This window comes from Lacerta agilis, chromosome Z (assembly GCF_009819535.1).
Source record: "Lacerta agilis isolate rLacAgi1 chromosome Z, rLacAgi1.pri, whole genome shotgun sequence".
Classification (NCBI taxonomy): Eukaryota; Metazoa; Chordata; class Lepidosauria; order Squamata; family Lacertidae; genus Lacerta; species Lacerta agilis.
The window spans coordinates 2,575,782-2,703,393 of NC_046331.1; the positions used below are offsets into that span (position 1 = coordinate 2,575,782).

Consider the following 127,612-nt stretch of genomic DNA (forward strand, 5'->3'; position numbering starts at 1 on the left):
CCATGTGGCCAAAGAATGCAAGTGAGTGAGACAGCTCCCTCTTGTGGAAGCTTAAACATCACTCCAGTTAACAATGTCCACACCTTTGTGTCACCTCCAGCTTTTAAGCTCAGCCCGCCACAACCAAACAACTATCAGGAACAACAACTTCTACTGCCTCGTGTCCAAGAAGAAGTTCCATCCTGCCAGTTTGATGCACAACTGACTGAATGCCAGCAGGTTCAACAGCATCAGCAACTCTTACCAACGGAAGAACCTCAGGTTTGCCAACTCAACGCCAAGCAGCTTCAGAGTTGCCAACTTCAGCAGTGCAAAAAACCCGAAGCCAAAAAGATATCTTCAAATACTGCCAACGAAGAACAAGAAGAATCTTCTGTCCCAGGTATACCACTCTTCTTAACAGAGGACTGTTACTTTTCAAATCCATGGTTTGCTCAGCAATTGCCAACATCCATTCGTGGTCCATTCCCAGACACCTCGATTTGCCTTATCCTGCCTAGGATGGATCGCCTCCCTGCCACAGTCACATTGACTGCAGGCCTAGTTCGAATCACAGATTCATCGCAGTTGCTGATTCCAGGATTTTCAACTGTTCCTTGTGTCCTAACAAAAGGCTTGGAAATTGCCAGACTCTATTTGCTTACTTCTACGCCTACAGCTCCTGTAGACTCTTTGCCTCCTCAGACAGCAATGGCGCTAATCAAGATTACAGAAGAACGCCCTCATCTCGTCTTAGAAATGGGTGGACGAAAGATCAAGGGTCTTCTTGATACAGGCGCAGATGTTACAGTGATCGCCAGAAAAGATTGGCCTGACCAGTGGGCAACGACTGTCACCCAGGAAGTCTTCGGAGTCGGAGGTTTCGAACCCGCCCACCAGAGCGTGCATCCGATTACCTTCCAGTCAGACTCAGGCTCCATGGTGCAGCTCCGTCCACTTGTTATGGATGTACCTATCACCCTTTGGGGTAGAGACTTATTGTCTAAAGCAAGAACTGTTGTCCATACACATTTTTGATGTGGGCCTTTGCATCAGCGCCAGTACATGCTCTTCCACTCACATGGAAGGAAGGACCCCCTGTATGGGTCGACCAATGGGCGCTGACGTCAGAAAAGCTCGCTGCAGCAGAGGCCCTAATCAAAGAGCTACTACACCAGGATCGCATGCAACCCTTTACTCTCCATCAGTACCTCATGGATAAAGCTCCACAGTCATTGACCTTAGAGCGTTCCCTTGATAGTCTCAACACTGTCCTTTGCAGTAAGCTTATTGCAAAGTTCTCCTGGAAAGTTTCACTGCTTGGTAAGGTGAATTCTCCTGTCTACAAGTTCTGCTCAGCAGCATCTTCAAGCACTCTCACGTCGTTGAAACTTTCCTTTGTCTCAGTGATCCAATCATCAACCGTGGGACGCTCCTTGCTATGTTCCGTGCTGTCTTTTGCATGGGCATTCTGTTGGCTGATTTTGAATGGTACTCACCGTGCCTACAGGTTGCCGCCATCACTTCTTGCAGCATACCTGTTTCCAACCAAAACCGCAAACCCTTTTCACCTGCTTTCTGTTGCTCTCTACCTGGTTGCAAATATGCTCCGCATCTCCCCAGGTATTCTTTTGGAGCATCTTTTCCTGCATCAACCAAGAACTCTACTACAGGCTCTTCAGACGGTTCCTCCTTGTGCTCAGAAGTACTGTCTTCCGCAGGGAACTCTTCACCTGAAGATCAAGTCATGTAACCCTGCGTGGTACTTGCCAGCCTGCATCTTCAACGACAACCCCTTGTTGCTTAATCCTCTCAGCGAAGGATTGTCCCTACTTCTGCGGAAAGAACCCCTATTTCCCACACCTGTTTGTGTGCTCAACTCCATTCTTCACTCAAGAAACACGCTGGACAAACTTTGCGTGAAATTCGATACTCCCTTTTCATCACAAGCCGTGATGTCTAACTCTGGTTGTTAGCTATTCGCTAACTTCTCAACTTCCTGTCAAATGCAGCAACTCTTCGAAAGTGCTCAACAAATAGCACCAGTTGAGTTCTGGGCAGTTTGCCTTACCCTCCTACTGCCTAGGCCTTTTGTTCGCCTCTGGGCAGCCCCTTGGTTCCTGGCTGCCTAGATTTGTTCCAGTTACTCCCATACCTGCATTCACTAGCAGATCACCTTGATTTGCTTGCTTAACCTCCTTTCTTCTACAGGTATCGTTGTTTCTTCAGAGCTCGATGTTTCAGTACTTTCCTGAGCTCCATGAACTTTTCCTGAGTTCCAGGACTATTTCTTCTACATGGTCGTGTGTAGTCGGAGAAGAAGACGACCGGCAACTCATTCATCGTCTTCATCCTCCTCTCCAACACCATTTTGCAGTTCTAAACCTGTCTTGTACTTTATATTGTACTTGTAAAAATTGCATATTTACCTTTGTATGCTTCTTGAAATATCCGCCTCGCATATTACATGTGATTTCCATATAGCTTGGTAATTAATGATATGGATGTTTATATATGCAAAGCTTTTCTGCAATGGTTTCCATTTAGAGTGTCACAATTTTGATGATATGGAAATGTTTATGTAAGGTCAAAGCATCGTCTTTGTGCAGTTCTAGTCATAGACATATTCATGCATATATGTTTTATAATCCTAAATCTCCACGTTGTGCTTGCAAAAGTTGTAGTTCAAAATGTGGTAACATTTATATGTCTTATTTGAAATATTTCCTTTGGTCAAAGAATTGGTCATTCTCGGATTTGTTCAAGATATATATGTCAAGTCTGGTGGCGTCCTACCCTTTTGGTACCCCTATTTTCTTTGAAGAATACCCCTCTATATGCTACCTTTGGCAGTAAACCAGGTTCCCAGCTTTTCCCTTCACCTTGTTTCCTGCTGTTCATGGGAGACCTTTATGTAGTTGGTTTAATTCCCATCTCGTTTCGCTGGAAACCCTTGCGTAGATGGTTTAAATCCTCATCCTGGCTGGGACACCTTTATGTAGGTAGCTTAAATTCCCTCTTGTGGCGAAAAACCACTTGTACTTAGGTGCCTTAAATCCCCTCTCTGGAATCGGACCCTAGTTCCCCGTTACCTGTGGTCGCTGTGGTAAGTCCAGAATCTGCCTTCCTGAAAGTTCCTTCGATTCTGTAGCCTCAGTGCCACACACCTTTTATGTTTCCTTATCCATTTTCCTTGGTTTTCCAAATAAAAATTAAAAAAAATGGGGGAGGGGTCTGGGTAGGCCATGTAGCCCCAGCTCTAGTTATACTTTAATTTTGGGTCCCGGATCGGGACCTCTCTTATGTTTGGGCAGTCGTTATTCGTTATTCTTAATTTTGGACCTGCATCAGGTCCTCTCTTGTGTTTGGGGAGTAATTTGTTGTTTTACGCTGCACGCGAAAGTATACATGCTTATAAGGTAGTTTGTTGTATTACACTACATATTGAAGTATTTATATATGCCTTAAAGGTTTACAGTGTATCGGATCGATCACTTTTTATGTTCGGCTAGTGGTTTGTTATTTTCATGACTTTATTGCTACATTATTGTACAAGTATTTCCTCTTATGAGGGGGGTGGATGTTGATAGTGTTACTGGTGTTTATATCACAGTTTTGATGTGGACACTGTCGGCACTGTTGATGCTCTGCCCTTTCATGTCAAGTTCTATATCAAGACAAATGGTAATGTTTATGTCAGATAAATGCTTGTGATATTTCTTACCTTCCTTTTTTATATAACTAAAACAAAATTAATTTAATTTAAAACAAAAAAAGAAAGATGATATGTCGGAATACGTTTCACGGATCCGCCATGGATTCATATTTATTTGGTTATTTTATAAGTTTTTCAAGGTCTACTTTTGGTATAATTGCGCGCAAAAGTGAAAGTGAAAGCATGAATGAATAGTGTGATTCACTTACAAGATTAATCCGCCTTTATTTTGTAGATCCGGTCACATTCAAAGTTGTTAATGAGCGTTAAACTTGCTTCCCGCCCTTTTGGAGGGCAGCAACAGTGATTTTATTGGTTAAAGTACTAATGATGATGTCACGTTTGTTCCCTAATAAAAGGCAGAGGCACCCCGCTTAGGCAGGAGGAGTAGCACGAGACCGCACGTTCTTCTTATGTTCTTTTAGTTGGGTTTTAGTTGAAGTCAAGTTTAGTTTAAGGGGCTAGGAGCGGGCTGGACGGGTTGGATGGGTTTTTCTTTAGTTAGAGTTAGATCGCGGAAGATCATTCGGTTTAGCCTTAGTTAGGTTTTCTTTAGTTTAGCCTAGGGCTAGAATTGCGGAAGATATTTCGGTTTTAGTTTATTTAGTTAGCCTCGCGGAAGATTGGGCGCGCAGGGTCTTTAAGCTTAGGAGAACTTAGCTTAGGGGACGAGCCTACGCGGGTTCTGCCGAAGCCACTAAAGATACAACCGGTGTCTGTCTTCCTTTGGGGTTAAAGGGGGGAGTAAAGTAAAAAAATTTTATTTCTTTAAACTGGTCCGTCTATTCAGAGTCAGGGTATATATTTTATTTCACGAGGCAACTTTTCACTAAGAAGGCAACTAGGAACTCACAAACTTTCGGAGTCGTCAATTGGCTTACTCAACATCCTTCAGACTGTGAGGCTTGGCCGGCGACCGTGCTCAAAAGCACGCGGAACGCTGGCCACTTTCCCCGCAACTGGTACCTCGTGCATAACCAATCCAAGGCCGTGCACGAGGAGCTTGCCATTAGATTTTGCAACAGGTGAGCCCCATGCCTGATCCAGCAGGGCTCTTTATATGCCAGATGCTTTGAACTCTTGAAATATGGTTGTTGGTTTTTTTTTTAATGTACTTTATTAAAGATTTTCTTGATTTACAAAAGTATGTGCAATATCTCTCTCTCTCGTATTTCCCCCCCCCCTTGTAACATTTTTACAAATCAGTTTCATTTGTTGAGACATTAGGAAGAAAAGGGGGAAAGAGGTGGAGGGGGGTGGGAAAGATGGGTGGGGGTGGGTAATGATGTTTCTATTTTGTAGGGTTTGGTGTCAGCGTTGCTTGTGCAGGTTCTCTGTTGTTCGCTTGCGTTCCTTTGGAGGTATGAAAGGTTGGGGCTGGCCTAGGGTGTGGTTGTTCATTTGTGGTTGGCTGTGGTAGTCTTTGTTTTCATGTGTGAGTGGGGTGTGTAGGTGTTTTGGATCAGGTTAGCCATATTGATTTGTATGCTATTGGTGGATTTTTGTCGTTGTCTTGTTGGGCTGTGTGTGTGATGAAGGGGAGCCATACCGGGGTGAAGGTGTTTAATCTGAATTAAACTGGGGAGGGGCTGGCTTTTTGTTGCCAATGATGTCATATGGACGCTGCAAAAAACAACAACAAAAACGAAACTGCAGTGTGGGAAGACTTGATCTCCCACACTAAAAAGCACCCTAGATAATTACTATGAAATTACCATTCTTTCTGCTCCCCTGGTTTCTCTGGGGTGTCTTCAGAATGTCATCCTCAATTTGTTCTCCTGTGCTTCTTCTGGTCTCTTTTTCCTGTGCTTTCCCTATGATTTTCCTGTCCTTCTCCTGTTGCTTTCATAGGCTTACAAAACTTTTCGGGGGGTGGAGAAAGAAGAGACTGGCATGCCAAATTCTGCAGCTGTAAAAATGGAGGTGGACCTCTTTCAGTACATCCTGCAATCCTTCTGCTGGCGCTGCAGTAAACCTGAATGTTTTGAGAATTCAGAATGTCTTATTCTGGATCTGGAACTGCAAAATGATGAACAAGAGAAAAATCTTGGTTCCCTAGAATAATGAGATTTCCACCAGCAGGCGTGCCTTGGACCAATTAAACAATATATGGCCTTTTAAACTGTGTGTGTTTTGGGAGTGTTGTGTTTGTTTGTTACTATGGAATATAGTTTTGTGCTTTTATATTGTAAACTGCCACTCAGATGAAGAGTGGCATGTTGTTGTTGTTGTTCAGTCGTTCAGTCGTGTCCGACTCTTGGTGACCCCATGGACCAGAGCACGCCAGGCACGCCTGTCCTTCACTGCCTCTCGCAGTTTGGCCAAACTCATGTTAGTAGCTTCGAGAACACTGTCCAACCATCTCATCCTCTGTCGTCCCCTTCTCCTTGTGCCCTCCATCTTTCCCAACATCAGGGTCTTTTCTGGGGAGTCTTCTCTTCTCATGAGGTGGCCAAAGTACTGGAGCCTCAACTTCAGGATCTGTCCTTCTAGTGAGCACTCAGGGCTGATTTCTTTGAGAATGGATAGGTTTGATCTTCTTGCAGTCCATGGGACTCTCAAGAGTCTCCATAATAATTATAATAATTATAATTGATGATGATGGTGCAAGGTGCCTGGGCATGCTTTTGACCTTGATATACTTTTGGGGGAATAAAATGGTTTGGGTGGTCTGACATTTTGGTTGAGAAGAAGCAATTAAGTGAAAGGGGCTAAGTGCTTTCTTCCACAACACCACTGCTTTGCTCCTGATGCCACACAAGGCATATGGGGCAAGATTTGTGAGCTCAGTCATCAAACTTTGTAAGTCCTTTGAGTGCCTTTTAGAGAGTGCCTTTCATGGCCAACGCTACACATAAACATGCAACACATGCCTGGCCTAAATTAGTATTGTGAGTTGGGGAGGGGGATCCCCTCAAACTCAAGAAATTAATAAATTGTAGGACTTTGAAGACATGACTGAGACTGTCGTAGCTTTAAGAAATATGGTTTCTTTGCCTGTTTACACTTCAGTCTGCATGGGGGGGGGCAGATGTTATAGCATGGTCCTTTCAAGTAAGTCTTGTTCCCCACAGCAGTGCAGCACTGGGGTGCAATGCATGTCTTCAGCCAGCCTGCCCAAGATGGATCTCTGTCTGTTCTCTCCCCTCTTCTTCCCAGCACACCTTGCTAAATGCCTTCTTTTCCTATCACTTCCCACCCAGTTAGCCTGGCAGCCTTCTGTTTGCCCAGGCACAAGATTTATCTTAGATGGGTCATCAACACCTTTTGTCATATTAACACCTCTATCCCAGGTGAGGCGCTGGTTTGGAAAGGAAGCCTATATTTTTCCACTGGTCTCCCAACTCATTAACAATATGTTACTGTATAATGATTACCAATAGTTCAATATGTGCCATTTTTTTGCAAGCCATCAGACTTGGGGACTTTTAATACACAACTTTTCCTTTCTTTGTTACTTGCCTTAATTAAAGGGGCACTCTCATGCCCCTTTAATCTGTTATATTAGTACTACATTTCTTTTTCCTAAAATAGTAATAATGTTCTTATTATTTGCATTTTTGGGAGCAGCCTTGTGCCTCGTAGTGAAGGTGAAAATTAAATAATTTCAGTAAATGAATGGATCCTGGTGGTCACTATGGGATAGCTCAGTCGGTAGACCGTGATACCCTTAATCTCAGGGTTGTGAATTCATGCCCCACGTTGGGCAAAAGATACCTGAATTGCAGGAGGTTGGACTAGATGACCCTTGTGGTCCCTTCCAACGCTACAATTCTACGATTCTGTGAACATATTCTGTGAATATATTCTGTGAATATATTCTGTGAACCAAAGACAGAACACACACAACACATCGTTGGACCCCTACTCATCTAGTGTAGAGTCAAGAAGAGAGAGAATCAGATGCTTCTGGTCCCCAATGGCAGAGGCCGGGGGTCACAGATAGATATATAAAATCTTAATGGCACGTCTTGCCTGATTGGCCCCCTTTGGAACTGATCTTCTTCATGCAACATGTGTGTTGCTGGACCTGGTACATTAGCACCATCTACTGGTCACAGATAGATGCACACCTGTTTCAAAATTCCTAGAGAAAGAAGAGACAGGCGAACTCTTGCCAAATACTTAACTAACTGACCAATCACATCGGTTCTGCCCCCCCCACAAAAATCCTGCCCCCTCCAACAAAAATCCTGGCTACGCCCATGCTCCGTTGAGTTTCACATTGTCAAGAGTCCAATCTTCTATTCTGTTGAGATAATTTTGAATTGCATTCCTGTTTTCTGAGGGGATAGCAATTCCTCCCCTGTTCTGTGTCATAGAATCATGAAATCATAGAATTGTAGATTTGGAAGGGACCCCAATGGTCATCTGGTCCAATCACCTGTGATGCAGGAATCTCAGCTAAAACAACCACGAGACCATCCAACCTCTGCTTCAAAACCTTCAATGAAAGAGTCTAATACCTTCTGAAATAGCCCGTTCCACTGTGGAACAGCTCTTGCTGCCAGAAAGTTATTCTTGTTTAGTCGGAATCACCATGCTTCAGGTCCTGCCCTCTGGAGCAGCAGAAGACAAGTTTGCCCCATCATCCATGCGACAGCCCTGCTAGGTTAGACCAAAGGCCCATCTGGCTGAGCATCCTGTTCTCACAGGTGAGGAAGGACTCTAACTGGATGCAATTCCAGGATTGTGAAATGACACTAAAAATAGCCATAGTCAAATGCATACTGTGGTTAATAATAATAATAATAATAATAATAATAATATTAATAATAATAATTTATTATCTATACCCCGTCCATCTGGCTGGGTTTCCCCAGCCACTCTGGGCGGCTTCCAACAGAATGTTAAAATACAATCACAACACAAGGATGACAAAAAAGCAGTACAGAAAGGCAATTCAAAACTGTTTCGTAAGTAACAAAGATACTTAACGAATTGACATCAGCATCAGTATTACAGTGAATAATTCAGTTACCAGCAAGAATAAAATGAAACGTTCTCTGGCCTTGGTGGCCGTCTACAAGTGGCAATCTGGGCTGGTGCAAGACAATTTGCTGCCCAAGGCAGAACAGGAAATGGTGCCTGCACCCTCCAAGTTTGCTGAAGCATCAAGTCAGATCAAGGTATAAGAAATTAAATAACCAGAAAATTGGTGCCCTTTGGGGACACCCAAAATGTGCTGCCTGAAGCATCCACCTTGCTCTGCCTAATGGAGAAAGAGAATAGCTCACTAAGAGAGCAGCACTTCATGGTTGAATCCTGGCAAGACAAAGGAACTGTGGGCGAGGAGTTCCCGTGACCGAGAATTTAGTCAATTGCCTGCCGTGGATGGAGTTGCATGCCCCCTGAAGGATGAGGGTGCTTCTGGATCCAGCTTTGTAGGTCTAGGTCAGGGGTCAGCAAACTTTTTCAGCAGGGGGCCGGTCCACTGTCCCTCAGACCTTGTGGGGGGCCGGACTATATTTTGAAAAGAAAAAAAGAAAAAAGAACGAATTCCTATGCCCCACAAATAACCCAGAGATGCATTTTAAATAAAAGGACACATTCTACTCATCTAAAAACACTGATTCCCGGACTGTCCGCGGGCCGCATTTAGAAGGCGATTGGGCCGGATCCAGCCCCTGGGTCTTAGTTTTTTTGTGGATTTTTTTTTGTGGATTTCTATTTAGATTTTCCGTCATACAATTGAATAAAAAAAGAGAAATAATACATAACAGAAAAGAAACATTAAATCATTATGCATTAAATCATTATACAATATCCAGAAAAGGAAAAGGAAAAAAATAACAGAAACAAAATAAAATGAACCCACCACCCTGTTTAACTTCCCTCCACTGCTACTCGTCTTCTCTAGAATCAATTTTACCCTTATCACTGCATTCTGATTGTTTTTTATTTTCTCTATATACATACACATGCCATTGATAATTTATTGTTTGGATGCATTTACCTTCTTAATGTAAGCATATTAGCATGTCTTTTTAAGAACAATATTTTGTCATATAATCATCAAAGCACTGCCATTCTTTTTTTAGTTTTAGATTTGACTGCTGTCGTACGAATGCTGTTAATTTAGCCAATTTTAAATATTCGTTTAATTTGAGAATACATTCCTCCTTGGTAGGTAGTTCTTTAGCTTTCCATTTAGATGTTATTATTATCCTAGCTGCAGTGGTCGCATATTAGAAAATTATCTTTTTCAGTTTCGGTATTTCTTTTCCTAAAAGGCCCAGTAGGTAAGCCTCTGGTTTTATCGTTAATGGGATTTTAAGCATTTTTTTTCAACTCCTCATGTATTTCTCCCCAGAAGTACTTAATCGGGGTGCAACTCCACCACATATGCATTGTTGTACCAGCTTCCTTGTTGCATTTCCAACAGAAGTTGGATTTCAGTGTGCCTTCCCATGGTCTAGGTAGCTTGTGGCTAAAATTGCCATTTACTAGCTGCAATTGGTACAACAGCTACAGGCGTCCCTGGACTGGGAGACCATGGCTGCTGTAGTTCAGGCATTGGTGATTCCAAGACTGGATTACTGCAGTGCACTCTGCGTGGGGCTTCCCTTGCACTTGATCAGGAAACCCAAATGCTGCAGTGCAATTGCTGACAGGAGTGAAACTCTTTTGGCATGTGACACCCCTGCTCAGGAAAGCGGCAGGAAAATGCACTGGGAAGTGGCGTGGTACGTCTTGCCTTGGTGCGACGCCATATAAATGCAAACGAATCAGAAAAAAAAATGCTCAAGTAAAAAGCAGACATCATCTAACTTGCCTCACAAACTTTGTGCAAACCAGTCAATCAGGATAAATGTTCAAGAAGTCCATTGCGTGGAAACAGCCTTTGTGGTGAAAATTAAACTCAAAGCAGGGTGCAATGGTGGTCACTAGGTGGCAGCACTCTGCTGGGAGAAGCATTTGCTGAACCCGAACATCATTTGAGGGAGGTGAGGGGTGAATGGGAAGAGCAGATGGGAAGAGTGTGGAACTAAGACACACCCCTTCGGAACAACCACTTAAAACCCGTGTTTTGCACAGAAGCTGGCGTGGTTAGATAGTAATATGTCAGTTCAAAAGCCCACCACAGTTTTCTGCCACTCACACACTGTTTTTCCAGGTCACAGCCATACTGGGAAGAATCCTGGGAACTGTAGTTTGCTAAGGGTGCTGGGGGTTACTGCTCTGCAAGGGGTAAACTACTATTCCCAAGGTTCTTTGGGCAAAGCCCTGTGCTTTAAATGTGTGTTCAGTCTTCTCCTAATGCTCTGCTCCTGCAAAGGAGTGTCATATTCAGGTCTTAACTGGACATGTAGCAGAATCAGGCGACAGGAGTCCGGAAGGGGTTTCTAAACTCAGGAAAGTGAGTGTGGTGGAGCAGGGAGCTTCAGCAATGATTCAGGTCAGGCTGAGGGGGCTTCCAGACTTTTGCTGTTTCTAGGTGGGACGCAATCAGGTGCCAGGAAATAAAGTTTGTGCATTTACACTGGATTGGGTGGTCTTGTGCAAGGAAACGACATCTTCAAAAAATAGGAAAGGAAGGCAAGGAAAGTGATGGGGAAATGCACTGGAGGGTATGGGATAACTCAGCACCATCTAAACACTCTGCAAACAAAACTGAACCAACGCTCAATAAATAGCCAATGTTGTCTCGCCTCCATGCAAACAAATTAGTTTGTATGCTGAATAAACAGGTTATCTGGAAGAGCTCCTATAGAAACTGGATAGATCCATCCTTTCCTGGTTCTCAGCCAGATCCTGATATGGGTGAGTGTTTCCATCAGCTTTTCCCAAGCATATATGTCTAGCAGAAGGCCAGCGCACCCATGAGGCAAGGTGAAGCGTCTGCCTCAGGCGGCAGGATCCACAGAGGCAACGGATCTGCCCTCCAAGGAATGTATCCTTTGCTGCCCCTGCCACCATAGTGTCTGTAGCATGGGTCGGCAAACTAAGGCCCGTGGGCCAGATCAGGCCCAATTGCCTTCTAGATCCGGCCCGTGGATGGTCCAGGAATCCAGGCAGCCAGCATAGCACACGCACAATGGTTTTTGCGGAGGCTTGACAGCCATCTGTCAGGAATGCTTTGATGGTGTTTCCTGCTTGGCAGGGGGGTTGGACTGAATGGCCCTTGGGGTCTCTTCCAACTCTAGGATTCTATGATTCTATCCGGCCCTCTGGTCCATTTAATCTGGCCCCCGTGGCAGTTTATCTCCTGGGGTAAAATCCTTAAAAAAGCTCAACAACTCAGCTCGGCCCTCATGCATGTTCGCTACATCAAATCTGGCCCTCTTTGGCACCCCTGCCTTAGAGGCTGGAGGTGCTGCCCCTGTGGATTCTGCTGCCTGAGGCAGTCACCTCACCTTGCCTTGTGGGTGGGTGGGTCTCCCTTGCTGTGGTGCTTCTCTCTGGCTCTGGACTGCAGGTGATTGTGTGGGGTGGGTGTGGGCTCGCGCGCCAATGGCCCATCTTAGTGCAGAACCTTCTTCTCACAGGGGCCAGCCAGATGCCCCTATGGAAACACCGCAAGCAGGACTGGAGCGCAAGAGCACTCTCCCAACTCGTGGCTTCGTCCAGCAACCGGTATTGCAAAGCATTCAGGCCGAGGGCTTGGGGGGGGAGGGGGGAATCTCCCTGCCTGAAATTCGGGAGAGCCGCAGACAACATTGAGCTCTATGATTCAACATAAGGCGACTTACTAAAAAGTTGGAATTCTCGGCCCCGCCCCCACCCGTGTCCTGGGCCCGCCTTCTTGGCCCTCTCCTCGCCTCTCCCCTCCCAAAACGTCGATCCTCGCCCCCACCCCGCGCACCGCCCGCGCGCCCATTAGTTTTGCAGCCTCCGAGACATGGTTTCGCCCGTGTCCGCGTCTGTTCTCCCTTGCGCCCTGCTTCTCCTTCTCCGCTCCGGTTTGGGGGTCTCTACCCCGCCCAATGAGGAGGGGGAGGATGTTGAGAGGACGGGGAGCCCTGCCGGACTGCGGGAGGAGTTTCCAACCGTGGTGTTCGCTATTCTGGCTCGCAACTCCCAGCACTCTCTGCCCTATTACCTGGGGGCCCTGGAGCGCATGGATTACCCCAAAGAGCGCATCTCCATCTGGTAAGGGGCGCGCAGCAACTTTAAGTTGCGCTGACGCTGACTGCCTCTGGGGGAGGGGGAGGCGGCGGCAAGCGGGGACAGGATGGAGTTTTAGGGGTTCCCCCTTCCCAGCCCAATTTGGGATTGATTCGAGACGCCCTAGAAAAGTGTTTATGAGCGTGAGGGTTAGTTGTGGGGGAAACCTAGTTAATTTTGGGGTGGTGGTAGGTATCGCCAGTTGTAGTGTGGAGTGCAAGGTTTGTAGGTGCTTGAACCTTGGGCACTGGGCAGGCCGTGCAAAGGTGTGCCTCAGGACCTCAGCTTGGGGGTTGCGTGGGGGGAGGGTGTCTAGGGAGGAGCAGGTCCTCAGAGGCTCTGCCGCCCTGCAGGGCATGGTTTTGGAGTATATAGGTGAGCGTGATTTGGGGTGAGCCCTGAATACTTATGGTGTCTAGCGTGGGGGCACAGGAGGATGTACATTTCTGGAAGTCTTCTTTGGGGTGCCTGAACAAGGAGTGCTGAGATTTGCAAGGTATCTGGCCTGTCTCCTAGAGCGTTAGTTTGTTGTTGCTGCTACTTGTGTTGAGGTGTTGTTGGGTTTTTTTGCAGGGCCACCTGCCCATTTTCAGGGCTGACCTGGCCATGATCCTTACAGACCTAACCGGATCTAATGGAGCTGCTGTTGGTCAGGGGGGTGAGGAACATGTAGCCCTCCAGTTGTTGAGGCCTCCAACATCTGAAGGGCTACACAGATGTTCCTCCTATGATGCAGATCAGTGGGGAGAGCTGGACTTAACAGTGCCCTCTTGGAAGACCTCCTTTTGTAGAGATGGGCACTGATGAGGTCAGGAAATTGTTGCCGAATGCATCCCCCAACACATGTTTTTCTCTTTAATGTACCCCCTCTCCCTCTTTGAGGAGGGAAACCTCCTGTTGGAAGGGACAAAAGTTCTAGAAGTTTTTTTGTGCACATATAAACCCCCTCTAAGGATACACAGGGGGGTTGTAATCAAAAGCATTTGTAATGCTTTGGGCTATGTTGACGTGCTAGGACAGAGACAGGGTTCCTGTAGCCTACCAGATGCTGCTGAACTGCAGCTCCCATAAGCCCTTGCTACTGTGGCCAGGGATGCTGGGAGTTGTAGGACAGCAACACCCAGGTGACCAGTTTCCTCATCCCTGGGCTAGCATAGCAAGTTTTTTAGTTACGCTGGAACTTCAGGAGAAAGAGCTGCAGGAACCACACCAGTTCCCATGAGTTCCTGCCAGCATGGCCAGTGGACGGAGCTATGATGGAAGATTGCATCAAGCGTAATACCTGCAAGGCTACACATTTGGGAAGGCTGGGGGTCCTAAGAGGGGTGGCAGATACTGAGCAGTGGCTGCTTCCCTTCACCTCTACCCCAGGGATGGGGTAAACAGATAAACAAATGGAACAACATGTAGCACGACCACTGTTCTATAAAGGTTGAAAGCAGCTATAATGAATTACAGAGGATCGTTAAGACACGTAGCATGGAAGTCTCTCCAGATATGCCTGTGTGTTTGTGGTGGTCTTTAGGCTTTATAATTTTTTAAAGTACGTTTCTAGGCTCTAGTCCTTATGGAGGCTGCAGAAAGCTGTTTCAGCAGTGCATGCTGGCACTTGCTTGAATGTGAAAACTTGCCTTTGGCCAGCAAGTGTGACTTTGCTTACCGCTTCTGTCTCTTCTCATGGTGTTCCTGGCCTATTCTGGTCTTTTTTTTTTTTTTTTTGGTCACTCACAGTTGGCATGTCAGTTTTTTTCTGCCAGCCCAGTAGTCCATATGATATCCATGCAGACCATGAGTCAAGCGAAAGGCAGGTCTCCTGTTTTCCAACTCCTGGCTATTTCTTGTGGCCCTCTGGCTTTTGTAGGACTCCAGCTCTTCCCTTCAGCCCCAATAGCCTTCCATGGCCAAGGGCCTGGGATGATGGCAGTTGTAGTCCAACAACATCTGGAAGGCCACATGTTCCCCCCATCCATGTTGAATGGCATCCAGAGAGCCCCCCTTGTATTGCCTGCCTTTTATTTCCAGCCCCCCTGCTGCCCCATTTCCCCAACCTTGCTGGGACTGCTCCGCTCCAGCCTCCTACCCCATGTTTCAGTACTCGGCAGAGACGACAGGATTCCCTTGCTTTCTGTTCCAAAGCTTCTCCGCCTCAGGCGTGTTTTATAGCCTATTCTATGATCGTGTAGGAAACCTTACCCTGCTAGTATAAATCTTCTTTTTTTAAGAGCTCGTGAGCTGTTTTCCGTCTGCTGTCTCTGTTAAACTGATGCACACGCCTCTTAAAGATGTCTCAATCCAGTTCGGGAGAGGCGGCATCCTAGATCTGCAATTTAATCTGCTATATATTAGCATCTGTTCTTTCTTTTAAACCAAGTTAATTTTCCTCGAGCTTCATTCTTGGACCTGTGGCTCTTGGCTTGTTCGACACTGCTGGAGGGAGTCCGTGTGCCAGGGCACAGAGAACTCCCTTTCTGGGATTCCTGTAGCGTCTGCAGATGGAAGTCTTGGTGTTTTTTTTCAGATCCATGAAATGTAATCCTAAATTTGCAAATGTATATACCAGCATGGTTGGCAAGAGAGAAGAGAGAGGAGTGAGGTTGCAGGGAAACAATATGCAAAGGACTCTGGACCACAAAAGCGTCTATCTTAATAAATTTGTGCCACAAGACTGGTGTTCTAGGGAAGCAGACTCATGGGTCCATCTTTGGATACCACACACCTGCCTTTGTTTTGGGGACATTTCACTACCTTGAGATACATTGGGGTTTGTTTCGGGATTGTAAAACGTTTCCCAAATTGTCTGCATACATTTCTTTTTGAGATAGGAACCTGAAGCAGACGAATCATATACCACTGGCTCTGCTGTGGCTGGACTGGGGGTTTCTGAGCCCCGTACAGAGTGCTGCTTTTTATTCACCAGGAAATAAGGATTTGTTTTTAATTATGTAGCATGAGGCTTTATATGCAGTGTTTAAATTTTTTGGTAAATGAATTCCATTAATCCATTCACAATGTCATGCTCTTCCAGAGGTTTCCGTAAGATTATTTGGGGCAGTTTTTCTAACGAGGAGATGTTATCACAGATGCTTGTTTTTGCAGTTCACGAAAGTGTGAATTTGTGTTTGCAGAGATAACACGCCTTTCCTTCACAGGAAAAATGTTACAAAATAAACATACAGAGTTGAGGGAAAAACCTTAATCCCATTGTTCCTTTGCAAATTTATATACACAGAACCAGTAGTTTTTGATATAACTGTAAAAAATACTCTGAAAATTTATTATTCCAAAAATGAAATCTTCATCTGGTGGTAAATATTAAGATTATACCAGCAAGAATGAGTCTTTCTCTAAAAATAATGATTTAAATGAAGCCTTACTGACTAGTGGTTTAAATCGTGATTTAGATCGTGATTTCAGTCATTTAAATCGTGATTTAAATCAATTTGATTTGAATCGTGATTTGAATCAAATCCACCCTGCTTCATCATGTCATTGGGTGATCCACTTCCTGGTTGGGGCTTGCAGACTAATTCACACTGGCTTCAATTCCTGCTTTAGGATGCGCCCAATACATGCCCCACTAGCCAAGGAGCAATTTGGAGCACATTTTAAGGCATGGGCAATGGTCAAGGGTGATAGGATTTATAGACCAGTGGAGAAGCCACATGTCCCCCCAATCTCTGCTTTGGAAGGTCTGTTAAAAAGTGCCCATGTCAGCTAAAAGTGCCCATGTTGGCCAAGAATACAAGCCACTAGCTATAAATATGCTCAGAGATGATGTGCTGGCATAGCCATGCTCTAGTCAGGAGCCCTTTGGGAAATTAACATGTAATTTTCAAGAACTGACTGGGTTGCAATAGTGTCTAAATTGCAGGTTTCCTAGCCAGCACTGAGAGGACCTTGCAGTAGATGAGAGGGTTTGTCAGCTTTCAAGTCCAGGTTGCCTTCATTCTGACTCAAAATGTTGTTGTTCAGTCGTTCAGTCGTGTCCGACTCTTCGTGACCCCATGGACCAGAGTACGCCAGGCACGCCTATCCTTCACTGCCTCTCGCAGTTTGGCCAAACTCATGTTAGTAGCTTCAAGAACACTGTCCAACCATCTCATCCTCTGTCGTCCCCTTCTCCTTGTGCCCTCCATCTTTCCCAACATCAGGGTCTTTTCTAGGGATTCTTCTCTTCTCATGAGGTGGCCAAAGTACTGGAGCCTCAACTTCAGGATCTGTCCTTCTAGTGAGTACTCAGGGCTGATTTCTTTGAGAATGGATAGGTTTGATCTTCTTGCAGTCCACGGGACTCTCAAGAGTCTCCTCCAGCACCATAATTCAAAAGCATCAATTCTACGGCGATCAGCCTTCTTGATGGTCCAGCTCTCACTTCCGTACATTACTACTGGGAAAACCATAGCTTTAACTATACGGACTTTTGTCGGCAAGGTGATGTCTTTGCTTTTTAAGATGCTGTCTAGGTTTGTCATTGCTTTTCTCCCAAGAAGCAGGCGTCTTCTGATTTCGTGACTGCTGTCACCATCTGCAGTGATCATGGAACCCAAGAAAGTGAAATCTCTCACTGCCTCCATTTCTTCCCCTTCTATTTGCCAGGAGGTGATGGGACCAGTGGCCATGATCTTAGTTTTTTTGATGTTGAGCTTCAGACCATATTTTGCGCTCTCTTCTTTCACCCTCATTAAAAGGTTCTTCAATTCTTCCTCACTTTCTGCCATCAAGGTAGTATCATCAGCATATCTGAGGTTGTTGATATTTTTTCCGGCAATCTTAATTCCGGTTGGGGATTCATCCAGTCCAGCCTTTCGCATGATGTATTCTGCATATAAGTTAAATAAGCAGGGAGACAATATACAGCCTTGTCGTACTCCTTTCCCAATTTTGAACCAATCAGTTGTTCCATATCCAGTTCTAACTGTAGCTTCTTGTCCCACATAGAGATTTCTCAGGAGGCAAATGAGGTGATCCGGCACTCCCATTTCTTTAAGAACTTGCCATAGTTTGCTGTGGTCGACACAGTCAAATGCTTTTGCATAATCAATGAAGCAGAAGTAGATGTTTTTCTGGAACTCTCTGGCTTTCTCCATAATCCAGCGCATGTTTGCAATTTGGTCTCTGGTTCCTCTGCCCCTTCGAAATCCAGCTTGCACTTCTGGGAGTTCTCGGTCCACATACTGCTTAAGCCTGCCTTGTAGAATTTTAAGCATAACCTTGCTAGCGTGTGAAATGAGTGCAATTGTGCGGTAATTGGAGCATTCTTTGGCACTGCCCTTCTTTGGGATTGGGATGTAGACTGATCTTCTCCAATCCTCTGGCCACTGCTGAGTTTTCCAAACTTGCTGGCATATTGAGTGTAGCACCTTAACAGCATCATCTTTTAAAATTTTAAATAGTTCAGCTGGAATATCATCACTTCCACTGGCCTTGTTGTTAGCAAGGCTTTCTAAGGCCCATTTGACTTCACTCTCCAGGATGTCTGGCTCAAGGTCAGCAACCACATTTCCTGGGGTGTATGAGACCTCCATATCTTTCTGGTATAATTCCTCTGTGTATTCTTGCCACCTCTTCTTGATGTCTTCTGCTTCTGTTAGGTCCTTTCCACTTTTGTCCTTAATTGTGGTAATCTTTGTACGAAATGTTCCTTTCAAAAGGAAAGGACTCAAAATAAAAAAGGGTAAACCCACACTGATCTGGCAGGTTTTCCATTTTTTGTTCCCGAATGTTCAAGTGGAGAATGGAATGGAGTGTGCTGGGAGAGGGCATGGCTGGCTGGCCCCCCAAATAGGAGCCCTCCACATTGCAGGTCCCACTTCTTCTTTGTTCTTTGTCAGGTTTGTTTCCTCCACTTGCATCATGCCTGACATCCCAGGGCATCAAATATACACAGGGTATGTACACACCAGTAATGTGTATAATTAAATTTGGTTTATGTGGCATTAAACTGTTGGACTCCAGCTAGATACAGTTCTAGTAGGTTTTTCTGCTGACATAAAGTGTCGATGTTTTGCGCAGGGCAAACAGTGGCTGGACAAACTAATTGGAAGGCTATAGGCAGCCTTGGATATCTAGTTACAAACCACCACCACCGGTCCCATTTGAGACCCTTCTTTGCTGTTCCTGCCAGCTTTTGGATAAAATTGGCTAACGGTGAATTGAGGAGGAACTGATCCCTCATTTGCAATTTGGATTCTCAGGTGCGCCACTGACCACAATGTGGACAACACAACAGAAATACTGCATGAGTGGCTCACTGCAGTGGAAAGCCACTACCGGCACATTGAGTGGAGACCCATAGATGAGCCCAGGTAAGTTTGGAATACTCGTGCCGACTTTCTTGAATTTCATAAATAATTGAGAAGCATGCATAGGTCAGGAATTAAAGAAGACCATGGTGGATTTGGATACCCAGAAACAATTGCAGTACTTCTTAGAAGGTTGATGTGGTGCAGCTGTAACTTTGTGGAGAAGTTGTCAATAGGGAGATCTGCGTTCAGGGGCAATGCTACTTGCTGCAGGAACAGCTGTTGGTAGAATGCCTTCATACCCTCTTAAGGAACGTAAATGGAGCCTTGAAGCCAGATCAGGCCAAATGCTGCAACATTTTGTTGCCATTCCCCCATGCTCTTACGCTGTGATCCCTTTTTAGGGTAGAAAACTTGAGTTGGTTTATTCATGGGGATATTCCCATCTACAGAACTCTCTAATTCCCTCCAGTGAACCATTAAATGCGCTCCTGTGTTTCTTGGAACTACAGTATGGAAGGGCTGTGCTAACCTGAAGGCCAGGATAAAATACAGTAGTACCTCGGGTTAAGAACTTAATTCGTTCTGGAGGTCCGTTCTTAACCTGAAACTGTTCTTAACCTGAGGTACCAATTTAACAAATGGGGCCTCCCGCTGCCGCTGCGCCGCCACCACACAATTTCTGTTCTAATCCTGAAGCAAAGTTCTTAACCCGAGGTACAATTTCTGGGTTAGCGGAGTCTGTAACCTGAAGCTTGTGTAACCCGAAGTGTCTGTAACCTGAGGTACCACTGTAGGCACTGCAGCACAAAGGAAAGGGGAGAGGAACAGGCCTTGCACTCTCTGCTTACCATCTTGCCTTTTGCAGCTCTTATCCTGACGAACATGGGCCCAAACACTGGAGTGACACGCGCTTTGAGCACGTAATGAGGCTCAAACAGGACGCTCTGAGCTTTGCCCGATCTGAGCGGGCCGATTACATTTTGGTAAGTCATCTGCAGGTGGGGAAATGTCCAACACAAGTCTCCTCCATTCTGTCCACACTAGAAGACAGTTTGGGGTGCACCTGATTCTCATCTACCTCAGCCTTCCTCAACCTGGTGCTCTACAAACGCTGCGGCCACAATTTATTTATTTACTTATATCATGCTTATTTGTTGCTTGTCACCCGGAAGGTCTCCAAGAGACTCACAGTAAAGAAAAACATATGTGTGCACATACATAATACCCCGAGGGAGGGAGGGCAATATCATATAATCTGTTAATATTTCACATAATGTACAACTTTGTAAAAGGGAAGCAACATGCCAGCTGCATAAATGGTAGTGAACAACTTTAGCAATACTCAAACAATTAAAGCAATACTTCTACCCACTAATTAGCAGATAAATGAAACCTGACTTTTGGCCATAGTGGCTACTGGAGCTGATGAGATGGAGTCCAGGTTGCAGGGCGGGCGGGCAGGCACCTGTGTCAACTTATTTCCTTCCCTCTCAAACCAAGGGCATCCCACATCCTGCTTTCTTCCTCCTCACCTGCCCACAGACAACTTCCTTCCTCAGTTTTCTTCAAATGTACATCTTGCCTCACACCTTCCAACCTTGACTGCCTGGTGCTCCTCTGCTTGGGCCATTTTTAAATCCACTGGAGGTGAGATTTTTCTATCCATGCAGGCAATTTCGCCTTGTAGGGATGCAGTTCAGCTGTGACTGCCAGGCTCCCTCAGGCGTGGGGTTTAGTTTTCAGACACAGTTTCAGTCAATATAAAAGTGTGCACTTTTAATTCTGTCCCCAGTTCACAGACACCGACAGCATCTTGACAGATAACCAGACTCTGAAGTTCCTCATTGCACAAAACAAATCTGTTGTTGCTCCCATGCTGGACTCTCAGACCTATTACTCCAACTTCTGGTGTGGGATTACTCCTCAGGTAAGCCCGTTTGGTGGAGGTGCTTGAGCAGATTTGCAGAATTTATTTATTGCACGAGCAGGAAATCTGTGGCCCTCTGGGTAAGGTAGGCCAGTGGCCAGGGATGATGGGAGTCATTGCTCAACATCTGGAGGACAGAGTCAATTCAGTAAGTGAAAATGCATGCTCCATCAGGGCAATATAGAAACAAATATATATCATAAATACAGCCAGGCTTCGACTGAAGTCACCCGATATTTGTTCTTTCTGGAAACAACTGAAGACATTTTTATTTCTACAGACATTTTTGTTTCAAAGCCTGTTTAAATTGTTCTTATTTTTGCAACGTTTTAAAACTGTGCTAAATATATATATATATATGAATCGCCTTGATGCTAAGGCAGAAGGTGATTGATAAATGAATAAAACAGTGAATTTAAAAAGCAGGTTTAGAAAAACCACCAGCTACGCGAGCTAAGGTGGATTGAAAAAGCAACAAGTTGTATCTAACTAAGTTATACTTGGAGTGGACCTACTAAAGTTAAGGGACCTAAGGAATGTCCATTAACTTCAGCCAGTCTACTGTGAATAGGACTTAGTTGGACAAAACCCTATGCGTTTAGGGCCTCCTTGAAAGAAAACTGGGATGGGGCCAAACCTGCCTCCAGGAGAAGGGAGTTTCATAGGTGAGGAGCCACCACCAAAAAGGCCCTGCCTCCCGTTCCCACCTGCTTGATAGGCAGGTCTGCAAGAAGGGGGTCTCCATAGCAGGCCCGTATGGGTGCAAGTGGTTCACGGAATAACTTGGCCCCGGAGTATTTAGGTCTTCAAAGGTAAAAACCAACACTTTGCGTTGTGTGCTGTTGTGTGCTCTAAGCACTGAGCTCCCTCCAGCATACAGACCTCTGCATTCTGCGCCAGCTGAAGCTTCTGGACCATTGGATCATGGCAGCACATCCTTGGTGTTCCTTCCACACTTTCCCCTCTCCACTTACCTTTCTGAAAAAGGCACAGCCCTGCTTGAAATTCCTTCAGGCCTGTGCTGGCTGCTGCCCGTTGGGTGACTGCTGAGGGGCAGAAAGTAGAGACACACAGTAGGCAGAGCCAGAACGAATGAGAGGTGGAGGTAGGTCATGATAGTTTTGCCCCAAGCTTTGCATCCATTGCTAGTCCTACTCAGAGTAGGTCCACTAAAATCAATGAATACTTTATTTATTTATTTATTTATTTAGTAAGTATACCACCCTATAACCATAGAGCTCAGGGCGGTTCACAACATAAAATCACAATATAAAAAACACAGAATACATAATAAAAAACAAAGATAACCCAATAACCCCCCTTCCACATTTAAAATGACATCAGATGTCAATTTAGCCAAAGGCCTGGTATATAAGAGGAACATTTTTGCCTGGCACCTAAAGGTGTATCAGGAATGCGCCAGGTGAACTTCCCTGGGGAGAGCATTCTACAAAACGGGGAGCCACTGCAGAGAAGCCCCTGTTCTCATGTTGCCACCCTCTGGACCCCTTGTGGAGGACGCACATGAAGAAGGGCCTTAGAGGATGATCTCACGGTCCGGGTAGGTTCATATGGAAAGAGACAGTCCTTGAGGTATTGTGGCCCTGAGCCGTTTAAGGCTTTATGGGTCAAAACCAGCACTTTGAATTGGGCCCAGAAACCAATTGGCACCCGTTGAGATTCATCGGTTATAATAGCAGAGTCAAGATCACAGTGGCACATTAATTTTCATGTGTCTGCTCTGAGTAGGATTTGGTTGGATACAACTCTTAAGGATGATAAACAGGCAATGCTGCCACCCCCATCGCTGACCCCCAGGCTAATTTTAAGTAAGATGCAGGTGATGGGTTTGGCGGCTGAGATTGCTGGACCAGGGTGCATTGCTGCAGGACTTTTCCTGTTTTGAGTTATGGTTTCCTAACTGGGTGGCAGAAAGTTCTTGGCACGGCACTGGGCTGTGTTGGGTTATGAGACTCTCTCTCATGTTCCAGGGTTACTACCGTAGGACAGCAGACTACTTTCCCACCAAGAACCGGCAGCGGGTCGGGTGCTTTGCAGTCTCCATGGTCTACGCCGCCTTCTTGATCGATCTGCGGAAGGACGACACTGCTGACCTGGCTTTTCACCCGCCCCACCCCAGCTACACCTGGCCATTTGATGATATCATTGTCTTTGCGTACTCCTGCCAAACTGCAGGTGAGAGTGAGGGAGGAGAAGGGGGAGGCAGGTCATCATGGCTAGCATTTGCCTAGAGTTTCCACATGTCCAGAAAGTGCTTGATAATACAGTGGACTCTCGAGTTACGTACCGCTCTGGATACGTAACTTTCGGGTTGCGAACGCGGCATACGGTTTCGCCGCCCACGCATGTGCAGAACCGCACTATTAAGACACGTGCATGCGCAGAAGTGGCGCCTCCAGTTGTGGACTTTTCAGGTTGAGTACAGACCCCTGGAACGAATTTAATTCGTATCCGGAGGGTCCACTGTAATAGGAGCCCTACTTTTCAGACCAGACGCCCTTCTAGTCCAGAGTTCCTGTACTTAACTGTGGCCAACCAGGTGCCTCTGGGAAGCCCCTCAAACAGCATGAAAGCAACAGCCCTATTCTGTTCCCCCTACCTGCAGCTCGTGTTTAGCATTATACTGCTATTGGACATGGAGGCTCCATTTCACCCTGATTTTTTCCCTAAAGTTTTGATTCAAACTAGGGCAAGCAAAAAAGGGAGATGGACAGCCCATGCTCTGTGTACCAAGGTGTGCGGTCTGGTGTGGCATTGGGTGGACAGAGGAATTCTACTGTCAAGGAGACTGTGCTGGTGATGTGGGGCTAACAATTGTTTGGATTTTATCTTAAATGCTCGTTTATAGAACCATAGAATTGTTGAGCGGCATACTTTTAAGTTATTCGTTCTGTCTCCTATTCAGGAGCCCAGATGTACTTGTGCAACCAGCAGCGGTTTGGATATATCAATGTCCCTGTGAAATCTCACCAGACGCTGGAGGATGAAAGCATCAACTTCGTGCACCTGATCTTGGAGGCAATGGGTTAGTTAGTGCACCTGCTCAAAATACTGCCCTAGCCCACAGGAGAATCTTTCTTGGGGGTTATTGTAGGGTGTTTTTCCTCCTGGCTGTGGGGCCCTGATAGGACTACACTTGATGGCATGTACCCAGTGCTTGCTCTACTCAGAGCAAACCCATTGCAATTAATGGCTATGACTAAGGGGGTTACCAGACCCTCACTATTTCCAGGTGGGATTCAGTCACATGCTGGCAAATTCAGGTTGCATCATCACATTCCATTGGGAGGGCTTGTGCTGCAAACCTGCTTCCTCAAAAGATCAGACTTTTTTGTGGTAAGGAAAGCGAGGGATCACATTTGCTTTGGTGCAACAGCATCAAACTTCCCTGCAAACAAATGGGGATGAATGCTCCTTAAGCAGGTTGTCTGGAAGCACCATTAAGTTGCACCCATTAATTTTAGTAGGTCTGCTCTGAGTAGAATTTAGTTGGATATGGCCCCTGAGCAAGATAGGTTTGAGCATATTATGCCAATTCTGGTCCAATTCAAAGTGCTGGTTTTGACCTATAAAGCCTTAAATGGCTCAGGACCACAATACACCAAGGACCACTTATCTTCATATGAACCTACCTGGACCCTGAGATCATCCTCTGAAACCCTTCATCGTGTTCTTCCTCCATGAGAGGTCCGGAGGGGGCAACACGAGAACGGGACTTTTCTGTAGTGGCTCCCCATTTCTGAAATGCTCTCCCCCAAGGAGGCTCACTTGGTGCCTTCAATATACACTTTTAGGCTCAAGGCAAATACGTTCCTTTTCTTCCAGGCCTTTAGCTAATTGACATCTGATGCCCTTTTACAGGTGAAACTCGAAAAATTAGAATATTGTGGAAAGGTTCATTTCTTTCAGTAATTCAACTTAAAAGGGGAAACTAATATATGAGATAGACTCATGACATGCCCAGCGAGATATGTCAAGCCTTTATTGGTTATAATTGTGATGATTAAGGCGTACAGCTGATGAGAACCCCAATCAGCTGGACGCCATAATCATCACAATTATAACAAATAAAGCCTTGACATATCTCGCTGGGCATGTCGTTAGTTTAATATATGAGATAGACTCCAGTAGCTAATGAAAACAATTGCTTACATAAATGGACTTTTCCACTATATTCTAATTTTTTGAGTTTCGCCTGTAAATGTGTTGTGGAAAGGGGGGGATTACTGGGTTGTCTTTGTTTTCGCTTTTATTATGTATTATGTGTTTTTTATATTGTAACTTTATGCTGTGAACTGCCCTGAGATCTGTGGGTTTAGGATGGTATACAAATTTAATTAATAATAATATTAATAATTTACCTTCTCAGGCTCAAGGGAAATTTGATCATTGGAACCAAAGAGCTAGAGAGAGCCTTGAAGGCCATTTTGGCTGCCTCCTCCTTGATGCAAGAAATCCAAACCCGGAACCATTTCTCCCTCTCCATTTACTACCACTAATAATTAATATTGCTAATAATTAACATCAACAACATCAACACCACCACCACAATGGAGCCCTAAAGATAACAGTTGCTGTATAAGGAATTCAAAGAGGGAAGGGGAGAAAGTTTTGGGAGCTGGTTTGGAGTTATTGGCAGAATATACCAGCAAAATTACAGCAAGCTGTTTATGGAACTCACTTGTTGATAAGTACAGTACAGTGGTACCTCGGTTTACAAACTTAATCTGTTCCGGAAGTCCGTTCTTAAACTAAAACCGTTCTTAAACCGAGCCGTGCTTTCCCTAATGAGGCCTTCCACCATTCAGATTCCATTCTTAGACTGAGGTAAAGTTCTCAAACCGGTTACAGGTGGGTAGCCGTGTTGGTCTGCCATAGTCAAAACAAAATCGAAAATTCTTTCTAGTAGCACCTTAGAGACCAACTGAGTTTGTTCCTGGTATGAGCTTTCGTGTGCATGCACACTTCTTCAGATACACTGAAACAGAAGTCACCAGATCCTTAAATATAGTGGGGGAGTGGGGAGGGGTATTACTCAGAAGGGTAGTGGGAATGGGTGAAAGGCTGATAAGTGTGGAAAACCTGATGACGACTCTAAACGGCTGCAATTAGTCTTGCAGGAAAAGGCAAGGGGTGAGATGGCTAAAGATAGCTTTGTTATGTATAATGAGATAAGAATCCAATGTCTTTGTTCAAACCAGGTTTCTCCATGGTTTTAAGTTTGGTGATTAGTTGCAATTCAGCCACTTCTCTTTCCAGTCTATTTCTGAAATTTCTTTGTATTAAGACAGCTACTTTGAGATCTTTTATAGAATGTCCTGGGAGATTGAAGTGTTCTCCTACTGGTTTCTCTGTCTTGTGATTCCTGATATCAGATTTATGTCCATTTATCCTTTGGCGTAGGGTTTGGCCTGTTTGTCCAATATAGAGAGCTGAAGGGCACTGTTGGCATTTGATTGCATACACAATGTTGGAAGATGAGCAATTAAATAGTCCTGAGATGGTGTGTTTGATGTTGTTGGGACCAGTAATGGTGTTATCCGGGTTTATGTGGCAGCAAAGTTGGCATCTGGGTGCCAACTTTGCTGCCACATAAACCCGGATAACACCATTACTGGTCCCAACAACATCAAACACACCATCTCAGGACTATTTAATTGCTCATCTTCCAACATTGTGTATGCAATCAAATGCCAACAGTGCCCTTCAGCTCTCTATATTGGACAAACAGGCCAAACCCTACGCCAAAGGATAAATGGACATAAATCTGATATCAGGAATCACAAGACAGAGAAACCAGTAGGAGAACACTTCAATCTCCCAGGACATTCTATAAAAGATCTCAAAGTAGCTGTCTTAATACAAAGAAATTTCAGAAATAGACTGGAAAGAGAAGTGGCTGAATTGCAACTAATCACCAAACTTAAAACCATGGAGAAACCTGGTTTGAACAAAGACATTGGATTCTTATCTCATTATACATAACAAAGCTATCTTTAGCCATCTCACCCCTTGCCTTTTCCTGCAAGACTAATTGCAGCCGTTTAGAGTCGTCATCAGGTTTTCCACACTTATCAGCCTTTCACCCATTCCCACTACCCTTCTGAGTAATACCCCTCCCCACTCCCCCACTATATTTAAGGATCTGGTGACTTCTGTTTCAGTGTATCTGAAGAAGTGTGCATGCACACGAAAGCTCATACCAGGAACAAACTCAGTTGGTCTCTAAGGTGCTACTAGAAAGAATTTTCGATTTTGTTTTCTCAAACCGGGACACTACTTCCGGTTTTGCAGAGTTCGTAAACCGAATTGTTCGTAAACAGGGCTGTTCTTAAACCGAGGTACCACTGTACAGGTTAAAAACCTGAGCAGCGACGTAGCCTCCTCTCCAAGCTTTACATCTCTCTTGCAGTGGATGGTACCCCAATGTTCCCCTCCAGCCATGTCTACCTCCCACCGAAGCATCCAACCAAAATTGGGTTTGACGAGGTAAGCAAGAGCTTGGTGAAAATGGAGAGAACCAGGGCTGTTGGGACTGTGTGGTCGGAATATCTAGATCCTATGTACGGGGCTGGGTTAGTGCTAAACTTGCGGGGGTCGGATCTCTTCTCTCCCCCTTTTGAGGAGTCTATGTGTTGGCTTTTGTTTTCATTTCCAGTAAGTCTCTTAATAATAATTTCTATTAATTTTTCATTAATAATAATCCAATATGGGCCACACTGATACAATACCAAATCATAATACAATTTTAAAAGCCAATTATTCCATTCCAAATTAAACATTTTTGGATGACTTCCCATATTCTGATTTTGGGAGATGTTGTTATTCCTTTTCCTGCTTCCATTCTTATTTAATCCAAAAAATACAGTTCCAATGTTAATCCTTTATCTGACGTAATGACTTTTGTTCATATTTAACTGTTCAATATCTGTTAATTTGCCAGAGGGGTTTATATCTTGTAACTTTCTGTGTGGACTATATTTTAACATCTGTCTCTCCTTTCCTGCTGCAATCTATTATTTTTGGGATTCCCCCCCACATACACACACACTCCAAGAACTTAATTCTTACTGCACAATACTCTCCACCATCTTTCCTTGGCATCTAGCCTCTGCTCCGGCCAGACTTCTAGCTTTTTTCTTTGATCTCTTACCATCCGTTAATGAGCTGGTTTCTCTCCTAAACCATAATAAATCAAAGTCAGGGTCCTCATTGGGGGGGGGGTATACAAAACATCCCATATTCCATACAGTTCCGCTCTTTCAATTAGTCCGTAAAAATTATGAAGTTTTTGTTGATTCCCTCTCGCATTCCATTAATAGTTGCATTCTGTTGATAATTATATTCCATTAGAAATTGTTTTTCTTTCTTCGGTGAAGGGTTGACAAATCATAAGACAACATAGTATATATAGAGAGAAGAAACAAAAGCATCCCTCCACCCAACTTCCCATTCGGTTATGACAGTAGTCCTCTCCAGATCGAGACCTTGGCACTCAGTGACTGATTCGTTTACCAGGTTATCTTGTCTCCTTCTTCCAGAACATGTCTGTTTCTTAAGTCCAAATCCATATCCATCTTAAAAAGCAGAGGGACTGCCGCTCATAGTGACTGCATTGCAGAGTTACCGATACCTGCAGTGCTATGCACTCTGCGTCCCCCTGCCCCTGCATTCCGCATTCCGTGGAAGCGAGAAGCAGGTATTGGACAATCTGCGAGTGAGAGCTCACACCCCCCCCCGACCCAGGTGGGGGGGGGGCTTGCAAGGATAATTACTCTCAGATTATCCTTAATTAGCTGCACGCCCAGCCTCTGCTATCATGGGAGCTGCTGTTCACCATGGCGTCTCGAGCCGGAAGTCCATTTCTAGTAAGTCTCTAGCCGTTATGGAGGCTACAGAAAACTGTTTTAGCAGTGCATGTTGGCATCACTTTCTTGAACATAAAAGGTTCCTTTTGGCCAGCCAGTGTGACTTTCCTACTGTTTCTGCCTGTTCTGGTTCTTGACATCTACCCTGTTGGTGCTTCCTGGGTGCCTCGCCTCCCCGGTTCCTGAGTTCTCCTTTGTTCTGCCTTGCAGTAAAACAAATGAATAAAGGCCTGGCACCACTACCTTCACATACGTTGCCTGCCTGGTGTGAGTATGCAGGATAGCTCAGCTGGCACAGCATGAGACTCTTGATCTCAGGGTCATGGGTCTGAGCCCCACGTTGGGCAAGAAGATTCCTGCATTGCAGGGGGTTGGACTGACTTCCACAACTGTGCTAAAGTTAGCCAGCTTGGCAGACCTCTGAACTGGCAGACTGGGTACATGTGTGAGGTGGTTGACACCTCTGAAGTATATAAGTCTCTCTCTCTCTCTCTCTCTCTCTCTCTCTCTCTCTCTCTCTCTCTCTCTCTCTCTCTGTGTGTGTGTGTGTGTGTGTGTGTGTGTAAGAGAGAAATTGTCAGCACCTGTGGGGGCTGTGAGTGAGTGAGTGAGTCAGAGTATGCCTGAATGCATGTGACAAATTTTGTGCGTTTTGGGTGAATGGAATCCTATTTTATGGAATTTTTTTGAGCTTCATTGTTTTACATATTCTAATGTTAATTTCATTTGATTTTCTTTGTAAGCTTGCTCTTGTGATGAAAAGTAGTTTTATAGAAGTACTCGAAAAAAGGAAATGAACCTTCTTCTCTCCTTTTAGGTTTTCCTCATCAACTTGGCAAGGCGCCCAGACCGCCGGCAGCGCATGCTTAGTTCCCTCTTTGAGTTGGAGATAGAGCCCTTGGTGATTGACGCTGTCGATGGAAGGTGACTGGCTAACACTGCTTTCTGGGGTGCTTTGTTTTGGCTTTTAGCATGAAATGGGATTGCTGCAACTGAAGCTGCTGGCTTAGATACGTAGCTTTTAGAAAATGCAAATGTAGTAGGAGAAAGGGGAACATATTGAGGCCAAAATACGATGGTGATGATCATCATTATTATTATTTAGATAGATTTGAAGGAGCAAGTCCATTCAGCGAACAGCTATCAAGTCCTACTAGTCATGATGGATTTACAGAACTTCCAGAACCAGTGGCAGTGTACCATGGAATATCGGTTGTTAGGTGAAGACAGTAGTCAGGGTGAGGAAAGCCATTGCCTGCATGCCTTGCTGGTGGGATTCCTGCAGGCATCTGCTTTGGCACTGTAGAAAACAGGATGCTGAACAAGATGGGCCTGTGGTCCAGAAGGACCCTCTCCGCATGTTCCTGCCTGGCAGTATGTGAAGCTTCTTTCATCACTAGCTTTAGTCATCTTTGTGAAGATAAACCTTTTTGCCCAGGCTTTCCCTGACCCATAGGATCGGACTCTGCTTTTGCTGTTTCCTCTTTTTTATAAATACTTTTTAATGCACTTTCTCTGTTTTTATTATGCTCTACACCAGTGTGGTGTAATGGTTAAGAGAGGCAAACTCATAATCTGGTGAACCGGGTTCGCATCTCCGCTCCTCCACATGCAGCTACTGGGTGACCTTGGGCTAGTCACACTTCTCTGAAGTCTCTCAGCCCCACTCACCTCAAAGAGTGTTTGTTTTGGGGGAGGAAGGGGAAGGAGAACGTTAGCCGCTTTGAGACTCCTTCGGGTAGTGATAAAGCGGGATATCAAATCCAAACTCTTCTTCTTCTTCTTATACGGCTTTCAGAACTTTTAATTAGAAATGCTCCTGGACAAATGCAATAAATCTACTTGCTGTATAGTTGTCTGAACTAGCACTCCAACAACACCTGGGGGATGCGAGGCTGGGTGGGATATCTATACGGGGCTGTGTAGCTCCACGCCGCCTGCCCTGGTTCTTGACATGCGCTCTTGGGAGTGCTGCTTTGCTAACCTCTGTTATCTCCTCTGCCAGTGCCCTAAACAGCAGTGACATCAAGAAACTGGGTGTGGACCTACTTCCAGGTTATTTTGACCCGTTTTCAGGCAGGACACTCACCAAAGGGGAGGTGGGCTGCTTCCTGAGCCACCATCATGTGTGGAATGAGGTAAGGGCTTGGGCTGGGTTGGACGAAAGGGTCAAGGGCTTGGGTTGGTTCAGTGCAGGGAATGGCCATCGATGTGGTCAAGCAGAGCCTGCCCATCAGCTTCTCTCTGGTTGGCTACTGAAGATCTGGGGCCAAGCCCTGTGCAATGGTTATATAGGTCCAGCTAGGCTCCTACTGTGTCTCTCAGGTCACCTGGTTTGCTGGGCTGAAGAGTAGGAGAGGTGTCTCTGGCTGTTGCTCGACGTCGTGCAGTGTAGCAGAGAGTGGGTGGAACAGACTTATGGGTCAACAGCTGCCTTGGTAGTATAGGGAGGAAGGTGCCTGGCGCCTGCTGTCAATGTCACTGATTTGAGACCCCCTTTTCTCACCGTTTCCAAGTTGTGAAAGATTTGCTGTTCATGGAAATGTTTTCCTTTTGTCGTACTGTCTGGACAGCCTTTTTTTTCTAGCAGGGGTACTCCATATAACACATGTATCTCCCCTTCTGGGAGTAGAGCAACAGAAGGCTGTTCTTTCAGCATGCAACTTTTACATTCTACTGAGCAGTATTCAGCCTATTTATTGGTTGATGCAAACAATATAATAGTGGAAACTGTTGCTAGATTTCTCTTATTTATGCCAAAGATCCTGTCAGGGGATTTTGTTAATCTTAATTGTGTCTTGGCTTGTTTCTGTCCTTAGTTTATGTAGTACCATACATTTTAACTTGGCACAGGTTGGGAATGGTATGGCTTCAGGTGTTTTAATCTGTCCTTACTAAGCCTGTGAGCATATGATAAAATTTGCTGCCTGCCCTGCGCTTTCCCTAAAAAAGGTCTTTTGGATTTCTCAACAAGGTCTCCACCAGGGATGCGGAACCTGTGGCTACCTAGTTGTTCTTGGACTCCCAACAGCCCCACAGCTAATGGGAGCTGTAGATCTCAGACACCTGAAGAGCAACAGCTTCTCCGTCTCTGAGCTGTGCTGTTATAGCATACACAGCAAGTTCCCTTGGTAAAAAATGCTGGTGTCCCTTTGCTTGCTGCAGTCCTGGGTGAGCCCTGCAATGGAACATTAAGGTCTCTTTCACCCATAGTCTCTAGCACTGTTGTTTCCTCCCCCTTTAGATTGTCAAACGGGGTCTGGAGAAGTCTGTGGTGCTGGAAGATGACGTGCGGTTTGAGGCATATTTCAAGAAGCGAATTTTGCGACTGGTGGATGAACTGGAGCAAGCACAGCTGGATTGGGACCTGATGTATGTTGGGTTAGCTGGTGGGATTGGGTGAGGTCCTCAGCTGCAAAACAGCCCTAGTTGTTTGGCTGGACTTTGGAATGCCAAAATAACTATAGCTCAGTGGCAGTGCCTCTGCTTTGCATGCAGAACGTCCAAGGTTCAATCTCCAACGGTGTCTCCAGGAAGGTCTGGAAAAGTCTCCTGTTGGGAATCGTGGTGAGCTGCTGCCAGTCAGTGTAGGCAATATTGAGCCCGGTTTACCTATGGCCTGACTCACCATAAGGCAACTTCCTGTGTTCCTGTTTGGTTCATCTCTTTATTCAGAACTGTGAGGGCTGGAATATTTAGTTTTAGGTGGAGGACAACAAATCAGTTGTTAAGAGTCTGTGAATGCTGAAGTCTCTGGTTCAATCCTAGGCAACTCAAGGTAGGGCTGGGAAAGAGATCCTGACTCTCTCTGAAATCCTGCAGAACCACCAGAGGCAACGAGGAGCCAGATGCACCAATAGTCTGAATCATTAGAAAGCTATTTCCTGTATTCACATTCACTTATTTCATCAAAATTATGCACTGCTTGAGCATAAAGCACCTCAAAGTGGTTTAAAAGAAGGTAAAAGAAGAAAATCAAGAAAAAGACCACAATCCTGCTTTAAAACATACAAGTTAAAATACTAAAACTGATTAAAATCATTAAAAAAAATAAAAAATAAAAATAAAATCACCTCAACTTTCCAAGCACCTGGGTAAAGGTAAAGGTAAAGGGACCTCTGACCATCAGGTCCAGTTGTGTCCGACTCTGGGGTTGAGGCGCTCATCTCGCTCTATAGGCTGAGGGAGCCGGTGTTTGTCCGCAGACAGCTTCCGGGTCATGTGGCCAGCATGACAAAGCCGCTTTTGGCGAACCAGAGCAGCACACGGAAACGCCGTTTACCTTCCCGCTGGAGCGGTACCTATTTATCTACTTGCACTTTGACGTGCTTTTCGAACTGCTAGGTGGGCAGGAGCTGGGACCGAGCAACTGGGTAGGCTTGTCTAAACAGGAATGTTTTTAGCAGGTGTCGAAAAGAGCACAGCGAAGGCTTGATCTCAATAGGCAGGGAGTTCCAAAGTGCAGGCGCTGGCCACACTAAGCGATTGAGTTCTTACAAATGTTGAACAGGTATTCTGTGGCACCTGTAAAGCAGTAGCAATTGCATTGATAGAAGTGATTGAGTGTGCACATTTGGTGTAAGGTGATCTCGTAGGTTAACCGGTCCCAAGTTGCAAAGGGCTTTATATATCAATAGAAACACTTGAACTTGGTGCAGTAACAAGTCACTGGCCAGTGCAGACCTCTGAGCTGGCAAGGCCTCACTCCTGCCAGCAATCGGGCTGCAGCATTCTGCGCTAAGTCACAAGCCAGCCCTCTGCACCAATCTGCATCTTCGGGCTGCAGCACAAAGCTGAGACAGAGCTGCAGCTACAGTTGTTTTAACTGTTTTAATTTGTTTTTAATGTTTTTAATCTGTGTAGGGCTTGTTGTTTGTTTGTTTGTTTATAGTGAGGGAGGGGAGATGTGTCTGGGAGGAGAGGAGCTGGGGAGACCAGGGTCATATGGTGTGGGAGGTGGGGCAGGCTGGGTAAGTGGCACACGGATAAGGGCCCCTCCTCCAACCTGCAAAGCAAGTGTGCTGCCACTGGGCTGTGGATCCTCCCCCCGCCCCATACTGGGTCAGATCAGGGATCTGTCCAGCTTGGAACACTGTGCTTTGACTAGCAGCAATGGAGATCCTTTTGTTTGGATTGAGCATGGGACCATCCCTGACCTGCATTTGAAGACATGTGTTCACATGAGTTCCTGCCTGGCACATGATGCTATGTAGGGGTGGGGAACCTTCCAGCCCACCAGCCAGGTTTGGCTTGCCTGGTCTCCCCAGTTCTGCTCAGTTACTATCTCTCTCCATCCCCATGGGCCAACTTTGACAGTTTGGTGGCACTGCCCAGGGGCTAATGTTGGCTTTTGGAGGTGAGCGATGACGACCTGGGGCAAAAAGGTTCCCCACTCTTGGTTTAGGCAGAAGGAAATGGGTGAACATTAAAAGGCCGATTTGTCTTCTTCAGTTACCTGGGCCGGAAGCAAGTGAACTCTGAGGATGAGGAGCCGGTGGAGGACGTACGAAATCTTGTGGTGCCCGGATATTCCTACTGGACTTTAGCTTACATCATCTCACGGCAAGGGGCTCAGAAACTGATTGATGCGCAGCCACTCTCCAAAATCCTTCCTGTGGATGAATTCCTGCCCATCATGTATGACAAGCACCCCAAGTAAGGAGCTTGAAATGTTGTGGGTTTGTTTGAATTGGCTTGGAGTTCATATGTAATAATACAGAACAGCAACCTTGCCTTGGTGTTCTCATGGAAGCACCCTGTCTGTATGGGAAAGTCTGTGGCGGGATTTAATGTGCGGGTGGGACCTGTGACAAAATGTTGCAGCGTGGAACACTTCATGGAGGAGAGGGCTGTTGATGGCTAGCCATGGTGGCCGTGTTGTGCCTCCACATTCGGAGGCAGTAGTGCTTGTGGATAACAGTTGCTGGAAACCACAGGAAGGGAGAGAATTGCTCAGGTCCATTTTGCAGGTTTCATGCAGGCACCTGGTTGACCACTGTGAGAACAGGATGCTGGACTAGATGGGCCATGGGCCTGATCCAGCCTCAAGGCACTTCCTGTATGTAGATAAGCATGCATTTTTACAGTATGTTCCATTCTATTTCTCCTTCTCACTGGTTTTTCTGCCCCGCTGCTCAGGGCACACACTCTAGACCCCATTTTTATTGTGAATTTGTGGTTGTTTGCCTTCATGATGCTTTTGGGGCAGTTATGTAATTTCAGTTCTGTTCACACCTGCAAAAGTTTCAGGGCAGACATGCTTGCTTTGTTTCCGTGTCACGCAGCTCCCTGCTGATATCCTGTTAACTTTCTATACCACAAATATTCCTTTTGCTGCGCTGCAGTGCAAAAAGCTTAGTAATCCAGAGGGCAGTAAAGCGGCAACATAGGAGGAGGCATCTCAAAACAGCTGTGGAAGGATGTGTGGACAGTCCAGTACAAATCCACAGCTATTGTACTCTTGTTGCACCAAATGACGTGGCAGTATATATCTGGGAAAACCAAACAAGCACCAACCAGTCAGGGGTGGGAGGCTAAATCTCCTTCAAGGCTGACACACACAGATAAGGCCTCCAGAATAAGTTGGGCAGGATCATGCCTTGTAAGCAAAGAAAAGCGGCCTCTCTCCCCACCCTGCACCCATCCCTGCCTTCACTGCTTCGGCACCAGTTAAGGGAAAACATCTGTTCCTATGACTTCACTCCCTCCAGCCTGCCAAAGTCTGTGGAAAAGAATAGTCAGCAAGCAGCCAGGAGGAGGAGAGGGTGTTGAGGTTTCTTGGAGGGCCGTTTCCTCAGCTTGCTGGAAGCATAGCAGGAGCCAGGGAAATGTTGCTGATTGCCATTCCTTGGGACTGGGGTGGAGAATCCTTGGTCCTCCTGATGCTTGAGGGCAGAAGTGGGGCCATAGAAGAGGCAGTTTTCCACCAGGTCCTCATGTCCCTCACAAAACATCTTCCCTTGAAGCTTGGGGTGTCCTCTCAAACAGTGGGGGTTAGCATGGGGGCGGGGCTTGCTGTTAGGAGAGGGGTATGTGAAAGTTGCCTCCCTTGTTGGGCACCAGTAAAGGTAAAGGGACCCCTGGCCATTAGGTCCAGTTGCGGACGACTCTGGGGTTGCAGTGCTCATCTCGCTTTATTGGCCGAGGGAGCCGGCATACAGCTTCTGGGTCATGTGGCCAGCATGACTAAGCCGCTTCTGGTGAACCAGAGCAGCGCACGGAAACGCTGTTGACCTTCCCGCCAGAGCGGTACCTATTGATCTACTTGCACTTTGACGTGCTTCTGAACTGCTAGGTGGGCAGGAGCTGGGACTGAGCAACATAAGTTCACCCCATCATTGCGGGGATTCGAACCGCCGACCTTCTGATCGGCAAGCCCTAGGCTCTGTGGTTTAGACCACAGCGCCACCCGCGTGTGTACCAGTGGATCCAGCCAATTTTATATTTCTGTTATTTAGCTGTGTTGAAGAATGTGGTGAGCTTCAGATGCAATCTGTGTGATCTTGCACAATATTTAATATATATTTCATAGCTCAGTCGCTTAGAGCATGAGACTCTTCATCTCAGGGTCATGTTTTTGAGACCCATGTTGAGCGAAAGATTCCTGCATTGCAGGGGGTTGGACTAGATGACCCCCCACGGTCCCTTCCAACTCTGAGGGGGAGGGGTTATTAGGTTATTTCCTTGTTTTTATTCTATATATGTGGTTTTATCTTGTATTTTTGTGTTGTGAATCACCCCGAGATCTACGGATGAAGGGCGGTATTAAAATTTAAATAATAATTATAATAATAATAACTCTACCGTTCTGTGATTTTAGAATTGTTAATTGTTAATTGTTAATGTTGCTTTTATATGCTTTTAAATGTTTAAACATGTTTTCATCTTTAAACATTTAAAGAGAGGGGGGAGAGAGAAGAGAGAGAGAGAGAGAGAGATGTTTGCCTTCTTGGGGGGGGGGAAGGGGTGTGTGTAAATTTTATGGACAGAGATCTCTGCCCTTGGGACTCCTTGCGGGCCCCTCCCCTCACTGGCCCCTGCTCTATGCCTTCCGCGAGTGCTTTCCCTGTCCCTTCATGCATTTTGCTTGCCTGGGGGTGTAGAGACCTGACTTTGACATGGCTGAAAGCCAGACTCTTATACTCCTGTGCAAAGGGAAGGGTAACACCTGTTTCTCCACCCACCACTGTCATGCAAAAGGTTGCCAACGAGACAGTGTGGCTCTCAGGCTGGAAAAGGTTCCCCACCTGGGTCCCAGGACTCCAGCTCCCATCACCTGTGACCTTTGGCCTCGCTGGCTGGGGGTGATGAGAGCTGAGGTCCAGCCACAGGTTTGAGAGCTGAAAGTTTCCATCCTTGCCCTCGAGCAAAATTGTTATCATCAACATTATTATATATTTATTTATAGTCTGCCTTTTTTCCTGGCAGGGCACGAGGTGGCTTACAGATAAAAACAGGAACTGCTAAAAACATAGGGGGAGGAAATAGTCCCCCCCCCCTAAACAACCAGCTAAACATTGCGAGAATTAAATCTCTCTCTCTCTCTCTCTCTCTCTCTCATCTAGTTAAACCATACAAATAATTACAATAAATGCGACACGGCACCAGCCCTTTCATTCGAAGCCATCAGTTCCCAAAGGGCTGTTGGAATAGGAAGGTCTTCACTTGCCGGCAGAAGCACAGCAAGGAGGGAGCCAGTCTGGCTTCTCTAGGGAGGGAGTTCCAGAGCCTGAGAGCAGCCACCAAGAAGGCCCTCTCCCACGTCCCCACCAGGCGCGCCTGTGAGGGTGACATGACCGAGAGACTAGTTAGCACCTATTGTTTCTCCTTTTTTAAGTAGCACCTGTGAGGAGCGTGGAAACATGGTCCAAATTGAGAAAGGAAGATGGTGCCTTTGGCGAGGTAGATAGTGGCTTTGGAAGGGGGGATATTTGGTGTTGGCAGGAAGGATGAACTCGCCTTTACCACCAGATCCTAAACCTCTGCTGTCTTGTGGCTCTACTCATTGATGAGAAAGGCTTCAGGAGTAAACCCCGAGGTAAAATCCATACCTGATTCTTTGTGAGACACCTTCAGGGGAAGAAAAAGGCTGAGCTAAGGAATAAAACCTGCACAAATCCAGAGTGGAGTCCCTAAGGCAGTTGAATGGTGCCTTGTACTCCTCCTTCCGGCAACTCCTGCAGCCGAGCTGGTGACAAACATCTTGCTCCGCTTTCCTTTGGACCACATCTGCGATGCCGAGAGCGGGGTCTTATCGCCTGAGCAGCCCAGGACCTCCATGCACACAGCCCAGTCTTGCCCTCCAGGGTCGCTCTGGTGCTGCAAACGCAGCAGTTTGCCTTCACCCCCAGAGGTGCACCCCACTGTCTCTCAAGACAGATGGATGCCAGCAGCAACAACAACAAGGGGAACCTGTGGCCCTCTAGATGTTGTTGGACTCCAACTCCCATCAGCCCTAGCTGATGCTGGGAGTCCAACAACATCTGGAGGGCCTCAGGCTCCCTATCCCTGTTATAACGGATGGGCTATTTCCCTGGCCTACCCTACTGTGTCAGTAGGCAGTGATTGGCTTCGACAGGCCCACTGTTGACCTTCAGAGCCCTCCTCTCCTCCTGCCCTGTTCAGCCTTGCAGTTGCCGCATGTTCGCCTTCCCTCCCAGTTGAGCAAGGACAAGCATTGGCCTCCACTTGCCTTGCTCGCTTCCTCTGTGCGCTGGTGCGGATTGGGCCCAGTGGGAGAGAGCAAGCAAATGGGCAACAGAGGCAGGTCTTGTTCAGCCCTCCTGCCCCCCTCCCCCCCAAAAAAGATCTGGAGTCCATCACTGGGTCACCGTAGTAAGCAATGCTGGCACATGGAATGGAGCAGCCAGGCTGTGCCCCAAATAGAAAGGGGGCTCGATAGGAGAAGCTTTTGTGTCTTGCTTGCTGCATGGCTTCCCACGGGCTACACTGGCCTCTGCTCAAGACACTTCAGGAATGTGATTTACAGGCAGCCAGCTGAGACTGAGCCAGGATTCCTGGCTGTGTTTTCAGACTTTCCATCTGCGCCAGGCTCTCGCTCCAAACCAGAATTTCACCTGGCCTTTTTTGGCTCTGAGTTTGCGCAATGCAAAATCAATTTTCTTTCTTTCTTTCTTTCTTTCTTTCTTTCTTTCTTTCTTTCTTTCTTTCTTTCTCTCTCTCTCTCTCTCTCTCTCTCTCTCTCTCTCTCTCTCTCTCTCACACACACACACACACAATATTGCTGTGTGATGGGTGGGTCAGTAACACTTCCTTTGCTAATAGGGATGTGATTGTGGTCTGCATTTTGGCTACCTTTGAGCTTTCTTCTCTCCCCACCCACCCCAGTTTAGGACTGAGCTTCATGCACCCGATGAAGTGGACTGTTAGTCAATAAATGTTTGTGCTAGGTTAGCCAACACTGGGTAGCCACAAGATTGTTGTGGTGGTGGTTAATGACTTTTTTTAATGTTTCTATTGAATTTCCAAATTATTAACAAATACAGAAGAGAGAAAACAAATATCTGAAACAGATTTCTAGAAACGCATTGAAAATACATTTATTTTCAGTGTTAGAAACTAATGGTGTACTTATACCAGGTAAGTTGTAATACATTTTACAGTTGTTGCTGGACTCCAACTCCGCGCAGCTAACATAGCCAGTTGTCAAAGGCAATGGAAGTTGGAGTCCACCAACGCCCAATTAGGGCACTATGTGGGCTACCTCTAACAAATTTTCAAGATGCCCCAAGAGTGGCAAGTGGCTGTATTGGCTTGGAGTTCAGGTGTCATAATGCAGAGCACCCTTTGAGAATCGCTGGTCAAAAGGACAGGCTGATGCTTCCTTCTCCTCCCTCTCTCTCAGTGTGAATTACAAAAAGCATTTCAGCAACCGGGACCTGCAAGCTTTCTCTGTGCGCCCCCTCCTCGCCTACCCAACCCACTACACCGGCGATGCCAAGTGGATGAGCGACACAGAGACCTCCACCATCTGGGACGATGACTCACGGAAGACAGGCTGGAGCGGCTCGCAGAAGACACTGAAAGACACCCATGGCAGTGTAGGCACTTCAGGCCATTCCTTCCGCCCGGCCTCTCGGGATGAGCTATAACATCTGGCTGGTAAGTAAGGCCTGGGAAACAACTGTGCAGCAGATGTGGAACCGCTTGGGCAGAGCCGTATGCTGTAGGGGCAGTTGGCTGCAGGAAGCCTTTCCCAGGAGTGATTGCTCCTCGCCCTCCCCCTGCCCTGCAACTCATCTACAGCACGATGGCATCTTATGCACAATTAACTTGCAAACTTGCACGGCTGAGAACAAACCGGTTGAAACTGTGCAAATTAAATGCACACCAGGTGGAGAGATTGAAAGCTCTTTTTGAGCATGGTAGGAGCTGTTAAAGCTCTCTGCCTTGCTTACTGGGCAGTGCCCGGTAAATGTTTTTATATTACTGTACGCTGCCCTGATACCTTATGAGTGGGTAGTACAGTCATACCCCGGGTTGCGCACACCCTGGGTTGCGGACGTTCGAGTTAAGAACGCCCGCAACCCGGAAGTGTTTCCGGAGTGCGCGTGACCCCCGGATGCGCAGAACGCTTCTGCACACTTTGCGCATGCGCAGAAGCGCTCAAATCACACTACTTCCAGGGTTTTTCTTTGGGGGGGGGGTGTTCGTGTTACGTAGCGTGATCTGGAACGGATCGCGTGCGTAACACGGGGTACCACTGTATATAAATACTTTTACTGCATAACCAAAATAAATAAATGAGCACCTTGCAAGGAGGCTCACATTCATTACTGGGTAGGTGGTCCACCGCAGGCCTGTTTGCAGAGTTATGTGTGTGTAACTTGCAGTTTGTTTGGATTCTTTGTGTGTGCGTGTCCTCAACGTGTCATGGAGCAAACTGGAAAGTTTCCATCTCTTAAAAAAATAAATAAATCAAGAACTGTCTTTCTGGAGCCACCAATTTTGCTGAGACATTGGGTGCCAGTTTGCTGAAGTCCAAAGTGTTCACTCCTGCCAAGACTCTTCAGTTCCGCCATCCTTGCTGTTTAGATTAAGGCAGCAAAGTAATAATCATCATGGTGAGGGTTCTCAGTTGTTTGAAACTGGTAGCTACTCGTTGGACAGCTGCTTGAAATGCACTGATGTGTAAGTGTTTGTATTGAGCTCTACATCTTCAGTTGCTCATTTCTGCAGATCTCTCTTAAAAAGCAGCAAGCCAGGCCCATCATTTGTTTTCCTGGCCACGTCTGTGTCCCGTGAGGCTCTTTCTCCCTCCATATTTATGGGTGGGGAGCAAAGTGGGTAGTTACCTTGGGTGGCACATTTGAGGAGGGCAGTGCCTCCCCCAAAAGTTTGGCAAAGGCCTAACCCTTTTTGCTCAGTCCTCCTTCTGTGTGGGGCCTCATCTTGCTAAGGAGGATTTCTCTACACACTGCACCTTTGCACGTGTCCCACACACTGCATGCGCTTGGCCACGATCCTCCTGCAGAGTCCTGTCTGCATCTACTCAGAAGTGAACTCCTCCCGTAGCTCAGAGGGGCTTGCTTCTTCCAGGTAAGTGGGCCCGAGATTGCAGCTTCCTCTAGTCATGTATACAGTTTATTACTGAAGGGGGTGGATGTCGCTTCTGCTGTGGGTAGCAGGGCACACACCATAAATACTGCATATGAATCGAAGAAGCAGAATAATGCAGAAAGCTGCAATCTGTGTGGATTTTGCATTGTTTTCCCTGCCTGCCCCTAATTTGGGTGACTTGGAATCAGGTTGGGTTTCTTTATATTCCTCATCGAAAAATTAAAAAGTACAAGATTACAGGTGCACAGAATAAGATAAGACACGAAGAAGAAGAAACAAGAAATAGTACCTATGTAGAAAACAAAACAGAAAATGATATTGTGTACATTACAAAAGGGGGGGGGCACTTGTTATTGTAGTTAACCAGACTTTAATCTAATATGTTTGGGTTTCTTTTTACCTTTATACCCTACTATTCCCTCAAGGAGTTCAAGGTGGTGTACAAGGTTCTTTCCTTTCTCTGGTTTCATCCTCACAACAACCCTGTGAGGTAGGGCCTTGAACTGTGAAGGACTGACTGGTCCAAGGTCAGCCAGTGAGTTTCATGGCCAAGTACAAGCGGGGGATTTGAACCCAGGTCTCCCAAATCCTAGTCCAACATCCTAACCACTGCATAACACATCACTGATAAGCAACCTTGTAAATGAAAACATCTGGCAGTTTTTAGTCCAAGGAAAAAGGGATGCATTCTCCACAAGCCCCACCCTCTGTCCCACTTTTATGGATTTCTCTCTGATTTTGGCTTTGCTTGGGTGGGAGGTTTTAGCACTAGCAGGAGCCTGACACCTGGGCAAAGCCTGTGACCCTCTAAAGAACCTGGAAACCAGAGAAAACTGAGCAGCTGGAACGTGGCTCTGAATCCCACTGCCCTTATCCTGATTTCAGGCAGTTGGCCTCGGCTCCCAAAAAGCCGTGTGGGCTTCCTCTGCTCCTCTGGCTGACTCCCCCCCCCTGACTGCCTGTGTGTCTTGCAGAGCCTAGACAAACAGGAGTTTCAAAAGACTCTGTCTAAGGACGTGTGTTGAGGCTCAGTGCTGCTTTTGTGAGTTCCCTGAAGCTGCTAGGACAGGAAATCCCGAGAAACTGCTCAGATTCCGAGGTAAACAAACAACGGCCCTGTGCTCCCTGCAGCTGGAGGTCAGGAAAGCTTGGCTTGCTTTGCTGTTAGCCAGCTGGTTCTCAGCCGTTGCCTCCCGCACACCCCCACTTTTTGAAAAAGATCTTACGTACTGGTGTGATGCACAGTCCAGGGAAAGGAAATGAAGCAGCAAAGCTCTGCACTCGGAGGCTGCTTGCTGTTCCCTGTGTCAGGAATGCAACCACAGAGTAATGAAAACGATGCAACGCAGGTCGCTATAAACTGGATCGGTTTCCTGCAACGAATATATTTCTGGGTCCCAGTTTGCATGTGCTGGTTATGATTTTCCGCAGGGATGAGGAGCCTCAGACCCAGGAGCCAAATCTGACCCTCCTGGCCTCTCTGTGACTGTTCACTGGCTGCACCCATTACCAGCCTTGCTTTGGGACCTTCATGCCTGGCTGGGATGTGTCCTTGGACTCTGATCACGCCTCTTGGTTGCCTGGATGGAGGATAGAGGGCAATCTGCACATGTGTGCAGAAACTAGCCTACTGCACAAAGGCAAAAAGCACATTTGTTGTCTACTCCCCCCCCGTTTTTTTTGCCCTGCCCACCAATGGCATGCTATGAAATTGTCTATTCCCCTCACAGACCTACAATCCCCAGTGTTTCCTGTGAAGAGGGATTGATTGTTTAAACTGCCCTGGGAAGGGGACAGGGTATTCCTTATAAACTCTCGGCACGCTTAACATACTGCATCTCAAAGGAAGCTGTGTTTGTTTAAAGTGGTTTCTGTTGTGTATTAAGCAATAACACAGTCTAGATGTTAGCATATTGTATTGTGTTGTATTACAGTCTTTATTTGAATGTACTAGTTACAGCGGGAACAGCAACCATTTGCTGAGGCAGGGAGCAGAATTTGGATCCTCTGTTGGATTGGTTCCTACAGGAGGGAAGCCGTGCCATTGGCTCCCGCCAAAATGTATCTCTCTCCACTAGATAACTGTTTCTATATAAACCCCCAGTTTCCCCCATTCCCTTGAGTTTCTTCCAGCACAGAAATAAAGAAATGTTGTACCTACTTCTTGCCTCCAGTCATTAACGACACTACAGTTTCATAGCACTTTAAATGTACGGTACGAATGTGGCCTTAATCCTACTCCTTTTACTAAGATTGCTGCCATAGGGCAGGTTTATATGTTGGCAGTGTGTGCCTTCAAATTCCGTGCAAATCACAGAGTTTTGCAATTTGTCAATAATGAGAACCTTGGCTGCCTTTTAAACAGCAGTGAAGGACAAGTTCCTAGCCCCTGTGCCCTGAAAGCAGTGCCTGCGAAAACAGCAGCTGGTGGAATGAGCACCTTGCTTATCATTGCACACAAGGCCTGTGTCTCCAACTACAGCAGCAGGTCTATGCCGGAGTGTTTTCTTCTTGCTCTCTTATCAGTAGGTTTTGCTCTGTCCTCCTAATAACGCCCATCTCTTCCTTTTTCCCTCCCAGGTTTACCTGCTGCAGCCCATGAGCGAGGAGACGATGACAGATAAAGGACTGGTTCCCCCACTCACCACCTTGTCTTAGGACACTGTTCGCTTGAGCTGTGTTGAACAGGGAAACAAATGCACTGTGTGCAAAACTTTCATCAAAGGCCAGTTTGTGCTCTGCCAATGGCTCTGGAATTTCCCTTTTTGGATGATGGTGGAGTTTTGGGGTGCTGCAATATTTGTGCTCTCCTAGCAGCAAAAGCTTCCTTCACTTATACGACGGTTTGGAGCAGATATTGGCGCCAGCTGGGCGCCTTTGGCTGTTTTCCTTTTTCCACATCACACACACACACACACACACACACACACAGCAATTGCAAGAGACCTGATTTCTGCAGCCTGCTGAGATGTAGGTTGGTTTGTGCAGGTGTTTGCTGTCAGAACAGGCCATTCCAACTTTTTATATATATATAGAAAGACTGTCCAATTTGGATAAATAATCTGCACAGGGTTTGGAGTTTTCTGCCCTGCCTGGCATTGGTTTAGAGAGAGAATGTCTTCATTGAACACCAAAGGAGGGGAGCACCTCTGGCCCTCAAGATCTTTATATCGGGCCTTTGACATCTTCCTGAAGCCACACACCCCTTGAGTCCCTTCCCTGGGTGAAATGTGTTGTTCAGCAGGGATATAGTGGCTCTTGCTTACTAGGGTGGAGCAACAGGTGTGGGTGTATGTATGGGGAAACCTCTCAACATTTGCATGGTTGGAATCTGGCTTACGGTACAAATGGCAGAAGTTACACCTGATGCTACACACACTTTTGCCTATGTGGCCCCCCAGAAGGCTGCTAGCAAGTGAATGTTTCCCCTAAGCCAGCTAGGAGACCTCAGGACTGCCTCTTTGACTTAAAACAACAACAGTTTTCACAGTGTAACAAAATAGAAAACACCCATACAGACCAGAAGAAAGAACACTTCTCTCAGAAGAGTAATGTCTTGCTGGAGGATGCATAACTGAAAACATTTAAGATAACTAGGGCTTCTTTAGTTGTACACTCCTGCATTGCATGGGGTTAGACTAGACGACCCTTGGGGTACTTTCCAGCTTTACGGTTCTGTGGTTCCATGATATTTCTGTGAAGTTGTTTTCCATTTGTGGTCCATTTATTGCTCTTAATTGTTGGGTTTGCTTTTCCATAAGAGCTGCTGTGCAAACCTCCTGCTTCCAAACAGCCGGACTGTAAATTATTCAAAGTTCTCCAGTTTTGAGTAATCTGTTGTTCAGCTGCCACCAGCAGGGATGGGATCAGTTAAGGACCCTCCACGTTGGCTGAAAGACTGTGTGCTTCCTGGTGACTCTGGAGCTCTTCACTTCCGGTTCTCTCTCCACTCTCAGCTTCCTCTGACACACCATTTCCTCAACTCTTTGTTGCATTTCTTTAAAAAAAAGCCAAATTAGTAAGCCAAACTGAAGATTAAATGTGATCTCTTATTTAAATGTACAGAGCCATATCTTCACTGTATTCTTGTTCCCCTCTCCAAAGCTATGGGGTGATATCCATTGGCCATAACCAGGGTAGACCCATTGACTTCAGGGCGCCCTCTCAATATGACTTGGCTGGATATCACCCATCATTGCCAACTTTTCCTGCCGATGTTCTTCTGCCCTTTAATGCCCCTGTACAACCAACAGAAGTCCGGCCTATGATGTTTTCTCCACCAACACATCTCCATGCTGGGCAGGGCGGAGGACTTCACCAGCTGAATATAAGTTTGTACAGGTGTAAACAGCACAAGGCCCTGTGTGGGAGGGAAATCTGGCAACCTCGAATATTTAGGGTACATGCTAACCTGGAGCATTTGCACTTCAGCTGTTGTGGGTTCTGATGGTCCGGAATCTGGCACGTAAAACTAATGGTGTGATGAGAAAATTGTAGCTATGCTACTGGGGGGTGGGGTGGGCGGAATTACAATAAACGCATAATGAAATTTGCATTCTTATTTTGATTGTCTTGGTTATTTTAGTTATTTTTAAATATTTATGAAATTCCACATGAGTTGAAGGAGCAATAGACAGAGGCCTCAAATCCTCCATCAGTTCTTTTAAGTGAGATTAAAAGAAGATGCCTTTATACCTGGCCAGAAAAGTGACAAATTTAGCATTCTGTAGGTCTTGTGACAAAACCATAAGCACAGACAATATATATATATATATGTATGTGTGTATATATATATATATATATATATATATATATATATATATATATATATATATATATGCCTCTATTTGAACAAATAGGACCATGTAATGCAAGCATGACTATAAACGAGAAGCCTCCATGACTACATACGGTATATTTAAATTTACTGCCGTTTTGTCTAGATATTTCTTCCTAATCTTCCTTCCCACCAGAGCAAAAAGGGCCACTATATTCTACCTGTGGTTGCCCACATGGCTGGAAACTTGCACAGCCTTAAAATGAAAGTACCTGGTGGTGGGTGGCAGTGGTAGCAGCACAGGGTAGGCAGGGGGCCACCATTTAAACACCCTAGAATGTCCTAGACCAGGGGTGCCCAACTTCCAAGAGACTGCCATCTATTCACAGAGTTGAAAACTGGCAGTGAACTACTTTTTTGTTGAGCTTTTTTAAGGAAGGAAAACACTGTTTTGGGGGTTCCGGTCTTTTTTTAGGGAGGAGGGAAGCCCTGTTTTTTAAGGGTTCAGGTCAGAGTTTTTGAGCTTTTTTAGGGAGGAAGAAAGCCTGTTTTGGGGGGTGCAGGGCTTCTTTGGGGCGGAGCCAGTGATCTACCACAGATGTTCTGTGATCTGCCAGTAGATTGCAATCTACCTGTTGGACGTGCCTGCCCTAGAGCAACAATGCATATGTGGTGGAGTTGCACCACGATTAAGTACTTCTGGGGAGAAATACATGAAGAGTTGGGGAAAAAATGCTTAAATCCCATTAATGATAAAACCAGAGGCTTACCTACTGGGCCTTTTAGGAAAAGAAATACCGAAATCGAAAAAGCATTTTCATATATGCGACCACCGCAGCTAGGATTGTAATAGCATCTAAATGGAAAGCTAAAGAACTACCTACCAAGGAGGAATGGGTTCTCAAATTAAACGAATATTTAAAATTGGCTAAATTAACAGCATCCATACGACAGCAGTCAAGTCTAAAACTAAAAAAAGAATGGCAATGCTTTGATGATTATATGACAAAATATTGCTCTTAAAAAGACATGCTAATATGCTTAGATTAAGAAGGTAAATGCATCAAAACAATAAATTATCAATGACGTGTATGTATATAGAGAAAGTAAAAACAATCAGAATGCAGTGATAAGGGTAAAATTGATTCTAGAGAAGACGAGTAGCGGTGGAGGGATGTTAAACAGGGTGGGAACCCTTCTAAACGAAAGGGAACAGCTTGTGGCGAGTGTCTTTGAGGGAGGTTTCCTGGCCCTTTAAGGTTTCATTCCAGATGGGCACACACCCCCCTCCCCACTGTTGCTATGTACATCTCCTCCATCCTAGTGACAGCGCAACCATTCTGCCTCTGAAAAGGGCCCTTGGCGGCATTCCCTTTCGATCTCGCCATCGCTGAATCCCCCGCTCTCAGCAAGAGAAAACCCCGGCAACACCAATGGCGCCCAAGAAGAAAGGAGGAGGGCGCAAGAAAGACGAGGCTATCAAGGAACCAGAGGTGGATGATGACATCGTACCTGAGCACAGCCGGGAGTTTTACTTGATTCAGATCCGAGATCTGGAGGGGCGGCTAGCCCGGTGGGTAAAGGGAGGTGTGTGTGTGTGTGTGTGTGTGTGTGTGTGTGTGTGTGTGTGTGTGTGTACACACTGTATTTGAGGACTATAGGGAAGGGCAGCTGGAACAGAGCAAAGACAAATCTTTGCTATGCATTTGCTCCTTATATGGGGCATATGGAAAGCACCCCCTTTCTTGGTAGCCAGAGATACCATCAGGGTAGGGTTTGGGGGCTGAAGTATCAAAGAAACATAGAGCTGGAAGAGACCACAAGGGTCATCTACTCCAACCCCCTGCAATGCAGGAGTCTTTTTGCCCAATGTGGGGCTTGAACCGACGACCCTGAGATTTAAAAGTCTCATGCTCTACCAACTGGGCCAACTCTACCTGTGCAGAAGGAGCAACCCCCCCGCCCCCGCACACAAGTGGAGCAGAGGCTGGATTCCTGCATGCTAAGGTGGTGCCCAATGTGAACCCTACTTGGAGTACACCCATCGTAATGAATGGGCCATGGCCACCTTAGGCCCATTCATCTCAATGGCTCTGCTCGTGGGTGTCAAGTTAGTTGGTTACAACCCACTGCATTTGGAATGGGTTCTGGGTTCCTGCCTCTTGACTGATCCTCTCTTGCTTAGGTACCAGAAGAAATGGGACGAGATGCAGGTGAGCGAGGAGATCTTCCGCAATGAATACGAGAAGATGCTCCATGACAACAGGGAGATTGTGTCCTTTCTGAAGAAGACGCTCAACCAGCGGGTCGACGAGATTGCAGAGTTGACGGAGCAGCTCCACTTACTCCAGCAGGCCAAAGACACAGAGAAGGACGCCTTTGAAGCCCAGCTAGGCCAGCTGAGACACGAGTTCCAGGAGACCAAGGATCAGCTGACTTCTGAGAATATGAACCTCAGTAAGGCTGCCAGGCCGCTTTTTGGAAAAAAGCAAAAGGGGAAGGAGGTTTAGCCTTCTCTGCTTAGCTCCACAGGCGGAGTGTGCTTGTGTATAGCACACTAGAAAGGAATTGCTTTCAGTTGCTTCCCAGGACAGTGCCTGCCTTGGATCTGCAGCACTTTTAAACTCTATTTTCAGTTAACTGAAAATAACACCCAGCTTCTGAAGCATGCTGAAGGTAAAACCAGGGCATGTACTTCTGTTGTTCTTAATCTCTGTGTACATAATTCCAAAATCCAGGCTGCAAATGCCATTGGCTATATAGTCGGGAAAGCATCACCCGTACGCAAGAGGATGTGTGTCTTCTATCAACTCCCCCCCCCCACCTAGGTTGGCACTACCATGAGCCTTGATGAGGCAGTTGCTTCAGCGGCAGAGAGGGGAGGGGCAGCAGGTTTGGATTTGGGGCCCCACCTGCCTCCCTGCCTTGCAGAGACCTCAGAAACGCTCCAGGGGACGGAGCCAAGGAGAAGGACATGGCTACACCTCTCTTTCTTGCCCCTACTGAGACCTCCTTTTAGCAACTGGGCACAAGGAAGGAGTTAGATCCCAAACAGGCTGAGAGGGGTGTGGGGATGGGTGGCAGCTGCCCTGGTGGGTCAGGCCAGGTGCAAGACCTGGGTGAGGGCACAAAGTTCTCCATGGCACTCCTGAGGTGAGGTCGCTTGGGCGGCAGAGGGGCAGATGGAGGCAGGCAGACAAGGGGTGGGGTGGGCAAATGAGTACCATCCTGGCACATGGAGGCCGCCTCAGATGGGCAGCCAAGTTGATCACTTGCCTGCCTGGCCGGGCTCTCTGTACTTAGAGAACCAAAGGGAAAGAAACAGAGCCCCCAGGTTCAGGGGCAGTCTACCTCTGCATAACAGGTTACAGGGATGGGCACTGTTTTCTTGTTTACTTCAGGTAGCAAAATATATTGAGTGGGCTCTGCTCATACCCCAGTGTGTTGACTGGGACCTATGGGGGTTGTTGCCCAAAACACCTGAAGGTGTGTGTGTGTGTGTGTGTGTGTGTGTGTGTGTGTAATCCTAGGCACCAAGACTAAAGTCAGGATTTCTGGTCGCTAGGTGGTAAGCTGGCTGCCCTGGAGGATTTTAGGATCCACAGAGATGAGATCATGTTGAAGTTTTCCGAACTCGAGGCGGAACTGAAGAAGCAAGCAGAAGAGCACAAGGAATACATCTATAACCTGGAGAGGAAAGCTGTGATTGATAAAGAGAGGTGTGTGCTGTGGGATGGGGGTGACCAGCCTTCGCCAACCTAGTGCCCCCCAGATGCTTTGAACTACAACTCCCATCAGCTGGCTGGGGCTGACGTGAGTTGTAGTCTGAAACATCTGGGGGACACCAGGTTGGTGAAGTCTGGGGTTGACCAAGGGAGCCATTGTGTCAGCTGTTCAGTAGGATGGAACTCATGCAGACTACAGGCTTTGCAGACCTGTATTGTTCTTGTTCTTACTTACTTATTTGCATTTACCTCTTGGTTCAGCCAACTGGAGCTAGTAGTAATATAATGGCAGAATAGCGAGGGGAAGAGCTGCAGGCAAAATGGTGGGCCCAGGGGTGGAGACATGCTCTGCTGATATGGCCTGCCTATCCAAACCCAGACATCCCCACTGTGAAACCACAGATCAGGAGTTCTAATGTAACCAAGATTCAGTATATGGCATCCTTGGTTAAAGGGACTATGTAGCAAGTGGTGTAAGCGATCTGGAGTGCCAGTGCCTGTCAGAGCAGGCAATACAGTGCTACCTCTGGATGCGAATGGGATCCGTTCCGGAGCCCCGTTCGCATCCTGAGGAGTCCGCATCCTGAGCGCCATGTTTGCGCATGCTCGCCGCTCGATTCGGAGCTTCTGTGCATGCGCATGACGTCATTTGACACGTCTGCGCATGCATGAACCACCAAACCTGTCCCAGAACTTCCGAGTTCAGCGGGTTGGTAACCCGTGACAAACGCAACACGCAGCACTCGTAACACAAGGTACGACTGTAGCTGGCTTGGTGAAACCAACCTCTCTTTTTCTTTCTTTCTTTCTTTCTTTCTTTCTTTCTTTCTTTCTTTCTTTCTTTCTTTCTTTCTTATTTCACTGGTTGTAAACCCCCCCACCAAAAAAACCCAGACAAACCTCAAAGTGGTTTACAAAAAACAAAGCAGTAAAATCAAGGAAAATGTGCGGCCCTACTTTAAAACATATGAAAGTTAAATTACCAGAACAGATTAAATTTACCTCTCCTTTCTAAGCATCTGGATAGGGTTGTTGAAACAGGAATGTTTTCAGCAGGCTTCGAAAAGAGTTCATTGAAGGCGCCTGCTTAATCTCAAGGGGCAGAGAGTTCCAAAGGGTAGGCGCTGCCACACTAAGTGATCTATTTCTTACAAATGCAGAACAAGTATTATGTGGCACTTGTAGTAGTGCCAATTTTGCCGACTGAAGTGGTCAAGTGGGCGCATGTGGGGTAAGGCGATCCCTCTGGTGAGATAGTGCCAAGTTGTTAAGGGCTTTATGCTCTAATAGCAGCCCTTTGAACTTGACCTGGTAGCAAATTGGCAATCAGTGTGGACCCCTGTTACATGCTGACAAGGCCTCACTCCCGTCAGCAGCCGTGCTGCAACATTCTGCACTAACTGCAGCTTCCAGATAGACTGTGAGGGAATCCCCACATAGACCACATTGCAGAAATCCAGTCTTGAAGTAACCAGTGCATGAACTACGGTGGCAAGTCTTTATCGGTCCAGGAATGGCCACAGCTGTTGAAAGGTTACCCACGTCTATTATAGGACAACAGTGTGATTTTTAAAAAAGTTGTATTTTGTCATTTCCTGGATTGCAAATTCCTTGAATCCTGTAATGTAGAAAAGCATGAAAACAGGCACCTGGTTTGCCATTGGATGAGTTGGGCCTTTGGCCTGATCCAGCAGGCCTTATGGTGGTACTGAAATTACAAATGAAATGAAATGGCACACGTTGCCTTGGACAATAGGATAGATGATCTTTGGTTGCTTTCCAGAAGGCTTCCTACTGGACCAAGGTGGCTCAGACATTGGCCAATCTGCCTTTGCCACCTCCCAGCTGCAAGGCCAGGTGCTGTGCCTACTGCCAGCTCCATGCTGGTATAGTGATGCCTCTTTTCTCTCTCTCTCTCTCTCAGGTTAAAGAAGGAGATGATGCACCGTGTGAATACGGTGGCTGCTGAGTTCCGCAAGGTGGCCCACAGCCAGATGGCAGAGACCACTAAGCGCACCATCCGGGAGAATGTCACCATCAGCTTCCAGCTAACGAAGATAACCGAGCAGAGCCTCCAGCTCCTCCAAGAGAACGAACGGCTCAAGGAGGCCCACTCAGAAGCTCTGAAGCAGCTGGAGCTGCTGGAGGAAAATGAGACAAAGATGGCACAGAACAGCCTCAGCAACCAGAAGGTAAGAATTGTCCTTTGCGAAAGTGCAGGGCTGGGCCACAATTTATGCTTGGGGTAGCCAGCATGGTGCCTTCCAAAAGCTGTTAGACTCCAACTCCAATATCTCCAAGTGGGTAATTCAGAAGTGCATGAATTTCCCTTGAAAGTAGTCACAACCACATAACTTCACAGCTGCATCCACTTCCAAGATTATGCAATAATCTTAAAAAGATACAGTTCACTTCTTCTTGTGCCATTTGGCTAAACTATGGAACTTGCTTCCTCAGAAGGCAGTGATGGTCGCCAACTTGGATGGTTTTAAAAGAGGACTGGACAAATTCGTGGAGGAGGAGAAGGCTATCGATGGCTACTAGCCAGGATGGCCACACTCTGCTTCCACAGTTTGAGGCAGCGATGCTTCTGAATGCCAGTTGCTGGAAAGCTCAGGAGGGGAAAAGTTGCTCTTGTGCTCAGGTCCTGCGTTCTGGTTTCTCTTTAAGTCACCTGGCGGGCCACCGTGAGAAGAGAACGCTGGAACAAATGGGCCATTGGCCTGATCCTGCAGACTCTTACGTTCTTACAACAACAACAGCAATAATAATAATAATTTAGGGTGCACTGCAACCATCACTAAAAACCTCCATGCACTGCCTTCCAGCTAGATCTGTATTCTGATCATGCACGTGGACAAATTATTTGGAGTGCTCCAGTAGCTACTTTTAGAGTTGTGCTTTCCCTGAAGTTCCATTGTATGTAACAGAACTTGCACACCATTCTCTTGAAACGGAAGCTCTTTTTGTTTTCAGTGTTGCTAAATGCTTAGCTTTGGAGCATGCCTAACTCCTCCTCCTTTGTGTCCTTCCTGCATACCTTCTCCAGAGTGACCCTGGTAGTCCATCCTCAGTGGCTCCAACCAGCACAAAGGGTGAGAATACTTATTTTCAGTGGTTAGAAAGCTCCCCTTTCATGCTGATTGGGCAGCCTTGGACCATGACACCTCTGTACAATTTCCCATCAGCCTCAACCACCATGGACAATGGTCAGGGGGTGATGGGAACTGTAGTCCAAAACATCTGAAGGACCCTTTGAAACATTGACTACCCATGAAACAGCAGCTGACTCCCATGTTGCATTTTCTGCTCATCAGGATAACAAGAGCCAGTGACATGATCCAGGGTTGATGCTTTTGTGCACCACATGAGTAAGTCCACCCAGCTAATAGGCCCAGGTGTCTAAGCTAAACACATAATAAAAGATATCTAATAAAATTATAATAAATCTAACATCCCAACCTTGTGCCTCCCACGTTACTAGACTCCAACTCCCATCGTCCCAGACTTTGCCCATGCTGGCTGGGGCTGATGGGAGTTGGAGTCCAACATTACCAGAAGGGCATCAGGTTTTGGGAGAGCTGATATTAGTTGCTAGATTATATTCAAATGGTGCTGAGCCTTTCCACACCCAGCTGAAGGCAGAATGCAGGCTGCTGATCCCCTGTGTATGTAACAGGTATGCTCACATGTGCATATTTGGTACACAGATTATCTGGATGCTCACCAGCAAGTGCAAGGAGCTGCAGGCACAGGTGGAAGAGTACATGGCAATGAAGAAGGTCATGGCCCAAACACAGGAGACCAATGAGATGCTGGCGCAGCAGAACCTGGTGCTAAAGTTAGTACAGTCATCTCTCTCTCTCTCTCTCTCTCTCTGAGCCAGTGTGGTGTAGTGGTTAAGAGCGGTAGACTCATAATCTGGTGAACCAGGTTCACTTCCCCGCTCCACCACCTGCAGCTGCTGGGTGACCTTGGGCTAGTCATGCTTCTCTGAAGTCTCTCAGCCCCACTCACCTCACAGAGTGTTTGTTGTGGGGGAGGAAGGGAAAGCAGAATGTGAGCCACTTTGAGATTCCTTCGGGTAGTGATAAAGAGGGATATCAAATCCAAACTCTCCTCCTGCTCCTCCTCCTCCTCCTTCTTTCTCTCTCTCCCTCTCTCAACATAAAAATATCATTTACTCACACAAAATACTTGTTCAAGAGTAACAGATACAACAGCTTTGTCCAGGCAGGCTTAAAATGGTAGCTCAGTTATTGGAGTCTTTAATTTATTTATTTTTTCAAAAGTTTACAAATTTAAAACAAATTACATATTTCCCAATTGATATTCATTTACCATTTGACTTCCCCTCCCCCCTCCATGGTTTCCCCATATTTTCTAATATTGTTGCATATTATAGTTAATCTATGCCCTATTGCCCTATCCTTGCCACTTGTTCCCAAATACATGTTTTACTGCTGTTCTTCATTCAAATCCTACTTGTGTTTTTATATGTTTACAGTAACTCATTAAACATTCTACAAAATGTTTCCAATCCTCCTTAAAATCTGCCTAATTTCTAATTGTCATAGTTAGATTTGCCAGTTTGGCATATTACATCAATTTTAACTAAATAAAATAAAAAATTCCTTCTAGTAGCACCTTATCACCTCATCTCACAATTTTTGCCGTCGTTGCTTTTAAAAATAAGTTCAACTGCCTCTTTGGAATATCCATCCCAGTTATTAGTAAGAGAAATGCTTCTGGTTTTTTGGAAGAGTCACCTTAGATTTTTTTTAAAAAAAATCTGGTTGTAAACCATCTCCCAAAAAACCCTTAGCTGCTCTACATGTCCACCACGTATGGTAAAACGTACCTTCTCCTTCCTTACATTTCCAACAGATACCTGACTCAGATTTATACATTTTTGCTAGTTTGCTTGGTGTCAAATACCATCAATAAATCACTTTCATAAAATTTTCTTTCAGAGTATAACATGCTGTAAATTTCAAATTCAATTTCCACAATTTTCCCCATGACTCCATCTCAATATTATGTCCCACACCTCTAGCCCAATGGATCATAGCAGATTTACCCATTTCATCTTTGGTTTTCCATTCCAATAGAATCTTATACATCCTTGAAATTAAATTTTATCTATTCTCTAATAGCTCCTTTTCAAACTGAGAGTTTGGTTATTAAAACCACGCTGCTTATCTTGTTGAAACACTTCATTTAACTGATAATACTGAAGCCAATCAGTCACCCAATCTCTAATATTCTCTATCTTCTTTAATTTTATACCTTCCTCTGTAAAATCTAATAAATTATATGTTGCCGATGTCTTTTCCATATTTGATTACTTCCATGTAATTGCTTCTGTAGGTGAAAGTCATAGTGGTGTTTTCTTCTCCAGCAAATCTTTATATTTCTCCCAAACTCTTTATAGGTTCTTCCTAATCACATGATTTTAAAAGTCCTTATTTATCTTAGCTTTTTCTTACCACAGACATGCATGCCACCCAAATTTACTGCCATATCCTTCCAAGTCTAGCAGTTGGGTATTTTCCAATATTATCCATTCTTTCTACCAGCATAAACACCCTGCTTCATAACACAGGCAAACATGTGCAGACCAAGATGATCAAGTGTCTGAAAACCAAGTGTTATAAGGAATGGTCAAGAGAATTGGATATGTTTAATCTGGAGAAGAGACTGAGAGGATAGGATAGCCACCTTCAAGTATCTTAAGGGCTGTCACATGGAAGATGGAGCAAGCTTGTTTTCTCCTGCTCAGAAGGGTAGGACCGAAACCAATGGCTTCAAATTATAAAAAGGAGATTCCGACTAAACATCAGGAAGAACTTTCTGACAGAGCTGTTTGACAGTGGAACACGACCCCTCCTGAGGTTGTGGACTGTCCTTCCTTAGTAGTTTTTAAGCAGAGGTTGGGAGGCCATCTGTCAGGGATGCTTTAGCTGAGATTCCTGCTTTGCAGGACATTGGACCAGATGACTGTAGGGGTCCCTTCTGACTCTGCAATTCTACGGTTCTATTAAAAAATAACACGAAGCAATACAAATAATTGATACTGGTCACTCAGATACAAAGCAAAATACAGTCATGATGTGTGTAAGTCAGAAAATAATAGCAGCATGTTAAGTTAAATAGCCAAGCCTAAAGCAGAGTCAGTTTTTTTCACTGAACTAACTGCCCAAGACCCCAAGGCTTCTTTCCTGGTTAGGCGCTGCTGGTTCTCGACTAACTGTCTTGTTTCTATTCCTGGTCTGGCCTTCTCCTGCCCCACTCAGAGAGGAGCTGACTCAGCAGAGGCAGGAGATGCAAAAGAAAAGCAGTGAAGAGGAAAGCCAAGCAAAGGCCCTTGAAGAGGAGCATCAGCTGCGGCTGAACGCTGAAAGAATCCTCAGGCACACGGCCAAGGGACTCAAGGAAGTGCTGCTGGTGAGCTTCTGGGAATATAGGGACACTGTTGGGAGGGTTTTGAGACCTTTTGCTACATTAAGAAAATCCAAGTTGATTGGCCTTATGAGCTTTCGCTGATTTTTATGGGTCAATACTGCATCTATTTGCATTTGAGTTGTCTGTCTCGGGAGACAATGGAGGAGTGTGTCTTTGGGGGTGAAGTCAAACCATTGGAGACTTGCAATGCATGCTGTGGCTGTGGAGACTGATATGGGAGAGACATGTTTTGTTGCAGCTAGGGCAGAGGAAGGCGTCCAGTTGTGCTGCTGCAGGTGCACCCGGGCATTTATTCTCTCCACACTCCTCCCAGCTGTCATTCCTCCTCTGGAAACTGCTGTGGATGCACAACCTGACTGTGCACTGTGGTCATTTGCAAGTGATTCCCACACTGTGGGGGTGATGTTTCCAGCCTTCATGTCACATTTGCATAAATCTTTGTAACACAGAGTTGGTTTGCCAACAGGCCTGGTGCCAGAAACCATCTTTCCATAGAGGAGACCCTGCCATCTTCCATTCTATGAACAGGATCAAGCTAGTAAAAGCCAAACTATTGCTAATGTCCTTCTTTGCAGATCCTGCATTGAGCAAGGGGTTGGCTACAGTTCTATGAACTAACCTAATCTGTCTGCTTCCTGTAAGCATTTGGGCTGGGCAAACTGGGATCACATACTTGCCCACTTCAAACTTTGCGTTTTATTTGAAGTGTGGGAAACAGATATGGTGGAAACCGAAAAGGGTTTTGCAGCCGCGCTCTCCCTCTTCACTCCCACAGGAACGCCCATCTGAAGAGGAGGAGGATGGCCACTTTGACGTGATGTTCCACTTAAGGCGCAATGATGTGCTGCAGGCCACCTTGAATCTCCTGAACAGAAGCATCGCACGCATCGAGGCCAATCAACTTCTCCGGAATCTCTATGTGGAGAGCAAGGTGTTCAAACCTACCAGCACGGAGGCCAGCGGGTAAGAGAGAAAGGGAATGAGATCCATGAGGGTTGGGAGGGGTGCCACTGCCTGTTATGTTATTGTAAAATGACAAGCAGGCAGAGCTAATTAGTGAAAGGAAGCAATACAATGTAGATACTGGGCCATCTTAAGCATATCCAGTGCCGTGGTGCAAAGATCCCTCCGGCGCCACCCCCCCTGGCAACAAGGGAGGGGGCGGTGGAAAATGTCCTCTGCCTCCCCCACCACCCCCATCCTTGGCGTGGTGGCGGCGATCATGCTCTTCGGCATCAGGGCACCCAGGAAGGCTGCGCGCCACCTTTTGCCAGGAAGCAGGAGGACGACGACTGTGAGAAGGGCCGTCTTTAGCAGATGTGGAGGCTTGGGAAGGAAGCTGCACACCCACCAGCCATAATGTTGGCGGGGCGTAGCTGGCGGGCGTGCAGGGAAAGGGGAGGCTGCTGGCAAAGCTGCGCCATAGGCACCAATTCAATAGGGCTAAGATGTATTCAGCCCCTGCAAAGTTTGATGGGATGAGCCCCTCCAATCTGGAGGGGCCAGGACCCTCTTTAATAGCCCTTGCTGAGCCTTGTGGCAGCCTGTTGAGAGGCCTCAACAGACACCATGACACCCGTGATGGGACACGCCCCCAACATTGGGCGAAACTCTGTGCCTCTGCTTAGCATGGAAGTTATGTCTACATAATCGTATCCACAGGCGTTCCTGAGATGAAAGAGGATGAAAAGGTCTCTCTCCTTTATTAGCACATGCAAAAAAAAAAAAAAAAGGTGGGGAGCCACAGGTTGCCAAAATTCTATATTCAGTGCCTTGATCTGAAATGGCCACTTCCAAAACATTACAAGCCTGGCTGCTGTTAATAAAATGCAGATTGGCTCCTTATGCATATTAATGTCTAATGAGGAGTGCAAGGGCCTGCTCCAAAGATGTACGCGTGATTCAAATGTCTTATCCCAGAACTCTCCTACTACTGTGTACCCCATCATGTATGGAAAAAGGAAGTCACAACACCACACTCCTTCCAGCACATGGGTTTTATTTTTACAAGCCTAGATGGGCTCCAGTGCTGCCTCAGAAAAACCTTGAAACTTGCACTTTCTGAAACAATGCATGAACTGAAACGTGGCCACTCTTCAAAATCCACTCTTCTTTCAATTCTGCAGTGTTGTTTTCCAGCCAAAAATACATGTTCTAGAGAGCAAAGCATGTGTAGAAAAAGCAAATACACCAGCGGAAAGCACATGCACAAAATGAACCACATTAGACAGCAGCATTCTGGAAAAATGTGTGGGTTAGGCAAAATTGCATGTAGAAATGTTGAGTGTTAGGGGAAATTGGCAGGAAAATGCTGCTGAATTTCCACAGGAACGTTTTGTAAAATAAATAAGCAAATTCGCAAACTGGTATAGAACTGTAGATGTCTGTTTCTCAGCCTCTCTGCTATCAAGCCTTCCCGCATCATGTCGCACATGGATGTTGTCAAGATCCCAAGGACCCATGTTGTCCACAGTATGCCATCTCTGAGCAATGTCTCCGAGCTCCGTGAGGATACTATCCGGCCTTACGCTAGTGCCACAGAGGTGAGTGGGGAATCAGGACTTATTGGCCCCCAGGTGGGAAGCAATAACCCAAACCTAGGCAACAGCATGGCTTCCAGGAAGCAATTTGCAGGAATGAAGGCTGGAGCAATAATGCCTGATGTGCGTGGAATTTGCTGCCACCGGTCTCTCAGCCAGGGTAGTTGCGAGGATAAAATTGACAGGGAGAAGTGTGTATGCCAGCTTGAACTCTTTGGTGAAAAGGTGGGATTTAATAGTAAACAAATAAACTGTCATGGCTGCCCCCAAAGATTCCTGGGAAACTCCATGTGTCATGGTTCTCTTACCTAACAAAACTTGGCACCCTAAACAACTAGAGTTTCCAGGATGTTTTGGGGAAAAGCCACGACTGTTGTGAAGTGGTATAATACTGCTTTTAAAAATGCATGGTATGGATGTGACCTAACAAGCCATTCCCTTCTGTTGGGGTGACAGAGCTGTATGGGCTGCACATAGCCTACTGTTTATTTTATTTTCATTCATTTTTACTTTTCTATCCTACCTTTTATACCCTTTCCAAGGAACTCAAAAGGGCTTGTAGTTTTTATTCTCATTTTATCCTCACAACAACCCAATGAAGTAGGGTAGGCTGGCCCAGATTCCCACCTTTTTTTTCTTTAAAAAAACAACAACAACAACACAAAATTTCCAAACCACCCTCGAATTTTCTATGCCAAGAACAGTATATAAATGAGCCTGATAAATAAAGGTGTCCAGGTGCGATTCTGTCCAATCGTTTTGTGGAGAACTCCCCTTCTCCTCTGCCTCAGGCACTGAAATGTATTGGTCTGGTCCTGTTTTTGAGTACATTTATCCGTGTTTTCACCTGTGAAATTGTGAGGGGTGTGGATTTTAACATCCCCAGCCTGAACACCTGCCCTTCCTTCCATAGCCTTTAATAACAGCATGGAGGACGGAGGTGAAAGAGGAAGAGACCAAGCCACAAGAGAAAGCTGTCTGTGAGAAACCGGCTACACAGCAACCAACTGAGGAATAGTGAACGGAGAAGAAGCAAGCCTTCATCCAGTATTCTCATTTTGCATCGGCACCTATCCCTCCAAGAGATAATGGTACTCAGGGTGGAATTCTGAGGACTTTTATACCCCAATGGGGCAGTGCAGAACTGTCTGAGGAAAGTTACAGAGCCGCTGAGCTGTTTTGAGTCAGAAACAGAAAGCAAACAAAACAGGAGGCGTAAGTGACCCAACCACGTTCCGAAGCTGGGTGAATTTCCTAGGGCAAGGCCACCACACTGCTCCTATATGACAACAGGTCTTTGCGGAGTGGGATCCTGCTAGGATAGGAGGCACCTGGCCTTTCTGGTAGCTGATAAATGCTCCCACCTTCTTCTTCCTTTCTGAATTAAAGTGGAACACACACTTCAACCCTTATACTTAAGGTTTACTCTTTAGAGGTGTGAGGAAATTATTTTATTTCTGTATATAAAGCATTTAAAAACAAACAACACCCCCACTTGCCACTCTTCGGTGATAAAGGCTACCTGGGGGTGTCATCTCTCTCCCTCACTTCACACTATGCTTTTGCAAAGAAAAAAAAAGGGGGGGAGCTGTCTTGCACACACCCTCCTGTTTTTGTGCATTATCAGGGAGCCTCGTCTATGGGTGAGCGCATTGGAAGCTCGCAAAAAGCTTTAAAAATTATTTCATTCACGTTTTCTTCATGGTACCCTGCAAGATGCCTACACTCTCTCATGCTACACAGCTTGGGAATTACTAAGCTTGGAGATCTGGGACAAGTAATCATTGCAGATTGTCATGAGGAGTAGGAGGACGCTCCTCCCCACCAATGCACTTCCTCCCAATTAAGGCCATTGTTGCAACAAAAGTGCATTAATGGTGGAATTATACTAGACTGTTAACGCATCATTCCGCCTTATTAGTTGTCCTGCAAAGCTTATGAAATGTTTTTGCATTATTGCAGTCTAGAGGGCCCCTTTTGCACTGCAGCGTAACGAAAGCAGGACAAAAACCACCAACTCTGGAACGTTTGTGGTATAGGAGGATGCAGTTTTTCAGCAGGAAGCTACATGATGTGCATTGATTGGAAGCAAAACTGCATGTCCACCCTGAAACATTTGCAGGTGTAAACAGCCTTGAAAATGGGCTTATGTATAACCTCCCTCATACTGTCATGGGCACAAATGATCAGGAACACACAAGAAAAAATACGACATCTGTAGTGGCCCTGGGGCCCAGTTCTCATCCAAGGAGCTCAGGGTTGAATATTGGGACCGAGTTTATGCACCCCATCTTATCCTTGCAGGAACCCAGGGAGGTGTCTCCGGTGGCACCCAGAGGTCGGGGAAGATGGGAGTTGGGTGTTCAGCAATATCTGGAGCGCTTTGGACCCAGTTTGGGCCCGAGTCAACAACTCCTACACCCTAACCCGTTTTGCTGTCTGCGCTTGACTTACCCAGCAAAGACATGGGGAAGACATTGCCTATGACTCTACTACCCACAGCCTAGACAAGAAAGAAGCATTGCCACGGGTTCAAGGGCACATTCCAGCCAGGCAAAAACACAGAAGGCACCTGCAAAGCAAGGGTGGTGGAGCCCGGGGGAAGAGAGAGTAGTCTGCAGAGAGGTTCAAGGGACAGATAAAGAGGCCCAAGAAGCTTTTGGGACTGAGGGTTCCCGTCCCTGTCCTAGGGGGAGCCCTCAGCCAGCTGTGTAACTCAAAAGAAGGGTTAATATCTGGGCTTCTCTGAGTGGGGACTTGCTGTGAGGCAGCTGAAAGGCAGAGGCGAGAGAAAGCGAACTTTGAACCGCCGCCCCGTCACTCAGAGTGGTAAGCAGTCCACTCCAGTGATAAAACTGGTAAATCACACCCTGACTCAATGTTCGAGGAGGGGGGAGAATAAAAGAAGAAATTATGCAAATTAAACATACATTTTCTTATTTTGCACCATTTGTTCTCCCATCATGGAGGGGCAAGGTACAAAGCAAAGCACTGAAGCCCCCACCCTCCAACTGCAGCTTTACCGAAGGCGAAGTAGTAGTGACAACCAGGTGCTTGCTGCCCATTTGAAGCCTGGCTTTCATGAGGGCTAGAAGGATTGTTTCCCCCCCTGAAAGCTGTGATTTGGGGGATACTTCAGGTAGCAAGGCAATGCATGGTAAGATCACATAAACATGGAATATCCATAGCCTTAGATTCGCTGTTTCTCTGATAACATCCATTTGCTCGGTTCTGGTGGTTTGCCTTCCCCCTCTCAGTTCCCTTCAGCAATCTTGGGCATTGCCTGCCCATCCCACTCCCAAGTAATTCTGGGTTCAGGTGTGTTAACAGGTCACAAGTTCTGGCCCATCCTGGCAACCAGAAGCCCCCAAATACTTTCTTTCCGGGAACACCAGCTCACAAGCACCCAAAGCATTCATGATTGCTATGCGCCCTCCATCCCGAGAGGCGTCTTGGCTGGTGCCCCAGAAGTGATCGGGGTCCCTGGGCTGCTCTTCCTCTGCTGGATGTGTCCCAGCAGCATTGTGACTGCCTGCTCAAAGACTTGCGGTAAGATCTCTTGCTCAGCTCCGGTGAACCTGCCCAACACGTAGTGGTCCACGGCAGCTTCTCCTACTGGGCGGCCGATCCCTATCCTGAGTCGGACCATACGCTGAAGGGGGGAGAGAAAGAGAGAGAGAGAGAGAAAGGGGGGAGTTGGTTTTGTTCTGCCCAATAACTGACAACAACTGGTATTAGAAGTAACAAGCTTTCAAGCCAACCCAACAGTCTTGAATTCATTCCATCTTTAAAAAGACACCAATAAAACCACTATGATTCAGCAAAGGACGGGTTACAAGATTGGATTTTTCTCCTTTGATAGGAATTGTGAATAACTCCTCTATACAATTGTAGGGTCCGTTATTCTCTCAGGTAGCGACTCTGTGGGTTTTGCAAGCTTGCAAAGTCTCCTCTAGCCTTTGCTCTTTGGCTAGGCAGAAACTTTGGCTGTAGCTGAGCTAGGAGACACAGCAATCCAGGAAGGCCACAATGTTTTTTAGTTTGGTGTCCTGGGACTGCAGCCAGCCATCTGCTTCCAATTGAAATAACCTCCTCCCTCCACCACCCCCGGCCTGGGGCCAAGCATGAAACATGCAAGGGTTCTCGCCCGGTGTAAGCTGAGCTCCAGACAGACACAGCCGCTAATAGGCGAGAATCCCATCCTTGGATAACTACCAAGACCTCATGTCATGGCAATAAATGAAGATCGGTCCTCCTTGGTGGTACGCGGGTGAACCAAAGCGGCAACTCACATCGGATCTCAGGGACTTGATGCAGGAACGGACTCCGTTATGACCTCTGAAAGAAAAGAAGCAAGGCGTCTAAGCCTCTGGTCAGTCTCTCTACAAAGGAACCCTACTCCTGACAGAGGCCAAGAAACATTTACTCAATGGTCCGGATTGCTTGTGTCTGACTTTGCAAGTCAGATACTCATCCTCTCAGGCAGAAGATTCCTAAAAACGCTGAGCAAGCTGTTTGAGGACAGGGGTGGTTGTCGTTTTCCTAAGAGAGGCACTGTGCCTTGAAGCAGCCACCTAACAGTGCAGAGGTTTAACAGCTATGGGCGGCTTCACTGCCTCTTCCTGGGGGGGGGGAAACTTTTCAAAGTATAGGGAAACTTTTCAAAGTTTAATGTTTTATTATGTTTTTGTACATGTTGGAAGCTGTCCAGAATGGCTGGGGCAACCCTGTCAGATGGGTGGGGTATTAATAATAATAATAATAATAATAATAATAATAATAATAATAAATAATGCGCTCTGTACATGGGGAGCTGCATAATTATGAAGAATTACCTTGCGCTGCCTCCCAGCTTCAGGGCGACCTTTCCCAAGGACTTGTCCAGGTCATCGTGAACTAGGTAAATGTCTTCAGCGCTCAGGTTGAACATCTCCGCTTTACAAGAGAGGGAAAGTTCCAGGAGGTTCAGTCAAATGGGGAGCCTAGATCTCTACTCGGCCACAAACAGATGCAATGCAATCCAGAAGCACCAGGCGCACACGGCTTGTTGAGGTCAGGAGTCTGCTCTGCCTCACATCAGCGAACAAGCAAAAGAATTTCAAAATGCCTCAAAAGAGAACATCTGTACTTGCTCCTCTCTTAAAGCCCTCATCTCCGTGTGTGAGAAAATCTCTTTCAAGGCTAACACAATGAACAAATGGCATTTCCAGACGCAAGTTCAATATTTGGCCAGCTACACTCTCATGGTATTGCAGGAACTGGGGTGGCTTGCCCTCTACTGGGCAGAATAAGAACGACACAACCTGTGGCTTGGAAAGCAGACGGGAAGTTTGTGGCCCTCCGGCTACAGAATTGTAGAGTCGGAGGGGACCCTGAGGGTCATCAAGTCCAACCCCTTACAATGCAGGAATCTCAACATGTGATCCTCCATCCAATTTCAACCCACACCGGACCCTGCTTAGCTTTGCAAACATGCTAGTTGCATAGCTGTCAACTTTTCCCTTTTCTTGTGAGGAATCCTATTCGGAATAAGGGAATTTCAGTTTTTTTAAAAAAGGGAAAAGTTGACAGCTATGGCTAGTAGTTTTATTGCTGTACTACTAATTGTTAATTTCCATCAGCACCAATCAGTACAGCCAATGATCAGGGATGATAGGAAATGTGGTCCAGCAACATCTGCAGGGCAACAGAGGAGCCATCCCTGGCGTGTTGGACTATGCCAGAAAGAAGTGCATGTGTCGGACTCACCAGAGTTTATGTTTCCGGGCACAATTCAAAGTGTTGGTGCTGACATTTAAAGCCCTAAATAGCCTCGGCCCAGTATACCTGAAGGAGCATCTCCACGCCCACCGTTCAGCCCGGACACTGAAGTCCAACACCGAGGGACTTCTGGTGGTTCCCTCACAGCGAGAAGCCAAGTTACAGGGAACCAAGCAGAGGGCCTTCTCGGTAGTGGCACCTGCTCTGTGGAAAGCCCTCCCATCAGATGTCAAAGAAATAAACGACTATCTGACTTTTAGAAGACATCTGAAGGCAGCCCTGTTTAGGGAAGCTTTTAATATTTGATGAATCATTGTATTTTAATATTCTGCTGGAAGCCGCCCAGAGTGGCTGGGGAAACCCAGCCAGATGGACGGGGTTTAAATATATTATTATTATTATTATTATTATTATTATTATTATTATTATTATTGAAGGTAAAGGTACCCCTGACCCTTAGGTCCAGTCGCGGACGACTTTGGGGTTGCGGCGCTCATCTTGCTCTATAGGCCGATGGAGCTGGCATTTGTCCACAGACAGCTTCCAGGTCATGTGGCCAGCATGACTAAGCCACTTCTGGCGAACCAGAGCAGCGCATGGAAACGCTGTTTACCTTCCCAACGGAGTAGTACCTATTTATCTACTTGCACTTAGACATGTTTTCGAACTGCTAGGTTGGCAGGAGCTGGGACCAAGCAATGGGAGCTCACCCTGTTGCGGGGATTCAAACCGCCAACCTTCTGATCGGCAAGCCCTAGGATCAGTGGTTTAGACCACAGCGCCACCTGCATATTATTATTATTATTATTATTATTATTATTATTATTATTATTATTATTATGTGTTGAAGTGGGGTTCAATTCCCAGCTCAGCTATGAGGCATTGAGCCCCCATCTCTCATACTACTTTACCCCACGAGGTTGTTGGGAGGATAAAACAGATTAATTCCATGGGTGCTGGAGGGCAAATAGAAATAAATAAAAGATGTCTGGTAGTCTCATGGTGAAGAGAAAATTTTAGGTGGGTAGTGGCAAGCGCTGTTCTTCCTCCTAACAGACACACACCAGCCTAGAGCAGAATGGCACTTGCAGCTAGGCTCACACATGGGGGGAGGGGAGGCGCACAAACATGCTTTCCATTCTTTTAGCTGGACCTCACCTTGACAAGTGAACAAGCAGGAGAAGTGAACTTGCTGCCTCCTCATTGGTTCCTGCTGACACTCCCATAGGAGGTGGGAAAAGAGCATGTAGGCTTAATTTCTAATCGAGGAGGCAGGTGAGTTGGCTGGAAAGGAAGTGGAAAAGTGGGCTGGCTGGCTCAATAGCCAAATCTTGAAGGACCCCAGAAATCTGCTGCTCTGAAAGGTGCCCCCAAGTACCACACCCAAGCTTGGTGGCTCACCTTGGCTCATAGTGGGGTAAGCTCTGCTTCCAGGTATGAGCCAGAATACCTCTGCTTGCATTCTAGGCAATGATGATGCCTTACTCTCTGCTGAAGTGCTTGGGGAAACTCGTGGCCCTCTGGATGTGGCTGAACTGCAACTCCCATCAGCCCCAGCTAGCATGGCCAATGGCTGGGGACAGTGGCAGCTGTAGTCCAATGGCACCTGGAGGCATGTAGGTTTCCCACCCCTGCTCTGCTGTGTTGAGTAAGAACCAGGATCCCTATGGGTGGGTCTCCCGTCATGTCAGTTTCTACCTGTCTGCCTGCTTTACTGAGGGAGGGCAAGACGAGCTCTGCTGCACAGGTTAAGGAAAATAAAAAGGTTGTTTCTTACCAGCACTGACTACGCAACGGCCGTTGATGTTCATGAAGCTACGGGGTTTCATCAGCACCAACTCCACCTCTCCAAGGCTGGTGAATGCCACATCCGCACAACAACGCTTGTCCTTTCTCCACTGGTCAGCCACGCTCAGCTTGGTAGCCAGGTGATTAAGGAGAGCCATGCCCACACTATGGCGGGTGTCACACAGGCCGTGATTGCCCAGACCTGCCACCTGCAAGTGAGACCCGTCAAGGACAGTAAGCAGGAAAGCTGACTCAGTGTGCAGGGAAAAGGTAAGATGGTGAATAGCCAAAGGCGCCTTGCCAGGAATGGGGAACCTGTGGTCCTGCAACCGTTATTAGGCTATGGCTCATACACACCATACATTTAAAGCATACACCCTTTCCCTCAAATCCTGGAAGCTGTAGTTTGCACCTCACAGTTCTACAATTCCCAGTACCTTTTAAACAAACTACAATTCCCATAATCCTTTTTGGGGGCGGGGTGAGAGGCTTTAAGTGTATGGCATGTGCACAGCCACAATCATCTATCTTTGGGGCTTATGACAGTCCAACTGCATATCTAGGACCACAGGTATCTGAGGAGCTCCACCTCTCTGATTTATTGCAGCAGAGATGGCAACCCAGTTCGAGAACAGAGAATAAGAAAACTTATATAATGTATAAGCTTTACATGAACATCAAGTGGGTCAGCATGGAGGATATTCATACCTAACACCATCCAGCTGCTGAAGATGCTGCATTTCTGAATATTCTATAACCACTGCCTCGGCTACTACAACAGCCCTTGATATACAAAAGGTTGATAAGAGATTTTTCAGCATACTGCAAGAGAGAGCAGTTGGTGGTGAACCACCAGAAAACCAAGGTTGTGGTTTTCGCGAGAAAACACAAAATACACAGCTGGAGAATGGACAATCAACCAATTGAACAAGTCAAAGCCTTTAAATACCTGGGCATCGTCTTCCAGTCTACGGGGTCGTGGGTCGCACAGTATAAATATGCCAGAGAGAAAGCAACCCAAAGCGCCAAGACATTGTCCCGCTTTTTCTATACCAAGGGAGGCAAGTACATTCCAGCAGCCATAGAAGTTTTCAAGGCAAAACCTCTAGCGCAGCTAACATATGGGGCCCAAATCTGGACGGGGACCCAATGCAATCTTCTTGAAACGGTTCAATCTAACTTTTTAAGACAAATCTTTGCCGTTCCATCATGTGTACCAACTGCAGCATTACGCCTTGAAGCTGGTCTCCCATCTGTGGAAACACAGATCTGGAAAAGAACTCTTAATTATTGGCTCCGCTTAAACCAAAATCCAACAGGACTCTTGCCCCAGGTGATACGGGATGCCCACGAAAGCGCATGGTTCAAAATGGTGAGACTCAAACTTCTATCATGCGGTCTACATGCTCAGCATTTGTTAATGTTGGGCCCCTCTAAAGCAAAAAGCTTAATTGATCAGCGCCTGATGGATATCGAGCAGCAAAACAACTTGGCCAAAACAAAGAAATTTTGTGCATGGTTTGCCCACCTGCCCCCCTCGCACTTCGATGCCCTGGCATCTTATCTGCATAATTTAAATATCCCAAAGTATAGACGTGCTTTTACGTTGGCAAGATTGGACGTATTACCCTCTGCCGTGCTCGAAGGCCGATATCAGAAACTCCCCAGGGAGAAACGACTCTGCCCATGTGGAGACGGAAACTTGGAGACAGTGTCACATGTTCTTCTGACCTGCCCCCTGTACAAAGACCTGAGGAGCGAGATCATTACTCCCCTCCTACTTTCCATCCCAGGTCGCTCATCAGCGGTCGCAATGTTTTATTTGTTAGCGGACCAGAACATCCAGACAACAGAGAAGGTCGCCAGATTTATTGAGAGGGCAATGAGACTAAGGGCCACAATTTGACAGATAACTCGAACGAGGCCACCTTTGAACGGCCTTTTAGCCTGGGGGTTTCATATGATTTATCAGTATTTTTATATATTTGTGTACCTGACTGGTCTTTCTCCAGTATTTTTATCTGTTTTATCTGTATTTTTTAGTCGCAATGGCCTGTTGGCTACGTGAATAAAGTTTGATTTGATTTGATATACACCAGGACAGCAAGCAGGAGGATTTTGGTATGTGGGTTTGTTTGTTTTTACCACTGTAATAAACGTAAGGACGTGGGTGGCACTGTGGGTTAAACAACAAAGCCTAGGTCGGCGATTCAAATCCCCGTCACGGGTTGAGCTCCCATTGTTTGGTCCCTGCTCCTGCCAACCTAACAGTTCGAAAGCACCAGTTACAGGTGGGTAGCCGTGCTGGTCTGCCATAGTCGAAACAAAATAGAAAATTCTTTCCAGTAGCACCTTAGAGACCAACTGAGTTTGTTCTTGGTATGAGCTTTTGTGTGCATGCACACTTAAGGGTATCTGAAGAAGTGTGCATGCACACGAAAGCTCATACCAAGAACAAACTCAGTTGGTCTCTAAGGTGCTACTGGAAGGAATTTTCTATTAAGTTCGAAAGCACGTCAAAGTGCAAGTAGATAAATAGGTACCACTCCGGTGGGAAGGTAAACCACTGCTCCGGTTTCGCCAGAAGCGGCTTAGTCATGCTGGCCACATGACCTGGAAAAACTGTCTGTGGACAAACGCCGGCTCCCTCGGCCTGTAAAGCGAGATGAGCGCCGCAACCCCAGAGTCGTTGGCGATTGGACCTAATGTTCAGGGGTCCCTTTACTCTACCTTATTATGCCTGTGTATATGACACAAGCAGGCAGACACACGCTACCTCATACTGCTGAGTAGCAATCCCACGCTGTACCTAATTTGCTTTTATTTCATTCGCCTCTCGATACTTCCGCCACCCTTGCCCCGCATATGGAGGGTTGTCTAACCAAAATTCGGAAGTGATGCGTGAAACGGACGCTCTCCCCTATCTTCTAATTCGACTGTATCCCTATGACTGCTTGCTAACCCCCCCCTTATAACCCGGAAGCAGTTGCCCTGAACAGGAAGGAACATCCCCCAAAATATGTCGTTCTTGTATCTTCTCCCCCCCCCGCTCCCCCTCCGCCTTACCAGCACCCGCTTCCCAGCGGTTCGCAGTTCCTCTTCATGGCGATTCATAGTCCAACTAAGGAGTTTCTGAAGGGGCCGGAAAAGCAACATCAGCCTCCCCCCCCTTCACCTCCTCGCCGGAGACGCCCCTGATGTTACACTTCCTGTCCTCGCCTCACTCTGAGGAAAACGCAAGCCCGCCGCCTTCATTTGTCAATGTGACGTCATCCACGCCTGCGGCCTATCGCAGAAGTCCGGGCGTGAATACGTCACTAGGTGGGCTTTGAAGAGTGTTACGCCATCTTTCTTGTGGGCGAAAACTCCCACAAGCGATCTTTATGCCACCGCTTTTAACAGACCTACAGAATCTTTGGAACTGAAGTTTTTTTTTAAAGTTGTTGGAAACTGTATGTCTGCAAGGTCAGTACCCTTAACAGACCGCGGTTCCCAGGATTCTTTGTGGGACGCCACGACTGTTAAAAGTGGAATGAGAGCGCTTTCTTTCTTTTTAAATAGTTTTTATTGATTTTTACATTTTTATCTTCATCACAATGGCATCATCCCAAATATAAACCCAAATAGCCCCCTCCCCCCCTACGACTTCCCTCAACTTCCTCTTCTGGTTTGTTGCATAATAATTTCCCCTGCTTTTTGGTTATATCTTAATGTTGTATTCTCTAAACCAGATCCTTTCTTTATTCTGTTTGGTAATTGTAAGTGTTTAGTCAAATCCTGCTAGTGAGCTCATAACTTTACAGTATTTCTGTAAATACATGGTTCCCACTCCTTTTTGAAGTCTCTATTGTCTTTATCTCTTAATCTCTCAGTTAATTTGGCCATTTCGGCATAGTCCATAAATTTGTCTTGCCATTCTTCTTTAGTTGGCGTCTCGTCGCTTTCCCACTTTTGGGCTAGCAGTATCCTAGCCGCCATGGAATGAGAGTGCTTTCAGTGTATGGAGTGGATGTGATCCTTTCAGGGCCCAATAACACCTGGAGGAGGGACGCGGGTGGCACTGTGGGTTAAACCACAGAGCCTAGGGCTTGCCGGAATCCCTGCAACGGGGTGAGCTCCTATTGCTCAGTCCCTGCTGCTGCCCACCTAGCAGTTCGAAAGCACGTCAAAGTGCAAGTAGATAGGTAAATAGGTACTGCTCTGGCAGGAGGGTAAACGGTGTTTCCGTGTGCTGCTCTGGTTTCGCCAGAACCGGCTTAGTCATGCTGGCCACGTGACCCAGAAGCTGTACACCGGCTCCCTCAGCCAATAAAGCGAGATGAGCACTGCAACCCCAGAGTCGTCCGCGACTGGACTTAATGGTCAGGGGTCCCTTTACCTTTACCTTTAACACCTGGAGGGGCAAAGCAGTTTCCAGGTGCAAACCAGAGAGCTGCAGCCAGGAAGTGCTGGTGGAAGATGAGACCTAGTTGCTTTTGATTGGAAGATAATTAAAAGCAACAAAAGGTTACGTGGCACATCTAACCACCTTTTTTAATTATGCAGGATTTGTGGCATGTAAATGTTAATGATAAACAGTGCTTTAAAAAAAAGAAAGAAAAAAGGGTGCCACTGCGTACCCTTGAGTAGCCCCATAAAAAATCGAGCTGCGCCGTACAGCCATGGCACTGTGGAACTCACTGAGGCAAGATGTGATGGCTAAAAATCAAAACTTTTAAAGGGGCTGGACAAATCCATGAAACGATAAAGACTATCAACAGTTACTAGCCCCCTGTCTGAAAATCCTAGAGAGACAAAACTGAGGGCTCATTCAGACTTCCTTTTGTGCTGTGTTTCTAGGCATGCTTTAAAACTCCATGTCCAAGTGGTTTTGCTTTGTTTTTAGTCCCAGTGCTTTCCCCAGGAAAACCTGCATTTTATGGCAATTGGGTCTTCCATGGATTGCTGTTTGGTCCAATTCAATGGTAAAATGCAGGTTTTCCAGGGGGAAGTTGTGGGGCAACCCAAAACCACTTGGGCCCACGCCTAGAAAGCACAATACAAGTGGAGAACGTTTTTTCCTTGTTACGAAAAGGCTGGGCATATTCTTCCATCCCAAAAAATAAATTAGCAAACAAAACAAATGATTATAATTACCACCGTCCCATACTGCAAATCGAGTCAGGACGCAAAGACCTAAGTCTTGGGAGATCAGGGACTTGGCTAACACTTGTGTGTGAGAGAGAAAGAGAAAAGAAAGAAAGAAAAAGAGGGTCAACGGTCTTTGTGCATGTGTAGCAAAGCATATTCACACAACCTCAGATCACCTACGTGAGGATGCTCGGATTCTTATCTGGCTCCCCCCCTCTAGTGGTAGTTCTAGGAATAGCGGCACCTGAAGGGTTTGCTTTTGTGTTTGATTAGCAACCGGAGGACATGGCAATCCAGGAGGCAGACACGATGCAGTGGGAGGAGGAGGAGGAGGAGAAAGAGGCACAGGAGGTGAAGAAGGTGAGATATACCTGGGAGCAGAAGCAAACAGCAACCTAGCTGAAGGCAGCTGGGGAGGCACTGGAGTAGATGAGAGACCCAAAAGAATGGTGTTCCATCCTGCAGTCATGCAGAATGTTCCCACATTCAATCTTTGGCATCTCCAGGTCAGGTTGGGGGCATGGGCATAGCCAGGATTTATGTTAGGGTGGGGCAGAACCGAGTTATCTGTGATGCAATTGGTCGGTCAGCTATGTATTTTTGTTTGTTTACTTGATTGCTGCCCCCCCCCCCCCGGCTACGCGAATGTCTGGGAGTGACCCTTATCCAGATCCCTGGAGAGCTGCTGCCAGTCAATGTAGACATTACTGAGCTAGATGGACCACGGGCTTCCTTGGTGTAAGGCAGCCTCCCAGGTTGCAGGGCTTAATTCATTTTGTGGTTGTTTTTTCTCCTACAGGAAGTGAAGATGTCAACAGTCTACCTGGAGTTCTTCCCTACTGCAGTCACTGAAGAGAAGCTTGAGGAAGCCCGGCAGAAAAAGATCAGTCGCATTTTTGGGGTTGCTAAGACCTTGCAACATGTTAAGAACCCCAACAAAGTGGGGACTTATGAAGGGATACTGCAGAACAAAATAGATGAGCAGTGAGTGCTGTTTTACCCAAGCAGATAGATGCCCCTCCTTTATACGTGGTCCCTCAGTGGTTCAGTTTGGGCACAACACCAAATTATAGTTTGCAGTCAGCAGGCAAACTAGAATCAGAAACAATTGTTTGCAGTCGGTTTCTAAACCATGGTTTATGTTGACTATGGTTTGGTGTGATTTTATTTAATTAATTACATCTTTCTTCCAGGTTGTTCAAGGTAGCTTGCATGGTTTCCTTTCACCATTCCTCTGCTTTTGCCTTGCAAAGTCCCTGAGAAGTAGACCAGGCAGAAAGGTGGTGACTAGTCCCAGGTCACTCAGCCTTCCCAGTGCTAATTGGACAGTGATCCAGCTGTCCCCAACCTGGTGCCCTCCAGATGATGCTGGACTCCCGTCAGCTTTAGCTGGCGCAGCTAGAATGCGGGGAAGATGGGAGTTCATAGTCCAAAAATACCTGGAGGGCTACAGTAGGAGCTGGAACCATGTGGTCCCCCAGATGTCGTTGGACTCTGCATCCCATCAACCACAGCCAACATGGCCATTGGCCAGAGATGATGAGAGTTATATTCCAGCAACATCTAGAGCAGGGGTAGTCAACTTTTTTTATACCTGCCACCCACTAATGCATCTTTCTTGATGGTAGAATTCCCTTACCGCCCACCAGTGCTCGATGGAAGGAGGATTCAGCTTGTGCCGTAGAACCCCCTACCACCCACCTAGAATCCTGAAACGCCGACTAGTGGGCGGTAGGGACCAGGTTGACAACCCCTGATCTAGAGGGCTACATGTTCCTCACCTCTGATATAGATCAAGTCGCAGAAATTACTGAATAGTTTTATGGCTGAAGCGAACTATAGTTCTTTTCAGGCTCAGCCAAGAAGTGAGTGGTGTGTTACTGCTGCCGTGTTGCTGGTGCTAACAACTGTGGCTTTCTCTTTTACATCTACAGTTGCAATAAAGGCGAACAATACTTCTCTCAGGGGGAGTGGGAAAACGCTGTCACCTGCTATACCAAAGCCCTTAACCTGAATCCTAACAAGGTAATAAGGTAGAGTTGAAAATTGTTCAGGCTCACAAGGCCTTCTACTGAACATAAGAGCCGTGCTGGATAAGACCAGAGGCCTATCTCGTCCAGCATCCTCCTCCCCACAGCGTCGAATGGGGTTCTTCTTAGAAGTCCATGAGCAGAAGATGATCACAACAGCACTCTCCTCACTTGTGAGTTCCAGCAGCTGGCATTTGGAGGTCTTCTGCTTCCAATATACATCCATTGTAGCTAGTAGCCATTGGTAGCCACCTTCTCCTTGATAAGGCTACCCCCTCATGTGCCAAGGGAGCCATCCACAGTAGATAATTCTGGGCTAGGTGGACATGGCCTGAAGCTCTCCACCCTTGCTGCAAACCCCGAAGCGGAATCTGTCCAAGGTTGCCCAGACCAGGAGTGGACTTTTTGTAATCTTTCGTAATATTCTGCCATGTGCTAAAATTTGGCACCCCCAAATAGATCTTCTCAATTAAGGATCTTTTCAATTTTGCGCCCCCTCAGCCTGGCGCCCCCTCAGCCTGGCACCACCTGCACTGCCCTAAATTTGGCTTTGCCCAGACCAAATTGGCATGCAGCCCTACTCCCAGTTGCTGAAAAGAGAGGTTGCTCCCTAGAAGTCTCTAAGACAAGAGCTCCTAGGTAACCTTCCCTTTCTGAGAGGGAGAAGCACCTGCCAGGTAAGAGGCTGAGCCTTGTGTTCCTTCCAGTCTGGCATTGGGGAGGAGTTGGGAAAAGCAGGACAGATCTGGATGTGGCTACCCTTGGTTTGTGTGTTGCATCTGGAAGGGTAGGGGCGTTTTGACGCCCACAGACAGTCCTTTTCTGCAGGTAGAACTGTATGAGAAGAAGGCAGAAGCTCTTCTCCAGCTCTGCGACTTCCAGTCTGCTGCATTACACCTCCAGAAGGCCTATATAGTGTCATCACATCAGGAGGACATTGGACGCCGCTTTGCTTTCGTTTTTCACCTCCAGGTAAACCGATAAAGATCAGCATCCCTCCCCAGATGTGCTTCCCTGCCACATCTCTGCGTCCCCTCCTACAAATGTATAACAGCACCACAGTATTGGTTTTGTTCCCTAGTATTTGATATTCAGAAGCCTGCAGTGAATTCTGATTCTGGAGGTAGCTTATAGCCATTGTGATTAGTAGCATTGGAAAGCTTTATTCTCCTCCATGAACCTGCCCGTTTCTCTTTTAAAGCCATCTAAGTTGGAGGGTGCTACCACATCTCACGGCAGTGAAGTTCACGGTTTTAAGTGTGTGCTGTGTGAAGGAGCAACTTCCTTTTGACTGTGCTGACTCTATATCACAGTTTCTGTTAATTTCATAGTAAAAGTCTATGAAAAGTCTCCTCAAAACAACCTTGTGAGGTAGATTAGGTTGATAGATGGCTACTGGCCCAAGATTACCCAGCCAGCTTCAGGGCCGAGTGGGGATTTGAACCTGATTCTGCCCATCATAGCCCAGTGCTCTAACCACTACACCACACCACATCGTGTTATTTGTTAGGTTTTATTTATTTATTGTTTTCATTAACAGCTTTGGGCACCTAGTAGGTGGAACCAAGGGAGGGTATAGGTTTAAGCAGAGATGAGACTCTTAATCTCAGGGTCGTGGGTTTGCTTCCCATCTTGGGCAAAAGAGTCGCGCATTGCAGGGAGTTTGACTACATGACCTTTGTGGTCCCTTCCAACTCTAAGATTCTGTGCTTCTCTGAAAAATTAATGGACTATGGCACGATCCCTGATTCTTCCTGAATTGAAAGGGCAGAGGGTTGTTTTGTTATTTAATTCATTATTAATGTATTGTTACTGTCAAGGATGGGGCGAGACATCAGGGGACTTATTTGTTTTTTTGCCTCAGGTGCCAGATTAACACGTGTACGATGTACCCACACTTGGGGGCAAGAGGCCTACCTTGTACAATATGCCACCCTACTTCAGGGAGCTAAATGTCTTGGGCTGGGTCGGCTACTTATTCCAGAATTTTATGATGTGTTCTGGTTTCCAGGGCCAGTGTCTATATGAGCAGAGTGCCTACCTGGATGCTCTCGAGTCCTTCACTCGTGCCACGGAACTTCAGCCTCAGAATAAGCTTTATCGCATGAGGAGGTAACACTAGATTTGCAACAGATGTCATCTAGATGTTGTGGACTTCCAACTCCTCTCAACCTAGGAGAGTGCTATGTTAGCTATCCCTCGTTTATTGCAAACAAAAACAAATCCACTTTCAAAGTCTCTTTCTTCTTCCAGAGAGGAAACAGTAAATTAGAGTGTACAGTGTGGATCCCTCTTGAGAAGGGTTAGGCAACCTAAGGCCCGTGGGCCAGATGTGGCCCAATCGCCTTCTCAATCCGGCCCACGGACAGTCCAGGAATCAGCGTGTTTTTACATGAGTAGAATGTGTGCTTTTATTTAAAATGCATCTCTGGGTTATTTGTGGGGCATAGGAATTCATTCATTGCTCCCCCCCCAAAAAAAAATATAGTCCGGCCCACCAAATGGTCTGAGGGACAGTGGACCAGCCCACAGCTAAAAAAGGTTGCTGACCCCTGCTCTTGAGAGCTGCATTTTTATCATGTCAAGAGGACCTGTTGCCACGCCAGGGGCAAGGGAGCATTTTTGTTACCATAGCAACTGAGGCCTACTTTTTGACACGGCACTATTCATGCAGTTATTAATTATTTATTAAATTTCTATACTGCCCTTCATCCAAGAGCACAGGGCTGTTTACAGCATAAAGACAAACAAACAAATAAAAAATAGCATAGTAACAAACAAAACAATACTCTCCCTCCACAGTTTAAAAGGCCATAGATTGCTTAATTAGCCAGGTTTAAGAGAAACGTTTTTGCCTGGTGCCTAAAGATATGAAATGAAGGCACCAGGTGAGGCTCCATGGGGAGAGCGTTCCACAAATGGGGAGCCACTGCAGCCAGAGCAGGATTGGGCCAGGATTGGCATTATATGCTTAAAACATCTTGCGCTGGGGAGTAACCTGGCCACTGAATTCTGTACAAGCTGAAGTTTCTGAACCATCTCCAGGGGCATCCCCACATATAAAACAAGTGCTGCAGTAATCTAACCAAGAGGCAATTGTGCTTTAAAAAAAGAAGAAGTAAACAACTGAGATGGGCCCAGTGATCTGGGTGGGGCTCCTGTAAGGGGTAGTGGTGGGGATTTTTTTTAAAAAACCCATTACCTTCCCCCATTGCAGTTCTGATCTGGATCTCTCTCTGCCCCCCCCCTACAAACATGCCATATGCTTTAGAAGGAAAGCTTCAATTTATAGGTGTGGTTCCTCTAACGATGTCCATGCCTTCAGGGTCTGTGTCCCCACCACCACCACCTGCCATTGTTCCTCAGCAGGCCAGGTGACGTTTGCAGAACCCTGTGAGCATACAGGCACAGATTCATGGCTTTGCTCTTCCTTTCTGTTTTGCTAGCATTGCCTGCCTCGCTGCCCTGAAAAAATACAACGATTGCCTTCAGATGGTCAACGAAGAAGTTGCTCAGGAGAGAAAGAATCCGGATCTCTTTGTCCTGAGGGCTCGACTCTATCAGTGCTTTGGAAAGGTAAAGAGCTGGCCAGGTTGGTTTTCATTTGCAAGCGGTGACCAGGTTGGAGTAGCAGGTGATGGAAGAGCTGCTGCCAGTTCTGGTTGGACCAGGGGTTCCCAAAATGAGAGCTTAGACCAGGGATCTCCCATCCCCCCACCCTAGGGTCTTGGCATACCACTTAACTATTTTTCTGCCTTATGTTTAGCAATTAAAATGCACCGTGCTAAATGCAAGCGTGTTTTTAAAAAACGGAATTTGAATGTTAATATAATAGGAAATAAAAGAAGCAAGAAAAATGGAATTAAAATCAGCGTGAACCAACGATTCCCACAATTCTTCTTCCCCTCTCTCTGCTTGCTTTGCTCCCATGTATTGACTCTCTGCTCTTTTCAAGTGTTCTGTAAGCCTGTTGCCCTGAGCAGCTGCTGCACCCGCTGCACACCTGGCCACGCTCTTCCACTGCCTACCTGCATGAAGCTCACAGGCCACTAATTGTCCACAGAGTCCACTTTGGGAACCCCTGGATTAGATGATAATGGGTGATAGAAGGATTGGGGTATCCCTTCAAGCCTGAGGGCCACATTCTTTTGTGGGGAGCCTTTGAGGACCATGCAACACTGGTGGGTGGCAAAATTGGATAGACCTGTAAATGCCCGTTCGCTACACACACTCACCCCTGCCCCACCCTCCATTACTCTGTATCCTCCACCTAGGCAAGGACTTATTGGAGTATAGGGACACTTTACAGCCAAGCAAAATGTGTAAAGGCCTTGGAGGAGTTCTGAGGGCCAGAGAAAGAGAGACTCCTGAGCTGCAAGGACAATTACTGACCAGGTCTAAGGCCACTTTTTAAGTCTGCTTTTTCTGCTTGCTTCTCTATGGCTCTGTAAGTAACAGTGAAGAACGTAAGAAGAGCCAGCTGGATCAGGCCAGAGGCCTGCCTTGTCCAGGTTTCTGTTTCCCACTGCAACCAAGTGGGACACGAATGCAACAGTCCCTCTCCTGCTGTTGTTCCCCACCCCCACCCCATCCAGCTGCCAACAGCTGATCTTGGAGGCGCCATTTTGTGACTAGTCGCTGTTGATAGGCTTGCCCTCCATACATTGGTCTTGTCATGTTTTATAAATTTATTTAGAAGCCTCTAAGTAATAGTCCTGCTGAGCAGCATAGGATAGATAAAAATCCCAACATACTCCCCCATTTTTAGGTAACCGATGCTGCGAAAGCAAGGGCAGCATTAAGTGACATAAACAAACAGTTATTATACATATAGTATTCACCTGTTGTACCAGTTACACATTTGGAACTACCTGCAACTGGACTGACCAGTTCAAACCTCTGGTTACCCTTCTTCCATAGGACTAGAGCTTTTACTGAGAAACAGTGTTGACTCTTGCAACCTTCAGGTGTGGTTTTGTCTCCCTTGTGGACAAACCCTGTACCTCACTCAAGACCTCAGGTTCTGAAACCTGGTTTGAGATGCAAGCTATAGCTATATTTGCAACAGCTGTGTTAGCAAACTCCCAAGAATACCTCTTCTTGGGTGGCATTCCCTTTGTGACTCTCTCAGATCTACATATCAGGTGCAGGTCTTCCTTGCTGGTCGGTTCCTCTTTGGGAGAAGAGCAACCAACAGTGAACAGTGGCTCTTGCAATTCCTGTTCAGCCTGTTGTGGAGGCCTGGACATTGCTTGTGCACCTCTCTCAATAACTGTGTCACATGATTTACACAAAACATAATAGTCCTGCTGAGCAGCATAGGATAGATCAACACTTAAGTCGGTGGCTGTCACCACCTCCTGTGGCTGTAAATTCTGTAGTCTTAGCTATGGGGTAGATCCGCACCATAGATTTAAAGCGCATCCCACACACATTTAAGGCACATGACTTCCCTCAAGGAATCCTGGGAACTGTGGTTTGTTGAGGGTACAGGGGATTGTAGCTCTGTGAGGGGAAGAAACTACAGTTCCCAGGATTCTTTGGGAGAAATGATGTGCGTTAGCTATGCTTTAAATATATGGTGAAACGGACTCTCTCGGAATTGGCGGGCACTCTTCTTCTTGGGAGATTTTAAAGCAGAGGTTGGATGTCCATTTGTCAGGGCATCTTGTCAGTTAAGATCCCTGCATTGCAGGGGTTTGGGCTAGATGAGCTTTGAGGTACCTTCCAACACTACAATACTATGACCTGCCCCCACATGGAGTTTGACGAAGAAGCCCTCTTTATTGGATGAGCCCAGGTTCCAGATAGCATGCTGCCTTCTCCATAGGTCACGTTCTGTTTTCACAACCTCCAAGATGCCCTTGAGTTGGACCCAGAACACAGCGAAGCTCTACTGATGCTGGATCACTTGAGGAAAGAGGCCCAGAGGTCCAAGGAGCAAGCTGTGAGCAAGGCAGTGAAGGGAAACCTGAAGGGAGCCCTGCTGAAAATCAACAAGGCCATTGACCACAACCCCTTGCAGGCAGACTACTTCCTCTTCAGGTATCCATCATCTCAGCACGGTTTGAAGGCCCGGACCTCTCAGGGTTTCCCTGCCAGAAGCATCTTCCATTTTGTGGCTTGAAATTATTAGAGGCAGCCACCATTGTGCAAGAAGAAGCCTTTCTTCCGCCATTTTCTCAGCACCATGCATAGTTTTGTGCACCCCTGTTGTGTGCCATGCCCCACCCCACCCCACAGAAGCCTCAGCAGTCTTTGTTTTATTTGTGTAGCTGACAAACCAGAGCCATTTCCTGGTGGCTTAATGTAGGCTCACATGTGATCCACATGGTGGAACAGCTCACAGAAAGCTTGATACCTAACCTCCCTGTAGATTTTTCAGAAGTGGAAGATATCCATCTGAAACCCTGGATTGCTGCTGCCAGTCAGAGTAAGTGGTACCAAGTTATTCACCTGGAATAAGGCAGCTTCCTTGGTCCTTCTGCCCTGCGCTCTTTCTCACTCCCAGCTCATTGCTAGCCACCAGCACCCTTCCTTCCCCGTTCTTGGGAACATAAGAAGCTGCCGTAAGAAGAGCATGGCAGGATTAGGCAAATGACCCACCTAGTCCAGCCCCTGTTCTCAACCAGATGCCTGGGGGAAACCTGCAAGCAGGACCTGAGCACAAGAGCACTCTCCCCTCGCCTGTGGTTTCCAGCAACTGGGATTCAGAAATATGGCTCCCTCAAACTGTGAAGCGGGTGGCGTTGTGGGTTAAACCACAGAGCCTAGGGCTTGCTGATCAGAAGGTCGGAAGTTCGAATCCCCACAACGGGGTGAGCTCCCGTTGCTCGGTCCCTGCTCCTGCCAACCTAGCAGTTCGAAAGCATGTCAAAGTGCAAGTAGATAAATAGGTACAACTCCAGCGGGAAGGTAAACGGTGTTTCCGTGCGCTGCTCTGGTTCACCAGAAGCGGCTTAGTCATGCTGGCCACATGACCCAGGAGCTGTGTGCCGGCTCCCTCGGCCAATAAAGCGAGATGAGTGCCACAACCCCAGAGTCGTCCACGACTGGACCTGACGGTAAGGGGTCCCTTTACCCTTTACTGTACCTGTGAAGGCAGAGCAGAGCCATCTGGCTATCAGCCCTGTGCTCCATGAATTTGTTTAATCCCCCATGCATTTGTTTAATCACTGCCTCCTGTGGGAGTGAGTCCCACAGTTTAACTGTGTGCTGCATCTTTTCTCTGTTCCAAGTCTTCCAACATTCAGCTTCTCTGGGTGTCCATGAGTTCTGATGTTATGAGAGAGGGATAAAAACTTTTCTCTATCCACTTTCCCCCACACCATGCATAATCTTCTGTCATGCCACCTTTTACTTGCCTTACATACCAAGTCAGACTTTTGATTCGCCAAGCTCAGCACTAGCCTGCCTGCATGGATTGGCAGAGGCTCTCCATGCTTTCAGAAAGCAAGTCTTTCCGAATCTTACCTGGAGATGCCAGGGATCGAACCTGGGACCTTCTGCATGCAAAGCAGGTGGTCTGCCTCTGAGCCACGGCCCCTTCTTCCAAGGAGACATATTATTGTGATCCCTTTGGCAGGGGAAACATCTTGAGAAGGCTGAGAGACTTTGATGCAGCCATTGGCGATTACCTCAGAGCCGTGGAGCTCAGCAAAGAGGAGGATGGCAGCGAGATTTGCGTGGAGGCCCAGAAGCAAGTGCTCCTCACCTATAACGACTTTGCGGTACACTGCTATGACAAAGGCTTTTACGAAGAGGCAGTGCTCCTCCTCAATAAAGCCATCACGGGGGAGAAAAATGAGAAGGGGCTCTATGTCAACAGGGGAGGTGAGGGGCTCTTGTGTATTTTCTAGTTCTCTGTATATGTGGGTGGGAGCACCAAAATGCGTTGTTTTGTGGGTCCTAGATCTCACTGAGTAGCACAGCTTTTAATTTTGATGGAGCATGTTAGGGCTCCAAAGACTTCATTGGAATTGTGTGAAATTTATATTTATTTTATATCACCCTTCCTTCAAAGAGCTCAAGGAGGCACCTGTGCTTTCCCACCCCTCCGCCCCATTTCAATGCAACAACTCTATGAGTTGGGCCAGATGCCACACGGGGCCCTCAGCTAAATGAGATTCCCAGCAGCCGTAGAGTGAGCCTTCCAACGTTTGAAAGAGCTTCTTGCCCAACTCCAGAGAAAGCAGAAGCAAAATAAATCGTGCAGATTGGCTTCATTGGCACAATATGTGTATGCAACTTGTAGGATTATGCAGTCCTTGGAGCACAGGTTGGATTACAGTACTGTGAGACAGAATTTAATTAGTTTTTTTTTAAAGGACAGTTGGCACATCTGTGCATTCTCATGTTTAGTAGCTAAAAATCTAGAGAGAATCGTCCTGCTGCATCAGTGCCTCCAGAAAGCCCACAAGCAGGGCATGGAAAATGCCCCTGCTCCTGCCCAGCAGCTGCATTCATTAGAGGTTCTACTTCTGATTGAATAAGCTCTACATCTACACCACCCATACGCCTCTGTAATATTCCGCCCCCCCTTCCCTATAGAGCCCAATTTGGACAAGAGGCTCAGCTCCTCTGGATTGGATTTGTGGACTGTAAGAACTTAGGGGCAGGGAGCTGCCCTCTTTTTCCTTGCTTGGGGTGGCAGGCAGCAACTTGCAGCAGCTGTCCAGGCTTTACCATCTCTGCGGGGGATTGAACCTGCGGCTTTCTGCATGCAAAGCAGGTGCTCTGGCACTGAGCCACAGCTCAGTGTATGTGTGTGTATGCTGAAAGTGCCTTATGAATCAATAATTAAAATAACAGAAGAAAACAACCCATGCTTGCTGCCGGTGAATTCTTGGCTGTTCTCCTTCAGACTGCTTCCTTAAACTGGGTGAGCTGAATTTTGCAATGGCGGATTATCAGCAAGCCCTGGATTTACAGCCTCTCGACACCAGCCTCCAGAAGCGCGCAGCTTGGTTGTACAGTGAGATGGGGCTGCAGGAGTTCAGGGAGAGGTATGCTGAGGTTGGTGGGATGGGGGGGCAACCCAGGGTCTTTGGTGGTGGACCCAGGATCCTCGTCCCTGAAAAGCACAGCGCTGGTTGCTCAGACAACATCTAATATAAATTAGTACATGCAAATGCTATGGAAATCTCTATCATGGGCCTGTGCCCTGAATCCTTTAAGTAACCTTGTAGTTCTCCTGCAAACGGCACATTTACCAGAAAGCTCCTGGGGGGGAAGAGGAGCCTTTGCTTATGTGTGGTTTGACATTTTATACACCCCTTATTTAGGAATGAATTCATGCTATACACTGGGAGCATAATGAGCAACCACCATGATAATAGCAGAGCTGTGGTCCCCCAGGTGTTGCTAGACTCCCAACTCCCTTCAGTCCCAGCCAGCATGGCCAATGGTTAGGGATGATGGGAGTTGGAGTCTCAATGATGTCTGGAAGAGGCAGTCCTAAATGCCCAAAGCATGTTGCATCTCAGTCTTAGGTGCTGGTTTTGACCCATAAAGCCTTAGACAGCTCAGGACCACAATACCTCAAGGACTAACTCTCCCCATATGAACCGACCGGGACCCTGAGATCTGAGTCCCTTCTTCGTGTGCCCCCCTCAACAAGAGGTCCGAAGGATAGCAACGCAAGAACACAACTTTTCTGCAGTGGCTTCCCATTCGTAGAATGCTCTCCCCAGGGAGGCTCGCCTGACGTCTTCATTGCATATATTTAGGCACCAGGCAAAAATGTTCCTCTATAACCAGGCCTTTAATAATAATAATAAAGTAAGCCAATATACCAACAGGTGTTTTCTCCCTGCTTTCAGCCGATACCCACAGGCCGAAGCGTATTTCTCCCAGGCTATTGAGAATAACCCGCGTGAGCTGAAGTATTACATGCACCGAGCCAAGACCCGCCTGTTCCTTCAGGAGACAGTAGGAGCCAAGGAGGACCTTATTACAGCCTTCCTGCTAGACCCCACAAGGGAGGAGGTACCTGCTGCATAACAGTGCCATCTTAATGCAAAGCCTCCCCTCACCCAGTCCTCTAATCAGGGGCAACCTTGAACTGCCCTGGGACAGGCCTCTGGAAATTGGGGGAAGGGGGAAACAGAAGGGCAGATGAGCAGGAAAGTGTAAAGCAGGCACCCCCAATCTTGGCCCTCCAGCTGTTTTGGGACTACAACTCCCATCATCCCTGGCTAACAGGACCAATGGTCAGGGGTGATGGGAATTGTAGTCCCAAAATATCTGGAGGGCTGAGTTTGGGGGTGCCTGGTGTAAAGCAAGGGGGAGGCAAGGAAAATTGATTGCTGTTGCTTTTTTTTATCATGGGACTCCATGAAACGTACCTGGGGTTCCTGAGCAGTCTTCCTATCATTTCAGAATGCTTGCTGCATCCATACGCCTATAGAGAAGGAAATCTTTCCTCTACCTGAGCGCCGCATTCCCTTGGGTGTGCAAACTCCAGGGGGCCACATGGCAAACGTGTGGCCTTTTTCTATGCTAGGAGAAGAGGGAAGCTTTGGAATTCACAAGGGTATCTTTTAAAGCTTCTGTCACTAAAAAGTACTATATTTTTCCGTGTATAACATGCCCCCATGTATAAGACACCCCCTATTTTTTGGGACTCAAATTTAAGAAAATGGGGAGAGATTGCCCAGAGTTGTTAAGCTTTTTTTGTGGGGGCATAGCTGTCAACTTTTCCCTTTTCTTGAGAGGAATCCTATTCGGAACAAGGGAATTTCCCTTAAAAAAAGGGAAAGGTTGACAGCTGTGGGGTGGGGATGTTGCCAAGAGTTCTTGAGCTTCTTCTTTTTTGGGGGGGGGGGGAGATTATCAAAAAGCTCAGCTGCCTGACCAACGCTGCAAATCGCAAGAGACGCTTAAGCCATGAATCGTCTGACCGCTTGCCGCCAGCCATCAACAGATCGCACAATTGACGCAGCAGCAGCCAATCGACAGCAGGCCTGCACACAGCCACCAATCACCCGCCCAATTGCCGTTAGCAATCTCCTGCTTGAAACTGGAACCAATCGCCAGTCCCCCCTATGCAGTATCCGTGTATAAGACGACCCCAAATTTTAAACTTCACAAATTAGGGAAAAAATATAGTCTTATACAAGGAAAAATACGGTCACTTGCCCCAAACCTGGATGCAGGCAAGAGGTATTTTCACTGTCCAAGGACTCAGCCAGGCAAAAGCATGCCAGGGGTTGGATGAGGCAGGGCTGGTGATAGTGGCCAGGGGAGAGTCCCAAGGGCCAGACGGAGGCCTAGAGGGCCGCATTCAGTCCCTAGGTCTTCGTCCCCCGTCCCCCCTGCCAATGTAAACCATGAGGTGGGACCAGGGAAGGAGCTGTCATCCAAGATGTTGCCAGTTCAGCTCTTGTCAACCACACACTTACTTGGTTGCCTTAGATAAGCATCTCCCTTGGCCTTTTATTTTTTCAATTGATTTTCAAGAGCAACAAAACCAAGGAAACAAAAACTATGTTCCCAACCCACTCACCCCACAAACTAGAGAGATGGTGTTAAAGAATGATACACTGGAATCCAGACTTCAAAGTAGCGACATGCAACGGTAATAGATATAATAATAATAATAATATTAATAATAATAATAATAATAATAATTCTACCCCGCCCTTCCCGATCCAAAAACCAGGCTCAGGGCGGCTCTCTCAGCCTTACCTCAGCCCCCAATTCTGCAGTATGAGGTTAGTAATATATTGATCTGCCTCATAGGATTGTTGTAAGGATTACTGAAGCCATATATATGTGGGGGGGGGGGGTTGGGGGGTTATCGTTTTCTTTTGTTTTTAACTATTTATCTTGTGCTTCTGTGTTTTTACCTTGTGAAGTGCCCTGAGGTATTCAAATGAGGGCTAGTATATAAATTTAATAAATAAATAAATACACAGAGGAGAGCAACCAGGATGATCAAGGGTCTGGAAACTAAGCGTCATCACGAGGAAAAGTTGAGGGATTTGGGTACGTTTAGCTGGACCTTAAAGAAGACTGATTGCTGAAGAATTGATGCTTTTGAATTATGGTGCTGGAGGAGACTCTTGAGAGTCCCATGGACTGCAAAAAGATCAAACTTATCCATCCTTAAAGAAATCAGTCCTGAGTGCTCACTGGAAGGACAGATCCTGAAGTTGAGGCTCCAGTACTTTGGCCACCTCATGAGAAGAGAAGACTCCCTGGAAAAGACCCTGATGTTGGGAAAGATGGAGGGCACAAGGAGAAGGGGACGACAGAGGATGAGATGGTTAGACAGGGTTCTCGAAGCTACCAACATGAGTGTGACCAAACTGCAGGAGGCAGTGGAAGACAGTGCCTGGCGTGCTCTGGTCCATAGGGTCACGAAGAGTCGGGCACGACTAAACGACTGAACAACAACAAAGCCTGGCGAAGAGGAGACCGAGGCAAGATAGGATAGCCATCTTCAAATATCTCAAGAGCTGTCACATGGAAGAGGGAGAAAGCTTCTTTTCTCCTGCCCCGGAGGGTAGGACCTGAACCAATGGATTCAAATTACAAGAGAAGAGGTTCCGACTAAACATTAGGAACAATTTTCTTATGGTAAGAGCTGTTCAACAGTTGAATAGGCTCTCCTTCAGTGAAGGCTTTTAGATAGAGGTTGGATGGCCATCTCTCAGGGATGCTTTAGTTGAGATCCCTGCATTGTAGCAGGTTGGACTAGATGATCCTTGGGGTCCCTTCCAACCCCCCAGTCCTATGAATCTATGTGAAACGCTTTGAACGTCTTAAGCACTGTATAGCCACCAGGAATAAGAGGGATTTTTTCCCCCCATTCAGTTGAAATCACTTCTCCTCTTTCCCCATTTTTTTCAGATCCACAGTCTGGCCAATAGATTGTTTCCAGGAGACCCCATACAGTCTGCCCTTGACAGTAAAATTGGAGAGCTTGCTAAAGCTCATCTGGACCAGAGGCTAAAAGCTTGCCCAATATTCGAGGCCTCATCCTACCACAAAAGGTACTGCAGTGAGCACAAACATGGTCTGGTGCCATAAAACCAGGCTCCTCCACTGGTGTCTCTGGGTGATTTTTCACCCTGTGCAAGCGACTGCCTCAAAAGGAGCCATTGTTGCTAGAAAAAGGTTTCTTTCCTGATTGCAGTAGGATCACGTTGTGTGCATTCCCCTTGTCCTTAGTCCCTGCATCTGCCAATATGGGGTGGGGAGGGGCATGAAACTGACTTACCTTACAGTGAGGATAGCCAGCCTGGTGCCCTTAAAAAGCCCACACATTTTATTGATTTTGTTAAAAAGTGCAAACCATAACAGAAAGAAATAAAACAAATGCAATAAGAAATGCAAACGGGGGAGCGTCACAGCCTGGAAGGACAAATGTACAAAGATGCAGCTCAGCTCCAGAGGGATAATAAAGCTTTGACTCATACAAAGATTCCCTTTACAAATAGCAAAGATGTGTAAAATGAAAGTAGTCTCCACCTGTGAGATCTATTATTGGGAATAAAGGTCCTAAAAAGTTAAGACAAGCCAGTTGTTTACAAATATTGGTGACATTGCGCAACTGAGTGCCACACAGTATTTGTGCAGCAGTAAAAAATAAATAATAATCTGTCATTCAGGTTCTATCCTTTAGTTTCTTTTGGTTTATGAGATATCTTTTCAAGAAGCACAGTTTGCCAAACCCTAGTGTGCCAGCAATTGAAATTGTTATCTTCCAGGATTTGGCAATGGAGCCTATGGCTGCTGCTAAGAGATGAGAGAGGTTTTTACTTTTCTAGCCCATTCTGTTTCCATCTACAGCAGTGGTTCCCAACGTGGGAGATGCCTCCCCTTGGGTGGGTGGGGATTACTGGGGGAGGGGCACGCTAAAAAGTAAGGGGGTGTCAAGGAGCGCTGGAGGTGTAAATGACTATCAGACCATGAAAAGCTGGCATCACTGAATCAAGTTAATAAATTATGTTGAAATAATTAAACTATATAGTTTTGATTGGATTTATTCAAGTAAACATGCATTTATTCAAATAAATGTGCAATTAATTGTTACTGTTTTGAATCTTCTTGTGTTCTAATCTTCTGGATGTTATTTATGGGATAGGGGGCACTAGAGATAAGTTTATGGAACCAAGGAGGCGGTGGCCCAATTTTTTTTGGGACACACTGACCAGGCTCAAAGGTGCCAGGTAGAAAGACGGAGCAATGGTTTGTTCAGTTATCAAAGATATCTCCGCAACACTTTATTCCAAAATTGGGGCAACCACCATATGTGCTTTTATAGGGATAGAGAAGCTCTACCCAGCCAAATGTTGTTGGACTACAACTCCCATGAACTCTTGCCAGTATGGGTCAGTTGTCAGGGATGATGGGAGTCCAACAGCATTCAGAGGGCTTTACTGGCTACACCTGCCTCTAGTCCAAAGGCCTCTAGTCTATGCACCTCTCACCAGGAGAAGGGAATGGCATAATGTTACCAAAGATGCATGAATAGATGCGTAATCAGAAGCACGGGACAGAAAAGCAATGGATGTTCAAGAAACATTATATCCTTGTGAATCTGAAGTTTTAAACAACCTTTAGCTCTCAAAGGTCGTAAGTGCTGGTGGCTACAAAGTGCAGCCCACATGGGGTAGCATGTAGCCTGTGGGCCTCAAACCTCCAGTGCTAATATTTTTGCATTTCCTTTGTATTTTTGCATGTGTTTGGCATGCCGTCCTCCACAAAGCTTATGTTTTGCTATCTGCCCTTTTCCACCCTCCCACAGTTCAGAGTCAGAAGTAGGTAGTCCTCCCAAAGATGTCTACATTCAAAATGATGAGCTAGAAGCACCAGAGGAGGAAAAGAGGAAGCAGGAAACAGCTGAAGAGAAGAGGCTGAATGTGAAGATAGCTACCTGCCTGAAGAAGTCTAACATGGTGAGGGCTGTAGCTCAGCAGCAATGCAGGTTCAACCACCAGCATCTCCAGTTAGGGCTGGGAGACAGCTCTGAGACCCTTGGAAAGTCACGGCCAGTCAGCATAAGCAATACTGTATTGAGTTAGGTATATCAGTGGTTTGACTTAGTGCAAGGCAGCTTTGTTCCGTGTTCCTGTGTCTCAGCAATCATTACCTGCTAGGGCAGTGGGAAGCACCTTTTCTGGTGCAGCTGAGATAATTCATTTGGTTCACATTACGAAAATGTAGATTTTTACTCTGACTTGGTTGGCGGTCTAGATTTGGGCAAAACTGTGGGACTCTGCTCCACTGTTGAATTAACTCTTACTTTCGGAAAGATCTTCATATTTAGCTGGAATATCATTTCTTGTAACTTGAATCCATAGGTTTGGGTCGTGCCCTCTTGCAACTGGAGAAAACAAGCCTGCTCCATCCTCCATGTGACAGTCCTTTAGATATTTAAGAATGGCTGTCATATCACTTCTCAGTCTCCTCTTTTCTGGGCTAAACATACCCAGCTCCTTCAACTGTTCCTCATAAGGCTTTGGTTTCCAGACCACTGATCATCTTGGTTGCCCTTCTCTGCACACGTTCCAGCTTGTCAACATCCTTAAACTGTAGTGCCCAGAACGGGAAACATACTTGCCAAGCTTGAATGCATAGAAGTTTAATAAATAAAATGCCTGGGCACGCAGCACAGTACAACTGAGGCACCTGCCCATTATTAATGTAATCCTGCCAGGCTTTGCTGCTTGGTCTGGTGGACAGGCAAGTGGCAATAGTGGAGAAGCTCCTCCATTCAGCCTGGAAAAAGAGAAGTTTCAGAGGGAACAAAACAGTGGTCCTCAAATATCAGGAAGCTGTCTAGTGGAAGCTGGAGCAGACTCACTCCCTATTGCTCCAGAGGGTTAGAACTAAGGGAAGGAAATGGGAAGGAAGCAGAATTCAGCTAAAAACTGAGTGAGTTTGGTGCGAACTGGGAGTAGATATTTAAACAGAGGCTGGGCAACTTATACTGAAGAGGTGGTACAGAGCTGGATCCTGAAGAGCAGCTGCTGGGTGACCTCCAAGGTCCATTCCAACACTATGATTTAACTGTTGTGGTCTCTTGCACTTTTAGCAAAGCTGCAGAAGGCAGCCAGAGCTACACTGACATTTCATGTAAAATCGTGCTGCATATCTCTGGCAGGTAAACAAAGAGCTTAAGGCAGCACGAGAGAACACGTCCCTGGAGTCTACCACTGCCCGCCTGGACCCTTGCCCTCAGCTGCCTGAAAAGGAGCACTCAGAAGAACCTTACCGGTGGCGGAAGTTCAGCAAAGGCATTGGCCACTTTTAGCTCCTATTAAAACCGTTGCATTATTATTATTTTTGCAGTCTCAGCAAAAAGAGGTAGACATGAACCAGGCTGGCTGAAGGTCCAATGCATTTACTTACTTAAAGACTACAGCCACCAGTTCTGGCAAGCATGTGGTGGAGTGGTATTAAGTACCAAGAAGCGTGTCTTCCATTCCGTTCCCTGTTGATGGGATCCCAGTCCACATGACTCCCGCCAGCTGCTGGTGCAAATCTTACCATGGGGCTACTACAATTCTACAATGAACACTTTTTTTCTCAGATACAGCAGTAGTTATTGCACAGCTCCACATACCCAGTCATGGAGGAATCAGCAGCAACTTAGCAGATGTAGGCCAATCTGCCCCCCCCCCCAGATAAATATGTGAACACTTAGCCCCATCTTGTTCTGCATACATGGATTGTACACAGTAGCACTTTTTGTTTAGTGTGGTATCAGTTGAGACCTCTTGAAAACAACTTATTCTGCCATTACCAAGTTTAGTCCATTCTAGGAGCCATCACATTCACTGCAAGCACATATATTATTTTTTATGTAGCCAAAGCCATTATAAATAAAAACAAAAACAAAAAACATACATAACGCAGAATGGCTGTTTGTGCCTTGACGTCTGCAACTGGGTCTTGTAGTCCCTGTGCACTAAAGGTTAATCAATACCTTCCGAGTAGCTCAAGCCCCGTTTTGGAACAAAATAGGTCCTGCATGTAACGATCCCAGACACCCACACTGCTTGTCTGCAGATTATTGCAGAAACAATAACTTTAAAAAAGGCAATTTATACAAGAGCCTTTAGCAAGACAAAAATATAGGTTTAGGCTGATTTACTGGTAAACACTCTTAACTGCTATGCCCATTCATAGACCTCCATCTTAAAAATATGCAAATTTTCTATCCTTAATTTGAAATAAAAAAACAATTGTGAAGGTAGCAGGCTATGGTCTCATTTTAAGGAAGTTCTTAACATCCATGCAAGGGGTCCTGATAGGAGCTTCTATCAATGGTTTTCCTCAAGTGATACCCCAGGAAAGTACTGTCTCTTCCTCTGAAGCCTGAATATGCAGAAAAAGCTTGTCTGTACCCCAAGCCTTTCAGAGAGTAAGTTCCAGAGGCTAAGTGGCAATAAATCGGGAGACTGTATGTATTCTGGTTTGGATCTAGGATTGCACAAGGAATCTTTTCCATCTCCTCCTGCCCCATGATGTCTCTGAAAAGCCTTGCCAGAGAGTTGGAGCAGGGACCCCCTAAAAAATATGTCTTGTGTTGTAATGGGACTGGATTTGGGAAGAGTGAATCACCCCAAATGGGATGGTAGAGTATCTTGTGATCTTGTGATCTGATGACTCGCATTTACGTAATTCTAATGCACTATTCTTGCAGGACAGTGACTAGTGCACACAGAAGCTCGGCAACTTGGAACCATTTAGATTAGTAGTGTTAGCATAGTGGTGGGGAGCTTGTGGGCTGAATTAGCTCTGGCAAAGGTCCTGATTTAGGCCATGAGGCAGTTTTCCTCAAGCCACACCCACTTGCTCTACACCTTTTCATAGCTGTCAATTTTCCCCCTTTTTTAAAGGGAAATTCCCTTATTCTGAATAGGATTCCTTGAAAGAAAAGGGAAAAGTTGACAGCTATGCCTTTTTGCCATATATATATATAACATCAGGTCAAGATGTGACTCTGTTTCCTGGCACTGCCCAGCAGCTGAGTACCAGCAGCTTCAAAGCCCTGGGCAGCTCCCACCCACCCAAGGATCCAGTCTGCCACCTGGAAAAGGTCTTCCCACCCCTCTAGTGCATTACACAACACTGCAAATACTTCAGCTGTTTTATTTACCTGTGGGCTTCTCAGGCACTTTTGAGGGGAAATCCAGTTTGTTCTTGTGTACAAAAGGAGGCACTGGAAGAACATCTCTCCCCACAGCCCCATTGCCAACAGTGCCTGGTGTCACTTATATTGCCATAGTCTGCACGTAATCACAATGAAGCAAATCAATCCTGTATGGATCAGTTCAGATGAGATGGATCTTTCTACAGCATTTTAGCCTATACTGTATATTTAAAGATGCTTCTAGTAGGACTGCGGCTTCTGGCACATTGATACAATCACAGTGTGTCTTAAAATGGTACAAGAGGTAAGATTTTTAGATTCCAAAGAAAACTGATCAAATTGTGCTGTATTAGGGAATCTAAAAGTCTATATAAGATAGTGTTATGATTCCCTCCCAATAAATCACAGACTCTATTCCTTTGTTCTCAAGAGTCTACAGCACAAAGTTCAGGGCAAAGTATAAAGTGCTCTTTGGTTTCCTGGTCAAGTCAGCATTGCTGTTTGAGCCTATGCTCTGGAAAGTCTCTTCCTTGATCCTAAAGCCAATCAGGATAAATGGTGAGGCAGTCTTTGCGCTGAGCTTTTAAAACCCCAAAATTGTTTCCAGCAAAGTCTTTGCAGGCAAGTGACCAGAATCTGGAGCGATCAAAGGAAGAAAGAGACACGTGAAGCCACTGTTTTGCAGCCTGTGGCTGAGAACACTTTCTCCTCTGCTGGAAAGTAAGGGATGCTGTCAGCAACTGCCTGGATGACATCTGGCTGTGGCTCTAGGTCTAGGCTGGTGAGCTCATTGGCCACACACAGTTTCACATGGTGCTGCTTCAAAGGCAAGAAAGGCACGAGGAAGTCAATAAGGTGCTGATCGATTATCCCAGACTTCCAAAATCCATCTGCAGGAGGGAGGGAGGGAGGGAGAGAGAGAGAGAGAGAGAGAGAGAGAGAAATCAAGTTTCTATGCAACAAACTCTGGTTAAGTAGGGAAAAGGACTGTACTCTTTAAGGGGCCAGTAGTGCACCACATGTTTGAACTGGACCACTGAATCCCACCCCTGGGGGATGAGAGATATAGATTTTTGCAAAATAAATCTCTGGCTGATGTTATTTCCTTCCAGGTAATATGGGCCACAGTGCCTTTGTGTGGCTCCTTCTCCCTCAGCAAGTGTTTTACTGCCCACAATGTTGTATGAAAAACTCAATGTTCCCTTTGCTGTGGGCATGGTTCTCTCACCCAAGGCCACTGAAGGAGGCAAAGGGTATTTCACCCACAAAAGGGTCACCACTATAAAATGACAGTAGTTTTTAAAATGCCATGTGAGCAGGTGGTCCCAAACACTTCTGCTTGTGTTTGCCTCCACAAATTCCTGGTGGGGCTTGGAGGTTTTAAGTAAACTTAGTTTGTAGGGAAGCAGGTATGTTGAGGGGAGAAGTGTGGGAGGAAGAGTTTAGTACTTCTCTCCCTTTTCATATTGTTAAACTATGGAATTGACTCCCACAAAAATATAGTAATGGCCACCAACTTAGAGGGCTTTAAAAGAGGGCAAGACAAATTATGAATAAGGATAAGGCTATTGGCCACTATGGCTATGTTCTGCCTCTACTGTTAGCAGCTGTATGTCTTTGAATATCAGTTACTGGGAATCACACATGGGGAGAGTTGCACTAAGGTCCTGTTTGCGGGCTTCCCACTGTGGCAGCTGGCTGACCATGGTGAGAACAGAATGGTAGATCAGATGGGTCTCTGACTTCATCCAGCAGGGCTGTTCTTATGTTTCCTGTTTCTCAAATGATACTCACTTTGGGGGTTTTCAAAAGCAGCTTTCAAAACTGATGCTTCCAGATCCTTGAGGCTGATCTCCTCACGGTCTTTATGGGCCCGCCAGAGGTCCAAGGTCATTTGGTTTATCTGCTCCCCACCAGCATTGCTATCAGAGAACCAAGACAGGGTGCAAGAGAAAAGATGCCTTGTGAGAACACACACCACTCATAGGGATGTGCTTCAGTGCTTTAACAACAATACTGTATCACCTGCTCCTATATCAGGTTTGGGGAACTGTGGCTCTCCAGATATTGCTGGACTCCAACTCCTATCAATCTCAGACAGCATGGCCAATAGGGATGGGGGGAGGGAATTGTAGCATAGCTGTCAACCTTTCCATTTTTTTGCGGCAAATTCCCTTATTCCAGCCATAGCTGGAATAGGGAAGGCCAAAAAAAGGAGGGTCAACAGCTATGAATTGTAGTCCAGCACATCCTGCCACTTCCCCAAGATCAGAAGGAGAGGCCTTTCTCTGCCCTGCCTAGGTTGGAAGCACACCTGGGTGGGACAAGAGACAGCCTTTTCAGTGGCTGCACCCACATCACGGAACATCTCGCCCCCTGGTTGGCACCTCCCTTACTTTTCATTTTTGCTGATTACTGAATACATTTTTATAACGGCAGGCTTAATTGGATAGGTAAACAATGTTTTCATGAATTTTTTTGTTATTTGTGCTAGGGTGCTCTGAGTAGTGTACAGAAGACACAGAAATCTAATAAACAAACAAACAAATAACATGCACTTATCAGTCCCATAGATTACAATTCTGAACCTGCTCACCTGAAAGTAAGCTCCACTGAACTCAAACAGACCTGCTTCACAATGGGCAAGTATAGGATTATGCTGTTAGTGTGGCAATGCCACCTGAAGAAAGCATATTATACCTATATAAAAAAGGTAAAGGGACCCCTGACAGTTAGGTCCAGTTGTGTCCGACTCTGGGGTTGCGGCGCTCATCTCACGTTACTGGCCGAGGGAGCCAGCGTACAGCTTCCAGGACATGTGGCCAGCATGACTAAGCCGCTTCTGGCAAACCAGAACATCGCACAGAAACGCCGTTTACCTTCCCGCCGGAGTGGTACCTATTAATCTACTTGCACTTTGACGTGCTTTCGAACTGCTAGGTGGGCAGGAGCTGGGACCGAGCAACAGGAACTCACCCCATCGCAGGGATTCGAACCGCCGACCTTCTGATCAGCAAGCCCTAGGCTCTGTGGTTTAACCCACAGCACCACCTGCGTCGCCTTATACCTATATACTCATATATATATATATTGCCTTTAGCTTCTTATATGCCTTATAATGTACCTTGCTTGAGAAATCATAATGTTGTATGCTGTGTGTTTCACTGCGCTTTAGAAAGCTGAATTTAGGCTGTAAGTTCATTTAGCTGTGTTAGCAGTTTGCAAAAGAGGAACATTCCTTATACCTGTAGATAGATACTGGACGGGTCAGCGTGACATGAAAGCATGATGTTTTGCAAGCAGGATATTAGTTTGGGAACTTTCCAGAAGATGTTCCAGGATGTGTGATAAAGGGGAATTTACGCCTTGGCCTGCCAAGAGGGGATTTTTGCTTTGCTTTGCTGATAATGCTGCATCTAAGGAAATGGCTAATCGGAAACGCCTAATATGGTATGTGTTACCTGAAATGCCAGGGAGGAAGAAGTATTCTTTATATGGATAACAGGAAGGGCTAAGCCCATGCTTATTGGTTTGATTCTGCTACAATATATGAATATGTAATGCCTAAAGAGACATGGAAAAGGGTATATAAATCCAGGTCTCCTTTGTTCGAGGCCCAGCCCTTGGGAGACAACTCGACTGGGTCTTATTGCTGTCAGCAATAAATTCTTACTTTTTCTCCACAACTATGACTGTGACCCTTGAGAATTATTGAACTAAGGTTCCCAGGTGCGTACTACATTAGAGCTGGTTGTTTTCATTTAGAATCAGATTTTAAAGAAAGCAAAATCAACTGAAGTTTATGCACAGGCAATGGTGCTACCAGGGCAGGACTTTGGGACAGGCATCTGGGGTCAGGCCTAGCTGAATGAGCAGGAAGGCAGACAAAAACAACAGCTAGGTTTACCACATTTTGAAAACACTTAGCATCCAAAGAGGGTGCTGTACACTCTATAGGAACATTAAGTCAAATATTATCTTACTGCACTACAGCTGGGGTCTTTCTTTCATGACTTTCAAGCAGAAAAAATAATAATTTGGGGATGGGAGAGGAGGGATTAGTTTCAGATGACGAGCAATTCCTTACTGGATTATTTCCCATTAAATCCAATATGGAAGGGCTGTATTTCAGTGGCAGAGCACTGGGCCTTGCATGCAGAAGGTCCCAGGACCAATCCCCAGCATCTCCAGTAAGGGCTGGGAAAGAACTCCTCACTGGAACCCTAGAAAGCTGCTGCCAGTCAGTGTAGGCATTACTGAGTGAAATGGGTCAATGGTCCGGTTCAGTATAAGGCAACCTCCTGCCTTTCATACCTGCTGTTTAATCAGTGTCTACCTAATAAAAATGAAGATGGCTTTCCTGTAGTTTGTTCCAAACACAACCCAGGAAGGTCCCAAGAATGGGATGATCACATCGACCAAGCCTGGGTGCATCTTGTCCATATCGTCAAAGAGAAACAGTGATCGACCACAGCGTGTCAGATTCCCCTGGATCCAGTTCTTCAGATCGTTCTGGGAGAAGACAGAGAAAAGAATAATCATCCAATACACAAACAGCATGAGCATGTAAGGGAAAAGAAACCACTGCAAACAACAAGGCATTTTACACATTGTTGTTGTTGTTCAGTCGTTCAGTCGTGTCCGACTCTTCGTGACCCCATGGACCAGAGTACGCCAGGCACGCCTATCCTTCACTGCCTCTCGCAGTTTGGCCAAACTCATGTTAGTAGCTTCAAGAACACTGTCCAACCATCTCATCCTCTGTCGTCCCCTTCTCCTTGTGCCCTCCATCTTTCCCAACATCAGGGTCTTTTCTAGGGATTCTTCTCTTCTCATGAGGTGGCCAAAGTACATTTTACACATACTTTTCAGAAAAGTTTAGAATATGCTTAGAGGTTGCAGGGTGTTATTATTTGACTACCAGAAGGCCCATAATTAGCCAGGTAGTAGCAGTGTGGTGTGGTGAGAGGTCAGGAGATCACAGCACCCTTTGCCTCATCCGCACAGACTAGGCTGAGTGTTTTTATAGACCCAGGTAGGTGGAACCTGCAGCTTTCCAGATGGTGTTGGGACTCATAACCTGCTTCTATCCCCGACCATAGTCCATGCTGGCTGGGGCTGGTGATAATTGGAGGCCAACATCATCTAAAGGGCCAGAGGATGCTGATCCCCAATATATTCTATATAGTGTTTGTTTGTTTTTAAATTCACTTTATTACAAGATTTTCTTGGGTAACTATAGAGCATACTCTTTGTTTTCAAGTCACAGAATCATTCAAACAAATCAGTCATATTCAGAGTGAGACATTACTATTATAAGCAATATGGGGTTGAAAAGAGGGAAAAGAGAAGTGGGGAGAGGAAAGGAAAGGAAAGGAAAGGAAAGGAGAAAGGAAAGGAAAAAAGAAAAGAAAAGAAAAGAAAAGAGGGAGACAGTAAAATGCCATTTTTTTACACAGTATATGAGCCAAGTATTTTATCAGCCTAGTGTGAGGAGAGCAGCTTATAAGAAACAGCATGCACATAATTCAATAAAAGCAGCTGAGAATACCAGTCCCAAAACTTACCCCTGGAGCACACTGGCTTAAAGTTGATATAGGCCACATAGGTCAGCTGCTGTCACTTGTGTAGGTCATGGTTTTCACACATTAAGAAGCAACAATTTAGTTTGCTGACACTGGTGTTCAAAGCCCTAAACATCTAATGGCTCACAATACTTAAAAGTACCTGCATGCAGAACATCCCATATTCAACCCTGCGTGCCTGCTGGTAGGGCTGGAAAAAAAATCCCTGCTTAAAAACCTTTGAAAGCCTCTATCAGTCAGAGGACCAATGGTCCGACTTTGTACAGTATAAGCCTAAGGCACTGTTAGTGGGTGGTTCCCTAGACCAGATGGGTCTAGGGAGGTCGCCTACTCTTGATGGGGTTACACTTCCCCTGAAAGAGCAGGTTCGTAGCTTGGGGTAGAATTCAGCAGCCACGTTGCTCACCAGAGCAAGATGGTTTGAGCATATTACCCCGATCCTGGTCCGACTGCACTGGCTACCAATTAGTTTCTGGGCCCAATTCAAAGTGCTGGTTTTGACCTACAAATCCTTAAACAGCTCAGGACTGCAATACATGAAGGCCCGCTTTTTTCCATATGAACCTACCTAAGATCATCTTCTGAGACCCTCTTTCATGTCCCCCCTCCTCGAGAGGGTGGTAACACAAGAACGGGCCTTCTCTGCAGTGGCTCCCCATCTGTGGAATGCTCTCCCCAGGGAAGTTTGCCTTCATTATACACCTTTAAGTGCCAGGCAAAAATCTTCCTTTTTAACCAGGCCTTTAGTTGATCCGATTTACATTCTATGCCCTTAAAAAAATGGGGGGGGGGCTATTGAGTTGTTGCTACTGCTCACGGCTTGTCCAGGAGAGCAGAACCACAAGCCCTGGTTCGTACGGCACACTAAACCAAACCAAACCATGGCTTAGCTCAGTGCAGCAGAACAATCACAGAACACAAGAGTTTGCAGCAGGGACACAGTTTGGTTTAGCACATGAATCAGGTCACAAAAGGTGACAAAGCAACAGATTAGGTCAGGCTACACTGAAGCCTCCAGACTACGTGTGTCCTACTGTATTTTAAAAACAGGGACATGTGTGGCGAATTGCCACAGAAAAACAAAGCCTGCAACTTGGTGCTGAAAGGCAGCTTCCTTACCTTGTACTGCTCGACGTGTTCTGCATGGGGGAAGTGAACTACTGGGGAGAAGTGGTGGACGTATGGGCTGTGAAACCCAGCGCAAAAGAGGTAGCTGACCAGCAGAGATCCAACGAAGGTTTTCCCTGTGCCTGTTGAGCCGTGGAAGGACATCACCAGAGGCTTCTCAGGACTGTGGTTGTGCACAAACCCCCTCAGGCCTTTCATGAGAAGCTGCCTTGCCAAGTGCTGCCCGACCAGGTTCAGGGCCAAGTCGCATTCTAGACCTGGGATGAATCAAGAGGCTTAGGAGGGGGGCGGATTCTTCTTTTTTGCACTGCTTTAAAAAAAACACGCGGGTGGCACTCTGGGTTAAGCCACTGAGCCTAGGGCTTGCCGATCAGAAGGTCGGCGGCTCGAATCCCCGCGACAGGGTGAGCTCCTATTGCTCAGTCCCTGCTCCTGCTAACCTAGCAGTTCGAAAGCACGTCAAAGTGCAAGTAGATAAATAGGTACCGCTCCGGCGGGAAGGTAAATGGCGTTTCTGTGCGCTGCTCTGGTTCGCCAGAAGCGGCTTAGTCATGTTGGCCACATGACCCAGAAAAAACTCTGTGGACGAACGCCAGCTCCCTCGGCCAGTAAAGCGAGATGAGCGTCGCAACCCCAGAGTCGTCCGCAACTGGACCTAACTGTCAGGGGTCCCTTTACCTTTACCTTAAAAAACGCGCATGTCTCATCCCCCCCCCCAGAACCGCACCTGAGGGATGGGGGTGGGTAATATGGGGAAATGTATTGTTGGGGGCTCTCCAACCCCCAACCATCCCTGACCGTGGGGCCAAGATCTGCCCTCACAACAACCTTTGGAGGAAGGCGCATATGTTACAGGATTAGGAGTGGCGCAGTGGGAACTAGAACTTCTGCCAACCCCGGCGACGCTCACAGCTGAGCGCTTCAAACAGCTGAGCCGCACGCGCCCTCGCGCTCGCGCATGCGCACTCTCCCTCTCTCCCGCCCCTTCCCTCCTCTCCCGTCTCACCTGCCAGGTCGGGCCGGAAGTCGCACTCGCAAGAGCCCGAGAAGCTGCAGTGCCAGGAGCTCAGATCCCAAGGGACGCTCGAGCCCACCAACCCCAGCAGAGGGTGGAGGTGGAGGAGGAGCCAGAAGGGCAGCGCGAAGAGCGCCCCTCCCCACTCCATAGCGCTTGCCGGGAGTCACGCGTCTGCCGCCGCGGCCGATCTGGCTCCCAGCCTGCCCCGTGCCCAAGCGGGAGGGCGGGGCGCAGTTCCGTAACTGGGCAAGGTTCGCTTCTGACGCGGCGGAAGGGGTGGGGCCTGATGGGGCGGGCGGGGCTTGGGTGGCCGTTGGTTAGGATGGGAGAACTTTACCTCGAGGCAGGTTTTGGCGGGAAAGACGCTGAGGGGGTGGGGGAGAACGGCGCTTTTTTGACAGGGTCCGGGCTTTAAGGATAATTTTTTAAACCCAGAACGCCGGTAAGGGATAAGTTGGGAAGTGTGCATGGGAATAATGAATGAAAGAAAGAAAAAATGTATGATGTGGGAAGTGTAACTGGAAAATTCCATAAATACTTTTTTTTTAAGGGGGGGGGGAGGAAACGGTGCCTCATAAAAAGTGCGGTATACAAAGTCGGACCATTGGTCGTCTGACTGGTAGTGGCTTTTAAAGGTTTTTAAGCAGGATTCCCCCCCCCCTTCTCCTTTGTGGGGTAGCAGGAATCCTTCTGTGCACTGTTCCTTTGTGGAAGCGATTTGCAGCTCACGACTGTCCTGCTTCTGAGGCTCGCCTTCCTCCCCTTTGACATCTTTCTCCTTCCCAGGGGCTCCCCACCTCTCTGTGTTGCGGTTCCTCCACTCAGCTCCATTGAGAAGCTGCATCTTTGCCCGGAGCTGCTGTCCCTTCTCTTCCAGCAAGGCAACCAGTTTGCACCTGCTACAAATGTACTTTTGCATGTTCTCTGGCAAATAGACAAACATGGCACAGGTGTTGCCATCAGCTCCCGTAGTCCGTCTCTTGCTATCATGTCAAAAGCAAACTTGAAGTTTATAAAAGCTGTATAAAGTGCCCCACCAGCAGGGGAATATTTTTAGCTGTAAAACTAATCCCTGATCAATGGATGAGCAGCCAGACCTAAAACTTGCTTGCTCTTCCTCCAGGAAATCTTCCTCCTCCATCTAACTAACTAGAAAGTTTCTCTAAAAGATGGCTAGCATACAACTTACTGATGATACTTAAGAGACTGATTGGTCTAGAATCCCCCCCCTTTTTTGTAAATTGGCATAATGATTGCAAGCCCCCAGTCTGGTGGAGCACATGCAGTATGATCAGTACATGTGAACAGGACAGCAAAAACTGGTGCCCACCATTCCAAGTTTGACTTTAGTAATTCAAGGGCTGGGGCCAGGTGTGTAATTACTACCTGGGGGCTTTGCCCAATTTTAGTCCAGAGATGAACCTGCCAATTTCAGGTAATGAAACGGGGCTACAGTACACTCCCAGAAACGTGAAAGTGGTCCATGCCTTTTGGGGAAAAGCTTTTCATCTGACCTCCAAAATTGCCAACAATATATCCTTCCTAATTTGGCACTTGTTTTCTTATCCCTAGGTTTGACTTTCTTATCCCTAGATTTGACCCCAAACTCCACCCTTAAATATAAAGAATTAATTTCCTTCCTGTTCACAACAGTTGTTATTGCCCAGCGATGGAAGGAAACCTCTAATATACCAATAGAGGCTTGGGTTAATAATATCTGTTACATTGCTCTATGAGGCATGTACAACACGTCGATCGCAAGCCCCCAGTTTACGGCGTGGTTTTATCTGGTCGATCTCAGGGCCTTTCTTCTCCACAGCGATGCAACTCTGAACATTGTGAGCTCCTCATTCAGGGGCTGTTTAAAAGGCCAGGCAGGCACCCTACAAACTAGCTATGGTGTCCAGGCAGAGAGAGGCTGGTCAGCGGGACAGCCTTTACAAGCAGTTTATTGAACAAAGAAAAAACATGTTGGCTCTCCTCCAAGAGAGTCTCAAAGCAAAAGCAAAAGCTATACACAAACGGAAGTGTGTAAACAGACATGTGACACACAACAGTTCCATGTCTGCAACCTTAACGTGGAATGGAATTTCCCAACAAATTGGCAGATACAGCCTATGCAACTTTACTGAATGAGACTCTCCTAAGGCCGGGCTGCTGCTGCTGCTGCTGCTGCACCACCACCACCAGGTAGAGATGCAGGCCCCTGAATGAGTGTCTATAAGACTTACCTGCCTACAAGTTAGGCCCTCTCTTGCAGCAATTCCCTCTCTGCAATTCCTACTGCTCATTGGAGCCTCTTCTTATCCAGCTTAGAGGCTGCCCCACACCATACCAGACAGTAATGGAATTACAGAGAACAGTTTCAATGGTACCTCTGTAAAATTGGATCAACATTTCTTTGGGCAAATTAAATTTTCTTAGTTGTCGCAAGAAATACAATCTCTGGTGGACCTTTTTAATAATAATATTGATGTTGCTTGACCAATTTAAGTTTTGAGAAATCATAGAGCCCAGGAACTTAAAGGACTCTACCACTACAACCACGTTACCAAGAATGGAAAGTGGCAGCGAGATGGGAGGATGCTTCCTAAAATCAATTATCATTTCCACTGTCTTTTGGGCATTTAGCACCAAGTTATTCCTGCTGCACCACAAAACAAGATGGTCTACTTCCCACCTATATGCAGATTCATCCTCCCGGATAAACCCAATGACTCGTATCACCCGCAAATTTCAAGATCTTAACTGATGGGTCAGTTTAGGTGCTGTCATTTGTTTATAAAGAAAAAACCAGTGGGGAGAGCACACACCCCTGGGGAGCACCTGTACTGATGGTATTATTACTTCATATAATTTTCCCAAGCCTCATCTGCTGCCTCCTGTCCGTTAAAAAACTGTATATCCATTGGCAAACAGAAGCAGGCACGTTAAGCTGAAGTAATTTAGAAAACAATTTGAATGGGACAATAGTATTGAAAGCTGAACTAAAGTCCACAAACAAAACTTGCATGTAACCCCCCCGGGGAATCCAGATGTTGCAGGATGTAATGCAGTGCCATGTTGACCGTATCATCTACTGATCTATTGGCTTGATAAGCAAATTGCAAAGGATCCAGCACTGGGTCAGCAGTGTCTTTCAAATAGGCCAACACTAATCTTTCAAAAACTTTTATTACTACAGATGTTGGAGCAACCAGTCAGTAATCGTTCATCCCACTAATGAAAGGTTTCTTAGGTACCGGAATGATAATAGAATGTTTAAAGCATGATGGAACACTACATGTGAGGGGGGGCGAAAGGACCCTTCCTTTCGTCTTATAACTTCTTCGTCCTCTCAATTATTAAAAGAACTAACAGGGATTTCTGAAGTGAATCCAACCTCCCACTTATCCCTTTAGCCTTTATGTAAACCCTCTAGCACTTGTGGGTTTTTTGTGTTTGTTTTTTTTTTAAAATAAAAGAGAGTCCCTTTCCAGCACCAACGTGGTCAGGTACCCTTTTCAACTCTGGGCTATGCATAAGACTATCCCTTGTGTCCACAGTGTAAGGGGTTCAACCACTAGAAATACCCTACTGTAAAAGCTCGCCTCTTCCCTGAGGTAACTTTGTGACACCCTGGGTCTGTCTGCCTAATTCGCCCTCTCAGTGCACCTTGAAGTCACACCCTGACCGTTCCACTCTGGAAGGAAATTTTGTTCTTTTAATGAGTGTCCACACAAATGAGTTTCATGTACCTTTGCTGGAAAATAACATAAGACGACTTTCTGATTGGCACTTTAACGATGGAAATTTAATTGCTTAATATTGTAATGGTTGCATTAAGGTTTCTTGTGTACAAGCTTAGTTTCAATGGTAATATCTTTGTTTTTTCTTTCTTTCTTTTTTAAATATATTTTTATTAAAGATTTTCAAAGGTAGTACAATGTCCAATGTCTCTCTCGAATTTTTCCACATAACATTTTTATAAGAGTGTTGGTGAGACATTAGAAAAGAAAGGGGAGAAGGGGGGAAGAAGTGGGTGGGACGGGGAGGTAGGTGGGGTGGGGTGACTATGTTTCTTTTTTACTTGATATGAGTAGGGTTTGGTGTCAGCATTGTTTATGTAGGTTCTCTGTTTGCTTGTGCTCGTTTGGCGGTGAGAGAGGTCTGCCACACCAAGTTCAGATACCTAGGAGTACAAATAACCAAAAACCTTAACAAATTATACCTCCACAACTACAAACCCCTATGGCAACAAATAAACAAAGACTTAAAGAGATGGTAATATCTTTGTTAATCATATATTTCTTATATTTCCATTCATGTGTCTTCCAGGCATAAAGCCTGCTTGATCTTTGTGGATATACACTTTCATAACGCCTTTCAGTCTTTTGGCCAATATACTTGAAAATATTTTGTAATCAACATTCAGTAAGGAAATTGGTCGGTAATTTCTCACTTGTGTTTTTTCAGTGTCTGGTTTTGGTATCAGAGTAATGTAGGCCTCTCTCCAAGACTCCGGTGCCCTCTTCCCCTGTAGTATTTCGTTGCATACCTCCATCATAGGTTGAATCATCTAATCTTTCAAACTTTTGTAGTATTTTGCCGTAAGTCCGTCCGGTCCTGGAGCCTTACCCAGTTGTAGGTGGTTTATTGCTTCTTCTATCTCCTGTCTTGTAATTGGGTGGTTAAGAGTTGTCTTATTCTCCTCTGGTATTTTACGCAATCCATTTTTTTCCAAAAACTGTTGGATTAAATCATTGTCCTTTTTTTCTTCCTTATACAATTGTTTGTAGAATTTTTGAAAACATTTTCTAATCTCCTTTGGGTTCTCAATATTCCTTCCTTCTTACCTGCGTCCCAAATCACCCCTTTTTTCCAATGTTGTATTTAAGTTGATATCAAAATAGTCCTTTAGGGTTTTTTGGGCCTTCTCAGTTGTTTTCTCATTTCTTAGCAATGTGTCGTTCATTCTCCATCTAAACGAACCTTGTGGAGTCAATCTCAGTTCCAATTGTACAGCGTTATGATCCGAACAAGTTTTTGGGTCTATTTGTACTTTTACTATTCTTCGTGCAAGATCCTTTGTAATCCATATATAATCAAGTCTGCTCCAGGCCAACATTGCCTCTGAAAAGAAAGTTGACTCTCTTTCCAGAGGATTCTTCTGCCTCCACGAATCAATTAAGTCCAAATTATCCATCATATCAAAAAAAGTCTTTGGTAATTGCGACAAATCTCCACTTCAGACTCTCCCCTCGTTACTAAGTGAATTTTTAATCAGGTGTTCTGGGTCAAATTACAATGCACCCCACCTGTCCCTCTGAGGTCCGTCTGTTATTTCAATCCCCTTTTATCTATAATCTGGGGATCCCTTAGTAACAGGAGTTTTCCTGTCCAGCGGCCGTGGCCAGTTATATCCTCTGCTCAGGGCTTCAGGGGTTAACCTCTCCTTTGCCTACAGTTTGGGGTCTCTCCTTATTAGATCCCCTCACTATACCAGTTAGCTAAGCCCTCTTACAACTCTGTGGCAATACCAGGGTTTCCGCCCGCTAGCCCCTCCTGAGGGAACTCCAAGACACAAACTATCACCCTTCAGGTTAGTTTTGTCCTTTCCCTGAGTTCACCTCCTCAAGAGCCTATATAACTCGCTGAACCAAATGAACAACGATATTTTCTTAGCTCAACAATAAGAGGTCTTTATTTCTTACAGAACATAACGGTTTCAGTGATGTTTCATAAGCTTGGTTTCATAACAGTGTAAACTCTTTCTTTCAGCAACATATACACATCTTCAGCGATCCTAACCTAACCTAAACCTAACCTGGCCCCACACCCTCCTTCTTCCAGTCACTACTCTCTCCTCACACTAACGCCTCCTCCCTCCTTTTTAAAGAGCGGGATGTCCCGCCTCCCAAGGGGTATCTGCCACTCGAACTGGGGTGCCCATTAACTCCTAAAACACCGTGGGTTTCTGAACACCCCCTAACTTAGATCTGATTCATTACATTTCTCCCCACCCCAAAGATATTGCATAGGCATACTCAAACCTTTCAGAGTAATGCCGGAGCAAGGAGTTTATTCAATACCTTTATATTGCATACCTAATACAGGAATCATTATTTACAACAAGACATTCAGATACTCATACCTTCACTTATTATGTCATGAAATATTTCGATAGAGCATCAGCTATCACATTGTCTTTTCCCCTTATGTGGTTTATATCAAAGGTGTAGTCTTGTAGCTGCAAACTCCACCTGATCATCTTGTTATTAGTGCACTTCATCTGATTTAGCCATCACAACGGGGAATGATCAGTATACAGGGTGAACTGTCTCCCCCACAAATAAGGTTTTAACTTGGTCACAGCCCACACAATTGCTAAACATTCCTGTTCCACCGTAGAAAGTCGCTGCTCCCTTTCAGTTAACTTTCTACTAATATATAGGACCGGATGTAAAAAACCATCTTCTCCTTCTTGTGTTAATACTCCCCCTAATCCAACTCCTGATGCATCCGTTAACAAAGCAAAAGGACGCTGGAAATCAGGTGCCATGAGGATGGGTTCTGTCATGAGATAAGATTTTAAAGTCTCAAAAGCTTGTTGGCACTGTTGGTTCCAACACACTTTATCTGGTTGCCTCTTTTTTGTGCAGTCACTTAATACTGCGGCATGTGTACTAAATTGAGGGATAAATCTATAGTACCCAATGACACCTATAAATCCTCTCACCTGCTTTTTGGAAGAGGGTATAGGCCATTCCTTTATTGCATCAACCTTGTCATTGTCTGGTTTGATTGTACCACCTCCCAATATATGTCCCAAGTACCTCACTTGTTGTTTTCCTAGCTGACACTTCGCCGCTTTCACTGTCAGTCCAGCATTATACACTCTCTGTAACACAATACTTAGGTGTTTTAAATGTTCTTTCCAGGACAAACTATGTATGCATATATCGTCAATGTAGGCAACAGCAAATTCTTTTAACCCACTTAATAGGTTGTCTATTAATCTTTGAAACGTAGCAGCAGAATTTTTTAGGCCGAAGGGTAGAACTTTGAATTCGAATAGCCCATCCCTGGTTATGAATGCTGTCTTATGTTTGTCTTTGGGATCCATCTCTACTTGCCAGTATCCCTTTGTCAAATCAAGTGTAGAGATGCATCTTGCCTTCCCGATAGTTTCAATTAGTTCATCAACCCGGGGCATCGGATATACATCTGCTATCGTCACCCCATTTAGGCATCTGAAATCAATGCAGGGCCTAAAAGTCCCATCTCCCTTTTTAACTAGAAGCAGGGGTGCTGAACAGGGGCTTTGTGAACAGGGGCTTTGTGAAGGTTCTATAAGCCCCAACTCCAACATTTCTTTTACCTCCCATGATACCAAATCCGCCTGCACTCCTGTTACTCTGTAAGGGGGTTTTGCAATTGGTTTCGCATCCCCTGTTTCAATTTTATGCGCAATCATCCCTGATCTTCCTGGGATGTCTAAAAACACTTGTGCATACTGCGCCAAAACCATTTTTAATTGGGTTTTTTGTTCTGTAGTTAACTCATTATCAAAAGACACTTTATCAAGGGTAGTTCCTGGGCTTATCTTCCCCCACTCCTCTAATGTCATTTCTTGCTTCCTCTCACCCTCAACCTTCAAAATTAGATTCTTTCGATCAAAATAGGGTTTGAGTAAATTGACATGTACTACTTTGCACCGCCCCCCTTCCTTGTCAACCTCTACCATAAAAGTCACCACAGACATCTTTTCAACCACCCGAAAAGGACCGTCCCAAGAAGCTTCCATATTCCTCCACCGTCTGGTCCTCAGCATCAACACGCTGTCTCCAGGCTGAAAAGTTCTATTCCGGGCGTGCACGTCGTGCCACATCTTCTGTCTCTTTTGGGCTTTCTGCGCATTGCTTGCACTCTCAGCTGTTGCAACCCCTTCTGCAGATCTTGCACGTAGGTCACTACATCTGTGTCGTTGATTCGTGTCCAGTCCACGCGTCTTTCCAGGGGCGTTCCTAGCCCCTTGGCTGCCGGGGCCGGGAAGCCAAGAGGCACCCCTGGGGGCGGGGCATTGCGGTGCTGCGTGCGTCATGACGTCATGACGCACACGACGCCCCGCCCCCGGGGGTGCCGGGCGGCGGATTCGGGAGACTCCCAAATCCTCCGCCCGGCGGCGGCACCCCTTCATGCCGCGGCTGCTCATGCCTGCGTGAGCAGCCGCTGCACGAAGGGGTGCTGGGAGGCGGATTCGGGAGTCTTTGCGGGCTGGGCTGCAAAGACTCCCAAATCCGCCGCCCGGGCTCCCTTGGCGGAGCGCAAGTCGGGGCAGGGAGAGTCAACAAAATCTATTGGCTTTACTTGTTAGCAACGCGCTAAGGATTTGGAATTTAGGCTCCATGTGTTTTTTCATATATAGCACCCAAAAATCTTTGTCCTCCTCTTGTGCAAACTAGGCACACACATGAAAGTTGTTCAGGGGAGACTGAAAGTGGGAGGAGGTACCTTAAATGTGTGTCTGTTTAGCACTCGGGATGAAAATACCTTTATGGTGCCATTTCAGTTCACTTCCGCCTCTTTATACAGTGCCAGCGTCCATCCGCGAGCTGCTTGGAACAGACTTGCAGGGCAGGAGATCTCTCCGTTTCCCAAGCGAAGGATCCCCGGGATTCCCACGGGCTTGCGACCTGCTCAGATCCACCTGCGACGCCTCGGGGCCCCAGCCAAGCCAGGTGACGGCGTCGTCGTCTCCCGGATCTGCACGCAAAGCAGCTCGGATCCCAAGCCGGCGCCTCCGGCTGCAGTGCACTCCGTGCGCCCGGCCACCCTCGGTGAGAGCGTGCTTGGGCAGGCGCGCACACGGGGCGGGGGAGGAGGGATCCCCGGGGTGCCCTCTTGGGGGAAGCCGAGAAAGAGGACAGTCGGGGGCTCCCTCCCTTCGTCGTGCGCCAGGAAGGTCCCTCTTCCCTCGGCTCCCGCCCGCCTTCGCGGCGCCAAGCAGCAAATCCGGGGGCTCTGCACCACCCCGCCTCCTTGGCGGAGCGCAAGTCGGGGCAGGGAGAGGGACGGCCCCTCTCCATGCCCCGGCACCGCAAGCCAGCCAGCAGTGGAGCTCGGCAAAGAGGCAAGGGGCGGGTCAGCCAGGAGGGGGTGGCACCCCACCTTGCTGGCCGGCCCCTTGCCTCCATGCCGAGCTGCGCCGCTGGAAGGGGGGGCTATTTTCGGCGCTGCTGGGGCGGAGCCGCAGGGGCAGCCAGCGAAGGGGGGTGACACCCCTACTCGCTGGCCGCCCCTGCGGCTCCACCCCGACAGTGCCGAAAATAGCCTTTTTAAAAATAATAATAATAATTTTTTTTAAAAAAAAAAAAAGCCCAGTGGGCGGGGCGGCCCCCCGGTGTGTCACCCCCGCATGGGCACTGCCCCTGGGCCCACCGCCCCCACCGCCCCTCCCCTGTGACGCCCCTGCGTCTTTCAATAAATCAAGCGGCCCACGCGGTTGTCCCCCAAATAACTCAAAAGGGCTAAAACCTGTGCTTTGCTGTGGTACCTCCCGATACCCAAACGGAAAATGTTGTAGTCTTTCATCCCAATCATTCGGATGATTCATGGCATAGGTTTTAATCATCTGGTTTAGAGTGCTGTTAAACTTCTCTGATAACCCATTAGAATTAAAAATGTCTTTAAATCTTCTTTCTCCAGTTCTGGTAGCGCTCTTATTCTCAAGTTGGCCTCTCTCTCCTTCAGTTCTAACATAGCAATCGAGATCTGAAGATTTTCATGTTGTTTTTCTACTTTCAATTTAACACTCTCTATAATATTCACTTGCTCTTGCACCTCTGTTAATTTTTCTTTTGTCTGTTTAATCTCACCTTTCATCAATCCAACTTCTTTTCCCAATCTGTCAAGACTTTCGGTGTTCTCTTTTGCATTCTGAGAGTTTTGCTTCAATGTCTCTGTGTTGGCGTTAACACTTGCTGTCAAAACTGCAAGTTGAGCTAATATTTGCTCCTCAAATTATTTCACAGAGCCTTTTCTTTGGTCTCTTTTTGGTCTCACAGCTTGTGCTGGTGTTGTTTTGTCGTCATCCATAGCACAATAGTCCAGCTCAAGGTCACACAGCTGCTGATATTTCCAGGCTCTGTGATTTCCAATAGCTTCACCCCCCTTTTTCCCAAAGAGGCAAAAAGAAGAAAAAAATTGACTTGAATAGCCACTAGAGGGACCTTAGCCGGTAACTTTGTAATCCACCAATAGTCCCCCAAAAAGTGTCGCTTTTCTCACAGTTAGACAAAGTCAGAAAGATTTATAGTCCATCAAAGTACAGTCCGTTACTTACGTTGCTTTTTTAGAAACCTCAGAAGTCCTAAAAGGGCTTCCTCAGGCTTCAAAGTAGCAGTTGAAAACAAGTCAGAAACAATGTATCAAGCAGTTCATTCACTCTGTTGCGTCACAATGGCTGCCCGCAAACTGACCCGTATTCCGTATTCCAGAGGGTGCGCGGGGCTTCCTCTTTCAATTAAGCCTTTTCCCAGCTAAAAAAAAATCACTTTTTCTTGCCCCCCTCCACTAGGTTTTACCCTTCAGGGGGCTTGCACAGTCAAAATTCTGAGTTTTAAAAGTTTTTTAACAGTTCACGGTCGTAGTTTTTCATCCCGTTACTATATTCCTGCCGCGATCAGGGGAGACGGACTTCCTTTTTTCACCTCCGTGCCGAATTTTTCAAAGATTTATTCTTTATTTACAGAGTCCAGATCTTGCCAAATCAACTTCAAAGGAAAAGCAAAGCGCTCTTTTTCCGCCGGCTGTCACTGCTTCACGTTGTTGGGCAAACGATAGATCCGAGCGCCCGCGCCTTCCACTTCACCCGCTCTCGGCAGCTTTTACTAGAGCTTACCGGGGAGTAAAGGAGGCGCAAAGGGCACCAGCCGGATCACCAGGTCCGCAGAACGCTCAATCTGCGGTTTAATCGGGGCCGTATTGCAGTTACGGTACCCCTAATCCTGGCAACGTCGGAGCCCTCCCGGAGATGGGAAGGCTGCAGCATTTTTCAGACCAAAAGGTAATACTTTGAATTCATACAGATCATCCCTAGTTGCAAAAGCGGTTTTGGGCTTATTATTGACATTCATTTTGACCTGCCAATAACCTTTTGTCAGGTCTAATGTGGAAATAAAACTGGCCTTGCCAATAGTTTCTGCCAGTTCATTGACCCTTGGCATTGGGTATATGTCGCCACTGTGACCATATTTAATCTCCGAAAATCCACACAGGGCCTGAAGGTGTTATCAGGTTTCTTGAACAAAAGTAGGGGTGAAGACCATGGGCTGTGTGATGGTTCAATTAAATCTAACCTAAGTATCTCTCTGACCTCAGCAGATATTAGGTCAGCATGAGCCCCAGTAACCCGATATGGAGGTGAGGCGATGGATCTTGCCTCCCCAGTATCTATTTGATGCACTGCCAAATTAGTCTTCCCAGGTATATTAGAGAAGATTTTTGCATACTGGGCCAAAACTAATTTCAACTGTTCCTTCTGCTCAGGTGTTAAAGCCTCGTCAACTGAAACCTCTGCTACAGTGTTTCCATAATGTATCTTCTCCCACCCGGTCAACTGAATCCCTTTCTTTGCTTCCCCATTCACTTTTGAAGCAAATCTTTCCCTATCAAAATAGGGTTTCAATAAATTAACATACAAAACCTTACAGCGTTTCTCCTCCCGGTTTACCTCCACTAAATAATTAACTGCAGAAAGTTTCTCGACAACCTTGAACGGGCCATCCCAAGATACTTCAAGCTTTTGGTGCCGCCTTGTCCTGAGAACCAACACGTTGTCCCCTGGCTGGAACGTTCCGTCTCTGGCGCGAGCATCGTACCAATGTTTTTGGTGACGTTGTGCCCTCTGTATGTTGGAACTAGCTAGATCTTATAGCTCCTTCAGGTCACTTTGCAGTTCCTGGAAATATGTAACCACGTCTGGGCTGTCAATGTTTTTCTTGCCAATCCATGCTGCCCTCATGAGGTCAAGCGGTCTTCGTGGTTGTCTTCCGAATAAGAGCTTGAAAGGACTGAAGCCAGTACTTTATTGTGGGACCTCCCGATAACCGAATAAAAAATGCTGCAACTGTTCATCCCAATCGTTAGTATGATTGCATGAATAAGTCCTTATCATTTGGCTGAATGTCCCGTTGAACTTTTCAGTTAACCCGTTGGTTTGTGGATGGTATGCTGTCGTCTTTAAGTGCTTTATTCCGCAAAGTGTCAGAAGTTCTGCCATAAGTTTGGACATGAAGGCAGTCCCTAGGTCGGTTATAATTTCTTTAGGGAAGCCCAGTCTTGTGAAAACAGATAAAAGGGCTTTAGCCACAGTCTTAGACTCGATGTCTCTCAGAGGGATAGCCTCTGGGAATCTTGTGACATAGTCCACTAGGCATAAAATGAATTTATGTCCTCTCTTGGTGGCTCTGGACATTGTTCCTATTATGTCCACTCCTATACGAGCAAAGGGTTCATGGATTACAGGGATGGATTGTAATAATCCCCTTGTCCTGTCATCACTTTTCCTAGCTAGTTGACAACTTAAACAGGACCGGCAGTATTCTTGAATGTTTTTACCCATTCCAGGCCAATAGAATCACGCTTGGATTTGATCTCGGGTCTTATTGATGCCCAATTGTGCTGCGGTTGGAGCATCATGTGCCATTTGAAGTACTTGTAGTCTGTACTTCTTGGGCAACACTAGTTGCTTTTTCTTTTCCCACATAGCAGCCGATTTTCTTTTGGCTACTCTATAAAGTCTCTCATCAATAATTTTGAATACACAGGGGTTCTCTAAAGATAACTCTGTGTCAGAAGCTAGGGCTTTCTCCCAAAGTTCTCTTTTTGCTCCTCTAAGAACTGAGTACTGTGTTCTTGAGCAATGGTCATATCGTACAGCATGGCATTTTCCTCAGTATCTAAATGTGTTTCGTTACTGGCAGGTGGGTGACTATCAATAGTGCGAGCTTGTGCTCGGGTAACTTGTTGCTTTGGCTTAGCTAAGTCATTACCAATAAGGATAGGAATTTCCAAGCTATCCCATACCCCCACTCTCCATTTTCCATGAAAATTCTTATACTGTATGAAAACTTCTGCAACGGGTACCTCGAACTCGGGTCCCCATATTCCTTTTAGACTGTACGATTGCTCTGGGAGGTACTGCTCTGGTGGTACAAACTGAGATTTAACTAGAGTGATCTCAGCACCCGTATCTCTTAAACCAAGCATCTTTCTCCCATATAGCTGAATAGTCTCATATAATCTTGAGTATTAGTTTGTTCTACCCTCCAGACCTGCATTATCTTTGAAGCAGATTCTGAGGGACCATTTGCCTTCTCTGATTCTGGTGGTGGTGGAAAATTACTAGGCTCTGCCTACATCAATAGCTTTACTGGCTTAGCTGCAGTTGATGTAATTTGAGCTTTTGCCAGCAGGGGGCATCTGGACTTAATGTGTCCCTCCTTATTGCAGTTGTAGCAAGTGACCTTTCTTGTCACTGTCCTGTCATAGCCTGTTTCCCTGACAGGAAAATTTTCTGGATTATATTTCCTCTCACCAGATCTCCAAGGTTTGTATTTCTGAGGAGATTTCATAAATGGTACTTCATTCAAATCAATCTCCAGTTCATCCAAAACTTCAGCAGCTTGAGATACAGAGCGTAACCATTTGTCTCTCAAAAACCAACGCAAATTGGCAGGAACTTGCTTAAAGAATTTTCTAAGCAAATTAACTGCTTGAGTTCATCAAAATTTTGAACTCCACTTCCCTGGATCCATCTATCCAGTAATCTCTCTAACCTGCTGGCTAATTGTGAGAAGGTTTCCTTTTGATTGCGTTTTACCTCGCGGAACGCTCTCCTGCTCTGCTCAGCAGTTAAACCACACCTCACTTTAACCCTCTGTTTAAATATTTCATAGTTAGATAGCTCTTCTTCTCTCAAATCTGAGTAGACCTCAGTATCCCACATATTTGTGGTCTCAAATACACCATCCAGTTGTCTTTGTTTATTTTAAATTCAGTACACACTCTTTCAAAAATAAAAATAAATGCTTCTACATCATCTCCCTTCACAAATTTTGGGAAACGTTTGACATTAACTGAGGTAATATCACTAGTGGTTTGACTCTGAGGTAATTCTGATCACACCTGAATTTCCTCAAGCCTCAGTCGGCCTAAATGTACTTCTTTTTCCATGGCCATTTTCTGCTGCTCTAACTGTACTTTATATTTCTCAGACTGCATTCTCTCTTCAGTAGCAGCCCTCTCTTTTTCTTTCTCAGCTTCTACTTTAGCTAATAGCATTCTTTCCTCTGAAGCTATTTGCTCCTTCTCTTTTTCTGCCTCAATTCTGGCCATTTCCAATTTAATTTTCATAATCTCTAATTCTGTACTAGGGTTCTCTCTTGGTTCAATCTCTTCAGTTCTCTCATCTCCTTTAGCTTCCCTGGCTTTCCTTAAATGTGCCATCTTACTGTCAAAAAAAATAAAACCGTCTGATTCACTCCTAAATAGGCGTGTGGGTGATGAATTCGAATCACGATGCTGCCACCAAAATTGTGAGGGGGGCCGAAAGGACCCTTCCTTTCGTCTTATAACTTCTTCGTCCTCTCAATTATTAAAAGAACTAACAGGGATTTCTGAAGTGAATCCAACCTCCCACTTATCCCTTTAGCCTTTATGTAAACCCTCTAGCACTCGTGGTTTTTTTAAATAAAATAAATAAAATAAAAGAGAGTCCCTTTCCAGCAGCAATGTGGCCAGGTACCCTTTTCAACTCCAGGCTATATATGAGACTATCCCTTGTGTCCACAGTATAAGGGGTTCAGCCACTAGAAATCCCCTACTGAAAAAGCTTGCCTCTTCCCTGAGGTAACTTTGTGACACCCCGGGTCTGTCTGCCTAATTCGCCCTCTCAGTGCACCTTGAAGTCACACCCTGACCGTTCCACTCTGGAAGGAAATTTTGTTCTTTTAATGAGTGTCCACACAAATGAGTTTCATGTACCTTTGCTGGAAAATAACACAGATGACTTTCTGATTGTCACTTTAACGATGGAAATTTAATTGCTTAATATCGTAATGGTTGCATTAAGGTTTCTTGTGTACAAGCTTAGTTTCAGTGGTAATATCTTTGTTAATCATATAATAGATAACCTTACAAATAACTAACATAAACCTACTCTCACAGATGGGTCGGGTTGAAAAGGATAGAACAAACAGTGTAAAAACGTCACACTACACAACTCAAATGAACAGTTAAATATCTGTGTGAGGATCAGGGCCAATTGTACCGCACACACTTTCAAACAAAGAGGAGTCACCCCGTCTGCGCCTGGAGCTTTTTTGGCCTTCTGTCTCTGTAAAAGGCACCGTACATCTTTTTCACTGATCACCAGCAGAGTGACTTCAGAACAGGTTGAGGTGGTTATGTCTGTTGGTGCCTCTGGCACCAGCTGAATGGCACTAGTTGATAATAATTGACTTTCAAACCTGCTATAAAACTGGTTCAGGTCATTTGCCAATTTATGACTCCCCGGAGCAGAAAAAGATGTTTTCTTATATCCAGTAATATTCTGCAAGTTCTTCCAAAGAGTAGCCGAATCACTGTTTGAAAATTGAGTCTGCAGTTTTGCTCCATAAGTTCGTTTTGCCACTTTAATCTCTTTGTTCAGTGCATTCCTTGCTTGATTATACAAAATTATATCTCCTTTGCTATAAGCCTCCTCTTTGGCATATCTGAGTTGCTTGAGTTTTCCTGTAAACCAGGGTTTGTTATTGTATGTGTGCAAGGTCTTAGTAGGCACACATAAATCTTCACAAAAACTAATATATGATGTCACAATATCCGTAAATTCATCCAGGTTATTTAAGGCCATTTCAAAAGTGCTCCAATCTGTACAATCAAAACAGGCTTGAAGCTTAAGCATTGCCTCCTCCGTCCACCTTTTCACTGTTCTAACCACAGGCTTCGCAGCCTTCAGTTTTTTCTTATAAGTTGGAATAAGAAAAATCATTGTGATCGGATGAGCCAAGGGCCGTGCGATAAGCCCCTGGAATTGTAGTATAGCAGTGATCCAATATATTCATTTCCCTGGTGGGACAGTTTACATGTTGTTTGTATCTAGGCAGTTTGTGAGATAAATTTGCTTTATTAAAATCCCCTAGAATGATAAGTAGGGAGTCTGGATATTTCCTTTCTGCACCGATAATCCAGTCCACCAGATCTGATAATGCCCGACTAGTGCAGGCTTGAGGTGGAATATAAACCCCAACCAAGATCACCGAGGGAAACACCCATGGAGAGTAAAATGGTTTGCAGTTAATAATAATGCCTCCAATTCCTCACTGCAGGTTTTCTCCAACACAGTAACATCTCTGCACCAGCTCGTATTTACATAAAAACAGACTCCTCCACCCCTCATTTTTCCAGATAATTCCAACACCCAGTCTTCCCTAAAAACTTGAAACCCTGAAAGTTCAATTGCACAGACTCATTAAGCCAGGTTTCCGTAAAACAATTAGAATTTGAAAAGTCAATATTTATTAATAAGTGCAATTCATCCACTTTGTTGGCAAGTGAGCAAAGATTTGAGAGGTGGATAAATGGTAAGGCTGATCTCGTTCCTCGCCTTCGTAGCTTAACCAAGGTGCCGGCACACCTCCCTCTCCGACACCGTCTCCCGATCCTGCAGGGAGCTACAATTTCACCTCTTTCCAAAATATCTTCACAATTTTCCTCAAAAGTTGGAACACAAGTACATGAAGAAGCTTCTCTGATGTTTAAAATCTCATCCCTGGAAAAAAATAACCCAGGGTGGTTTGCAAGAAGCCATAGGAACCAATCCCGAACAATTCAGTCGAGCTTGCTCCTTAGCAATCCTTATCTACAACACTGTCTTGGAGCTTTTATAAGGGTAATAAAAGCCATAAAACCATAACTCCTAAACAATAAAACAACACCCTAAAACACTCTTAAACTCTTTTTTTTTAAAGCAGGTACTTTACAGAGCAGAAGCTGAGGCAGCCCTTCTCGGCGCCATCTTGGATGGGGGGTGGCTTTCTCAGCATCAATAAACATAATAGCTTTACAATTTTTCTTTACCTCTAACAATTCCCGCCTGGTCTTTATTGATGCATTCATTTAGAACCATCTTGAGCCTTCTTGCCAAAATATTGGCAAAAAAAATTGTAATCCACATTGAGCAAGGAGATAGGTCTGTAATTTCAAGACTTAAGTCCCACTGAAGGCCATTGAATGGGCCTTAGTCATGGCTTATCTAAGCCCCATGGGGGGTACTGGGACCTTGACTAACTGGGGTGGCTTTTTCAGGGAATCTGCCTTTCTCCCTTGTCTCTTGCTGTCTATCACAGCATCCACGAGCATGTGTATTACCATCCCTTAAATTGTCCAAAGATTTCATCCATTCCCCAGCTATAAATCCTTAACTTCTCAGCTGGTTTCTCTGCTTCATGGGACAATGAAGTAGAACAGGTGAACATCTAGATGGCACAATTTCCTACAGGTCATGCTGTGACGAACCTCCCTGCCAACAACCCCTCTATTACCAAGTGTATTACTTCTGAGGTGTTCAGGGTCACTTTTTTCCATACACCCCACCTCGATCCTTGAGGTCCGTCTCTGAGGATAATCCCCCTTTTATTATAACCAGGGATGATTTGGTAACGGGGGGTTCTCTTGTCCAGCCGTCATGGCCTGTTTTATATGTATACTAGTGGTTTAAACCCATTAAAATAACGGACGCTAGAACATTTCTGACACAAAACCCAAGGTCCTGAAGTGCAGGGAGCAGGGCAAACCATGTGCTCCCTACACGGCGTTAAGATTCCTGAGGGAGAAATGACGGCGTGTTTCCTTTTATTGTTCCTGTCCTAAACATACTTACTGCACAAAGCATGGCTTGCTGCCTCCTCCTCCTCCCCTCACTTTCCGCGCGCGATGCTCTCCACATGCCTGTCACTCGCCCAGAAATAACACGCTGCCGCAGACACCCACCGCTGACGCCGAGCTCGAGCTCAGCAGAACCCCGCCTTAATCCCGCCCCTCCGGTCTGGGCTGCCTGGCAGGCTAGGCCTGCGCTTGCTGCTGAGGGAATGGAGTTAAGGGCTGGGAGCAGCCATGATGGTAGGTTCCTGCGGAGCTCCCACCGCCGTTGTGGTGAGGTCTTCTGGCCGGGGGAAGGGGCGGCCGAGGGAGAGCGGCGACAGGAGGGGGCTTTTTTCCCTGGAGTGGTGTGGGGCTGGGGGACGGTAGAACAGGTTTCCTTCTGGATGTGTGGGGCTCCCAGCCCCTTTCGGAGTGTGGGGCGGTGGGTGGGGAAGCGAGGGGGTGTGGCGGAGGCGACGGCATCATCTTCCGGGAGTCTTCCCCCGCCCCCCAGTTCTCCTCCTTCTGCCCAGCGGCGAGAGTGGCAGCGTGGCCTCCCTTCTCGGCCTCCCTTCAGCCTCTGGAGCGCCAGCATTCCATTTCAACCGCCGCTTCAACTGCCGCCGCTGCTCCCGGCCCGATCTCTCTGCTCCAATCCCTGTGTCCGTGGGGCACATGCTCAGTAGTGCAAACCCAGAGACACAGGGACTGGATGCAGAGACACTTGCGTTTTATATATATAGATATATTGCTCTGGGCTCCTGGGTTGAGAATACCTCTCAGCTCTATCAGTTCTGGGGCTCTCTCTCTCATTAGATTCCCCCACTGCGTCAGTTATCTAAACCCTTTTAGTAACTGTGTAGCCTTACCGAGGTTTCTGCCCTTTTGCCCCTCCTGAGGGAAACTCCAAGACACAAACTATCACCCTGCCGATTAGTTTTGCCTTTTCCCTGAGTTCACCTCCTCATGAGCATCCATATATCGCTGGACCAAATAAATGCCTCTTTTCTCTTGGCTCAACAGAAAAAAACAAGACTTTATTTATTTCAGAACATTGTGCTTCACGTATTTCGATATTTCATCAGCTTAGTTACATCAAAAATATCAACTCTTTCAGTATAGCTGACTAATCTTCATCCTATCCTATCCTAACCACCACTCTCCTGGCCCCACACCCCTCTTCTTCCAGTCACCACTCACACCCTCCCTCTTCTCCAACTGCCAAAATGGCCGTTCCCTCCTTTTAAAATGGGGATCGCCCCGCCCCCAAAGGATGAACTGTCCGTCACAAACGAAGGTGGCTTAACTCTTTCGGTGCTGGGCTGTCATACCTCCTCCATTTTAGGGCCAATCCGTCACACATGCTGACACAAAAACCACAATTATCTAATCTGAGAGCACGCCTCGCACTGCTTACTGAACAACGTCTGGTAAGAAGTGGGCAACAGAATAGCGATGGTGCAAAGTTGTTTCTTGCTGTCTCTACGGTAACCCTGCAGAATATGTGGAAGGGCCGCTAGGAGAATATTAGAATCCGAATCAGATGATATCATAATGGAAGGTGGAAGAGCAGCCCAGGGATGAGAAAAAGGTGATCAGTTCACCCTTCCTGGTTGACCATTCATCTTCACAAATCCTCCCTACACATTTTTAAACATAGTCACCTGAATTTTCCTTTGGAGTTTGTTACTATCTTCCATGGAGACGATGTTGGAGAAAGAGAATTGCACTCTGGAGATGGCCAGCCGAGAGGGAGTTGTAAGTACCCAAACCATATGGTTCCTGCCTTTGTAACTTATCCCCACGAAGCTCCAATAGACAAGAGGGGAAGACTCAAGAGCAGCAGGTGCAGACCTTAGAGCAGTGCTCCCCAACGTTTTTATCACCGCAGACTGGTCAACATTTGATAGTTTTACTGCGGCCTGCTGAGGGGGGGGGACACGTTGATTGTTTATATTTTAGATTGTTTTGATTTAATAATTTTAATTTAATTGTATTTCAACATGCCTTCAAAATAAAATAGTTACACCAAAAAATGAATATAAAGTGATTTAACATTTTAACTCACTAGAACGCTAAATCAATGAGAACCCTGAGCTTGTTTCTTTGCAACAAGATGGTTCCATCTGGGGACAATAGGAGACAATGACATCCGAAGTGTGTTGCTTATGTCCAGTTTATTCTGTTGTTTTGTTTTGGTTGCTGTCAATGCAGAAAACTCCGCTTCACACAGATAGGTTGTCGAAAATGGCAATAGGGATTTAAGTGCTGTGGTGGCAATCTCGGTATTCTGCCATGACTTTAATCCAGAACACCGGCAGAGTTGTTTTCTCAAACATAGTTTTAAGGCCACTGTCATTTGCAATCTCCAGCAGTTGATCTTCTTGCACAGACATGCTAGATTCGCCTGATTTGTTGACAAATGGGTCGCGGATCCATTCCTTACCAGTTCATGGGTCTTTTGTGGTTGGGAAGTAGCGCTCGAACTCTTTTAAAAGCAAAGACGGGTGATCGTGCACCAACTGGGAGAATGAATGTTCAGGCTCAGTCTCGCCTAAAATTCCCGCTAATATCTGAAACATGTCCAAAATGCCTCTGTTCATGCACTGTCCCCACAACTCCAGTTTGGCTTTAAATGTAGCTACTTTGTCTGCCAACTTGAAAACAGTTGTCATTTTCCCCTGAAGGCACAGATTGAGTTCATTGAGCAGGCTGAATATGTCACACAGGTAAGCCAGTTTTGCGACCCATACCTTATCACTGAAATGTGCTGCCAATGGTGACTTCTTTCTGAGAGAAATCTTTGCAATGGCTCTCGTAATTCAAATACTCTGATTAGTGATTTTCCTCTGGATAACCATCTTATTTCTGTGTATAAGAGAAGGCATCTGTACTCTGCATCCATCTCCTCACAAAGCTGCTCAAACAGGCGTGAGTTAAGGGTGTGTGCTTTGATGTGGTTAATAACCAGCCGGAAGTCCTCCATTACTATTAAATCATTCCAAATCTTGTTTCAAGTCCATACAGTTTGTATATATGATATCCAATTCACTCTCAGTCTTTAAAGTCTGCTTGCTATTTCCCCGTGAAAGTGGATTTTCTGGGGGAGGTTTCGCCCGTGTTAAGTAAAATATTGAGGCAAAACAAACATAAAGTCCAGGGCTCCCCCCCTTCCTTTCCCTCTTTCACATACCAGTGTAAAATCCGTATCTTCTTCCGATTTTCATTCTTAACAGCTCAGGGCTGAATCTGTTAGCAACATTCTTTCCACTCCTTTGTCCGAGGCATGCCCAAAACCTTTAACCAAATTTATATTTCCAGTTCTGGGAGTTGTGCACAAACAGGGCCAGCGTCCAGGAGCTGCATCCCCCACGATCCTTTTGCACCCAGCCCCCCCCATTCAGTCCCAAAGGATCAAAGTGGGTTAAGGGGCCTCTGTGGGCGAGGCAGCCCTTCCCATCATCCCGGGGAGGTAAGGGAGGCTGCTTACTCCCATCGCAGCCGCCAAATCAACTCGTGATGGATGGCACAGATGTTACGGGTCAGCCATTCTCCCGTCGTGCACAACCGGAAGAATACTGTTCCCTGCTTCTAAGGTCAGAAGTGGTAAATGCTTCTTAATTCCTGAAATCGGTGGTTTTATCACTTGAGTAGTATGCTGGGTGGGGAGAAAGAGGTCCCAATGTTTCCCATGATGCTCTGCAATTTTTGGTGAGATTGATAGATGAGAGAGAGAGAGAGATTCATATACCACCAACTCCTAAAATATCCTTCCTTCTGCATGCACTGAGTGGCACATTCTTCTCATACTATTGAACAATATTGAGAACAATAATGTTCAAAGGTAACCTTGGAGGTCATCTAGTCAAACTCAGAGCAGGAGATTTGCAGCTACAGCATCTCTGAGTGTCCAAGGGCGGCTAATCTGTGGTTTTCCATATGTTGTTGGATTACAACTTCCACAATCCTGATGGGAGCTGGAGTCTAGGGACATCTGGAGGCAAACAGCTTAGCTTTCCCTGGATTATGTAGTGCAGCTGAATCACATAAATTAGAAAATAACATTATAGAAAACGGTAATAACATTGGCGAGCAAAATACACGAAGTGTGGTACCTACAGCATTATACTACACAGCATTAGCCTTCATACAAGTAAAACTAAACTGGAGATAAAAAAGATAGCTTCCAAACAGCTACTCGACTTCACGTTACCTGCTCCCCTCTCCATGTCTATTGTACAAGAATGCAGAATGTATCATATCCTAAGAAGAATTCACAAGGTCTGCGAGAGAGGCTACACACTGGGCTGCCTTCCCCTCCTATAGAAGGAGCCCCTTTCTCTCCTCTCTTATAAAGGCTGGCTGGCTCCCTCCCTGACCTAGCTGTGCTCTGGTGTCCAGGGAGAGGGGGGGATGCTGGTCAGCAGAACAGGCTCTATGACCTTAGTGAGTAGCTAAGGGAGGCATTGTGAGCTCTTAATTCAGGGGCTGTTTAAAAGGCCAGGCAGGCACCCTACAAGCCAGATATGGTGTCCAGGCAGAGAGAGGATGGGCGGAGGGACAGCCTTTGGCGGGACTACCTATGCGACTTTACCGAATGAGACTCTCCTAAGGCCAGGCTGCTGCTGCTGCTGCATCTGCTTGAGCTGCCCAGGTAGAGATGCAGGCCCCTGAATGGGTGTCTCTAAGACTTGCCTGCTTCTCTGCTTCTCCTCCTCCTGCTCCTCCTTTGTAGATGAGGCTTGCTTGGGAAAGGTGGCAGGGGAAGGGGTGCAAGTTAATCCCAGGGTTGGTCTGCAATACAGGGGTATAAGAAGTGCTGGGGGGGGGGAATAATGACTTTTTAAAAACCACACCAACAACTCTTAACAATTGTAGGTGAAAATGTGCAATCATAAAATATGCATTTAGTTCAGGGTGGGGGTGGGAAGGGAAGCATATTTTAAAAATATTAAATGGCAGCATTGATAGAGGACACCTGATCTGTGATAAAAAAGTAGGCAGTATATTATATGAATACAAAGGTTTATTTTTAAACAACATTTTTATTGATTTCCAGCTTAATTTACACAACAAAATATCCAAAATAACTTATAATAAATAAGTCATAAAATATTATAAATACAGTAGTATACATTTTTTCATTATTAGGAGATATAAATTATATGAACATATAGCCTTTTTTTTGCTGCAGGTAAATTATTGTTACATATTAAAGGCCAGAATCAAACTGACTGAGGAGGGTGGGGATTTAAAAAAAACAAAAAAACAAAAACAAAGGAACAATATATATGCTGCTCCAGGCAGGACAACACCAAAAAGCTCCACGCCAGGCAGATATTCCTGTTAACTTCAGGCATTAATTTGCTTAAATAACAGTGAAGGGGACAGTTCCATATTGCTAATTATTCCATATTGCTAATTATAAATGCCTTTTAATGCTTTTTAAATATAGACTTTAACCTGTTTAAATGTATTTTCTCTGTATTGCTTAATATTAAGAGAGACACAGTCTTACAAGGCCTCCTTTCTGGGAAACCAGCCAGGCTGCTTCAAGGCTAAGATAAGGTGTCTAGGCTAAAAGAATGAAGTCTTGAAACTGTCTATTAATAATACCATGCCTGTTAATACAGAAATAGCATCACAAGGGAGGGGAGAAGGAGAGCCCCCTTGAAGAATGGAATGTGCTATGTATTGGTAATATTAAGTATAATATGAGTTAGCCTTTACTGAGCTTATGAGCTAGTCTTATTAATTGATCGTATTAGAAGCATCAAGCTTGTTAGAGTTAAGTACCTTTGCATGTACCTTTGCTATGTATTAATTGCATATATTTGTGTATTGTTTCTATAAGCCTCTGAAAGAGAGACAGCTCTGAATTGACATGAGCAGAGCAGGGGGGCCTTTCAACCTTGGCTGGGATACAGGCGCTTCCTTATCGCAATGCCCGAGAACAAAGACATTAGTATGCAGCCGGGAAGGAGGGAAAGAGAGTTTGCTCCTGCCAATGTATTAATCTTATATTCAGTCCATTTAAGATTGTAGGGTATTTCATATAGTTAGTAGGCTCATTCCTGTTGTATTGGTATTATTGATTTATGCCTTTGTATTTCCTACCTAATGCAATGAGTTTATAGCTCATTGAAGTTATGCTTTCTTGTTGATTGGCTGTCACACATGTCCTATGGATAGATTCAACCTTCAATAGACAATGGGGATCTGTTTGTTTGTTTGCTTGCTAGGTTCTATGTTGCTACCTTGGAGAAAGCTTGCCAAGAACAAACTCCGTTACATTTCAGACAAGAAGGAGGGGGCTTTGGGAGGCCGCTTAAGTTTCTGTTTTTGGTTTCCTTGAAACCACATGATTTCCCGTAAAACACGTGTGCTTGTCATGAATTAAGTTTCGAATTCCTGCTGTATCTATAAAAAGAACACACGCTAGTCTCTCGGCGCGCAGTCTGGCTTTTGCCCTGTGCCTTTTGCTTTGCATATGCAACTCAAAATAAAACCTGTTGTATCCTGCATGGTGTTTACCTCTTTGTGTTCATGATCCAGCACTCAGGAGCTCAAGAGCCCATAATGGTCTTACAACAGTTGTTCCTTAGTTGTCAAACACATTGCAACTTGAACATTTTGGCTTCCAAATGCCACAAACCCGGAAGTGGATGTTTAGTCCAGTCAATATACAAAATGACCTGGGCAAAATTGCAACAAAAGCGCTATAAATGGCATTTTGATGAGAATTGGGTGTAGAATAACATATAAAAAATTAGACAAAATTAACTGACAGGAACACTGAGAAATCGTGATTTCAAAATGGCCAACCTGCTGTATCTATTTTATTGTATGTCAATTAGTTTTCTAAACCTGATTGTGTATATCCTATTTTTTAATTGTTATCAAACGGCAGGGAAAATAATGCAAAGTTGTCATTGATCTAGTTATTAGGCTACATAATTTCTGTATTTAAATGTTTGCTAAAAACAACAAAGTGAAAGCAATGTTACATTGAAACAAGATCACAATAAGGCGCTTGAACCAGAACTTTTATTATGTATCACAAATAACAAAAGCAGACATCAGTCATCCATATCATCTTCTATATCTTCTATATATATATGTTGGTAAATTTGGTGTTTAAACAGTTAATATTCACACTACCCCTTGCAGCTGACTCATGCACTGTTCCGTCAGCCAACACTACCTTTACCGATTCACAAGGTTGCTTTTCTACAACCTTGTGCAGACTTAACAAAAATGTTTGTTGCTGCTGAGTCTAGAATCCAGTCCTGTCTAATGTCATGACTGGTGCCTCAAACCGCTGCAGAAACATACTGGATTCGATTCTTCCTGTCTCCTTGCTTCCCAGAAAACGCAGGCCGCCCTTTTCTTGCATTCTCTCCCACATAGTACACTGTCGTACTAAATGCTTGGTTGACCCACAACGATAGCATCTTCTAATTGTGAAAACTGCTTCCTCTGCATGCTCACTGACCTCTTTATATTGTCGCTCCTCATCAGCTGTATATCTTTTACTGGACTGACTGAACCGCCTCCCATTTCCGGAATTATGCTGAGGTATTGTCGCCTTCCTTTCATGGTGTCTTTCCTCCTCATCAAGTAAATGCCCAGTTAAGAAATGCATAGTTAATTGACTTTCTGGAATTGCTTCTAGCGTCATCACTAAATTATCCCATGACTCAGGGAGTGAAGACAGCACAATATAAACTTTTCTCTGCTCAGAAAAATACTCCCCAAGTTCATTCAACTGTGAAAATAAATCACCCATTCTTTGAAGGTGTTTTGAAACACATTCACTCTCATTCAGTCTGGCACAGTATAGAACTCTCATTAGAGTAATTTTGCTGCCAGCAGTATCTCTAATCACTCTCAGTGCAGTCCAAATCTCACTCGCTGTCTCAAGATCTCGTACATGAGATAATTGAGATTTCTCTAAACTCAAAATTATATTTAAAATTATATATAAGGAACTCCCAACAATTTCAAAATAATGCCACCATCTATCATTCCAATTTCAGGCCAAACAGCAAGTTCACTGAGGCCATAAAGGGGCCATTCCTGCTGGCAAAATTGCCTTACTTTTTGCTTGGTCAAGTTGCCCCCAGCCCTCCCGCCACAATGGGCCAATTATTTAGTGGAATTGCACCCACCCCTGCCGCCCACCCTGCACCCATCCATGCCCCTTCAGGGGGAAGTAGCCAACACCCACCCACCCACCCTGCACCCATCCCTGGGTGGTAGATCACTGCCTGTTTTTTAGATCACAGGCTACTTGAAGTCGGACATGCCTGCTGTGCCAGAACGCCTCACATATCACTGGCGACTAATCAAAGGCATCTCCCTTTTCCTCTTTTATTGAAGAGGAACAGGATATTTTAATGCTGTCATCACAGAGGTGTCTGTGGAGGGGATATATTCATGGAAAATGTTAGCTTTTTTCTGTTTCTTTTTCAAAAAAGCCAACCTGTTTGTTAAGTCTGGCACCAGAGGTCCTTCTCCTATTAATAGGCTTAATAACATGTAAGCTTTAAAAAATACTATTATTTATAAGCTGCCGTCACTGGGTTGCCCGGAGAGACATGTTTTAGACATTGAAATATCTATATATATTGCCCAGGATTTTAACTGTTTTTATATGTACTCTTTTTGTATTTTTACTCTTGCTACGATAATTGCTTTTGTTTCTGATGTTTTTGATATATATGGGAATCTAATCCATGTGTGCTACTTTGTCAACCTCTTTGTCAACAACGCCAGCGTGCTGTAGTAGTTAAGAGCAGTGGACTCGTAATCTGGTGAACTGGGTTTGCGTCCCCGCTCCTCCACATGCAGCTGTTGGGTGACCTTGGGCTAGTCACACTTCTCTGAAGTCTCTCAGCCTCACTCACCTCACAGAGGGTTTGTTGTGGGGAGGAAGGGAAAAGGAGAATGTTAGCCGCTTTGAGACTCCTTAGGATAGTGATAAAGAGGGATATCAAATCCGAACTCTTCTTCTTCTTCTCCTCTGGACCTGTTTCCCAGAAAGTAGCTGAGTCATGAGTCCATGATGCAGCAATTAACTTCTGCCAGTTCAATCTCAATGCCTGTTTCTTTTTTCCTTAATTTAATTTTCATATTTCTTCTTTAGGGACAACCATTCCATAGGTAAAGATGACATATCTAGCTTTCCCAACAAGAGATTTCTTCATATCTAAACACCCTTTGTCAAACTAAGGCTTAGACATGTGGGGCGTGGGGGTGCTTAGTGGTTATTACATAACAAACAACTTTGCAGATATGTAATTAGGTTCTGATATGAATGTAAAACATATTCTGGTGATCTTACAGATAGCAGGGAGTCTCTTAAAATGAGGCATACCAGATGGAATGAGGCCAGCTCTAATTTAGCAGTCCCATTGACACAAGCAAATCTTAAATCAGCCTCCAATGTTAACCCTGGTTCACAGTCAGCATATGTACCTTGTGTCTTAAGATTTAAGATTACAATTAAAGGAAAGTGATCACTTTCAGTACTTATAGCCTTCTTAAAACTTGGCACCAGATTTAATAGATTATGAGATATCATTATGTGGTTGATTGTTAATGCCCCCATGTCAGATGTGAATGTGAATTCACCATATTTATCTCCCTCAATGCCCCTCCTCCCGCATTCAATATCACCAAATCTGTTTACCATTTATAGATGAGACATTCACCAAAATGGTTATAAATCACTTAATCGTTGGGGCCCAGTCTGGCATCAATCAATCAATCAATCAATCAATCAATATTTATTATGGCAAACAGCCAGCATAGTCTGGCATTCAAGTCACCTTCCAAAATCACAGATGTTTCTGGGTACATATTTTGTACAAAAAATAATATTGCTGTTTTGTTCTTCTGTTTTCATATCTTAGCTCAATACATTCTGTTGCTTCATGTCTAATGCTATTTTTAGCCTCCTATTACACTGCATGAAATTTGTATCAGGGTGGACAATCTGGAAAACCGTTCCTCTTTTAAATTTCCTCCATCCTAAAAAATAAATAAACCATTCTACTAAAAAATCTGCCTTTGAAAACTATCGGGGGGGGGGGGGGGGGAACTAAGAGAACACTGCCACCAATTGGTCAATAATTTGAATTGCAGTTCTGAGGTTTAAAAACCCGCTCTTCTGGGGGTGGTCAAACTGCTGTTAGCAGCACCAA

At 45.9% G+C, this 127,612-nt stretch overlaps 5 protein-coding genes across 5 annotated transcripts; 3 read left to right on the forward strand and 2 right to left on the reverse strand.

Annotated features, from left to right (window-relative positions):
* Nucleotides 1–12,510: 12,510 nt before the first annotated feature.
* Nucleotides 12,511–44,358, forward strand: CERCAM (cerebral endothelial cell adhesion molecule). Its single transcript, XM_033137662.1, has 13 exons — nt 12,511–12,787; nt 18,997–19,107; nt 19,913–20,030; nt 20,840–20,974; nt 22,966–23,170; nt 23,901–24,020; nt 27,408–27,484; nt 29,681–29,787; nt 30,869–31,001; nt 32,108–32,235; nt 34,315–34,518; nt 39,728–39,984; nt 44,023–44,358. The coding sequence occupies exons 1-12, from the start codon at nt 12,537–12,539 to the stop codon at nt 39,972–39,974; spliced, it is 1,836 nt and encodes a 611-aa protein (XP_032993553.1). The 5' UTR covers nt 12,511–12,536; the 3' UTR covers nt 39,975–39,984; nt 44,023–44,358.
* Nucleotides 44,359–47,564: 3,206 nt separating this feature from the next.
* On the forward strand, nt 47,565–60,445 carry CFAP157 (cilia and flagella associated protein 157). The gene is made up of 9 exons (XM_033137658.1): nt 47,565–47,792; nt 48,405–48,676; nt 49,785–49,938; nt 51,869–52,136; nt 53,655–53,785; nt 56,241–56,391; nt 57,185–57,372; nt 58,805–58,952; nt 59,863–60,445. The coding sequence occupies exons 1-9, from the start codon at nt 47,653–47,655 to the stop codon at nt 59,965–59,967; spliced, it is 1,557 nt and encodes a 518-aa protein (XP_032993549.1). The 5' UTR covers nt 47,565–47,652; the 3' UTR covers nt 59,968–60,445.
* Nucleotides 60,446–62,018: 1,573 nt separating this feature from the next.
* On the reverse strand, nt 62,019–69,705 carry PTRH1 (peptidyl-tRNA hydrolase 1 homolog). Its single transcript, XM_033137657.1, has 5 exons — nt 69,564–69,705; nt 66,487–66,706; nt 63,785–63,884; nt 63,242–63,287; nt 62,019–62,601 (listed from the first exon to the last, which is right to left on the reverse strand). Exons 1-5 carry the CDS (start codon nt 69,651–69,653, stop codon nt 62,374–62,376), a joined length of 684 nt encoding a protein of 227 aa, XP_032993548.1. The 5' UTR covers nt 69,654–69,705; the 3' UTR covers nt 62,019–62,373.
* A 181-nt stretch (nt 69,706–69,886) lies between these two features.
* TTC16 (tetratricopeptide repeat domain 16) lies at nt 69,887–89,928 on the forward strand. The gene is made up of 14 exons (XM_033138032.1): nt 69,887–69,962; nt 71,901–71,987; nt 72,427–72,611; nt 73,562–73,652; nt 74,486–74,629; nt 75,669–75,769; nt 77,104–77,233; nt 79,488–79,702; nt 81,243–81,490; nt 82,521–82,662; nt 83,479–83,644; nt 86,513–86,655; nt 88,413–88,563; nt 89,772–89,928. Exons 2-14 carry the CDS (start codon nt 71,913–71,915, stop codon nt 89,919–89,921), a joined length of 1,941 nt encoding a protein of 646 aa, XP_032993923.1. The 5' UTR covers nt 69,887–69,962; nt 71,901–71,912; the 3' UTR covers nt 89,922–89,928.
* Nucleotides 89,929–91,749: 1,821 nt separating this feature from the next.
* TOR2A (torsin family 2 member A) lies at nt 91,750–99,677 on the reverse strand. Its single transcript, XM_033137989.1, has 5 exons — nt 99,486–99,677; nt 98,471–98,736; nt 96,103–96,278; nt 93,561–93,688; nt 91,750–92,656 (listed from the first exon to the last, which is right to left on the reverse strand). The coding sequence occupies exons 1-5, from the start codon at nt 99,643–99,645 to the stop codon at nt 92,412–92,414; spliced, it is 975 nt and encodes a 324-aa protein (XP_032993880.1). The 5' UTR covers nt 99,646–99,677; the 3' UTR covers nt 91,750–92,411.
* Between the last annotated feature and the right edge of the window lie 27,935 nt (nt 99,678–127,612).

What these genes read in the sequence shown, in the direction of transcription:
- CERCAM (XM_033137662.1), top strand. Translation starts at nt 12,537, where the DNA reads ATGGTTTCGCCCGTGTCCGCGTCTGTTCTCCCTTGCGCCCTGCTTCTC. An exon ending in CCTGATCTTGGAGGCAATGG is followed by an intron (nt 24,021 to 27,407) that starts GTTAGTTAGTGC and finishes TCTCTCTTGCAG; the next exon opens with TGGATGGTACCCCAATGTTC. An exon ending in ATTGACGCTGTCGATGGAAG is followed by an intron (nt 29,788 to 30,868) that starts GTGACTGGCTAA and finishes CTCCTCTGCCAG; the next exon opens with TGCCCTAAACAGCAGTGACA.
- CFAP157 (XM_033137658.1), top strand. Translation starts at nt 47,653, where the DNA reads ATGGCGCCCAAGAAGAAAGGAGGAGGGCGCAAGAAAGACGAGGCTATC. An exon ending in ACAGCCTCAGCAACCAGAAG is followed by an intron (nt 52,137 to 53,654) that starts GTAAGAATTGTC and finishes TTTGGTACACAG; the next exon opens with ATTATCTGGATGCTCACCAG. An exon ending in ACCAGCACGGAGGCCAGCGG is followed by an intron (nt 57,373 to 58,804) that starts GTAAGAGAGAAA and finishes TCTGTTTCTCAG; the next exon opens with CCTCTCTGCTATCAAGCCTT.
- PTRH1 (XM_033137657.1), bottom strand. Translation starts at nt 69,653, where the DNA reads ATGTTGCTTTTCCGGCCCCTTCAGAAACTCCTTAGTTGGACTATGAAT. An exon ending in CCGTTGCGTAGTCAGTGCTG is followed by an intron (nt 63,885 to 66,486) that starts GTAAGAAACAAC and finishes TCTCTTGTAAAG; the next exon opens with CGGAGATGTTCAACCTGAGC. An exon ending in AAGCTGGGAGGCAGCGCAAG is followed by an intron (nt 63,288 to 63,784) that starts GTAATTCTTCAT and finishes CTTTTCTTTCAG; the next exon opens with AGGTCATAACGGAGTCCGTT.
- TTC16 (XM_033138032.1), top strand. Translation starts at nt 71,913, where the DNA reads ATGGCAATCCAGGAGGCAGACACGATGCAGTGGGAGGAGGAGGAGGAG. An exon ending in TTAACCTGAATCCTAACAAG is followed by an intron (nt 73,653 to 74,485) that starts GTAATAAGGTAG and finishes CCTTTTCTGCAG; the next exon opens with GTAGAACTGTATGAGAAGAA. An exon ending in TCTATCAGTGCTTTGGAAAG is followed by an intron (nt 77,234 to 79,487) that starts GTAAAGAGCTGG and finishes CCTTCTCCATAG; the next exon opens with GTCACGTTCTGTTTTCACAA.
- TOR2A (XM_033137989.1), bottom strand. Translation starts at nt 99,645, where the DNA reads ATGGAGTGGGGAGGGGCGCTCTTCGCGCTGCCCTTCTGGCTCCTCCTC. An exon ending in CTTCCGGCCCGACCTGGCAG is followed by an intron (nt 98,737 to 99,485) that starts GTGAGACGGGAG and finishes GATTCATCCCAG; the next exon opens with GTCTAGAATGCGACTTGGCC. An exon ending in GCCATCTTCATTTTTATTAG is followed by an intron (nt 93,689 to 96,102) that starts GTAGACACTGAT and finishes GTTCTCTGATAG; the next exon opens with CAATGCTGGTGGGGAGCAGA.